Here is a 143,077-nt window from a genome sequence, read left to right as displayed (position 1 = left end):
TCAACATAACATTCTCTCCCACCTCTCAATCTCTTATCGGTCAACTGGATGTGCGTTAGAAGAGAGTTTCGATGGTTTTGTGGAAGAGGAGGAGGAGGAAGAGGAAGTCGAAGAAGAGAAGGAGGTGAGGAAGGTTATTGGATCAAAAGCGGGAAAGAGTAATTTAGGAAATGGGGCTAAAACATCACGAAAGAGGAAAAGGGTTTTGTATGGAGATGAAGAAGATGAGGATTATGAAGGAGAGGAGGAGGAAGAGGAGGATGAGGAGTTTACCCTTGATGAAGATGATTGTTTGGATGATGAAGAGGAATTGGTGGTCACGAATAAGAAAAACAACAGTAGGAAGAATAAGAAGTTGGGTAGAAAAGTCTAAGAAAAAAGGGTTATGTATTAGGAAATTAATTTTCTAAAGATGGGTACAAGTCAACACATGGGTTTAAGTTTCAATGTGTTAATTATGTTCAGTCACATAGTACAACTCCATCACTGCCTGTAGATGCAATTCTTCCATTATTCTAAATTGATTTTCAGGCTGTCACTGTAAATGGCAATTAAGTTGGCTTCTGTTAGAGGTCGAAAAAAGAGAAAACGTACAGACTCAGCAAAGCCTTTAGGAAAGAAAGGAAAAAGAACTCGTGTGTTGAGGAGGAAAGAAATATGTGATGATGATGAAGATGAAGATTGTGATTTTCTTGATGATACTCTAGTTGTGAGAGAAAAGAGCAAGACAAAATCAAGTCGGCAAAGCAAAAGTATGTTGTACCTTCAGATTCAGATTTTGTGTCTTCTGGGTCATCTAATTTTGATTATACAATCTCAGAGGACGAGAGAGAATAAGTGAGATAAGCCAATGAATTGTGTGGGTATCTGAAAACTAGTTCAAGGAGTTCAGTTTCCTCAAAAAGGTGAAATTGCAGAAACTAAACCTGGAGAGAGGAAAAACGGGTCCACCCGCTGGTCCACCCGTACCCTTATAGGGTAGGGTACGGGTCTAATATTTTAGACCCATTTATTTCGACTCGTATTAGACTCGTACCTGTTTGACTCGTACCCGTACCTGTTTGCTATTTGGTATCCGTTTTAGCATAATATTCCATTTACGTTTGTTGTTTTATATTGTATGGGTCAAAATGAAATGGTTATAACCGTTTTTGTTTATGCAAGTTTTAATTTATAAAACTTAAGCATTAGCTTTTTAGAAATGGTTAGGCTATGTGTACAGTATATCCACTACCAAATAACTAATGATTTTAATAACTATTGGTTAATTGCATAATTTGCATTTGAAGTGTTATCTTGATTTTAATAAGGTGGTCCATAAAAAATGCTAAAATTAGGATTGATATTGACGTATTTTTCAAAACGTATTATCAACAATATATCGTATTAAACCTGTATATACCCGTACCATATTTTTCCTATATCCGACTTTTATGGCCAAATTTTTATAAACGTATTTTTACCATTTGTCGTATCATATCTATAAAATTCTCATACCCGTATTTACAAACTAGGTATACATTTAGATAAGAGTCTTGCTATGGTAAGATATATTCTATCCCCTTTCATGAAAACTCATTAAATTATTCTCCCAAAACACTTAATCTTAAATATGTACATGTATTTCTTATTTAACTACAAGGAAGTGACACTACAACACCGACACATATTTATATTATAATAAGTTGTGATTTTATGTCCACCAATTTTCCTGAGCATTACAAGCGAGGTTTGTCCATTGGTTGCGGTTTGCGACAATAATTTTTTATATTTTAGTATATGAGTTGCACAAGGATTACTAGACCTTAGAGATGCTGTCAGAAAATCATGGAGTTTATGCATGTCGGAAACTATGATAGCCGACCTAAGCGGAACCAATCAACACAACGATCGGTCTAAAAATGGTCAAGGCCCTCCTTTTATCCCACACACACGTACACCCATGCAGCTTCTAACATCATCTAAAAGGGCTAGTAAAAATTAAACAACAACATAAATGGAGAGCATAAATATAAATGAAGAACATGTACAAAAATGAAGAACAAGAACATAAAGGAAAACATAAATATTAAACATGTTAAAGAACATAAATTAAAACATATATGGGATCTTTTGCTAGCTATAACATTTTCAGAGTATTACATCACCCTTGAGGTTGAAGAAAACTTAGAAATATGAAAGAAACATGGAAGAAGTATAGTAAAGATGTGTAGAGAAAGTATGGAAGTGTAGAGAAAATATGGAAATGAAGATGGAGAGAAAAAGTGTTTTCAAAGTTTACAACCAAGTTCCTCCTCCTCCCGAGAAGGGAAAAGCCTTTATTTATAGATACAAGGGAGACAAGCACTCATAAATGAGGCATTAATTCCAAGGCTAACTTTTTTTTTTTTAATTAATTAAGTAGCCTACAATTGTTGACAAAACAAAAGCTTACAATACTTGACTTTTTTACAATGGCTACGGGAGATATTACAATGAAAAGGCAAATTGCCATTTAGTCCATTCCTATTTTACATAAAGGACACCACCATTTATTTTAAGACACGCAGATCTTTAATCGTCTGACAAGTTGGTAACGTGCCACGATTCTTCATCCTGAAAGTCGAGACAACCCATTGATTGAATCCAGTCAGCAGGGATTTGTCTGGGAGATGTATCTGGATAAGTATCCGAAGAAATGTCTGGAATCTGAGATGTTGGCGTGGCAGATGTACTTGGTGCATGCACGTATTGTTGTCGCCTGGATTTATGGAGATAGTAATCACGAGACTGCTGAAGCTCTTCTTCCTGCACAGTATCTAGCTGTGAGTCCGGGTACCACCATTCTGGATAAGATGAATTGTCATCGGATTGATCATTGATGGAACGTATGCATGTTTGTTTGGCGTGGAGCAATTTCTCAGTGTAGTCTGGAGGAAAGAGTTCCCACGGAGCATTATCGTGAAAAGATGGCCATATGGCATCTAGAATGATCTGATTTTTTTCAAAAAGGATTTTTTGAATTGATCTAGTCTCAACAGGATGATCAAACATATTATGGACAAGATCATATGGATAAGACCGATGAAAGGTGACTTGATGGTGAGAAAAATATAGGCCATCAGATCGGATAGAGTGATGTTTGTGAAAAAACATTATAGACCATGCCATTTTGGTAGACATAGGACCTTTGTATCGGGCAAGTTGGTGAGCAAAAAAAACAGGCTTCCATTTGTCGAGGGTTTTGAACCAATCGGAAAAAAAGTCATCAAAGAGCGTAATTCAGGGGTTGAGGTTGACTAGTATTGGGAAATTATTTTCAACATATGATAGATCAGGAATTGAATAGCAATGTGGTATGATGTAACATATACCAAAAGAACCATAATATTCTTCTGGAAATATGATATCAAGATTGGAGGTAAACAAAAGATTTTTAAAAAAGGGTAATCTAGATGGAACCTAACATATCATACATGGATTGACACATTTTCAATGCATTGAAGTTGGTAAGAAAATATGAGGGTGGTAGCTTTCATCAATGGTACGTGTTTGAACAAGGTTATCGAATTCAGGAGGTAATCTGGAATATGGTTGGTGAAGAGGATGATGAAAAGGAACTAGACTGGGTTAATGGTTGGAACATAAAACATAGAAGAGGTTTAGATCTAGGGTTCATGAAACCAACTTGTTAGTTTAGGTCTGGATAAATAATCTGCAATGGTGGGTGGACCTTTGATTGCTGGACGGTGAAGGAAATTTACTAACCATTCGGCCTAATGAGTAACTGATGAGTAGAACCTTTTCTTATGGAAACGAAACATTTGACAAAAGACTTCATATCAGTTTCAACAAAGAAATGATGTCCAACAAGGTGGAATTCAAACCTTTCAATGGCATTTTTGACTACTAATACTTCCTTGAAAGTAGGAATGATAATGTTGCTGGTGTGGTTTGAATTGTCCACTCTGGTATCCGCACAGATGTTGTACCTTGTGTCATCTTGTTCCAAAAGTACTACACCCAATGAGTGTCACTAGCATTCATCTGAAGAATACGTTTCCGAAGAAGGAATCTTCAATGGCTGTGTATGGAAGGATGAGTGCTTGAGACTCTTGACTGCATTTGTTGCTTTTCAGACCATTCTGGAGGATTCTTTTAAGCATCGGGAAAGTGGAGTAGTGAAACGAGAAATGTGGGGAGAAACAGCGCATGTAATTGGCAATTCCCAAGAATTGTTGTATTTCTTTCTTGGTTGTGAGAACATCTGGGAATTTTTGCAATTCATTACAATATGAGGCTGAAGATTATACTTGCCATCAGCAATCACCATACCGAGAAAATCAATCTTTGTTTGCCCCAATTGCATTTCTTCTCAGAAGCATGATACCATAAGTATGGACGATATCAACAAAGTCATGAAGAAGACCTATATGAGATTCCTGTTTTTGAAAAGAGAAGGATATCATCGATATAAATGAGACATGTATGCAGAAGGGGAGCAAAAATCTTCGTCATGGCTTTCTGAAACAAGGAAGGAGGGACTTTAGTCCAAAAGGATGACTGTCCACTGGTAGTGTGATTGGGAATACAGAAAGCAGTCTTATGACGATCATCAGGATGAATTCCAAGTTGCCAAAGCCAGCTTTGAGGTAAAATTTTGGAAAACATCTTTGCATTATGGAGATTTGCAAAAAGAACTTGTCTGGAAGGCAGAGGAAATTTATCATCACGGGAGAAAGAAATTCAAGGGCTGATAATTGATCACAAGTCTGAGTTTTCCTCTGGTGTTTGCCGTTTATTGACATAAAAAGCTTCACATGCCCATTGAGAGTCTGTGGGTTCAATCAACTTTGAGATAAAAGCTGAGTACATTTGTTGGGTGAGACTGAGATGTTCCGTGACATGCCGGAATGACTAGCTTTAGGGGGATTGATATCTTCGCTCTTGATGAATGGAAGACGGATAAAGAATTCTGAATTCTTCCATAATGGATGAGCAATTTAGTGAGAAAATCAGCATGAGAATCTGCGCAAGAAGAGAAATAAGTTGGGTCTTGATCGCTCAATAGGATTGCCTTCAATCTGGAATAAATTAGGCTGTGTGGTCCAAATTGGAAAAAAATCTTGTAACGAACCACATCAGGGAGGATTATAAGTTTACTGAGTTTAGAATAAACATCAAAAAACTAGAACCAGTCTTTGCCAGGTAGATCGGAACCAAGAACTTTATGAAAAGTGAAACAGCCTGGGAAAATTGGATTTTAATGGGTTTGCTGATCAGATGAGTAGTGAAAGTTTCACTATTAGTAGTGTAGAATATTTCCTGATAAGGTTTCCACTGAGAGGCTAGAAGGATTTAGGGTGTGTAAATAGTACGAGTAGCACCAGTATCAAAGAATGCAATGACTGAAACAGGATTTGAGTATTTAGTAGGGAAGATCTGAACTTTGTTGTAGGTATGTGACATGAGAAGGCTAATGATGGAAGGGATTGGTGCTTGTTGATATGGTAGAAATAGTGACAATCATCTGAATCAGAGTACTTAGTATCAGTGGCTGCAAACTGGAAAATGGTGTCTGAAGTGGGTTCGTCATCCATTGAAAAACAACTTTCAACATCATCATCAGAAAAATCGATATCGTGAGCTGAGAAAGTTGTTGTCATTTTGACTGATGTTAGCGTGTTTGGACAATTTTTGGCAAAATGACCCGGGCGGTTGCCAAATAACAACGATTAGACTGTTTGCCTTTGCGTTTCCTTTTGCGAAGAAACTTGCAGTTCTTGAAACCGTCGAAATTTGGTCGAGCCGGAGCATTAGGTGGAGAAAACTTGATGCGTCGAATGAAACTCTTCTTGGTAGGACAGAACATGAGCGATCTGATTTGCACTTGATCTGCAAGTTGGGCGTTGAAAAACCTTTGCAGGTTTAGAACGCTTCATATAATCATCAAAAAATTGTTTTGAGACAGAGCTTTTCCAGAGCAAGAATAACAAACTGGTAAATTTCACCAAGAGAAGTGGAGCCAAGTTGTTTGTTCTGGGACTGCATAAGCTTGGTTGCTTCATGACTTAGGGATTCAGGAATTGATGCCAAAAAGGCTTACTTCATATTAGGATCTCCATACCCTACAGTATATGATCCTTTAACCATCTTTTTATAATGCTGTCAAGATCTTTCCTTTTAGAGAACAGCATCGCATCTTAAAATATCTTCTCTGACTTGGTTCTCATAAAGATGAGGTAATCACAGAATTCATCATACAGGAGATACAGGGCTTGGTTTATACTGGCATTTGGATGAATAAATTTTGTTATACTCTGAAGACTTATCCAACAATCACGGAGAATGCCTCCAAATCTAGCTGTAAACTGGTAAGTATAGTAGGACTTGGGCATTAGGTTTCAGCATCTTAGCTTGTAACCAGGCCTGAAACATACATTCGAGTTCTCATTTGTATGGACGAAGATCATCGACGGTAAAAGTGTGGAGCTTTGCTGAAGCTGTATAGAGTCAGTTCAGCCGGAGTATGAGGAGTTGTCGATACATAGGCGGAGAGTCTAGAATGGAACATCACCTTCAGGCATTCATCATCGACTCAGAAACAACAGGTGGTCTGGACGATTCAGGTTGATGGGTCATCATTGGGGATAAACATGAGGATTGTGATCAGAAGTATCACTGTCAGAGTCAAAGTCACTTTCAAATGATTCATCAGGGAAGGTATAGCGGCTTCTGATTCTGTTTGTAAGGTTGAAGAGAATCCTGAGAAAGACCCAAAGCGAACAAGACGTTGCCTTTCTGCCATGTCTCGCAAAAAAGAGCTCATAAAATTGGAGGAGACGGGATTTTCGGAAGAGTCAGGATTAGCAGAAGGTTGGCGGTCTTCCATCATCATTATGTGCATTGGAGCCTTATCCTTAGATAAAGGACGATGAGGCTTAGGAGATGGAGGATCTGAGTGACTAGAAGAGAAAGAGTCAGGAATATCAGCGGATGAGGTCCGCGGTTTAGCATAATACTTTTCTCTCTTCTTTTGTTCTCATTCCAGCTTGATCTTTTCATCACATTCTTTATGGAGCTTGGCATATAATTGTTCAGTGCTGCCAAAAGCTTGAACAGCACCAGAAGGTATATGAGGTGAGACCAATGTTTGGCTAATTTTTGGAAAAGGGGAAAAAGAGGGTTGTGGCCATGCTGTTGTAGAATCAAAAGGGTTTGGTACTAATGACATTTCAGGGAAAGTCTGTGGTTGTCTGAGTTTTTGCTTAAGATATTCCTGCTGAAGCGATGCCATTTGGGTTTTTAGTGACTTTATTTCTGCTTCCTTCTGGAGAAACTGAGCTGAATAGCCATGAGAGCTGCTAACAATGTGCATTAATTCCTGATGGAGCTGATCAATCCGATTTTGGAGATGATCAATTTGTTTTTGTAGCCGAGAAATCAGCATAGTTTGGTTCTGAGACTGAGAGTCCACCTGATGAGCTACTAAATCCAGTTTTTGTTAAAGTCAGGTCATGGTTTTGTTTTGGGCTAAAGCATTTTCAGTTTGCCAATTGAGAACGGCTTCAGCTTGGGATAGTTTAGGTGTGGATCCATCAAGCTGTATAGCTTTGGAAGGAACAACTCTTAGTTGTTGAGTGGCAGTTTCCTAAAGAGAAGGAAAATATGTATCATAATTGAAATGTTGTCCTGTCTTTGAGAGCTCAGGGGATTGTATCATCATAACGGACTGAACAGGGGGAGTACGAGCAAGGGGTGAATGGGTTAGTTTATGTTCTTTTGCAATCCACCGCAGAGACTATTGATAACATGGTAAAGGCTGTCTGAAGTAAGGTGATTTTGTAGGTTTGGATAGTTTTAAAGGTGATTTAGGTTGAGGTTTCGGAGGGATGTCCCATGAAGGATTACTGGATGGTAAATCTTTTCTGGCTGGTGGAGAATATTTGACATAATAGTCAAATTTACCAGAAGGTTGACCAAGAAGACCAACTTCAGGATCATGTTCTTCAAAGCGGGAATGAAGATCTGTCTGACTACATCGAGCTTTCTTATTTTTCTGGTTGAAATAGTTTCGTCTTGGAAGATAATGCTCATCGATTTCCCAAATAGGATCATCACGGCATTCCGAGCATTGGCAGTCAAGATCAAATGGAGTGTGACCAGTGACTGGATCATATTGATGGTAGACAGGAGCACCAGATTGTTGAAAAGAATGAATGGAAAGTCCAGGTTCCCGTACTGTGGTAGTGGGTATGACCGGAGTAATCATGAATTGAGTTTGTCGAAAACTCAAAGGTGGAGCACTGGGAGTTGCTGGAGACTTAAATCTGATAGTTGTTGTTCCGTCACTGTTATCATGCATGGTAGATTCTGTAGAAACCACCGGAGTTTCTTTTTTGTTAAGAGACTCGTAACTCGTCACCCAAGAGTCGGGTAACAATTTAATCAAATCATCTCTAGAAATTTGCCTGGGAATATTGATGCAATGAGGAGTATTCTGAGAGTCAACAGTGAGAAGCAGTGCATCAGTAGTCGTAGGGATAGCGAGATCAAGAGCATGGTCTTGGATTCGCCAAACCATTTGATAATGCAAAGTAGCTGCAATACTTCCTGGATTTAAATCTGCACCAACGATCTGTAATTGAACTTTAAGAGCCTTAGAGCAATGAACATCAGAGAGAGACATGTTGAAATTAGGAAACAGCGTCATGATGACTGTCCCAGCATTCAAAGTCGTCTGTGCTGTCCCGATACAAGCATGTTGATATTGGACAAATCTGGTGTCCAATAAAGCAATTCGAACAGAGACCGGAAGTCCTTTTCTGCCATGATAAGAGAGAGCGAGCCGGATAGCGCCAAAGTGCACATGAGAGTATCCTTCACGGATCCATTGAGTAATGGATTCTTGAGGGATTTCTAAAGTAACATATTGTTCTTGGGATGTGGCTGGAATTTGACACTTGTCAAATGTACTAGTCTGGACATACTCTTTGACTGGCTTTCTGGAAGGACGGACAAGAGTTTTAAAGGTTTTAGACAAAGAAGACGTAGACTTGGAAAAGGCTGTGTAAGGATTTACAATGGGAGGGATAGTGTCTTGGATTTTTTGATTTTCTGGGATATAAGATATTTCATACAAACTGTCTATTTTAGAATAAGATCTAGATAAGCTAGTATTTACGGGAGCAGTAAACGTAGATAAAGCTGAAGAGGATTCCATGTGCGTAAGTTCAACCTCTTGGATGTGTAATATCACCTCAAATGGTAAAGATAGCGCAAAACCCAAATATTAAACAAAACATAACATATGAAATAGAGAAAGAAAACATAACCAAAACTTAAAGGAGCCAATATCCGAGGGGAGGTAATCCTCCGCACACGCAGAAATTGGAACCAATAAGTAACCAATAAGTTACTTAAAGAAGCCAATATCCGAGGGGAGGTAATCCTCCGCACACGCAGAAATTGGAATCGAGAAGTGGTTTGGCTCTGATACCACAAGGATTACTAGACCTTAGAGATGTTGTCAAAAAAATCATGGAGTTTATACATGTGGGAAACTATGATAGCCGACCTAAGCGGAATCAATCAACACTAATATACTTTTTTCAAAGTGTAATTATTATGTCGTCCTTAAAATGTTAATTAATTCGATTGACCTTGACTTTGCCACTCCCTTTTGTCTGTTGTCTTACCGTCTTACAGATCAGACGGTCTTATGTGGATTCAATTAATCTTCCCCACTCTTCAGGGAGCAGTCTACATGGTATTGTGTTTCCAAGATGGAGGCTGCTTTGGAAGCGAGAGATACAAAAACCTTGTATGAACTAATTCAAAGAGATCCATCTATTTTGCAGAGGATTGATGAGATACCTTTTGTTACTACGCCTTTACATGTTGCTGCATCTAACGGGGATATTGAATTTGCCATTGAGGTCATGATGTTAAAGCCATCATTTGGTAGAAAGCTAAACCAAGAAGGGTTCAGCCCCTTGCACTTTGCTTTACAAAATGGGCAAACCGAAACAGTTTTTCACCTACTTGCTGTTGATGCTGATCTTGTTCGTGTTAAAGGAAGAGAAGGTTTAACACCTCTGCATTTTGCAGCCGAGAAAGGAGACGTTCATCTCTTGGCCGGTGTCTTATCAGTTTGCCCAAAATCTTTCGAAGACGTGACTGTAAGAAGTGAGACTGCTCTGCATATAGCGTTGAAAAACAATGAGTTTGAAGCTTTTGAAGTTCAGGTCAAATCGCTTGAGGGGATTAAACATGAAGATAATCGTTTCTGGAATAAAAGAATCCTAAATTGGAAGGAGAAGTATGGAAACACTGTATTACATCTAGCAATATACCAAAATCAACCTCAGGTAAGCTAGCGCATAAATATGCTTTAAAAAATTTCTATAAATGATTATTTTGACATTAATCAAAATAAAAAAATTCATAGTGGATGGATCAATTATTCGTTTATCCATTAAGCAGGCTGTACGGTGTTTATTAAAGGGCGAAGTAGATGTTAATGCCAAAAATTCGGATGGCTTAACAGCTTTAGATATCTTCCTTGCTCAAACTCCTCCAGGAAACGCTGAGTTGGAGGAAATGCTACGCAGTGCTGGAGCATCCGAAGCTTATTTTCTTCCTAGTATTGATCCCTTTGCACGTACCGCAAGGTAAAACGTTTCATTTTATGCATTTTCTGTTGTTGTTTGGAGTGCTTCGACATCTTATCTCCGAAATGATTTGATTTAGCTACTTAATAATTATTCCTCAGTAAGGATCAGAGGTTGAAGAAGGCTACTGAACAGGGAGATTTGGATGCCCTATATGCATTAATATCGGAGGATGTATATCTTCTGGAGCATATAGATGAGGTACCATTTGTTGATACTCCTCTGCACATGGCAGCATCTGCAGGTCATATTCAGTTTGCCTTAGAGATTATGAGGTTAAAGCCATCATTCGCTAGAAAGCTAAACAAACATGGATTTACCCCTATGCATCTTGCTTTGCAATATGAACAAACCCAGATGGTGCTTCGACTACTAGATGTTGATAGAAATTTGCTCGTGTCCAAGGAAGGGAAGGTAAAACCCCTTTGCATTATGTGGCTGAGAAAGGAATGGTGGAAATTCTGTTTGAATTTCTTGCAGATTGCCCCGAGTCTATTCGAGATGTGACAATTCGAAGAGAAAATGCTCTGCATCTTGCTGTAAAAAAATGACAAACTGGAAGCCCCTGAAATCCTGCTAGGATGGCTTCGCTGCATGGGCAGTGACGAAATACTGGAATGGACCAACGACGAAGGCGACAATTTATTACATATTGCATTTTCTAGAGGTCATCTCCAGGCAAGTTTCTGATCTCTTTGGTTCTAATTTGTAAATTTAATTGAATCTCATATATATATAATGATTTGGCTTACAAGTTAATAACCACAAGATAGTTTTAAGCCATTACGAATGTCTATTGGGTATATCTAGTGTTAAAGGCTTAGAGTTTTACACCTAAATGGCTAACACATTAGGTGGAGAGACTCCTCTTATAAGCCCAAGACCTCCCCAATGCTCTTCCGATGTGATATGGGATCCGCGACATTCTCTTTTTAAACCTAAGACCTCCTCAATGCGCTTTTGATGTGATGAATAATCCGTGACGTTCTCCCACAACCAATCTTGTTACGCCCACCAAAAGACGGATCGGGTTTACTCTGATACCACCATCACGAGCTGGGAATTTCACACCCAAAAGACTAACTCATTAGGTGGAAGGAGCCCTCTCTCTCACTCACTCTCTCTCTCTCTCTCAGCCCAAAACCTCTTTAATACGTTTCCGATGTAAGATCCGTGACATTAGGCAAACCTCGTGGGATTGACACCCACTTGGGATGGCCTTGGTCGTGGATGAGATGACCCATAAAATCTTGCCAACTTGGTATATCAAGCTGACAAGGATGTCTATTAGGCATATCTAGACAAATCTCGTGGGATTAACACCCGCTTAGGACAGTCCTCGTTGTAAATGGGGCCAGGGGCAGGTCAAGCCCCTTTGAGGCTCGGCCTACCCTTGTGTTGTAAATGAATACTAATTCCTCAACCTGCAAGATTAACCTCAGATCATAACAAAAAACGCAAGAACAAAGAAAATCAACACAAGATCTATCGTGATTCGCTTGTTCAATATAGAACAAGTTACATCCACATTGAACTCCAGAATATGGAGCTCACTGCACTAGGATTAATCACTCCAAAGATTACAGATTACAGACCAATCTCCTTCACTATCAACCAAACATTCACACACTCATTCACTTCTCTTTATCCCGTAAATCTTAACACTAGAGTACTCTATACCCTTTAAGGAACACCCCGCCCTAAAAAATAAGACTCTAGAACGATTTACACAGAGAAGAACCAGAATGAATCACAAACCCTAACCAAGTTACAAAACGTATTTACAGAGAAAAAGAGAAAACCCTAATACACGAACAGTTGCCAAAATGCGTGAAAAGGTTCCCCTTTTATACTGTTGACTTGTGATTGAATTGGAGCCGTCAGATTCTCTTTAACTTTGATGGCTGTGATTGATTTGGACTAATAGGCAGAACGACAACGTTTTTTTCCTGGCCTAAACGACATGCAGGCTTCACTTATTTAACAATCTCCACCTTGAAGTCTGTCGCAGTCGTTCCAGCAATTCAGATCAATTGTGTAGCAAGCATTTCCATATTCCTTCTTAGTTCTGATTTGGTTATCCCACATGCAATAAGTTCAAGTAGTGCTTGAACTTTGCAAGTGTTATAACCTTGGTTCCCATGTCTGCCGGGTTGTTTTCAGTTGAGACTTTCATTAGTTTCACCTCTCCTTTTGAGATCAGAACCCTCACAAAATGGTACCGTACATCTACGTGTTTAGTCCTCTCATGGTACACGGGATTCTTCCCCAAATGAATAGCACTCTGACTATCTGAATAGACAGTCACAGTTCCATCCAGCAGCTTGGCTTCTTTCAAGAACCCTTGAAGCCATATAGCTTCTTTGAATGCGTCAGTTACAACCACATATTCTGCTTCAGTTGTGGACAGAGCTACCAGTGGCTGTAATTGGGACTTCCAACTGATACAGTTACCTCCCAAAGTAAAATGGTATGCTGTTGTAGACTTCCGGGAGTCTCTATCACCTACAAAATCCGAGTCTACATACCCAACCAGATCAAGTAAGGAGTTTCTTTTATAGAAATTTAAACCTACATGCACAATGTTCTTAATGTATCTAAGGAGTCATTTCAGAGCATTCCAATGTTCCCATCCAGGATTAGACATATACCTACTTAACAGTGATATAGAGTATGACAAGTCAGGTCTTGTACTGATCATGGAATACATGACAGAGCCAATAACATTTGCATAAGGTATGGATTCCATTTTTAATCTTTCAGATTCTGTTTGTGGACTTTGGGCTTTACTAAGGATGAAATGGCTAGCTAAGGGCATTGAGGCATATTTAGAGTCATTCATTCCAAATCTAACTATCAGTTTCTGTAGATAAGACATCTGATAGAGTTTTAAACTGCAAGTTTTTCTGTTTCTTTCTATTAGCATGCCTAATATTTTCTTTGCATAGCCTAAATCCTTCATTTCAAATTCAGCATGTAATTTTCCCTTCAACACATCAATCTGAGCTTTAGACTTACTGATTAAAAGCATGTCATCAACATACAGTAAAAGATATACTGGATTTGTATCCACATGTGCAAAATAAAAATAGTTATCATGATCACTTCTAGTGAAGCATATCCCTACTATGAATGAGTCAAACCTCTTGTACCACTGCGTAGGTGATTGTTTGAGTCCAATCAATGATTTATTCAGTAAGCATACATGATTAGGAAACTGTTTATCCTTAAATCCCATGGACTGACTCATATATATTTGTTCTTCTAATTCCCCATGCAAAAATGCAGTTTTTACATCTAACTGCTCTAACTCTAAATCATGATGTGCTACTAAGGATAACATCACTCTAATAGTTTTAAATTTAACAACAGGGGAAAAAATCTCAGTGAAGTCTATACCTGTCCTTTGGGTGTAGCCTTTGGCCACTAATCTAGCCTTATACCTGGGTGGATCAGTATTGTGTATGCCCTCCTTCAGCTTGTATAACCACTTGCATTCAACAGAGTCCAAGTCTTGTTCTTCCTTAAGGAGTCCATTTCCTCATTCGTGGCAATAAGCCATTTCTTACTATCCTTTGATTTTATGGCTTCTTCATAGGACTCAGGCTCTGTCCTTTGTATCTCTACACCAGCAAGTAGTGTTATGTAGATAAGTTCAGCATAGCTGAACCTTGGAGGTGCTCTTATTTCCCTCCTAGTTCTGTCTCTAGTAAGTTGATAATGAGCCAGGTCCTCTTGTTGGGCATTATCATTGTTTTCTTCATCCTCATTTTCACCATCAAGATCAGTATCATTGGTATTTTGTACAGGTTCAGCTTCTGGTCCATCAATGTTGATTTTAGGTTCTTGTTGGTTGGTTAACTCCACCTCAACCTGAGTACTTTGAGCTTGCTGTGGATTCTCCACTTGATGGCTTAAGGTACCTGCATTAGTGTTGGTAACCTTGCAAGGAAACACACATTCATTAAATATCACATCTCTACTGATAATGACCTTAATTCCTATAGCCTCTCTCTCCCACAACCTATATCCCTTTGTCCCTTCTTGATATCCTAAGAACACACATCTTAGGGACCTTGGTTCTAATTTCCCATCTTTGGTATGTGCATAGGCTGCACATCCGAAAACTCTTAAATGGTTTATGGAAGGTTTTCTACCTGACCATCTTTCTTCAGGACAAATGTAACCAGTTGCACTAGATGGAGTCCTATTAACTAAATAGGTAGCAGTGGTTAAAGCCTCCCCCCAAAAAGACTTAGGTAGCCCAGCTGTGAAAAGGAGGCACCTCTCTTTCTCTAAAAGTGTCCTATTCATCCTCTCAGCAACTCCATTTTGCTGAGGGGTTCCCCTCACTGTCCTATGTCTCTCAATTCCCTGGTCTCTACAGTAAGTGTCAAACTTAGTGTTACAGAACTCCAATCCATTGTCAGTTTTGAGTGTTTTCACTTTTTTCCCCAGTTGGTTTTCTACTAAAGACTTCCAACCTTTAAACTTAATTAGAGCCTCATCCTTGGATCTAAGTAGGTAAACCCACACCTTCCTACTGAAGTCATCCACTATAGCTAGAAAATAACTATTTCCCCCATGTGTTTTGACTCTTTCTGGACCCCAAATATCAGCATGAAGGTAATCCAAACATCCCACAGATAGGTGAGTTCCTTTTGGGAAGCTCAGCCTGTGTTGTTTGCCCATGACACAAATCTCACAAAAATCTAAGTCTGACACATTGTTATTACCAAAGTACCCCTATTGTTTGAGATTGCTCATACCAGTTTGGCCTATATGGCCCATCCTCAGGTGCCATTTTTCTACAGTCGAAATGTTAGTAGATATAAAAGCAAAGTTAACATTCATTTGATGATATTGCCCACATAATATGTACAACCCATTCCTTTTAACACCTTCAAACAGCATTTGATCATTTTTGTATACAGTGATGCATCCATTTTTAGCCCTGTAGCTACAGCCAGCTTCATCCAATGTGCCTAAAGAGATCAGGTTATGTTTAAGCTCTGGTATGTACCTTAATCTTGTTAACATTATGAGTTTGCCACCTTTAAGTCTAATGGTGATATTGCCCACACCTTGGACCCTACATGAGTGATTATTGCCCATAAACACTATTTCAGGTTCACCATTTGTTAGATTCTGGAACCAGGTTTTATTGGGACTCATATGGAAAGAACACCCTGAGTCTAGTACCCATTCATTGGCCATTTCAGAACTAGAGACAGTAAGGGCTTCTATAACTTCAATGCTATTACTAGAGGATGCTAAGTTGCTTTCAGTATTGTTTTGTTTTTGCTTCCTAATTCAATCATAACAGTTCTTTTTGAGGTGACCAGGTTTGTTACAATGGAAGCACTTCCTAGTCTTTGATTTAGCGTTATTATTATTATAAACTTTCCCTTTCTTCTTATTCTTTGGCCTTATGTTTTGTTGAACCCCCTCTCCAGTATCTTTACTAAAGTGACCAGATTCTTGTTTTCCTTTTACAAAAAGATTACTACCATTTCTTTTTTGTATCTTTAACTCAAGTTCTCTGGATTTTACACCAGCTATTATAAGATCAACACTAGGGACTGTTCCAGTATACTGAGACAGGCTATTCGCAAGTGTACGAAATCGCGCAAGTAGTAAAACTCGAGTAAACGAGTGTCGAATCCCAAGGGAACTACCTACCAAGTACCAAACTATTATATTCTATTACTATTTGATTAAACTGAAGTTTAAGAATGATTTTAATGAAAAAGTAAATAAACTAACAACTAAAAATTAAGTATTGAATAAAAGTAGAACTTGTAAACACTTTGAAGTAAAAATCAATATGACTAAACCTAGGGCATAGATTTCGCACCAATTTAATCCTAAGCTGGGCACTGTGAGGAATATTTACAAGTCTTCGTTCTGGTTTTCAGCATTCTTTGTTTAGGCATTAATTATATATCACCTTTATTTGCATGACATTATACTATAGATGTTAATAGCCAGAAAAGTATCTCTCTCCAAAACAGTATAATCTGTATAGCATTTTGGTGTATGGCTGGCTATAATATGTAGCGATAGAGTAAACCAATTTCCAAAATGGAACAGCCCACGGTTTTGACAATTTGAAGGGTTTTGTTTTTTTGTTCTTTTGCGGTTGGATATTCTATCATCCCTTGTCTTATATATATGTATACATTATAACGCATGCATCTAAAAGAATTTGCAGTTAGATATTCTATCATCCCTTGTCTTATATATATGTATACATTATAATGCATGCATCTAAAAGAATTTGCAGTTAGATATTCTATCATCCCTTGTCTTATATATATGAATACATTATAACGCATGCATCTAAAACAATAAAGAGGTTTACATTTATGTCAATGGCATGAAAGATACAGTTAATAAAGAAGAACATGAAGACAGATGAGTTGAAAAAGAGAGGAGGTGTCTTGATACGTCGGATAAGTAGCGATTTATATATATAGTGACTACTAAATCCATAAAATGCATGGAATTTGCTAGTTGCTCTCAACTCTCAACGTAGATGTTGGACCAAACCTATTGTCCCAATTTAGCATTTTAATTATGTCATTGCTCATAACATTACAAAAAAAAAAAAAAAAAAAAATCCACAAAATGCATCGAATCAGTATGTAATCTTTTGTATCGATGACTATATATATATATAACTTTTTTTCAACCCAAATAATGGTTTAAATGATACTTTTCTATTCACAGACTTTTAAAATACTATTTTACTACCTAAATTTATATTTAGGTAACGAAAAGAGAGTAAACTCGATCCAGACTGTTAGGGTTTTTGAAGAGAGAAGGGCGATGAGTCTTTTAGTGGTGAAAGATTAGATTTTGGTGGTTAGGATTAATCAAAATTTCAATTGGGAGAAGCGGCTGCACAAACTCTAATTACTTAATTGTTAGTGATTGGTGGGATCAATAGAAGTAGGGTTTAAGAGGTTTTAATGAGTGATGATCGAAAAAGAGAATGGTGGTGGTAGGAGGTTTCAACGATGTCAAAATCAGAAATAGAATATAAATTTGGATAATAAAATTGTGTTTGAGACATATCACATATAATATCTGGGGACTTGGGATAGGACCTAAGCAATTAATTTGACATTATATAAATAGTTGCGCATAGGGTCAAAGCAAAATCTCTAGTTCACGCCTTAGATTCGATCTGTTGTTGTTTCTAAGCCACCATTGGACCTAGACCCTCAAATTAATCAACGTTACATAGATGATGGGATAGGATTCTTTTCTTTTACAAACATTATCCTGAATGGATTTCTCTTTGAAGTTGACATGTTTTACTCCTATTGCCATGTTTTGCTTGTTTTGCTCTCACTTTTGATGGCAGACCCTCTTAACTCTATCCACACAATAGCAATTGGATTGGACCAATCAGAGGGACACTTCACGACAGTTGTTTTTTGTATTAATAATTTGAAAAACTTTTTAATTTTCTTTAAATAGAAGTCCCATTGCCAAATTTAATTATATAATGATAATAATCCAAGCTCAGGTATTTTTTTTAAGGTATCGAGACTCACATTGGAGACTTTCTAATCCTCAGGGTAATGAAATACCGTATAAGATCATACTTGTTTTTTGACATCCTCTGTGGATCATAATATAATTTGCATACTCTTAATTTTAACGGTAAAAGACCACAAATATCGGTGATTGATTCCTTCTCCAATCATGAGTTTGGACAAAGTTTATCTCTTTATCTTGTTGGTGTCTATATCAATCTCTTGATTAGCCAAACCATATTTAAAAACTGAAATCTAAAACAGAAATATCCCATTATAATTGTGTGCAATCCACACAAAACTCTTTATTTTATTAAATAGATGTTTAATTAATAACCCATACAAATTTTCTGAATAATTATTTTATAATTGTACCTAACTTAACGCTTTAAGGATCGTAAATTGGTAATGAGTGTAGTAGTCCAACACATGAGAAGTTATGTAATCTTAGAATTAATCCTCTGTCATATACATTGACCTTAACATTTTTAACTAACTTTGAAAGGACACTTGGCGGTACCAACTACTTCTGGGTAGCCGAGTGATTCAATAGGGACTCTTGGGTGTATTATTCAAGAGAGTTCTTCTCTGACTGATACTTTCAGGGTTTTAGGAGATTAGTTGAGGTGCGCGTAAGTTGACCTGAACACTCCTGATCATGCTACCCCTGATCATTAAAAAAAAAAAAAAAAAAAAAAAAAAATTAGCCATCCCCTACCGGATAAAAGGAGGACCGTTTTGAATTTTTTGAATTGTTAAGATATACTTTACGCAAGTGTAAATACTCATCATTAGAACTACAAGATATATAATTACAATATATATCACCAATAATGGTAAGAATATAACATATTGATTCATTATTGGAGGTAAGATTAGCAAACATTATATATAAAGTGTTAAAGACATATCATATATAATACCGGGGGACTTGGGATAAGGACCTGTTGTAAACTAAGCCTAATTTCTCAAACCTAAACACTAACTACTCAAACACAAACCAACAGTAAAGAATCAAGAATCAACACCACAATATACCATGGTCCACTTGTTCAATATCAAACAAGTTACGTCCACAGTGAGCTCCAGAATATGGAGACTCGCTGCACTATGATTAAAGCCTCAATGTTACAGATTACAATCAAACCACACTCACTGCAATCAACACAATCATTCACTCACCTTTCCCTTTTTTCACCGCAAACCTGAACAATCACTAGAGAACTCACTACCCTTGAAGGAACTCATAACCCTCAACAAGACTCTAGGTAGATTCACACAAGAAGAACAATTGAGTGACAAACCCTAACAACTAGGTTACAATCGCGTTCTACAGAGAGAAGAAAAATTGAGACTGTTGCTTAAAATGACAAATAAGAGGTTCTTTTATACCTTTGATTGCTGAGTGAATTGGAGCCGTCAGATCTTGCATTCATCGAAGGGCTGAGATTAATTTGAGTTTACTGAACAAAACGGCAACGTTTTACTTGGCTATAAACGGTGTTGTAGACTTCACCATTTAACAATCTCCACCTTGAAGTCTGTGGCTATTTCTCTAGCAGAATCTTCTTCAGTGCAGCAAGTGTTTTCCATATTCCTTCTTACCTCTAATTGGTTATACCACATGCAATAAGTTCAAGCAATGCTTGAACTTTGTAAGTGTTACAACCTTTGTTCCCATGTCTGCAGGGTTATTTTCAGTGGGGATCTTCATAAGGTTCACCTCTCTTTTTGAGATCATATCCCTTACAAAATGGTATCTTACATCTACGTGTTTATCTTTTCATGGTATACGATATTCTTTCCCAAGTAAATGGCACTCTGACTGTCTGAATAGATAGTCACTATTCCATTCAGTAGCTTGGCCTCTCTTAAGAATCCTTGAAGCCATATGGCTTCTTTGAATGTATCGGTTACAACCACATATTCTGCTTCAATTGTGGACAGTGCTACCAGTGGCTATAATTGAGACTTCCAGCTGATACAGTTTCCTCCCAAGGTAAAATGGTAGGCTGTTTTGGACTTCCTTGAATCCCTATCACCTGCAAAATCAGAGTCTACATACCCAACCAGATCAAGTAGGAGTTTCTTTTATAGAAACTCAAACCAACATGCACAGTGCTTCTAATGTATCTGAGTAGCCATTTTAAAGCACTTCAGTGTTCACATCGAGGGTTTGACATGAACCTACTTAACAGGGATATTGAATAGGATAAGTTAGGTCTTGTACTAATCATAGCATACATGATAGAGTCTATTGCATTTGCATACAGTATAGATTCCATCTTTAACATTTCAGCTTCAGTTTTTGGGCTTTGAGCCTTACTAAGGATGAAATGGCTAGCTAGGGGCATGGTTGCACATTTAGAGTCATTCATTCCAAACTTTAGCACTAGTTTTTTTAGGTAAGGCAATTGATGGAGTTTTAAGCTATAATTTTTCTTGTTTCTTTCTATTAGCATTCCTAATATCTTCTTTGCACAGCATGTCAAATTCAGCATTCGATTTTCCCTTCAATTCATCAATATGGGCCTTGGATTTACTAATTAATAGCCTGTCATCAACATACAAGAGCAAATATATAGGATTGTTATCAAAATAGAAACATTTATCATAATCACTCATAGTGAAATCTATACCCACTATGAAAGAGTCAAATCTCTTGTACCACTGCCTAGGTGATTGTTTCAGTCCATACAAAGATTTATGCAACAAACATACATGGTTAGGAAGGTATTTATCCCTAAACCCCATAGGTTGACTCATATAAATCTACTCTTCTAATTCCCCATGCAAAAATGTAGTTTTTACATCTAACTGCTCTAACTCTAGATTGTAATGTGCTACTATAGATAACATCAGCCTTATAGTTTTAAATTTAACAACAGGTGAGAAATTTTCAATAAAGTCGATATCTGCCCTTTGTGTGTAGCCTTTGACCGCCAACCTGGCCTTATATCTTGGTGGGTCAGTCTTGTTGATGCCCTCCTTTAGCTTATACAGCCATTTGCATTCCACTAGCTTTTTGTCTTTGGGTGTTGGAACCAAAGTCCAGGTCTTGTTCTGCCTAAGGGAATCCATCTCCTCATTTATGGCAGTGAGCCATTTCTTGCTATCCTTTGAGTTTATGGCATCCTTATAAGAATCAGGTTCTATCCTCTGAATCTCTACACCAGCAAGCAATGATGTGTAGATGAGATTAGCATAGCTGAACCTTGCAAAGGGTCTTATTTCCCTCCTTGCTCTGTCTTTAACTAGTTGGTATTAAGCCAAGTCCTCGTGTTGGGCATCCTCAATGTTATCCTCATTCTCACCTTCACCATTATGGTCAATGTCAATAGGTGGGTGCTCAGGTTCTGGTTCTGGTCCATCAGTAGTGGTTTCAGGTTCCTGTTGGTTGGTTGACTCCACCTTAAACTGAGTGCTCTCGGTTTGATGTGAGTTTTGGTGGCTTAAGGTACCTGTATTAGTGTTAGTAACCCTGCAAGGAAACATACACTTGTTAAAGACCACATCCCTACTGATGATGACCTTGATCCCTTGAGCATCTCTCCCCCACAACCTATATCCCTTGGTCCCATCTTGATACCCTAAAAATACATCTAAGGGACCTTGGTTCCAATTTCCCATCTATGGTGTGTGCATAAGCTGCACATCTGAAAACTTTTAGGTGGTTAAGGGATGGTTTTCTTCCTGACCATCTTTCTTCAAGGCATTTAAAACCTGTTGCACTAGAGGGTGACCTATTCACTAAATAGGTAGCAGTGGTTAAAGCCTCCCCCCCAAAATGACTTAGGCAAACCAGCTGTGAATAAAAGACACCTGACCTTCTCTAACAGGGTCCTATTCATCCTCTCAACAACTCCATTTTGCTGGGGAGTTCTTCTAACTGTCCTATGTCTTAAAATTCCCTAGTCTCTATAGTATGTATCAAACTCAGTGTTACAAAACACCAAGCCATTATCTGTTCTAAGGGCTTTTACTTTTTTCTCCACTTGGTTTTCTACCAAAGTTTTCCAGCCCTTGAACTTACATAGAGCCTCATCCTTGGATCCAAGAAGGTATACTCACACATTTCTACTGTAATCATCCACTATTGCTAGGAAGTAACTATTGCCCCATGTGATTTGACTCTCTCTAGACCCCATAGATCAGCATGTAAATATTCTAGACAGTTTACAGCCAGGTGAGTTCTTTTTGGGAAACTCATCCTGTGTTGTTTACCTACGATACATGTTTCACAGAAACTAAGATCTGACACATTATTATTTCTGAAATACCCTTGCTGTTTAAGGGAATTCATACATGTTTGGCCTATATGGCCCATCCTTAGGTGCCATTTTTCTACAATAGAGACATTAGTAGATATAAAAGTAGAATTAATAGCCATTTGATAATACTGACCACACAAAATATACAAGCCATGCCTTTTAACTCCTTCAAGCAAAATTTGATCATTCTTGTAAACAGAAATGCAACCATTTTTAGCCCTATAGCTATAGCCAGCTTCATCTAGTGTGCCCAATGAAATCAGGTTACGCTTAAGCTCAAGTCTATATCTTACTCTTATTAACATTATGAGTTTACCACTACTGAGTCTAATGGTGATATTTCCTACACCTTGGACACTACAGGAGTGGTTATTACCCATAAAAATAGTTTTAGGTTCACCATTTATCAAATTTCGAAACCAGCTTTTATTATTACTCATATGGAATGAACACCCTAAGTGTAACACCTATTCATTTGCAATTTCAGAACTAGATACAGTGAGTGCTTTAGTAATCTCAATGCTATCACTAGAGGATACTATGTTACTCTCAGTACTAGACTGTTTTTGCTTCTTAATCCAATCATAACAGTTCTTTTTAATGTGTCCAGGCTCATTACAACAAAAAAATTTTCTTGTCTCTGCTTTAGGTTTATTGTTATAGGCTTTCCTTTTCTTCTTATTCCTTAAACCTACATTTTGTTGGATATTTTTCCACTCTCTTTTCCTAAAAGTCCAGTACCTGGTTTGCCCTTCACAAAGAGATTATTCCCATTTCTTTTTAGAATTTTCAACTCAAGTTCTCTAGATTTCAATCCATCTATTATCAAATCAACACTGGGAATAGTTCTAGTGTATTGCAATGCATTCTTTACCACTAAGTATTCATCAGATAACGAATTTAATAAAATCATTGCAAGACTCGAATCCCCTAATTCTTGATCAGTTCCTTTTAGTACTAATGTCATTTTTAGGAATTCATCTAGGTTTTCTTCTAATGAATTAGAAACATCCATTTTGTAAGAAAACAGGGCACATTTCAAAAAAGCTAAATTAGGAGCAGACCGTAATGCATATAAAGTTTCGAGTTTACTCCAAAGTTCGATCGGTGTGTCCAAACTATCCACTTTTCGTAGAACGCTATTAGATAAGTTCATGATGATCAGGTTGTATGCTTCTTCGTCTATCTCTGCCTTTTTTTTCACCTTTTCTTCGGACCACTTGATTGCATCCTTCTCCAGTGTTATTCCCACCTTATTGTGAGATAGAAGAGCCTTCATCTTCTTCTTCCAAGTATTGAAATCCATCTTCCCATCGTACTAGGATATCTCTACACGTGTTGTAGTGCTCATCATTTTGTTCAGCAACAAACCCAAAAGATTCACTACCTTGATCTTCACTGACTTTCTTTGATTTGACCCTTTGAGACCAAAATTGACCTCTGGTGTTCAAGATTCAGGACCCTAGAGGTCAAGGACTTCCCTAAATTGAAAACCCCCAAATATGACAAAAACCCTAATTCGTGACTCTGCCAATTTTGGATCGATTTCAAGAATATCTAAACCCTAGAGTACTGGCTCTGATACCACTGTTGTAAACTAAGCCTAATTGTTCAAACCTAAACACCAATTACTCAAATACAAACCAATAGTAAAGAATCAAGAATCAACACCACAATATACCGTGGTCCACTTATTTAATATCGAACAAGCTACGCCCATGTTGGGCTCCAGAATATGGAGACTCGCTGCACTATAAAGCCTCAATGTTACAGATTACAATCAAACCACACTCATTGCAATCAACACAATCATTAACTCACCTTTCCCCTTTTTCACTGCAAACCTGAACAATCACTAGAGAACTCACTACCCTTGAAGGAACTCACAACCCTTAACAAGACTCTAGGAAAATTCACACAAGAAGAACAATCGAGTGACAAACCCTAACAACCAGGTTACAATCGCGTTCTATAGAGAGAAGAAAAATTGAGACTGTTGCATAAAATGACAAATCAAAGGTTCCTTTATACCGTTGATTGCTAAGTGAACTGGAGCTGTTGGATCTTGCATTCATCAAAGGGCTGAGATTAATTTGAGTTTACTGAACAAAACGGCAACGTTTCACTTGGCTTTAAATGGTGTCGCAGACTTCACCATTTAACAGGACCTAAGCAATTAATTTGACATTATATTAACAATTGCGTAGAAGGGTCAAAGCAAAATCTCTAGTTCACGCCTTAGATTTGATCTGTTGTCGTTTCTCAGCCACCATTGGACATAGACCCTCAAATTAACAACTTCAGTCCACCATCTTCCACCCAAAACCTCAAGCTTTGGAAGTTATATAAAAGTGCTTCCAAATAACTACTTTGACCCTGTGCTGTAGTTAAAATTCAATGTTACATAGATGTTGGGATAGGATTCTTTCTTTTACAAACATTATCTTGAATTGATTTTTCTTTAAAGTTGACATGTTTTGCTTGTTTTACTCTCACTTTTGATGGTAGACCCCTTTAACTCTATCCACACAATAGCAATTGGATTGGACCAATCATAGGGACACTTCACGATAGTTTTTTTTTTTTTATTAATAATTTGAAAAACTTCTTAGTTTTCTTTAAATAGAAGTCTCGTTGCCAAACTTAATTATATAATGATGATAATTATTTTATAATTGTACCTAACTTAACACTTTAAGGATGGTAAATTGGTAATGAGTGTAGTAGTCCAACACAGGAGAAGTTATGTAATCTTAGAAAACTAACTTTGAAAGGACACTTGGCGGTACCAACTATTTCTGGGTGACCGAGTGATTCGATAGAGACTCTTAGGTATATTACTTAAGAGAGCTCTTATCCGGCCGATTATTCCAGGGTCTCGGGAGATGAGTTGAGGTATGCGTAAGTTAACCTGAACACCCCCGGTCATGCTAACCCTGGTCATGGGAAAAAAAAAATTAGCCACACGCTACTTGATAAAAGGGGAACCTTTTTGAATTGTTAAGATATACTTTACGCAAGTATAAATACTCATCATCTGAACTACAAGATATATAATTACCAACCATGAACAATATCAATATCTTTCTATTCGTTCTTTTTCTTCTTCCTCTATTAGCCTCTTGTGAAGAAAAAAACGTAAGTATTTTGCAGTCTCTCTTTTTTTTTTTTTTTTTTTGTTGTTTTTAGCCACAGAAGTTTTTGATGAATGTTTATATGAGTATATATTTAATATGGTTCATTTGAATGATGACAGGTCTACATAGTTCAGTTTCGTGGACACAATGGAGAAAAAACATTGCATGAGATAGAAGACACCCACCATTCATATTTGCTCTCTGTGAAAAACAATGAGGAAGAAGCTAAGGCTTCTCGCCTTTACAGTTACCAATACAGCATCAATGGCTTCGCCGCAGTGCTCACTCCTGATGAAGCCTCCAAACTTTCAGGTAAGTTGGAATCAAATTAATCTCTTAATTTGTTTTACTTTCTCTTTGTTGTGACACTCACAGCAAACAATTGATATGTATGTGATTATTTGACAGAATTGGAAGAAGTTGTATCAGTGTATAAAAGCGAACCAGGATTGTACACATTACAGACAACAAGATCATGGGAATTTGTAGGCTTAAACGAGGGTGGAGAAGGATTAAAAGAGGGAGAAGAAGGAGGAAGAGGAAGACATAACTACAAGATGGGAGAAGGCTTCTTATCAAAAGCCAAATACGGACAAGAAGTAATAGTTGGCGTCTTGGATAGTGGTAAAAACTATAAACTAAGTTGAATTTGTTTGCATATGTTCTGTTTTACATGTGACTTTCTCTTCTCTTCTTTGCAATTTTCTAGAAAAAACTTGCTTCGATTTCTGTATTTTATGATGTTTTTTTAAGAAATATGATTACAAGTGAAAGTGAGTTTGGTTATTATTATTATAATTAGGTATATGGCCAGAATCAGAGAGCTTTAATGACGAAGGAATGGGACCTGTTCCAAAATCATGGAAGGGAATCTGCCAAACTGGGGTTGCTTTTGACTCTTCTCACTGCAACGGGTGAGTGTTTCAATTTCTTTCTCATTTGTCTTCTTTTATTTTATTTACTTTACTGCAATAAATAAAAGATCTGCATGTGAATATGTGAGGGGATCAAACCTATTATTTCAGAAGGATCTTCGGATTAAAGAAATCAATGGAACAAGAAACAAGTTATTTTATGTCTTTATTTATCGTCATTTTTTATTTAAAATGTGCTGACAAAGGAAGTGCCATTGATAGAATAAAGAAAGTGCTATCTCCCTTGCTTTTGAAGGGACCATTACTGGGACCAAATCATCCATGGAATCAAATATATTCTCATTTCATTGATAAACGTGTTTGATTTTCAAGGAATAGGGATGATAATTGACCGTAAATCCGAAAAGACTAGTATCTAATTGGAAAGTTTGGTAATGGTTTGAAATTAATGAGTGGGAGATGAGTTTGATAATCCTACGAGGTTGGCATGAGGGTAAAAAAGGTTTGTTTCTTTTATTGATTTTTTTTGTTCGAATCTTAGGATTATCTATCACATTTGTAGTTATTTTGGAACATTAAACTAAGGTGTTTAATAGTCTTCAGATATTAGTCGAGGTACACACAAGTTGGCACAAACGCCTCGACCATTAAAAAAAAAAAAAAATACTTACCCCAAAAACAAGAGATGAATTTGGTACAAACCCATAATACCCATAATAATGGGTTTAGAGTTTAGATAATAATTAGGTAAAAGTATGACATTTTTGGGTCTACATATAAAGCAAACCTTATTCATTGTCATCCCTGGACCCTAGTGCAATTAACAACTTTTTGACTAAATTCCTTTCATTAAGTTTGGGAATCTTTACTTCTCAACCAAGAAAAAGAAATTGAAATATCTACTGAATTTACATGTGATGGGATTAATTGAGCCATAAACTTTTAGATTGTTGATCTTCTTTTTGTTGGCCATTTGCCCATTTCCAAGGCGCCAAAGTGGGTATTTTCAATGACAGAATGGATCCTTTTGGATTCTAATACAAATTTTGTATAATAAAAAAGATGACTTTATCAGTATTATACGAAATATCTGACCTTCCATTATTATTCTTGGCTTCTTTTTCACCTATTGAAATTGTCTATTATTTGGATGGCCCCATCCCCATGCATTTGGAGTGTTAAATCACTCTGTCCATGTCTGTCTCCTTCCTTTTTCAATTATTGCTGCAATTTGCAATAAAAAGGGAAAATGGGGAAATTAAAATTAAGATCATTTCACATTACTCTTTATTGTAATTTCACATTACTCTTTATTTTTACGTTTTTATAGCAAGATCATTGGAGCTAGGTACTACTTGAAAGGTTATGAGCATGCATTGGGGGGGCGCCTTAATGACACATTGGACTACCGTTCGCCACGTGACATGGACGGCCATGGCACCCACACGGCATCAACGGTGGCTGGCCGTCGTGTCGCTAACGTTTCTGTTTTCGGGCTTGCACGTGGCACTGCCTCCGGGGGCGCCCCGTTGGCCCGCCTAGCCATATACAAAGCCTGTTGGGCTATCCCTCAGGAAGAGAAGGTGGTTGGCAACACATGTCTTACAGAAGATATGTTGGCGGGCATAGACGATGCCATTAGAGATGGAGTTGATGTGATGAGTATCTCAATTGTGTCCTCAAGACCTCTCTCTTTTGCTGAAGATGCTATAGCTAATGGTGCATTACATGCGGCCAAAAAGAACATTGTGGTCGCTTGTGCAGCTGGAAATTCAGGTCCTGCCCCGGCTACATTGTCCAACTATTATCCGTGGATTATCACAGTTGGTGCTAGCTCCTTGGACCGTGATATCTTGGGGCCTCTCGTGTTAGGAAATGGCTTGAAAATCATGGTGATTAGCCAATGTTTTCTAATGACTTAGTTTGATTCTCATGCTTTCATATATGCCTTTCTTAACTTGAATATATGTCATTTAATTTTAGGGAGCAACAACTCCTTACGGGCTCGAGAAGAAACATCCATTAGTATATGCACCAGATGTGGTTGTTCCTGGAGTTGCCAAGAATGAATCAGCGTAATCTTTCCTTTCCTAAAATTGTTTTGTATGATGCTTTAATCAATACACATTGATTCTGATAAAAATATGATTGATTGTGGTTCCAGGCAATGCCTCCCGGGTTCTCTTGATCCTAAAAAGGTAAAAGGAAAAGTGGTTTTGTGCATGAGAGGGCTTGGAATGAGAGTTGGAAAGGGGAGAGAAGTGAAGAGGGCTGGAGGTGCAGGTTATATATTAGGAAACACTGCAGCTTCTGGAGATGAACTGCCCTTTGATTTTCATGTCCTTCCAGGAACTGCAGTGTCCTCCAATGATGCCAATAAAATTATTCAATACATCAAAGCTACCAAGAATCCAACAGCGATTATCAATCGTGGAAAAACAGTGTTCAACTCTCAGCCTGCCCCATCCATGGCTTCTTTCACTAGTAGGGGTCCTAATCCAATTGATCCAAATCTTCTCAAGGTAACAAAAGTTGGAACATTGAATTTGTTTAAGTAGATGCATCTCTTTACTCTGTTGATTTTCAGTTTCTCTTTCCAGCCTGACATCACGGCTCCGGGATTGAATATATTGGCAGCATGGAGCGAGGGAGATTCAGTTACGAAATTATCTTTCGATAAGCGATTTGTTAAGTATAATTTTGATTCAGGAACTTCTATGGCTACCCCTCATGTGGCTGCTGTTGCTGCACTTCTCAAAGCTATGCATCCTAAATGGAGCAGTGCCGCAATAAGATCTGCCATCATGACCACTGGTAAATTCACACATTTTATCACATTAATAGATTTTCTCATGTGCACCAAACTATGTTTAACTCTAAAATGGCCAATTAATGTTGCAGCCGGATTGAGGAACAACAAGGGCAAGCTAATAACAGATCAACTGGGCAAAATCGCAACTCCTTTTATGTTCGGATCAGGCCATTTTCGTCCTACAAAAGCAGTAGACCCTGGCCTTGTATACGATGCTTCACACGAAGACTACCTTCTTTACCTTTGCAGCATCGGAACAGATAAACCAGAACCAAAATTCAAGTGTCCAGAAAATCCACCCTCACCAGTCAACCTCAATTATCCATCACTTGCTATTCCTAAACTCAATGGCACTGTGATTGTAAAAAGGACAGTCACTAATGTTGATGGTAATGGCAAAAGTGTCTACTTCTTTAGATCAAAACCACCGATGGGAATCTCTGTTAAGGCCACTCCGAGTGTGCTGTTCTTCAACCATGTCGGCCAGAAAAAGAGCTTTACTATTAAAGTGAAAGCAAGAGGTGGAATGGCGAGAAAGTATCTCAAAAATGAGTATGGCTTTGGGTGGTACTCCTGGAATGATGGACTCCACAATGTTAGAAGTCCCATGGCTATAGCTTTAGCATAAAGTAGCTTTTTATTTTTTTTAAAAAAATTGTTTACCATAATAGAAACAGAGGAGATATGGAGCCCTTGCAAAGGAAAACAGCGTCTTCCGACATCTTTATGTAATTTTTGGGGCTTCCATAATAAAATGGACTTAATTATCTTTTTTTTTTTTATAAGGTAAGAATTAAACATATGAAACAAAATCAATATACAAAGATACAAAAAGCATAGCCCAAGCAAAGACCAAAAGTCTCAAGCAAACATGAAAAAATCCACAAAAGCCACAAACGGCACAAAAGAGCACGTAGACTCCTTACAACAAAAAAAAAGTAGTCAACCAAGTGCCATCACACAGTAGCGGATCCAAGAATTTCTTTTAGGGTGGGCCAAAATAAAAATTTATTATACATTACTATTTTTGTCCATTAATATTTTTGTTAGGGTGGGCCAAAATATATAAATTATACATATTAATATTAAAAAAAAAATTTGAGGGCCCATCCAAAAAGTGACTGGATCCGCCACTGCCATCACATATAACCAATCCAATATCTCTGCGAGAGCTGCAATGTTGATAGAAAACACAACCCCTAAAATACATTCTCGAGATATAAAGAACGATCCTAGGATACACTAGTAATTGGTATAAGCCATATCTTAAATATAACTTTATTTTGTTGTGATTACATTAGTCCTCAGAAATTTCTTTACATATTCCCTTTACTAGGGAAGAAAAAGTTGAAACTTCTTGTGAAAGAGGCTGCTACTCTTTAGGTTTACAGACAAGGAATCTCCTGAGACCAGATAATATTTCTTACAGAAAAAGTCATGGGTATTAAAGAGATTTCAAGTTAAATTTCAAACAGTAGCAAGTTAGCAACAGCCAGGTTTCCAAAATTTTCCCTGTCAAATCCGAAGAAAAGATGGTAGGAAATAGAAAGCCCCTAGTGCTTCAGTTTGTCGAATCATTATAATCCCATACATCTCTTCTCACTTTCACTCTTTCCCCTTTAAAGTGTATGTACTTCCATCTACACTGGTATTTTTCAAGAACCAACTTCCGTTTCTCTTCTTCACCTAGTTTTTGAAAGGCAAGAGCAACCCTCTGGACAGTATCTTCATCTGGTTTTACACCCAGCTCCTCCATGTCTGCAAATACCTACATGAACCAAGAAAATATACTTCATACCATAGATGTGATTTCTTGTGTACCAAAGCAAAAGCCCAAAAAGTTGTAATGAGAACTTAGGAACAGGAGAATTAATTTCATTTAAAGAAGTGCGGGATGCAATTGCACCCATTTTAATTACATCTATAATCTTATCTTGCATGTCATGATGATCATATAAAGAGATCATCCTTGAAAACAACTGCTTTGAAATAGATAGGGAGTGCGTATGCAAAATCAAGTTCCATAATGATTCAGCCTCATCTGCCCTCTGATCCTTGTCAAATGCTAGTAAGAGTGTGTCATAAGTACCTATTGTAGCTTGTTGTAAATCAATACTAATTCCTCAACCTGCAAGATTAGTCACAGAACAAAAACAGAAAAACGCAAGAACAAAGAAAATCACAAAACACAAGATCTTCCATGGTTCGCTTGTTCAATATAGAACACGTTACATCCACGTTGAACTCCAGAATATGGAGCTCGCTGCACTAGGATTAATCACTCCAAAGATTACAAATTACATATCAATCTCCTTCACTGTCAACCAAACGTTCACACGCTCATTCACTTCTCTTTTATCTCGCAAATCCTAACACTAGAGTACTCTATACCCTTTAAGGAACACCTCGCCCTCAAAAATAAGACTCTAGAATGATTTACACAGAGAAGAACCATAATGAAAGCACAAACCCTAACCAAGATACAAAACATATTTACAGAGAAAAAAGAGAAAACCCTAATACAGGAACAGTTGCCAAAATGCGTGAAAAAGTTCCCCTTTTATACTATTGACTTGTGATTGAATTGGAGCCGTCAGATTCTCTTTAACTTTGATGGCTGTGATTGATTTGGACTAATAGGCAAAACGACAGCGTTTTGTTCCCTGGCCTAAATGACGTCGCAGGCTTCACTTATTTAATAATCTCCACCTTGAAGTCTGTGGCGGTCGTTCCAGCAATGTCAGATCAGTTGTGCAGCATGCATTTCCATATTCCTTCTTAGTTCTAATTTGGTTATCCCACATGCAATAAGTTCAAGCAGTGCTTGAACTTTGCAAGTGTTACAACCTTGGTTCCCATGTCTGTCGGGTTGTTTTCAGTTAGGACTTTCATCAGTTTCACCTCTCCTTTTGAGATCAAGTCCCTCACAAAATGGTACCATACATCTACGTGTTTGGTCCTCTCATGGTACACGGGATTCTTCCCCAAATGAATAGCACTCTGACTGTTTGAATAGACAGTCACAGTTCCATCCAGCAGCTTGGCTTCTTTCAAGAACCCTTAAAGCCATATAGCTTCTTTGAATGCGTCGATTACAACCACATATTCTGCTTCAATTGTGGACAGAGCTACCAGTGGCTGTAATTGGGACTTCCAACTGATACAGTTTCCTCCCAAAGTAAAATGGTATGTTGTTGTAGACTTCCGAGAGTCTCTATCACCTGCAAAATCCGAGTCTACATACCTAACCAGATCAAGTGAGGAGTTTCTTTTACAGAAATTTAACCCTACATGCACAGTGTTCTTAATGTATCTAAGAAGCCATTTAAGAGCATTCCAATGTTCCCATCTAGGATTAGACATATACCTACTTAACAGTGATATAGAGTATGACAAGTCAGGTCTTGTACTGATCATGGAATACATGACAGAGCCAATAGCATTTGCATAAGGTATGAATTCCATTTTTAATCTTTCAGATTCTGTTTGTGGACTTTGGGCTTTACTAAGGATGAAATGGCTAGCTAGGGGCATTGAGGCATATTTAGAGTCATTCATTCCAAATCTAACTATCAGTTTCTGTAGATAGGACATCTGATGGAGTTTTAAACTGTAAGTTTTTCTGTTTCTTTCTATTAGCATGCCTAATATTTTCTTTGCACAGCATAAATCCTTCATTTCAAATTCAGCATGTAATTTTCCCTTCAACACATCAATCTAAGCTTTAGACTTACTGATTAAAAGCATGTCATCAATATACAGTAACAAATATACTGGATTTATATCCATATGTGCAAAATAAAAACAGGTATCATGATCACTTCTAGTGAAGCCTATCCCTACTATGAACGAGTCAAACCTCTTGTACCACTGCCTAGGTGATTGTTTGAGTCCATACAATGATTTATGCAGCAAGCATACATGATTAGAAAACTGTTTATCCTTAAATCCCATGGGCTGACTCATATATATCTGTTCTTCTACTTCCCCATGCAAAAATGCAGTTTTTACATCTAACTGCTCTAACTCTAAATCATGATGTGCTACTAAGGATAACATCACTCTAATAGTTTTAAATTTAACAACAGGGGAAAAATTCTCAGTGAAGTCTATACCTGTCCTTTGGGTGTAGCCTTTGGCCACTAGTCTGGCCTTATACCTTGGTGGATCAGTATTGTTTATGCCCTCCTTCAGCTTGTATAACCACTTGCATTCAACTGGTTTTGAGTCTTTGGGTTTTGGAACCAGAGTCCGAGTCTTGTTCTGCCTTAGGGAGTCCATTTCCTCATTCATGGCAGTGAGCCATTTCTTACTATCCTTTGATTTTATGGCTTCTTCATAAGACTCAGGCTTTGTCCTTTGTATCTCTACACCAGCAAGTAGTGTTGTGTAGATAAGTTTAGCATAGCTGAACCTTGGAGGTGCTCTTATTTCCCTTCTAGTTCTGTCTCTAGCAAGTTGGTAATGAGCCAAGTCCTTTTGTTGGGCATCATCATTGTTTTCTTCATCCTCATTTTCACCATCAGGATCAATATCATTGGTATTTTGTACAGGTTCAGCTTCTGGTCCATCAGTGTTGATTTCAGGTTCTTGTTTGTTGGTTAACTCCACCTCTAACTGAGTACTTTCAGCTTGCTATGGATTCTCCACTTGATGGCTTGAGGTACCTACATTAGTGTTGGTAACCTTGCAAGGAAACACACATTCATTAAATACCACATCTCTACTGATAATGACCTTAATTCCTGGAGCCCCTCTCTCCCACAACCTATATCCCTTTGTCCCTTCTTGATATCCTAAGAACACACATCTTAGGGATCTCGGTTCTAATTTCCCATCTTTGGTATGTGCATAGGCTGCACATCCAAAAACTCTTAAATGGTTTATGGAAGGTTTTCTACCTGACCATCTTTCTTCAGGACAGATGTAACCAGTTGCACTAGATGGAGTCTAATTAACTAAATAGGCAACAGTGGTTAAAGCCTCCCCCTAAAAAGACTTAGGTAGCCCAGCTGTGAAAAAGAGGCACCTCACTTTCTCTAAAAGTGTCATATTCATCCTCTCAGCAACTCCATTTTGCTTAAGGGTTCCCTTCACTGTCCTATGTCTCTCAATTCCCTGGTCTCTATAGTAAGTGTCAAGCTCGGTGTTACAGAACTCCAATCCATTGTCAGTTCTAAGTGTTTTCACTTTTTTCTCCAGTTGGTTTTCTACTAAAGACTTCCAACCTTTAAACTTAATTAGAGCCTCATCCTTGGATCTAAGTAGGTAAACCCACACCTTCCTACTAAAGTCATCCACTATAGCTAGAAAATAACTACTACCCCCATGTGTTTTGACTCTTTCTGGACCCCAAAGATCAGCATGAAGATAATCCAAATATCCCACAGACAGGTGAGTTCCTTTTGGGAAGCTCAGCCTGTGCTGTTTGCCCATGACACAAATCTCACAAAAATCTAAGTCTGATACATTGTCATTACCAAAGTACCCCTGCTGTTTGAGATTGCTCATACCAGTTTGGCTTATATGGCCCATCCTCAGGTGCCATTTTTCTGCAGTTGAAATGTTAGTAGATATAAAAGCAAAGTTAACATCATTTGATGATATTGCCCACATAATATGTACAACCCATTCCTTTTAACACCTTCAAACAACATTTGATCATTTTTGTATACAGTGATGCATCCATTTTTAGCCTTGTAGCTACAGCCAGCTTCATCCCATGTGCCAAAAGAGATCAGGTTGCGTTTAAGCTCTGATATGTACCTTACTCTTATTAACATTATGAGTTTGCCACCTTTAAGTCTAATGGTGATATTGCCCATACCTTGGACCCTACATGAGTGATTATTGCCCATAAACACTATTTCAGGTTCACCATTTGTTAGATTCTGGAACCAGGTTTTATTGGGACTCATATGGAAAGAACACTCTAAGTCTAGTACCTATTCATTGGCCATTTCAAAACTAGAGACAGTAAGGGCTTCTATAACTTCAATGTTATTACTAGAGGATGCTAAGTTGCTTTCAGTACTGTTTTGTTTTTGTTTCCTAATACAATCATAACAGTTTTTTTTTTTTTTTGAGGTGACCAGGTTTATTACAATGGAAGCACTTCTTGGTCTCTGACTTAGCTTTATTATTATTGTAGACTTTCCCTTTCTTCTTATTCTTTGGCCCGATGTTTTGTTGAACCCCCTTTCCAGTATCTTTACTAAAGTGACCAGATTCTTGTTTTCCTTTTACAAAGAGTTACTACCATTTCTTTTCTGTATCTTTAACTCAAGTTCTCTGGATTTTATACCAGCTATTATAAGATCAACACTAGGGACTGTTCCAGTATACTACAATGCATTTTTCATTACTAAGTATTCATCTGGTAACAAATTTAATAAAATCATTACAAGACTCGAATCCCCTAATTCCTGATCAGTTCCTTTTAGCACTAGTGTCATTTTAAGAAATTCATCTAGGTTTTCTTCTAATGACTTAGAGACATCCATTCTATAAGAAAACAGAGCACCTTTCAAGAATGCTAAATTAGGAGCAGACTTTAATGCATACAAAGTTTCGAGTTTACCCCAGAGTTCAAGCGGTGTGTCCAGGCCATCCACCTTTCGTAGTACATTATCTGATAAATTTATGATTATCAGATTGTATGCTTCTTCGTCTATCTCTGCTTTCTTTTTCACCTTTTCCTCAGACCATTTGGTTTCATCCTTTTCCAGTGCAATTCCCACCTTATTGTGGGATAACAATGCTTTCATTTTCTTTTTCCACGTATTAAAATCGATCTTCCCATCGTATTGGGAGATCTCCATATGAGTAGTGCTCATTTTACTGTAATGATAGGGCAATCCAGTCTAAGGAGTACGTGGCGTTGTTATACCAGAGGTTGCCAAGTATTGCTAGGCAGTTTTTAAGGTGGTTACTGGTGTTCCAGCCTAAATACCCTTAAACAGATTTAGAACTATTCGAAACCCTAATTCGAAAAGAAAACCCCTAAATTTTAACAAAACCCTAATTTTGATTTTGTCCTATTTTTGTCGATCCCTTGTGTTTGTGACCTAATCTCATTAATTAATCCCAAGACTCAGCAAGATTTGATAGCCTAATGATCTAGGGACCTTTAAATTGAAAAACCCCCAAAATCTGACAAACCCTAATTTTTGAATTCGTCAAGAATTGAATGATTTCTAACCCTAGATACGCCTTAGGACCTAGTGCTCTGATACCACTGTTGTAAATCAATACTAATTCCTCAACCTGCAAGATTAGTCACAGAACAAAAACAGAAAAATGCAAGAACAAAGAAAATCATACAACACAAGATCTTCCGTAGTTCGCTTGTTCAATATAGAACAAGTTACATCCACGTTGAACTCTAGAATATGGAGCTCGCTGCACTAGGATTAATCACTCCAAAGATTACATATTACAGATCAATCTTCTTCACTGTCAACCAAACGTTCACACACTCATTCACTTCTCTTTTATCCCACAAATCCTAACACTAGAGTACTCTATACCCTTTAAGGAACACCCCACCCTCAAAAATAAGACTCTAGAATGATTTACACAAAGAAGAACCATATGAAAGCACAAACCCTAACCAGGATACAAAACGTATTTACAGAGAAAAAAGAGAAAACCCTAATACAGGAACAGTTGCCAAAACGCATGAAAAAGTTCCCCTTTTATACTGTTGACTTGTGATTGAATTGGAGCCGTCGGATTCTCTTTAACTTTGATGGCTGTGATTGATTTGGACTAATAGGCAAAACGACAGCATTTTGTTCCCTGGCCAAAACGACGTTGCAGGCTTCACTTATTTAATATAGCTCCTTGACCTTTGCTCAACATCCATTTTGCTACTTGAGAATTAGCAATAAGTAAACTTATATGACATCCAGCCCAGCTACACCAATATTTATACATGTGTGAGATAGAAATCAGCAACCAAATGGTCTGGAATATATTGTCATCATATATTGCTAAAAATATATAATTATGAAAAGCTAACTACATAACACAAATCATACATAATTTTTGCAATTCAGCAAGTTGGCCAGAGTTTAAGCTTCACCCTTACAACAAGAGCGGTAGTTGGAAGCGAATATCTGAAATCTAACTATGGCTTTGGCTCGTACTCTTGGACTAGTGGTAATCTAAGTGTTGTAAGTCCCATGGCAATAGCTTTAACATAATTTTTCTTACAGAAGCAAAGAGACGTATAAAACCTTTTAAGGTTGGAATAATTTTAAGTTGAGGTATGGGTAAATGTATTCTTCTTTTGTATATTTGAAAAATGAATAATAGTATAATACTATGGGGCCATTTAGATCGAGTTAATATTAGACAACTAGGGTAATATTTTTTAAATTGTGCAAATGATGATGTTTGGTTGGTTTGTAAAAAATTATTTCCGAAATATTTTATGACAAACAGTAGCATTTGGAGGGTAAATTTCGAGTTATTAAGACTTACCGTGGTATTACAATTTTTTTCCCATATTGCCCCTAAATAGTTGAGCCCAAATTAACCTTATATTTATTAATATTTACAAAACACCTAATCACTCATGCTGACACTTTTGTCCTCGCTTTTTAAATTTTTCGGACGACATTGCCCTTGTTATTATCATTATTTACAGAAATGCCTTTATACCCTTAACTAGCCACCACCACTAGCCACCGTCGATCGCCACCGAAGGTTGCCAAAAGTTGTCATAATGGCATACGACCGGCCGTATATGACCGCTCGGGCGTCGGTGAGGCTTTTTCCGACCATGGATTACAGATCTATGGTTGGAAAAAGCCAGATCTATGGCCGTTTCATGGCCAAGCATGTGGCCAAGGTTCAAATTGCCAAGGTTCACAAATTTTTTTGCCTATCAAACTGCCAAGGTTCACAATTTTTTTTGTTAACTGGGGAAAATTATGCCATAGTTCTAGGTAAATCATGGGTTGAGGCTATAGACAATCCTCGTCCTTATCATTGGACTGCCCATTAAACAACTTCTTGCCGAAAAGTTTCAGTCAAGAGTTCTTTTTCCTTGAAATGGTGTATGGTGATAACAATAAGCAAATATGTTGATCAGAATATACATGGACCTCAGAGAGAGGCTATTGGTTTGGTCTTACCAGCCTGGTAATGTAAACCCAATTTCGCCCTTCATCTTTTGTGTGGACTTCTTTTTGGGTTGGGGACTATAAGATTGTAATGGATTCATTAGCTGTAAGCTGTTCACAGCAATTTGGCGTTTGGAATATATAATGCATAGTGACACTATAATAAATTTTCCCAAAACGGATATTTTTCTTGCTGAGTAAAGGTTATTTTCAAGAGCTGGGCACTATGAGGAATATTTACAAGTCTTCGTTCTGGTTTTCAGCATTCTTTGTTTAGGCATTAATTATATATCACCTTTATTTGTATNTATCTGAAATCTAACTATGGCTTTGGCTCGTACTCTTGGACTAGTGGTAATCTAAGTGTTGTAAGTCCCATGGCAATAGCTTTAACATAATTTTTCTTACAGAAGCATAGAGACGTATAAAACCTTTTAAGGTTGGAATAATTTTAAGTAGAGGTATAGGTAAATGTATTCTTCTTTTGTATATTTGAAAAATGAATAATAGTATAATACTATCGGACCATTTAGATCGAGTTAATATTAGATAACTAGGGTAATATTTTTCAAATTGTGCAGATGACGATGTTTGGTTACTTTGTAAAAAAATATTTCTGAAATATTTTATGACAAACAGCAGCGGCGCGCGCTTGTTATTAAGACTTACCCTAGTATTACAATTTTTTTCCCATATTGCCCCTAAATAGTTGAGCCCAAATTAACCTTATATTTATTAATATTTACAAAACACCTAATCACTCATGTTGACACTTTTGTCCTCGCTTTTTAAATTTTTCGGACGACATTGCCCTTGTTATTATCATTATTTACAGAAATACCTTTATACCCTGAACTAGCCACCACCACTAGCCACCGTCGACCGCCACCGAAGGTTGCCAAAAGTCGCCATAATGGCGTACGATCAGCTTGTTATTACGACTTACCTTGGTATTACAATTTTTTTCCCATATTGCCCCTAAATAGTTGAGCCCAAATTAACCTTATATTTATTAATATTTACAAAACACCTAATCACTCATGATGACACTTTTGTCCTCGCTTTTTAAATTTTTCGGATGACATTGCCCTTGTTATTATTATTATTTACAGAAATGCATTTATACCCTGAACTAGCCACCAACACTAGCCACCGTCGACCGCCGCCGAAGGTTGCCAAAAGTTGCCATAATGGCGTACAACCGGTCGTGCACCAGTGAGGCTTTTTCCGACCATGGATTACAGATCCATGGTTGGAAAAAGCCATATCTATGGCCGTTTCACTGCCAAGCATGTGGCCAAGGTTCAAATTGCCAAGGTTCACAATTTTTTTTGCCTATCAAACTGCCAAGGTTCACAATTTTTTTTGTTAACTAGGGAAAATTATGCCATAGTTCTAGGTAAATCATGGGTTAAGGCTATAGACAATCCTCGTCCTTATCATTGGACTGCCCATTAAACAACTTCTTGGCGACAAGTTTCAGTCAAGAGTTCTTTTTCCTTGAAATGGTGTATGGTGATAACAATAAGCAAATATGTTGATCAGAATATACATGGACCTCAGAGAGAGGCTATTGGTTTGGTCTTACCAGCCTCGTAAATTAAACCCAATTTCACCCTTCATCTTTTGTGTGGACTTCTTTTTGGGTTGGGGACTATAAGATTGTAATGGATTCATTAGCTGTAAGCTGTTCACAACAATTTGGCGTTTGGAATATATAAGGCATAGTGACACTATAATAAATTTTCCCAAAACGGATATTTTTCTTGCTGAGTAATGGTTATTTTCAACAGCTGGGCACTATGAGGAATATTTACAAGTCTTCCTTCTGGTTTTCAGCATTCTTTGTTTAGGCATTAATTATATATCACCTTTATTTGCATGACATTATACTATAGATGTTAATAGCCAGAAAAGTATCTCTCTCCAAAACAGTAGAATCTGTATAGCATTTTGGTGTATGGCTGGCTATAATATGTAGCGATAGAGTAAACCAATTTCCAAAATGGAACAGCCCACGGTTTTGACAATTTGAAGGGGTTTGTGTTTGTTGTTCTTTTGCAGTTGGATATTCTATCATCCCTTGTCTTATATATATGTATACATTATAACGTATTCATCTAAAAGAATAAAGAGGTTTACATTTATGTCAATTGCATGAAAGATACAGTTAGTAAAGAAGAACATGAAGACAGATGAGTTGAAAAAGAGAGGAGGTGCCTTGATACGTCGGATAAGTAGCGATTTATATATATAGTGACTACATAATCCATATAATGCATGGAATTTGCTAGTTGCTCGCAACACTCGACGTAGATGTTGGACCAAACCTATTATCTCAATTTAGCATTTTAATTATTATGTCATTGCTCATAATATTAAAAAAAAAAAAAAAAAATCCACAAAATGCATCCAGTAGTATGTAATCTTTTGCATCGAGGACTATATAATAATGGCTTAAATAACACTTTTCTATCCACAGACTTTTAAAATACTATTTTATTATCTAAATTTATATTCAGGCGACAAAAAGTGAGTAAACTCAGTCCAGACTGTTGTGGTTTTTGAAAAGAGGAGGGCGACAAGTCTTTTAGTGGTAGAATGTTAGATTTTGGTAGTTAGGATTAATCGGAATTTGAATTGGAAGAGATAGCTGGACAAACCCTAATCACTTAATTACTAGTGATTGAGGGGATCAATGGGAGTAAGGTGTGAGAGGTTTTAGTGAGTGATAATTGGGAAAGAGAATGCTAGTGGTGAGAGGTCGCAACGATATCGAAATCAGAAACAAAATATAAATTTGGATAATAAAATGATATTTTAAAAGTCTGTAGGTGGAAAAGTATCATTAAGTCATTGTTTGGGTGGAAAAAAGTCGTTTACTATATATATATATATATATATATATATATAATGGAAAGAATATAACATAGTGGTCTATTGTTGGGGGTGAGATTAGCTAATATTATATGTAAAGTGTTAGAGACATATCATATATAATATCTGGGGACTTGGGATAAGGACCTAAGCAATTAATTTGACATTATATAAACAATTGCACATAGGGTCAAAGCAAAATCTCTAGTTCACGCCTTGGATTCGAGCTGTTGTCGTTTCTATTCCATCATCTTCCACCCAAAAGCTCAAGCTTTAGAAGTTATATAAAAGTGCTTCCAAATAGCTACTTTGACCTTGTACTGTAGTTAAAATTCAACGTTACATGGATGATGGGATAGGATTTTTTTTCTTTTACAAACATTATCCTGAATTGATTTCTCTTTAAAGTTGACATGTTTTACTCCTATTGCCATGTTTTGCTCTCACTTTTGATGGTAGACCCTCTTAACTCTATCGACACAATAGCAATTGGATTGGACCAATCAGAGTCACACTTCACGACAGTTGTTTTTTTATTAATAATTTGAAAAACTTTTTAATTTGTTTTTTTATTAATAATTTGAAAAACTTTTTAATTTTCTTTAAATAGAAGTCCCATTGCCAAATGTAATTATATAATGATAATAATCCAAGCTCAGGCTTTTTTTTTTTTTTTTAAGGTATCGAGACCCATGTTAAAGACTGTCTAATCCCCAGGGTAACGGAATACCCTACAAGATCATACTTGTTTTTTGACATCCTCTACAACAGGATCATAATATAATTTACATACACTTAATTTTAAAGGTAAAAGACCACAAATATCGGTGATTGATTCCTTCTCCAATCATGAGTTTGGACCAAGTTATCTCTTTATCCTCTTGGTGTTTGTATCAATCTCTTGATTATTCAAACCATATTTAAAAATTGAAATCTAAAACAGTAATATCCCATTATAATTGTGTGCAATCCACACAAAACTCTTTATTTTATTAAATAGATGTTTAATCAATAACCCATACATATTTTCTGAATAATTATTTTATAACTGTACCTAACTTAACGCTTTAAGGATGGTAAATTGGTAATGAGTGTAGTAGTCCAACACATGAGAAGTTATGTAATCTTAGAATTAATACTATGTAATATACATTGACCTTCACATTTTTAACTAACTTTGAAAAGACACTTGGCGGTACCAACTACTTCTGGGTGACTGAATGATTCGATAGTGACTCTTGGGTATATTACTCAAGAGAGCTCTTATCCAACCGATAGTTTCAAAGTTTCGAAAGATTAGTTAAGGTGCACATAAGTTGTCCTGAACTCCTCGGTCATACTACCCCTGGTCAAAAAAAAAAAAAAAATTAGCCATACCCTACTTGATAAAAGGGGGACCGTTTTGAATTTTTTGAATTGTCAAGATATACTTTACGCAAGTATAAATACTCATCATCAGAACTACAAGATATATAATTACCAACCATGAACAATATCAATATCTTTCTATTCGGTCTTTTTCTTCTTCCTCTATTAGCCTCTTGTGAAGAAAAAAACGTAAGTCTTTTGCAGTCTCGTTTTTTTTTTTTTGGGTTGCTTTTAGTCAAAGAAGTTTTTGATGAATGTGTATATGAATATATACTTAATATGGTTAATTTGAATGATGACAGGTCTACATAGTTCAGTTTCGTGGACAAAATGGAAAAAAAGCATTGCATGAGATAGAAGACACCCACCATTCATATTTGCTCTCTGTGAAAAACAATGAGGAAGAAGCTAAGGCTTCTCGTCTTTACAGTTACCAATACAGCATCAATGGCTTCGCCGCAGTGCTCACTCCTGATGAAGCCTCCAAACTTTCAGGTAAGTTGGAATCAAATTAATCTCTTAATTTGTTTTACTTTCTCTTTGTTGTGACACTCACAGCAAACAATTGATATGTATATGATTATTTGACAGAATTGGAAGAAGTTGTATCAGTGTATAAAAGCGAACCAGGATTGTACACATTACAGACAACAAGATCATGGGAATTTGTAGGCTTAAACGAGGGGGGAGAAGGATTAAAAGAGGGAGAAGAAGGAGGAAGAGGAAGACATAACTACAAGATGGGAGAAGGCCTCTTATCAAAAGCCAAATACGGACAAGAAGTAATAGTTGGCGTCTTGGATAGTGGTAAAAACTATAAACTAAGTTGAATTTGTTTGCATATGTTCTGTTTTACATGTGACTTTCTCTTATCTTCTTTGCAATTTTCTAGAAAAAACTTGCTCCGATTTCTGTATTTGATGATGTTTTTTTAAGAAATATGATTACACGTGAAAGTGAGTTTGGTTATTATTATTATAATTAGGTATATGGCCAGAATCAGAGAGCTTTAATGACGAAGGAATGGGACCTGTTCCAAAATCATGGAAGGGAATCTGCCAAACTGGGGTTGCTTTTGACTCTTCTCACTGCAACGGGTGAGTGTTTCAATTTCTTTCTCCTTTGTCTTCTTTTATTTTATTTACTTTACTGCAATAAATAAAAGATCTGCATGTGAATATGTGAGGGGATCAAACCTATTATTTCAGAAGGATCTTCGGATTAAAGAAATCAATGGAACAAGAAACAAGTTATTTTATGTCTTTATTTATCGTCAGTCTTTGATTTAAAATGTGCTGACAGAGGAAGTGCCATTGATAGAATAAAGAAAGTGATATCTCCCTTGCTTTTGAAGGGACCATTACTTATGGAATCAAATATGTTCTCATTTCATTGGTAAACGTGTTAAGCATATAGTCTAAAAGTGAATAGGGAAGATAATTTGACCCGTAAATCCAAGAATACTAGTATCTAATTGGAAGGTTTGGTAATGGTTGGAGATGAGTTTGGTATAACCCAAAGGGTTGGTCTAGTGGTCAAAAAAGTTTATTTATTTAATTGATTTTCTGGATTTGAATCTTACAGTCACCTACCACATTTGTAGCTTTCCTTGGAATACTAGACTTGTAAGGTATTTAATTATCTATGGGGATTAGTAGAGGTACGTGCAAATTAGTTCGAACACCGTAATCATATATTAAAAAAAAAAAAAGGACAAACTTATCCAAAAAAAAAAAAAAAAGTAGATGAGTTTGTTACAAACCCATAGAGTTTGGTACAAACCCATAATAATGTGTTTAGAGTTTAGATAATAATTAGGAAAAAGTATGATATTTTTGGGTCTACATGTACACTAAACCTTAATCATTGTCATCCCTTTTTGACTAAATTCCTTTGCTAAAGTTTGGGAATCTTTACCTCTCAACCAAGAAAAAGAAATTGTAATATCTACTGAATTTATTAAACTTTTAGATTGTGGACTTGACCATCAGGTCCTTTTTGTTGGCCATTTCCAAAGCGGCCATTTCCAAAGCGCCAAAGTGGGTATTTTCAGTGACAGCATGGATCCTTTTGGATTCTTATAATAATTTTGTATAATAAAAAAGACGACTTTATCAGTATTATACAAAGTATCTGACCTTCCATTATTATTCTTGGCTTCTTTTTCACCTATTGTAATTGTCTATTACTTGGATGCCCCCATCCCCGTGCATTTGCTGTGTTAAATCACTGTGTCCCTGTCTGTCTCCTTCCTTTTTCAATTATTGCTGCAATTTGCAATAAACAGGGAAAATGCTGNTTGCTGCTTTGCTGCCATGTTTGTTGCTGTTTTCCTGCTGTTTTGCTGCTGGATTTTCTGTTGTTTTGCTGTTAATTTGTAATAAGTTTTCAACATGCATCGTGTCGAGGCATACCTGTCAATGTGGGCAAGAACTTGGGAGACAATCCCAACTTACTCTACTCAGAAAAAGGTAACAGGTTTACTACATTGGGTTTGTAGCGTCCAGGCCACAATCAGTGAAAATTAATGATGAAATCATTGAAGGTTGCATGTCTATTTGCAACGACGAGAGTCGTGTTACATCCAATAGATTTTCTGGTGCTGATGGTTATGGAATCACCTGTTGCCAGGCTGTAATTCCTTATGGACTAAAGAACTTCACATTGAGTGTCAGTGGGACAAAGAAAGGTGTTTGTGAAACGTGCAAGTATGCCTTCCTGGTAGACAAAGATTGGTTTCTCTTAACACATCATTTTCATACCCTTTTTATTCTATGCCTTAGGACCTCGTTCCTGTGGTGCTTGATTGGAAGTTTTCATCAAATGAGACGTGCAAAATTTGTGGCCCAAATGCCATTTGTTCAACGAATCAAAGCTTTATTTCCTGCTCTTGTGCCAAAGGCTTTGAGGGGAAACCGTATCTTCGTCAAAGATGCACAGGTAAATTAAAATTTGTAACACCTAGTGTAGACCGTTTTAGATTAACCCAATTACTTTGAAATTGTTTAACTTGTCATTGTTTTATAAATGTTGATCAATGTGCAGAACTAGGCCTGAATGATTGTGTCAAAAACTGCATCAACACAGAAGTAAACAACATGTGTTCTTGCCCTTCAGGATTAAACATTCTTGAAGGTTCTTCGGCGGATTTGAAAGAAGAATAAAATTGAAGAGGAAAATAAGAGAGAGAGAAATTAGTTAAGCTGGAAAGAATGAGACTTTTGTCTTATTCATTAGTCTTTTCCCTTGAACGTTTACATTACACGGGAATGTTTATATAAGCAATAGTTTATATAGAAACGCACTGTATTGGNTTTAATTTTGATTGTAAGTCTGCTGCAGAGTAGGTGTAACTGCAGTGCAAACCATGTTTTATATTCAGTTTTTTGTTCAATGAAAGATAATTCCCGTTTGTAACTTTTTTTCAGTGTGTGTGCCATCATAACAGCAGTTTTTCCTTAGAATTCTCCAGCTCCAAAACCTTCATTAGTTGGCCGGTGGTATTTGGCGGCCTACCAAGCATGATAGAATGACAGTGAATGAAGGTTCTTCGGTACTTGACCTCAAGGGTGACAATTACTTCTCTTGTGCTGTTTCAAGAAAGCGATCGCATGCAAGATATTTGCTTGGATCGTCTAATGACGTCGTCTTACTTTTAAAGGAGCTGGCAGAGTGTTTACTAACCAGGTGAATGCAGAAGATTTGAGCACCGTAGTGATTGTGTAGCAGTTGCAAGATTGTTCGCAAACAACATACAAAATTTTTGTTCCCAGTCCACTATTTTACACACACCAATCTGTTCTCCAAAATAAGCTGTGAGCCTCTCTTTTTGGATGTGTTTAAAGCATTGGCATCAATTGTAAGTATTGCATATTACATTCATATTTGGAGGGGAAAAGAAAATAAGAAAAAGACTATTTCATTTTACTAACTGTTGCAAATTGGTGTTTTCTCTTCCTTGTTGCCAAATTGGGTTTCAAGCTAGGTCTATGTATACAAAATATGTAGTTGTCCTATAATTGACATATTATTCATGTTCATTTAACTACGTTGACCCTGTACTGTAGGTAAAATTCAACGTTGCATAGATGATGGGATAGGATTCTTTTCTTTTACAAACATTATCCTGAAATGATTTCTCTTTAAAGTTGACATGTTTTACTCCTATTGCCATGTTTTGCTCTCACTTTTGATGGTAGACTCTCTTAACTCTATCCACACAATAGCAACTGGATTAGACCAATCAGAGGGGCACTTCACGACAATTGTTTTTTTTACTAATAATTTGAAAAACTTTTTTAATTTTCTTTAAATAGAAATCCCATTGCCAAATTTAATTTTATAATGATAATAATCCAAGCTCAAACATTTTTTTTTTTTTTATGGTATCGAGACTCACCTTGGAGACTGTCTAATCCTTAGGGCTAGATCTGTGGCACTACCAACATCATGACCAGATTTGTGGCACTGCCAGTGGCCACCAGCAATAGTGGCTGGCTGCCGGCAATGGCTTGGGGTGAGTAGGGGTGTTTTTGTTAAGTTTAAAACATTTTTGGTTGCTAGGGTGTTTTTGCTAATCTAAAAAGTTGGGGGTTAAAAAAATTATAATAAAAATACTGTTATATTAATATTTAAAAAGAAGGGAAATTTAGTAATATATATAACATGTCCACCCATTTATCCTTCCAACCAAACATATTATTTACCAATATATTCGAACCAACCAAACACATTTTCTAAACATTCTCAGTAATCTTCAAGGTGATCTTTTATTCTGTTAATATAATATCCCCATATAATAAAATATTATATGATCCAAACATCCCTTATATGTATAAATTTTTATACAAACTAATATATTATAGTATTTAGTAGATTATTTAAAACTAGAAATATATAAAATATAATGTGACAATCATACACAATGAATTATATCATGAGTTTATATACGTAACAATATTCTTACAAAAATCTATTCAATCTTTTGTTGGTTTTTAAAGAACTTGAAGGTTCTTTAGCGGATTTGAAAGCCGTATAAACTTGAATGAAGAAAAGTAAGAGAGAAAGAGAAAAGTAGTTAGGCTGGAAAGAATGAGACTTTTGTCTTATTCATTAATCTTTTTTTTTTTTTTTTTTTTTTTTTTTTTTTTGAACTTTACAACATTAGACGGTAATGTTTATATAAGCCACAATACATACAGAAACGCACCATATTTGGTCAAGTTTCTGTTTCTTACATTTTAGTCCCTTTGCCTAATATTTCCCCTTAAACAAAGCATATTTGCTTTTAGTCTTTGCCTAATATTCCCCCTTAAACAAAACATATTTGCTTTCAGTCTTTGCCTAATATTTCCCCTTAAACAAAGCTTCATATATGTATATCTCAACTGAATGTTCATTGACATATCTGCAAACTTCAACTATCTATACCATTGCCATAGCTAAGGAGCTCTGCTTCACAATTAGGATTAGTACTTCATACTGCTTTATATATAGCACCTATACACACTTTCAAAGCTGCAAACTTCACCTAATCAATCACTACTCAACAGGTCAATCTACCAGACATAGCTCAAATCAGTATAAACTTCCAAAACTGCAAACTTCACATGATCAATTAATACTCAACAGGTCAATATCAGTACACACTTCCAAAGATCAGAAAAAAATCAATACTCAGCAGGTCAATCTTCCAGGCATAGCTATCATCAATACAAAATCTAAATTCTACTCAGCAGGTCAATCTTCCAGGCATAGCTATCATCAATACAAAATCAAAATCAAAATTCAGCAGGTCAACTTTTTAGACATAGCTCACATCAGTACACACTTCCAAAGATCAGAACAAAATCAATACTCAGCAGGTCAATCTTCCAGGCACAGCAATCATCAATACAAAACCAACACTCAGTACACACTTCCAGAGTTCAAAATTCAGAATTCATAATTGAAGTTCCTCTCTGCACAGTTTACTCAAACATAGTCCAAAGAAATCAGTACTCAATACACACTCCCAAAGTTCAAAATTCAGACTCAGATAAAAAGGATGTAACAGTTAGCTTGTCCTTCAAATAACTGAACTGATTTGCCGACAGAGCTTTGGTTAGAATGTCTGCCACTTGATACTTAGAGGCTACATACTGAACACTTAAATTCTTCTTTGCTAACAGATCCCTCACATAGTGCACATCAATTTCAATGTGTTTAGTCCTAGCATGAAGCACAAGGTTTGAGGACAGTGCTCCAACACTCATGTTATCACACCAGATGACAGGGCAACCATTCAAAATAATACCAATTTCTTCAAACAAACTCCTAATCCATACAAGTCCAATAGATGCCTAACTCAAGGACCGATATTCTGCTTCTATAGAGGATAAAGAAACTACCTTCTGTTTCTTTGAACTCCACTGAACTAGGTTTCCTCCAGCAAATACAGCATATCCACTTGTGGACCTCCTGTCATCTACATCACTCGCCCAATCTGCATCAACGTAAGCTTCCAGCATAAAATGCTCCTTTTTAGTAGATAAAAGACCATGATTTAGAGTGCCCTTTACATATCTAAGAACTCTCTTACATGTGGTTGAATGATTGACAGTAGGCTGCTGAAGAAACTGGCTAACCTTGTTCACAGCAAAAGCAAGGTCTGGTCTGGACAGCGTAAGGTACTGCAGTCCTCCAATGATACTCCGATATAACGATGCTTGATCAAATTGAATGTTGTCTTCTTTACTCAGTTTAGTTCCAGTGGCTATAGGAGTCATACATGGCTTGGAGTCATGCATACCAGCTTTTACTAAGAGGTCTTGAGCATACTTGCTTTGTGTTAAGAGTAATTCCTTGTCATTTCTCTTAACCTCAAATCCAAGGAAGTATTTGACCGGACCAAGAATTTTTAAAGCAAACTGTGTATTCAAATCTATCGTAACTTGATCAACTAAGGAGGAATTGTTGCCTGTAACTAAGATATCATCTACACCAGTAGATATACTACATAGGATTCCTTTTTGTAAAAGAACAAACTCACATCAGAAATTGAATTCTGAAAACCCCAGCTTAATAAGGCATTTTTCAGTTTCCCAAACCAAGCTCTTGGAGCTTGTTTAAGCCCATACAAAGCCTTATGTAGCTGACATACCTGCTTAGTTTGAGAGAAATTAGAAAATCCTTTGGGTGGCATCATATAAACTTTTTTTGTCAGCTCCCTATTAAGGGACACATTGTTTACATCTAGCTCTAATGGTTGCTGCCTTGACTACTGGTGAAAAAGTTTCAAAGTAGTCAAGGCCAGGGGTTTGTTGAAACCCCTTGGCTACAAGCCGAGCTTTGTACTTAGAAAGGAAACCATCTGAATTCAACTTAGTCTTAAAAACCCACTTGTTACCAACTACATTCATCCCATCAACATAAGGAACTAAATCCCAAGTTTGGTTCTTTAAAAGAGCTTGATATTCAGCATCCATGGCTACTTTCCATTCTGGAATTTTCAAAGCTTCAGCAACAGATGGTGGTTCAGTTTGAATAACTTGGGTGGAAAGAAGGGCTTGAGGTACCAGCTCTGGATCCCTTGGACCTGGTGATCTTGGGATGAGCATTGACAGTTTTGCTTCCGTCAATATACTTAGGAGCAGTTAAGGGAAGAACCACATCAAGTTGAATTCCAAGGTTTGATTGTGTTGGAGTAGGCACAGCAGAATCATCTGCAAAAGGAGATATCTCAGGTTGAATTTCAGGACTGACATTAGGAGGTTCTGCTTGTATAGCAGACTCTGTTGGAAGAGAAGGTAAAGAGCAGTTCTTTATAGGACCTACAGTGGAATTTCCTAAACTAATGACTTCATTTGTGAATTGTTTAGATGGTAAAACTGAAGACTTGAATTGTGGCAATGTCCAGGCCTCTGTATACTCATACACATCAGGTGAAGTGGTAGATAAAGATGCATTTTGAAAATCAGACTTGAAAGGAAAGTCTTCCTCATTAAATCATACTTGTTTAACAATATACACCCAACCTGAAGAGTTCATGCATTGATAGCCTTTATGAGCAAGGTTGTACCCCAAGAAAACACATTTTTGGGTATGGAAAGACACCTTATGTCTTTGGTAAGGCCTGAGATTTGGATAACATCCACAACCGAATACTTTAAGATCAGTATAACCTGGTTTTTGTTTAAAAAGAGTTTCAAATGGAGATACAAACTCAATAGCAGCCGAAAGAAGCCTATTTAATAAGTACACACCAGTGCTAAAGGCTGACCACCAGAATTTCAGAGGCATAGCCGCATGAGCCAAAAGGGATAGACCAAATTCAGTAATGGCTCTATGTTTTCTCTCTACTCTACCATTTTGCTAGTGAAGGTATGGACAAGGATGCCTAAACATAACTCCATGTTTCTCCAAATAACTAGACAAAGGTCTAAACTCCCCTTCCCAATCTGTTTGTAAACATTTCAGTTTTGCATCCAACTGATTTTCAACAAAGCAATGGAACTGAGGGAATACACCAAGAACCTCAGATTTAAGCTTTAAGGGATAGATCCAGGTATACCTACTAAAATCATCCATAAAGATCACATAATACCGATATCCTTCAATAGACATAATAGGTGCAGGACCCCATAGATCTGAGTAGACTAACTCTAAAGGTTTTTGAGCTCTTGAAGTGGAAACAGGAAACTTACACTGCTATAGTTTACCAAATTGACATGCTTCACAAAAAAACTTTTATTTCCAACAATAGTATTTTTTACATGCAACTTTTCAAGTACATTATTCAAGACTTTAGTATTAGGGTGACCTAATCTAGCATGCCATAGAGCAATATTACTATATGGCTCAGCAAACAGAAACCTATATGTAGAAGTACATTCAAGAGTAGACTCTAAACCATTATCTGAAGAGTCTCCTTTATTAGCTGTAGATGAATTAACTGCATGAATTTTAGGAGCTAAAATGAAGCTTGAAGCATGAAAACTGACTTTATTTGAGAATCAGCAGAACATAAATCAGTTGTTCGCAAGGTAAGCTGATAGAGACCATCCTTTACTGTTCCTTGAAGAAGTGTAGCCTTGCTATATTTATCCTTTATTAAGCAACAATCGGCATGAAACTCAACTATCAAATGGTTATCCTTAGTGATTTGAGATACGCTTAACAAATTTTTTGCAATCTTTAGAACACAGAGAATATTCTGAAGTTTTAAAATTCTATTAGAATCAGTGGAAGGTAACAGTAACATACCTATATGGGTGATAGGGATGGACTGATCATTGCCAACTTGCACCTGAGATGTTCCTTGATAATTGGACTTCATAACCATGTTGGTAGGATCTACAATCATATGATTAGATGCACCAAAGTCCATATACCAGGGCTGGTCTATAATAGTTTGTGGTGTAGCAACATTCTGTGAAATAACAGTTGATGATATAGGCACAGAGTTGACAGGTGGCAAGGCTAAGTTATTAGTGGAGGTTATACTAGTATTGTTTGCTGGTAAGTAATGTTCAGGTAGGTGTGATGGAGGGTTTGGATTAATGTAGTTTGGTGAGGAGTTGTTGAACAGACCAGTACCTGAGGAATCATGAAACCCTGCATAAGATTGAGAATGGTGCTTCGTTGGTAGATAGTTTGCTACAAAGAGAGCCTGAACTTGAGCAGCAGGTTCATGTGAAACTCCTGAGTAAGTTTGTCCATTATTCACTGGAGATGGAAGGGATGTTGATTGAACTTGAGAAGGATTAAAATGGTTGAATTTGAGTTTTGAAAACCTTGATAATGATGGTTAAAGTGATGATAACATTGAAAGGCTAAGTGACCAGTTTTGCCACATACTTGACAGATTAATCTAGGCCTGAAATGCCCTCTGCCTTGACCTCTGCCTCTCAGTCCATTATTATTGTTAAACTAAAATCCACTAGGAACTGAGTATTGAGAAATGGCAGTGTGAGGAAATGTAGTGGTATACATGTCTACACTAGAGGTTTGCTGAGGATATATTTCATGATGTTGATAACTCATCATGCCTGGCTGAACCACTGGTGAGGAACTGGTGTTCTAAATTCCAATTGGTTGAATCATAGATGCAAGGCTAGGATTTTGAAATGGTATCCCTCTAGAGCTAGTATTCTGGAATGATGATACCACGGGGCTTTGAAATTTTGGCACACTAGTAATGTCAGTTGAAACTTGCTATTTTGCGGCTAATAATGCAAAAGTCATTTCATGAAAATTCGACAGTGTATTGTTTTGTCTCTCAATTCGCATCTCATGTTTATGAAGAAGCAACTAAGCTTCTTGAAGAGTGGCAATACTACTATTGGCCACCATAGCATCAAATTCTGGTCCTAACCCATCCAAGATATATAAGAGCAGTTCTTTATCTCCTATTTGAACTCCACTAGCTACTAATTCATCCCATATCTCTTTCATCCTCAGAATATATTCATTAACACTCATAGAATCTTTCTTAGTATTTTGCAACAAATTCCGCAAATGTAATGTTCTAGCCTTACAAAAAGATTGAAAATACAACTCCAAAGTGTTCCAAATTTCATATGCACTTGTGCATTTGGCAACATGCCTAAACATAGGTTCAGAGATAGACGAAATTAACCAGCTCACAGAAATTGATCAGTCTTTTTCCAATCAAAATACTTAGGGTTAGGTTTCTTGATTATTCGTTCAGAGTCTAACATTTGTTCTTTTAAAAACATGGAAGGGCAAGGATTCACACCTGTGACAAAGCCATCAAGCTCGTATGAAGTCAACGCAGGTAGAACTTGAGATCTCCAGTAGTTGTAGTTCCTCTCGCTTAGCTTGACTGACAAAGTTGGAAGAGAAGAATGGGCAACTGAACTCATGGTGCTTGCATTATCAGCTTGCTCATTAACTATCTTTGAACTAGAATTTAAAGATCCAGAACTCAGATTAGCCATAGACGTTTGTCAATAGGCTCTGATACCATAAAGATCTTGAAGGTTCTTTAGCTGATTTGAAAGACGGATAAACTTGAATGAAGAAAAGGAAGAGAGAAAGAGAAAAGTAGTTAGGCTGGAAAGAATGAGACTTTTGTCTTATTCATTAATCTTTTTCTTTTTTTTTTAACTTTACAACATTACACGGGAATGTTTATATAACAACTGTACATACAGAAACGCACCGTATTGGGTTAAGTTTCTGTTTCTTACATTTTAGTCCATTTGCCTAATATTTCCCCTTAAACAAAGCATATTTGCTTTCAGTCTTTGCCTAATATTTTAAACTGATAACAAAATTATCTTTAACGGTCACAATAGCAAAAAAAAAAAAAAAAAAAAAACAATGGTATTTATTTTCAATAAAACAATATATATATATAATGAGTAATGACATTTATGATTAAATTATAAGTATACAACACACAAATCAAACATCAAAACTAGTCGAAATAGTTCTAAAAGTTCTAAACATAATAATTTAATCCATTCATAATTAATATTTGTAAAGATATTTTCACATTATTATTATTATTATATTTTGCCTATCAAACTGCCAAGGTTCACAATTTTTTTTGTTAACTGGGGAAAATTATGCTATAGCAACCTACCATCCTGACCTTCTAGGTAAATAATGGGTTGAAGCTATACACAATCCTCTTGATTCGTTCTTATCATTGGACTCCCCATTAACAAACTTCTTGGCGAAAAGTTTCAGTTAAGAGTTCTTTTTCCTTGAAATGGTGTATGGTGATAACAATAAGCAAATATGTTGATCAGTATATACATGGACCTTAGAGAGAGGCTATTGGTTTGGTCTTATAAGCCTCGTAATGTAAACACAATTTCACCCTTCATCTTTTCTGTGGACTTCTTTTTGGGTTGGGGGCTATAAGATTGTACTGGATTCATTAGCTGTAAGCTGTTCACAACAATTTGGCGTTTGGAATATATAATGCATAGTGACACCCAAAACGGATATTTTTCTTGCTGAGTAATGGTTATTTTCAGGAGCTGGGCACTATGAGGAATATTTACAAGTCTTCGTTCTGGTTTTCAGCATTCTTTGTTTAGGCATTAATTATATATCACCTTTATTTGCATGACATTATACTATAGATGTTAATAGCCAGAAAAGTATCTCTCTCCAAAACAGTAAAATCTGTATAGCATTTTGGTGTATGGCTGGCTATAATATGTAGCGATAGAGTAAACCAATTTCCAAAATGGAACAGCCCACGGTTTTGACAATTTGAAGGGTTTTGTTTTTTTGTTCTTTTGCGGTTGGATATTCTATCATCCCTTGTCTTATATATATGTATACATTATAACGCATGCATCTAAAAGAATTTGCAGTTAGATATTCTATCATCCCTTGTCTTATATATATGTATACATTATAATGCATGCATCTAAAAGAATTTGCAGTTAGATATTCTATCATCCCTTGTCTTATATATATGAATACATTATAACGCATGCATCTAAAAGAATAAAGAGGTTTACATTTATGTCAATGGCATGAAAGATACAGTTAATAAAGAAGAACATGAAGACAGATGAGTTGAAAAAGAGAGGAGGTGTCTTGATACGTCGGATAAGTAGCGATTTATATATATAGTGACTACTAAATCCATAAAATGCATGGAATTTGCTAGCTGCTCTCAACTCTCAACGTAGATGTTGGAGCAAACCTATTATCCCAATTTAGCATTTTAATTATGTCATTGCTCATAATATTAAAAAAAATAAAAAAAAAATCCACAAAATGCATCGAATCAGTATGTAATCTTTTGTATCGATAACTATATATATATATATAACTTTTTTTCAACCCAAATAATGGCTTAAATAATACTTTTCTACCCACAGACTTTTAAAATACTATTTTACTACCTAAATTTATATTTAGATAACGAAAAGAGAGTAAACTCGATCCAGACTATTAGGGCTTTTGAAGAGAGAAGGGCGATGAGTCTTTTAGTGGTAAAAGATTAGATTTTGGTGGTTAAGATTAATCCAAATTTGAATTGGGAGAAGCGGCTACACAAACTCTAATTACTTAATTGTCAGCGATTGGCGGGATCAATAGAAGTAGGGTTTAAGAGGTTTTAATGAGTGATGATCAGAGAAAAAAATGGTGGTGGTGGGAGGTCTCAACGATGCCAAAATCAGAAATAGAATATAAATTTGGATAATAAAATAGTATTTAAAAGTCTGTAGATGGGAAAATGTAATTAAGTCATTGTTTGGGTAGGAAAAAGTTGTTTACTATATATATATATATATATAATGGAAAGAATATAACATAGTGATTCATTATTGGAGGTGAGATTAGCTAATATTATATGTAAAGTGTTTGAGACATACCATATATAGTATCTGGGGACTTGGGATAAGGACCTAAGCAATTAATTTGACATTATATAAATAGTTGCGCATAGGGTCAAAGCAAAATCTCTAGTTCACGCCTTAGATTCGATCTGTTGTCGTTTCTAAGCCACCATTGGACCCTCAAATTAATCAACTTCATTCCATCATCTTCCACCCAAAACCTCAAGCTTTGGAAGTTATATAAAATTCAACGTTACATGGATGATGGGATAGGATTCTTTTCTTTTACAAACATTATCCTAAATCGATTTCTCTTTAAAGTTGACATGTTTTACTCCTATTGCCTTGTTTTGCTCTCACTTTTGATGGTAGACCCTCTTAGCTCTATCCACATAATAGCAACTTGATTAGACCAATCAGAGGGGCACTTCACGACAATTGTTTTTTTAACTAATAATTTGAAAAACTTTTTAATTTTCTTTAAATAGCAATCCCATTTCCAAATTTAATTATATAATGATAATAATCCAAGCTCAGGCATTTTTTTTTAAGATATTGAGACTCACGTTGGAGACTGTCTAATCTTAGGGTAACGGAATACCCTATAAGATCATACTTGTTTTTTGACATCCTCTACAACAGGATCATAATATAATTTGCATACACTTAATTTTAAAGGTAAAAGACCACAAATATCGGTGATTGATTCCTTCTCCAATCGTGAGTTTGGACCAAGTTTATCTCTTTATCTTGTTGGTGTTTATATCAATCTCTTGATTATCCAAACCATATTTAAAAATTGAAATCTAAAACAGAAATATCCCATTATAATTGTGTGCAATCCACACAAAACTCTTTATTTTATTAAATAGATGTTTAATTAATAACCCATACATATTTTTTGAATAATTATTTTATAATTGTACCTAACCTAACGCTTTAAGGATGGTAAATTGGTAATGAGTGTAGTAGTCCAACACATGAGAAGTTAAGTAATCTTAGAATTAATCCTTTGTCATATACATTGACCTTAACATTTTTAACTAACTTTGAAAGGACACTTGGCGGTACCAACTACCTCTGGGTGGCTGAGTGATTCGATAAGGACTCTTAGGTGTATTATTTAAGAGAACTCTTATCTAGTCAATACTTCCAAAGTTTCAGGAGATTAGTTAAGGTGTCCGTAAGTTGACCTAAACACCCATGATCATGCTACCCTTGGTCATCAGAAAACAAAAAAATTAGCCATACCCTACCGGATAAAAGGGGGACCGTTTTGAATTTTTTGAATTGTTAAGATATACTTTATGCAAGTATAAATACTCATCATTAGAACTACAAGATATATAATTACAATAATATCACCAAACCAATAATGGTAAGAATATAACATATTGATTCATTATTAGAGGTAAGATTAGCAAATATTATATATAAAGTGTTAAAGACATATCATATATAATACCTGGGGACTTGGGATAAGGAGTTGTTGTAAACTAAGCCTAATTGCTCAAACCAAAACACCAATTACTCAAACACAAACCAATAGTAAAGAATCAACACCACAATATACCGTGGTCCACTTGTTTTATATCGAATAAGCTACGTCCATGTTGAGCTCCAGAATATGGAGACTCGCTGCATTATGATTAAAGTCTCAATGTTACAGATTACAATCAAACCACACTCACTGCAGTCAACACAATCATTCACTCACCTTTCCCCTTTTTCACCGCAAACTTGAACAATCACTAGAGAACTCACTACCCTTGAAGGAACTCACAACCCTCAACAAGACTCTAGGTAGATTCACACAAGAAGAATAATCGAGTATACAGAGAGAAGAAAAATTGAGACTGTTGCATAAAATGACAAATCAGAGGTTTTTTTATACCTTTGACTGCTGAGTGAACTGGAGCCATCAGATCTTGCATTCATCAAAGGGCTAAGATTAATTTGAGTTTACTAAAGAAAATGGCAGTGTTTCATTGGGCTATAAATGGTGTCACAGACTTCACCATTTAACAATCACCACCTTAAAGTTTGTGGCTATTTCTCTAGCAGAATCTTCTTTAGTGCAGCAAGTATTATGCATATTCCTTCTTAGCTCTAATTGGTTATTCCACATGCAATAAGTTCAAGCAATGCTTGAACTTTGGAAGTGTTACAACCTTGGTTCCCATGTCTACAGGGTTATTTTCAGTAGGGATCTTCATAAGGTTCACCTCTCTTTTTGAGATCATATCCCTTAAAAAATGGTGTCTTACATCTACATGTTTATCCTCTCATGGTATACAGGATTCTTTCCTAAGTGAATGGCACTCTGACTGTCTAAATAGACAGTCACTATTCTATTCAGCAGCTTGGCCTCTCTCAAGAATCCTTGAAGCCATATGGCTTCTTTGAATGCATCGGTTACAACCACATATTCTGCTTCAGTTGTGGACAGTGCTACCAATGGTTGTAACTGAGACTTCTAGCTGATACAGTTTCCTCCCAAGGTAAAATGGTAGGCTATTGTGGACTTCCTTGAATCCTTATCACCTGCAAAATCAGAGTCTACATACCCAACCAAATCAAGTGACGAGTTTCTTTTACAGAAATTCAAACCAACATGCACAGTGCTTCTAATGTATCTAAGTAGCCATTTTAAAGCACTGTCTAGGTGATTTTTTTAGTCCATACAAAGATTTATACAACAAACATACATGGTTAGGAAGGTATTTATCCCTAAACCCCATAGGTTGACTCATATAAATCTGCTCTTCTAATTCCTCATGCAAAAATGCAGTTTTTACATCTAACTCTAGATCGTAATGTGCTACTATAGATAACATCAGCCTTATAATTTTAAATTTAACAACAGGTGAGAAAATTCTGGTAAAGTCGATACCTGCCCTTTGTGTGTAGCCTTTGGCCACCAACCTGGCCTTATATCTTGGTGGGTCAATCTTGTTGATGCCCTCCTTTAGCTTCTACAGCCATTTGCATTCCACTAGCTTTTTGTCTTTTGGTTATGGAACAAAAGTCCAGGTTTTGTTCTGCCTTAGGGAATCCATATCCTCATTCATGGCAATGAGTCATTTCTTGTTGTCCTTTGAGTTTATGGCATCCTCATAAGAATCAGGTTCTGTCCTCTGAATCTTTACACCAGCAAGCAGTGTTGTGTAGATGAGATCAACATAGCTGAACCTTGCAAGGGGTCTTATTTCCCTCCTTGCTCTGTCTCTAGCTAGTTGGTATTGAGCCAAGTCCTCTTGTTGGGCATCCTAAATGTTATCCTCATTCTCACCTTCACCATCATGGTCAATGTCAATAGATGGGTGCTTAGGTTCTAGTTCTGGTCCATCAGTAGTGGTTTCAGTTTCTTGTTGGTTGGTTGACTCCACCTCAAACTAAGTGCTCTCGGTTTGATGTGAGTTTTCCACTTGGTGGCTTGAGGTACCTGCATTAGTGTTAGTAACCCTACAAGGAAACACACACTCGTTAAAGACCACATCCCTACTGATGATGACCTTGATCCCTAGAGCATCTCTCTCCCACAACCTATATCCCTTGGTCCCATCTTGATACCCTAAAAACACATCTGAGGGACCTTGGTTCCAATTTCCCATTTATGGTGTGTGCATAAGCTGCACATCCGAAAACTTTTAGGTGGTTAAGGGATGGTTTTCTTCCTGACCATCTTTCTTCAGGGCATTTAAAACCTATTGCACTAGAGGGTGACCTATTCACTAAATAGGCAACAGTGGTTAAAGCCTCTCCCCAAAATGACTTAGGCAAACCAATTGTGAATAAAAGACACCTGACCTTCTCTAACAAGGTCTTATTCATCCTCTCAGCAACTCCATTTTGTTGGGGAGTTCTTCTAACTGTCTTATGTCGTAAATTCCCTAGTCTCTACAGTATGTATCAAACTCAATATTACAAAACTCTGAGCCATTATCTATTCTAAGGGCTTTTACTTTTTTCTCCACTTGGTTTTCTACCAAAGTTTTCCAGCCCTTGAACTTACTTAGAGCCTCATCCTTAGATCTAAGAAGGTATACTCACACCTTTCTACTGTAACCATCCACTATTGCTAGGAAGTAACTATTGCCCCCATGTGATTTGACTCTCTCTGGACCCCATAGATCAGCAAGTAAATATTCTAGACAGTTTACAGCCAGGTGAGTTCCTTTTGGGAAACTCAACCTATATTGTTTACCCATGACACATATTTCACAGAAACTAAGGTCTGACACATTATCATTTCCGAAATACCCCTGTTGTTTAAGGGAATTCATACCTGTTTGGCCTATATGGCCCATCCTTAGGTGCCATTTTTCTGCAGTAGAGATGTTAGTACTTAGTAGATATAAAAGCAAAATTAACAGCCATTTGATAATACTAACCACACAGAATATACAAGCCATGCCTCTTAACTCCTCTAAGCAAAATTTAATCATTCTTGTAAACAGAAATGCAACCATTTTTAGCCATATAGCTACAGCGAAATTCATCTAGTGTGCCTAATGAAATCAGGTTACGCTTAAACTCAATTATATATCTTTCTCTTGTTAACATTATGAGTTTACCACTACTAAGTCTAATGGTGATATTTCCTACACCTTGGACACTACAGGAGTGGTTATTACCCATAAAAACAGTTTCAGGTTCACCATTTATCAAATTTTGAAACCAGCTTTTATTAGGACTCATATGGAATGAACACCCTGAGTCTAACACCCATTCATTTGCAATTTCAGAACTAGATACAGTGAGTGCTTCAGTAATCTCAATGCTATTACTAGAGGATGCTATGTTACTCTCAGTACTAGACTATTTTTGCTTCTTAACCCAATCATAACAGTTCTTTTTAATGTGTCCAAGCTTATTACAGTAAAAACATTTTCTTGTCTCTGATTTGGATTTATTGTTATAGGCTTTCCCTTTCTTCTTATTCCTTAAACCTACATTTTGTTGGATATTTTTTCCATTCTCTTTTCCTAAGTGTCCAGCATCTGGTCTGCCCTCCACAAAGAGATTATTCCCATTTCTTTTTAGAATTTCAACTCAAGTTCTCTAGATTTCAACCCAGCTATTATCAAATCAACGCTGGGAATAGCTCCAGTGTACTACTGGTAGCGTGCCGAATGCACCAAATTAATTAACCTTACTGACCGAACTAATGAATTGTATAAAGGGCAAGCAAGGGTCGATCCCACAGGGAATGACTCGATTAATTTCTATATTCTAAAACACTAAAAACAACAGAAACGCAAATTAAACTCTAAACAGTAAACTTGACAACAGTAATGAAGGGGGATTTGTAATCAAAGCAAACTAAAGTAGAACAGAGAAATAAAATATCAGGTTAAACAATCAGCTCTCGGTCAAGATCCACCTAAACATGCATTGGACATAAAGTAACCGTAACACTATCTATCTCATCACTATGAAACTACTGACCCTAGGAAACAACAAGCTCTGTTACCCGAATTCTCCCTTAGTTTGTCACTACCGAAACAAGCTCTTCGAGTAGATACTAACCCTTGAACAACCAGAACAAGCTCTCTAAATTTAATTCAATGGCAGCATAAGAATTAGGAGAATAGATCAATCTAAGCAACAATACGCAAGCTCGGATTATTAACTTAGGTTATGTTATTCAAGACAATAGACCGAAAACTTGTCCATAATGCTATCATCATGTGTCACTCGTTGAATAGAAAAAAGGACAATTACGGATCACATCCTAATTCTAACAGGTAAATTGATTAACAATTTAGCAGGCCAAAACTAAATCACTCAAACAAGAATCACAAACAATTAAAATAGAATAACATAAACAATCCAATAAAAATGAGATTAAGAACAATGTTCTAGGTCAGGTTACACCAATGACATGAAATTAGGCTTCAAAATCCCCTTGAACTGAAGAAGGAAATTAGCCGCACATCTTGATCAGAACGCAAAAACTCTACATAATTCACACTCTACTGTCCTCTCCCGTTTAACCTAAAAAATTAATTAAATAACATGTGTTTTCCTAATTTCCCAAGAATCACGGAATTTCTTTCCTGGACGTTTCCTAGAAGATAGACTTCAGAGTTGATAAAATCTGATCAGATATGGATTCCAGAATTCGTCTCCAATCTGCACCAGGATTCTCGCCATGTAAAAGATCTTTTCTGGGCTCCATCACTTCATAAAAATTGTATTTAGGATGTGTAGATGAATCTGGGCTTTTGAATCACCCTTTCGATATCTGATGCTCAGTTAGGCCCGTTCGAAGATTCATGCTCAGCTAAGGAATCCTTCTGCGACTAGGATTCCAGGTCCGGTTTTGCAACAACTACTGAGAACCCAAACGAACTCGGATTCTTGCCCATAATACCTCCTGAAAAGCTTGATTCGTCTACTTTAATGTTCTCTGAAAACCACTTTTGCAATTGAGGAATCTAGCTCCCTGAAAAACCTGAAAAACGTAGCACTGGTCAGAATAACGAAAAATCTGGAAAATCTGGAATTTCCTAGTCTTTTCTCAATTATTTCCTAAAGTCTATCCAAATATGCCAAACTTAAAAAATAAACTCTAATCAACTCAATTAGGCATAAAACATAACAAAAACATAATATGATAGGAATAAAAAATATGTAAATTACACTCTTATCAACTACAATGCATTCTTTACCACTAAGTGTTCATCAGGTAACGAATTTAATAAAATCACTACAAGACTCGAATCCCCTAATTCATGATCAGTTCCTTTTAGTACTAATGTCATTTTTAGGAATTCATCTAGGTTTTCTTCTAATGACTTAGAAACATCCATTTTGTAAGAAAACAGGGCACCTTTCAAAAAAGCTAAATTAGGAGTAGACCGTAATGCATATAAAGTTTTGTGTTTACCCCAAAGTTCGATCGGTGTGTCCAGACCATCCATTTTTCATAGAACGCTATTAGATAAGTTCATAATGATCAGGTTGTATGCTTCTTCGTCTATCTCTGCCTTCTTTTTCACCTTTTCTTCGAACCACTTGGTTGCTTCCTTCTCCAGTGCTATTCCCACCTTATTGTGAGATAGAAGAGCCTTCATCTTCTTCTTCTTCCAAGTATTGAAATCCATCTTCCCATTGTACTAGGATATCTCTACATGTGTTGTAGTGCTCATCATTTTGTTCAACAACAAACCCTAAAGATTCACTACCTTGATCATGACTGACTTTCTTTGATTTGACCCTTTGAGACCAAAATCGACCTCTAGTGTTCAAGAATTGAACCGAAGACTCAAGATTCAAGACCCTAGAGGTTAAGAACTTCCCTAAATTGAAAATCCCCAAATTTGAAAAAAAACCCTAATTCGTGACTCTGCCAATTTTGGATCGATTTCAAGAATATCTAAACCCTAGAGTACTAGCTCTGATACCACTATTGTAAACTAAGCCTAATTTCTCAAACCTAAACACCAACTACTCAAACACAAACCAATAGTAAAGAATCAAGAATCAACACCACAATATATCGTCGTCCACTTGTTCAATATCGAACAAGCTACGTCCACGTTGAGCTCCAGAATATGGAGACTCGTTGCACTATGATTAAAGCCTCAATGTTACATATTACAATCAAACCACACTCACTGCAATCAACACAATCATTCACTCACCTTTCCCCTTTTTCACCGCAAACTTGAACAATCACTAGAGAACTCACTACCCTTGAAGGAACTCACAAGCCTCAACAAGACTCTAGGCAAATTCACACAAGAAGAACAATCGAGTGACAAACCTTAACAACCAGGTTACAATTGCGTTCTACAGAGAGAAGAAAAATTGAGACTATTGCATAAAATGACAAATCAAAGGTTCTTTTATATCATTGACTGTTGAGCGAACTGGAGCCGTCAGATCTTGCATTCATCGAAGGGCTGAGATTAATTTGAGTTTACTGAACAAAATGGCAGCGTTTCACTTGGCTTTAAACGGTGTTGTAGACTTCACCATTTAACAGGACCTAAGCAATTAATTTGACATTACATAAACAATTGCGTAGAAGGGTAAAAGCAAAATCTCTAGTTCACACCTTGGATTCGATCTGTCGTTTCTAAGCCACCATTGGACTACCCTCAAATTAATCAACTTTAGTCCACCATCTTCCACCCAAACCTCAAGCTTGGAAGTTATATAAAAGTGCTTCCAAATAACTACCTTGACCCTGTGCTGTAGTTAAAATTCAACGTTACATAGATGTTGGGATAGGATTCTTTCTTTTACAAGCATTATCCTGAATTGATTTCTCTTTAAAGTTGACATGTTTTGCTTGTTTTACTCCTATAGTATTGCCATGTTTTGCTTGTTTTGCTCTCACTTTTGATGGTAGACCCCCTTAACTCTATCCACACAATAGCAATTGGATTGGACCAATCATAGGGACACTTCACGACAGTTTTTTTTTTTTATTAATAATTTGAAAAACTTCTTAGTTTTCTTTAAATAGAAGTCTCGTTGCCAAACTTAATTATATAATGATGATAATTATTTTATAATTGTACCTAACTTAACGCTTTAAGGATGGTAAATTGGTAATGAGTGTAGTAGTCCAACACACGAGAAGTTATGTAATCTTAGAATTAATCCTATGTCATATACATTGACCTTAACATTTTTAACTAACTTTGAAAGGACACTTGGCGGTACCAACTACTTTTGGGTGGCCGAGTGATTCGATAGAGACTCTTAGGTATATTACTTAAGAGAGCTCTTATCCAGCCGATAGTTCAAGGATCTCAAGAGATTAGTTGAGGTACACGTAAGTTGACCTGAACACCCCCAGTCATGCTACCCCTGGTCATTAGAGAAAAAAAAAAAAAAAAATTAACCATACTCTACTCGCTCTTTTTTCTACTTCCTCTATTAGCCTCTTGTGAAGAAAAAAACGTAAGTCTTTTGCAGTCTCTTTTTTTTTTTTTTTTTGTTGTTGTTTTTAGCCACAGAAGTTTTTGATGAATGTTTATACGAGTATATACTTAATATGGTTAATTTGAATGATGACTGACGGGTCTACATAGTTCAGTTTCGAGGACACAATGGAGAAAAAGCATTGCATGAGATAGAAGACACCCACCATTCATATTTGCTCTCTGTGAAAAACAACGAGGAAGAAGCTAAGGCTTCTCGTCTTTACAGTTACCAATACAGCATCAATGGCTTCGCCGCAGTGCTCACTCCTGATGAAGCCTCCAAACTTTCAGGTAAGCTGGAATCAAATTAATCTCTTAATTTGTTTTACTTTCTCTTTGTTGTGACACTCACAGCAAACAATTGATATGTATATGATTATTTGACAGAATTGGAAGAAGTTGTATCAGTGTATAAAAGCGAACCAGGATTATACACATTACAGACAACAAGATCATGGGAATTTGTAGGCTTAAACGAGGGTGGAGAGGGATTAAAAGAGGGAGAAGAAGGAGGAAGAGGAAGACATAACTACAAGATGGGATAAGGCCTCTTATCAAAAGCCAAATACGGACAAGAAGTAATAGTTGGCGTCTTGGATGGTGGTAAAAAACTATAAACTAATTTGAAATCAAGCTGAATTTGTTTGCATATGTTCTGTTTTACATGTGACTTTCTCTTATCTTCTCTGCAATTTTCTAGGAAAAACTTGCTCCGATTTCTGTGTTTCATGTTTTTTTTTTAAGAAATATGATTACACGTGAAAGTGAGTTTGTTTATTATTATTACAATTAGGTATATGGCCTGAATCAGAGAGCTTTAATGACGAAGGAATGGGACCTGTTCCAGAATCATGGAAGAGAATCTGCCAAACTGGGGTTGCTTTTGACTCCTCACTGCAATGGGTGAGTGTTTCAATTTCTTTCTCCTTTGTCTTCTTTTATTTTATTTACTTTACTGCAATAAATAAAAGATCTGCATGTGAATATGTGAGGAGGGATCAAACCTATTATTTCAGAAGATCTTCGGATTAAAGAAATCAATGGAACAAGAAACAAGTTATTTTATGTCTTTATTTATCGTCAGTTTTTGATTTAAAATGAGCTGACAAAGGAAGTGCCATTGATAGAATAAAGAAAGTGATATCTCCTTTGCTTTTGAAGGGACCATTACTTATAGAATCAAATATATTCTCATTTCATTGGTAAACGTGCTAACCATATAGCCTAAAAGTGAATAGGGATGATAATTTGACCCGTAAATATGAGACTACTAGTATCTAATCAGAAGGTTTGGCAATGGTTTGAAATTACCAATTTAAGAGTTTGGTGTACTCCAAAGGATTGGTCTGATGGTTAAGAAAATTTATTTATTTAATTGACTTCCTAGATTTGAATTTTGCAGTCACCTACCACATTTATAACTTACCTTGAAACACCAGACTTATAATATATTTAATTGTCTATAGGGACTAGTAGAGGTACATACAAACTGGCTCGAAGACCCTGATCATATAAAAAAATAATAATAAAAAAATAAAAAACAAACAAACTTATCCAAAAAAAGGAGATGAGTTTGTTACAAACCCATAGAGTTTGGTACAAACCCATAATAATGGGTTTAGAGTTTAGATAATAATTAGGAAAAATATGATATTTTGGGGTCTACATATACACTAAACCTTAATCAAATTCATCCCTGAATCCTAGTGCAATTAACAACTTTTTGACTAAATTCCTTTGCTAAAGTTTGGGAATCTTTACCTCTCAACCGAGAAAAAGAAATTGTAATATCTACTGAATTTACATTACTCTTAATTTTTACGTTTTTACAGCAAGATCATTGGAGCTAGGTACTACTTGAAAGGTTATGAGCATGCATTGGAGGGGCGCCTTAATGACACATTGGACTACCGTTCGCCACGTGACATGAACGGCCATGGCACCCACACGGCGTCCACCGTGGCTGGCCTCCGTGTCGCTAACGTTTCTGTTTTTGGGCTTGCACGTGGCACTGCCACCGGGGGTGCCCCGTTGGCCCGCCTAGCCATATACAAAGCCTGTTGGGCTGTCCCTCAGGAAGGGAAGGTCGTTGGCAGCACATGTTTTACAGAAGATATGTTGGCGGGCATAGACGATGCCATTAGGGATGGAGTTGATGTGATGAGTATCTCAATTGGGTCCTCAAGACCTGACGCTTTTGCTCAAGATGCTATAGCTAATGGTGCATTACATGCGGCCAAAAAGAACATTGTGGTCGCTTGTGCAGCTGGAAATTCAGGTCCTACCCGGCTAAATTGTCCAACTTTTATCCGTGGATGATCACAGTTGGTGCTAGCTCCTTGGACCGTGATATCTTGGGGCCTCTCGTGTTAGGAAATGGCTTGAAAATCATGGTGATTAGCCAATGTTTTCTAATGACTTAGTTTGATTCTCATGCTTTCATATTTGCCTTTCTTAACTTGAATATATGTCATTTAATTTTAGGGAGCAACAACTCCTTACGGGCTCGAGAAGAAACATCCATTAGTATATGCACCAGATGTGGTTGTTCCTGGAGTTGCCAAGAATGAATCAGCGTAATCTTTCCTTTCCTTATATTGTTTTGTATGATGCTTTAATTAATAAAAATTGATTCTGATAAAAATATGATTGATTGTGGTTCCAGGCAATGCCTCCCGGGTTCTCTTGATCCTAAAAAGGTAAAAGGAAAAGTGGTTTTGTGCATGAGAGGGCTTGGAATGAGAGTTGGAAAGGGGAGAGAAGTGAAGAGGGCTGGAGGTGCAGGTTATATATTAGGAAACACTGCAGCTTCTGGAGATGAACTGCCCTTTGATCTTAATGTCCTTCCAGGAACTGGAGTGTCCTCCAATGATGCCAATAAAATTATTCAATACATCAAAGCTACCAAGAATCCAACAGCGATTATCAATCGTGGAAAAACAGTGTTCATCTCTAAGCCTGCCCCATCCATGGCTTCTTTCACTAGTAGGGGTCCTAATCCAATTGATCCTAATCTTCTCAAGGTAACAAAAGTTGGGACATTGAATTAGTTTAAGTTGATGTATCTCTTTAGTCTGTTAATTTTCAGTTTCTCTGTGCAGCCTGACATCACCGCTCCAGGATTGAATGTATTGGCAGCATGGAGCGAGGGAGAGTCAATTACAAAATTATCTAACGATAAGCGATTTGTTAAGTATAATTTTGATTCAGGAACTTCTATGGCTACCCCTCATGTGGCTGCTGTTGCTGCACTTCTCAAAGCTGTGCATCCTAAATGGAGCAGTGCTGCTATAAGATCTGCCATCATGACCACTGGTAAATTCACACATTTTATCACATTAATAGATTTTCTCATGTGCACCAAACTATGTTTAACTCTAAAATGGCCAATTAATGTTGCAGCCGGATTGAGGAACAACAAGGGCAAGCCAATAACAGATCAACTGGGCAAAATCGCAACTCCTTTTATGTTCGGATCAGGCCATTTTCGTCCTACAAAAGCAGTAGACCCTGGTCTTGTATACGATGCTTCACACGAAGACTACCTTCTTTACCTTTGCAGCATTGGAACAGATAAACCAGAACCAAAATTCAAGTGTCCAGAAAATCCACCCTCACCAGTCAACCTCAATTATCCATCACTTGCTATTCCTAAACTCAATGGCACTGTGATTGTTAAAAGGACGGTCACTAATGTTGGTGGTGATGGCAAGAGTGTCTACTTCTTTAGTTCAAAACCACCGATGGGAATCTCTGTTAAGGCCACTCCGAGTGTGCTGTTCTTCAACCATGTCGGCCAGAAAAAGAGCTTTACTATTAAAGTGAAAGCAAGAGGTGGAATGGCGAGAAAGTATCTCAAAAATGAGTATGGCTTTGGGTGGTACTCGTGGAATGATGGACTCCACAATGTTAGAAGTCTCATGGCTATAGCTTTAGCATAAAGTAGCTTTTTTTTTTTTTTTTTTTTTAAAAAAAAAAATTGTTTACCGTAATTGTCCAAATTAGAGAAACAGAGGAGATATGGAGCCCTTGCAAGGGAAAACAGGGTCTTCTGACATCTTTAAGTAATTTTTGGGGCTTCCACAATAAAATGGACTTAATATCTCTTTTTTTTTTTTTTTATAAGGTAAGAATTAAACATATGAAACAAAATCAATATACAAAGATACAAAAGACATAGCTCAAGCAAAGACCAAAAGTCTCAAGCAAACATGAAAACATCCACAAAAGCCACAAACGGCACAAAAGAGCACGCAGACTTCTTACAACAAAAAAAAAGTAGTCAACCAAGTGCCATCACATATAACCAATCCAATATCTCTGCGAGAGCTGCAATGTTGATCGAAAACACAACCCCTAAAATACATTCTCGAGATATAAAGAACCACCCTAGGATACACTAGTAATTGGTATAAGCCATATCTTAAATATAACTTTATTTTGTTGTGAACTTGTGATTACATTAGTCCTCAGAAATTTCTTTACATATTCCCTTTACTAGGGAAGAAAAATTTGAAACTTCTTGTGAAAGAGGCTGCTACTCTTCAGGTTTACAGACAAGGAATCTCCTGAGACCAGATAAAATTTCTTACAGAAAAAGTCATGGGTATTAAAGAGATTTCAAATTAAATTTCTAACAGTAGCAACAGCCAGGTTTCCAAAATTTGCCCTGTCAAATCCGAAGAAAAGATGGTAGGAAATAGAAAGCCCCTAGTGCTTCAGTTTGTCGAACCATCATAATCCCATAAATCTCTTCTCACTTTCACTCTTTCCCCTTTAAAGTGTATGTACTTCCATCTACACTGGTATTTTTCAAGAACCAACTTCCGTTTCTCTTCTTCACCTAGTTTTCGAAAGGCACGAGCAACCCTCTGGACAGTATCTTCATCTGGTTTTACACCCAGCTCCTCCATGTCTGCAAATACCTGCATGTACCAGGAAAATATACTTCATACCATAGATGTGATTTCTTGTGTACCAAAGCAAAAGCCCAAAAAGTTGTAATGAGAACTTAGGAACAGGAGAATTAATTTCATTTAAAGAAGGGTAGGATGCAATTGCACCCATGTTAATTACATCAATAATCTTATCTAGCATGTCATGATGATCATATAAAGAGATCATCCTTGAAAACAACCGCTTTGAAATAGATCGGGAGTGCGTATGCAAAATCATGTTCCATAATGATTCAGCCTCATCTGCCCTCTGATCCTTGTCAAATGCTAGTAAGAGTGTGTCATAAGTACCCATTGTAGCTCCTTGACCTTTGCTCAACATCCATTTTGCTACCTGAGAATTAGCAATAAGTAAACTTATATGACATCCAGCCCAGCTACACCAATATTTATACATGTGTGAGATAGAAATCAGCAACCAAATGGTCTGGAATATATTGTCATCATATATTGCTAAAAATATATAATTATTGTGAATTATTATGAAAAGCCAACTACATAACACAAATCATACATATAACCTTCAGAGGTACATTAATAATCAGCTTCTCGGCCAGCATAACACTAATGGGACGTTCCAGTATAGTGTACGGTCCTCAGTTAAAATTTTGAGCCTAAAACATGGCATTTTCAGCAAAAGATGAAAGTAACATCACATACTTGTCGCTTGTCCTAAAGACAATGACTCCCTTTTTGCTGTTTGCTTTTTTTTTTTTTTTTTTTTTTTTTTTAATTACTCTAACCATAGCAAATATATTCGTTTTAGTTCGCCATCAACCCAGAACCAAACTAACTTAAATGAATGCTATATTAGTTTCAGGTTACTTAAAGACATATGGATAAATCTAACTCTATCAAGTTCTTATTTGTTCAAAATTTATTCAGATTACTAAACATCATACATTTTACTCAAGTTTGAGAGTACAATACAAAAACCTTGAAAATAGGTACTGATTGACTAAAGTGGCAGCAAAACATAGCCTATGGGATGAGCTTGATATTACTTAGACTAACATAGAAGCTTGGAAGTCCCACCTCCCCTTCCAAGCATTTGTATCAGACAACATACCCAACTCCTTGCTCATCTCTACAAGAAGCATACAATACCAACTCTTTCTTGTGTTGCAAGGGTTTGCCTCACCCAAGGACAAAAAATAGAGATGACATAACATTGAACATTCTTGTCCTACAATATTAGACAGAATATCAAGCCAACTTAGAACTGCCCAGCACCATTGACCTATGAAGTTCTATAAGTTTATGCTTTTCCAAGAAAGAAAAAGAGAATAATTTTCCCATAACTTCTTTAACATATGCATCCATTTCACATTTGATATAGATTACTAACAACAAGATATATCTTCAGTCTATTAAAAATTAGGCTCAAAATTTTTCCTCAAACTGCCAAGAATTCAGTAAGATAGATTGTCTAAATTGTGCAAACAACGAAAATATACCACCACATAAGCAATACCATTTTGAGCAAGTGAAAGTGCATTACTTGAATTACGCGCCGCCATTGACCCCTCTGCCTGAGCATGTTCAAGGCCTTAGCAGTTGCAATTAAAGGAAACTCTGTCTCCCAAGCTGTCCATTTATCTAATGCTCCATATACAGCTTCTTTCTCATTGGGAAGCTCAGAAACCTAACATTTCAAGGTTTACAACCTAACATGAAAATGTGACCAGAAGAAACTACTACTCAGTTTTTGTCCAGCATTAACAACAAAACATGAAGAAATTATTACAGGCAGAACCAATTTCTTTTTTAACAAGCAGTTGATTATATCACTAAAAGAAAACATCATTGCTCAAAATTAGCAGTCTGCTGTCTGTTAGTTCATATAACGTAAAAAGCAGAAACCAAAATACATAATACAAGAACAAACAACAAAGAACTTACAATTCGAACAAGATTCAGGGCTTTTTTCCCAGATCCAGTTGACTCTCTTTTCTTCCACAGATGCTGCTCTTTCTTCCTCACCTTCTTTATTATTTTCCTGCTTTCAATGGTTAAAGGTTTCTAAGTAGTCCAAAACAACACTTATGGCAAATATTTACAAGAATACTATGGCTCGTATCCCACAGAGAATGCACAACAAACATCAAAACACAAAAATTAATGTAGAAGGTAGAAATATAGTAGATTAAATTGAACATCAAGAATAAGTCACAGCTTGTATATTGTGAAGCAAGAGAAATCACCTACTTATTAGATGCTTCAGAATTAGAGTTCAACTGTCCATTTTGATAGAGATGGCACTTCACAGAGGGGATGATTCTTACCTGCATTCAAAAATAAATAAGTAATCAACAGTACCCTACTTCAAAAAGAAAACAATGAAAGAGTAACCGAAAAAAAGTTTAAGTCTTGTTACTTGCCTTCATTGTGAAAACAGTAAATCCAGTTGTGCTCTGCAACAGAGAAGTTCTGCAATTTGAAAATCCAAACCCCATGAACGGAGCTACTTGCGTCGTCTTAATCTGAGTTCATTCGAGAGTCTCAGTTTAAATAATTTGTACAATAAGGTGCCATATCACGATAACATGAGGAACATACAAACAGAGACTAAAAAATAAACCTGATTATTTCCCCATGAGAGAAATGGACAGCAATTTGAATTTATGCCACAAAAAATTACCATCAACTTCTTTTCAAGTTGAAGGAACTTGAAACCAAGAGAAAGAATGCAACCAAAGAGAAATGAAACGCCGACTGTCTAAATATATGATTCTGGAAGTCCTTCCTTTTTGCTAGGGAAGTATGGGCAAACCAGAACACCAAACTGCAATAAATAAAATACAATAAGCATGCAAATCATGGCGAGAAGCAAAGCCAATAGCAATGAATGAGGGACACAAAAGTACATGGGTTCAACAAGCAGTGAACAGGATTCCATAGCGCATTTGAAAACTGGTCACGATATTTGAACTCATATTTCAAGTGAATGTGGACAGAGAAGAGGTGAAAACTAATATGAAAGCTAATTCTTGAGATAACAAAACTTGTCATTCATGGTAATGACGAGGAATCTCTAACCAGCCACATATAATTAAGATTTAAGATATGAGTTATTGAAGAAGGAATTAATTGATATAGAATAACGCTTAACTTACTAGAACTTCTACAGTAAACGTGCAAAACACCAGATATCAACATGCTACAGATAATACGAAAGGGGTTTAACAGTTAAGCTTAAAAGAACACAAAAATTCAAGCCAATTAACAGGGATGACTAACATGGGTAGCTATCAAAATTGTACCTCGTATAGGAAAGACCGCACTTCAACTTCTAGGGTTTTGCCCAAGTAAAACCCTGAAACTCAAGCTCAGAGAGAAACGGATATAGAAGAGAGTTGTTTTCTACTTTTCTTTTTAGTAATTTGAAAATTGACCGTTTTTAACTGCCCCTAAAATGATTTTGCCATTTTTAATCGAAGTTAACCCCATAATTTTAATATGAATATTGAATTCTAGAATTGGACGATAGTGGTCCCTTTAAGCAACTTCCTGTCAAGGATAGACGAAGGTAAGTTTTTATTCCAAGGCAAAATATCAATCAAACCAACCCATAACTTTCTTCAAACACCTTGCATGCATAACCCGATTCACCAAAAATCGAGTGCATACACATAACATTACTTGCAACAAGGTAACAAACACATCAAAACTCCATCCCAGTTTAGAAAATTCATTGATTTCAAATAAGCCTCATTAACATGGCTATTATTCTCTATAACAAGTTAATAATAACTTACAAGATTACCAATATACATCATTAACATTACCCAAGTAACCAAGAGAATAGATAGATAATTGTGCCTATATCCTGAACACACACATAGTTTTCTAATATCGTTCCATGTTTACCTTGTGAGAGTTACTTAATGGTGAATTGAATAGGTTTTATGTCTAAACCATCGATTTTGGGCTAGGCCATCCTGGCTCAGCCAATCAATATTGGCATGGACTCTATCTTGTGTTGCAGCCCATACTTACAACACCAATAATGAATAAATACGAATTTTTCAGACCAGGTAAGAGCTTCAGTGACTACTCATGTATAGTCGAGTGGTTTTATAGAAACTTTTGAGCCTATTATTCAAGAGATTTTGAATTCGAGTCCCTCCTTAGTTATTAATAGAGGTAACCACTGAAGCTCTTACTTGGTCGGTTGTTCTAGAGTCCCGAGAGTCTCGAGAGATTAATTGAGGTGTACGTAAACTAATCCGGACATCCCCGATCATCGAGACAAAAAAAAAAAAATTTGATAATTTCTTTTTGTGGGTACTTGATAAAACACTTAATATTGTTCCATTAAAATTTCTTATACTGTATTTGGAATTGAGTTAACTAATCCTATCCAGCTTTTGATATTCCAAAATTAATTAATCACATGGACTTTGTTCTGGTTATTAGATAACAATCATCTACAAGGAAACCATTTACCTTCCTTTCTACACCACCCCAAAAGTCTTTGTATGCTTCAAGGAAAGAATAACATTATCTCCGGGGAAGGTTTTCCCAATCCCCCACCCATTAAATTAATTCCTCCAAATTCAATAAACTAACTAATATTCTCACTCTTCAATCCATTACCATCTATATAGTTTGAAATTTTGATTGATTCAAATTAAGAATTCCAAAACCCAAATTTGACTAACACTAAATATGTGAAACCGGTAGCCGAACCCCATCAAGTGCCGTGACGTGATACAAATAATTACAAACCAAATTTTAACCAGAAAAAATGTAAACGAGATGAGATCGAAGTCTTTATCATTATCTCCTTTAAAAATTTAAAAAATATATATATTTAATTTGCATATGGAGAAAATTTGTGAAGGCTTAAAAAAAGTCCAGATATTTTTGAAAAATGCATGCCGTCACTTTCTTTAAAAAGAGAATATGTACGTTAAGTACCTCTTTCTAACTCTATATCCTTCTCACTTTTGGTTCTTTTCTATTGGACCACCTCCTTCCTTTTTCTTTTTTTCTTTTTTATGAAAACGACAACGTTTCAAGGAGAGTTTGGCAATGGGAGACTTGAGCAGCTTAAGTTCCCTTCACTAAATTAAATTAATTAATAATTAATTGAATAATTAAGGGGATGAAGCAACGTGGCTCAGAAGCAGAATAATTGAAGATTCTCTAATGATGTCAGCTACCAGGTGGCGGAAACTTAGTGGATTGTCGTATTCGAAATCATTCTCTAAAATGGGGCCCAGCAAAGCCAAGGTATATGGATAAATTAGGTGGACATGGCTGATTCGTCATCAAAGAAAAGTGGGGCCCCTATGTCTGACGCGGCGCATGAGCCGTTGGATGCGCTAAGCTTATGGATTTGTAGCTTTACACCTACGCTTTTCAACCAATCATTACCGAATATTACAGCTCTCATAATCCTATTGACTCTATAATTTCATTACTGCAAGCAACTCCACTCGGCTTCTCTTCTCATCTCGGCTTCTTTAATAATATTTTAAATATTAAAACAAATTATTATTGACTTAAAAATAAAATAAAAAATGGGACAGAAACTCGTTTCTGAGAATAATATTTGGTTAAAAAATAAATTATGTCATATGAAAAGTCTAATAATGTTTGTTGATGTATGTCAAATCTAGACACATGATAAATTGATTCCCAAAGGTGTTTTCCGCTTTGGGACTTAGGATCTGCACGATTTTGTTTGAAAAATGCACCTCTAGGTGTTGAGGGTGCCCTTGTGCTATATAAACGATCAAAACCTCGTCTCTTAACCGATGTAAGAATTTGGCACCAACAATGTTAAATAAAAAATTTCAACCAACCTTTGGATGACTAAGTGATTCGATAGAGACTCTTTGATGTATTATTCAGAGGTTTTAAATTCGATTCCCTCATCGATTATTAATAGGGGTGGCTACTAAAGCTCTTACTCTATCAATAGTTCTAGAGTTCCAGAGAATTAATTGAAGTGTGTGTAAACTGATACAGACACTGCGATTATAAAAAAAAATGTTAAACAAAAAACCGCCCACTTTAACTAATTAATTCAAGTAAAATGAGTATGCATAATAAGCATTAATATTATTTCATTATTAGCAGCTTTCTTTTTTTTTCTTTTTTTCTTTTTGTGTGTGTTATCTCGAAAATGATGCAAAACGAGAGGGAAAAAAATGGACAGTTGCATGGATGTATCCAAAGTTGCTATCAATTATTTTTACCAATTCAACTTAGCATTAAGTTGTATCAATAGGAGACAAATATTATATAATATAGTCAACACTTTAAGCTTATGATGACAACATTAAATTTTGTTAATTTGGTAAGCTATGAGGCCATTATTACAATATGTTCGTATTTAGTCAAAACCCAACTTGCCCATGCAAAAACAAGCGTTATCCATTAACGGATATTTATCATAATTAACCTCCTAATCACTTCCCCAATTAGCAAATTTTCAAAAGTCATGGACCACAAGAATATTATTAACTTCGTAATTTATTCCTTATATTATCATAATTAAGTGTTCTCCCTTACCCAATTACCAAATTTAATCTCCATTTACATTCCTATAAACAAAAAGATTAAATTGAAACCGCATCCTTTGGTCTCCAAGATTGAAATCTCACTTTTTGACCCCTCCAATTAAAGTCTTTGCATTATCCTCTAATAATTCAAAAAAAGAAAAAAAACTTTACACAGAATAACATTTTAACCCCCAATCTATCGTGAAATAACGATTACCCCTCTAAGTTTAGAAAACACCCAAAAGTACCCCTATTTTTTGTATCCAAGTTTTAAAATTTAATGATAAAAGAGAAATATTGTCAATTTTCATCTCAAATGTATAATATTACGGAGACAGAAAACCTAATCTAACATTATAAATTGACAATAATACATATACATGGTTAAGTTTTAAAACTTGAATTTGAAAACTGGGGGTAACATACCTCTCCCCTTACGGTCGAATGGTAAGCCCTTTAACCATTAGAGTTAACTATATCTAGGGGGCCTTATGTTCAAGTCGCAGGAGAAATTCCTACCACATTTGTGTAATTACCTTGGTTTATTGGGTTTGTAGGGTGTTCCGTGGCCCTAAGGATTAGGCAGATTCCCCTTGTGACCAGATAGCAAACCTTTTAACCATTGGGGTTAACTATACCCAAGGAGTCTTGTGTTTGAGTCGTAGCTTGCAGAAGAGATACTTATCACATTTATGTAATTACCTTGGTCTATTGGGGAGGGGGGACATTGAGTATTTTTGAAACTAATAGGAAAATACTGTTGTATTACAATAGATTGGGGTCACAATACATTGAGGCAAAAACTGAAAGAACAAGTAAAAGAAGCAAAGTCGAACTCACTCAGCTGAAGGCTGAGCCAAATAAGTCAAGTTAAAAAAAAAGGTTTTAATAAAAGAAGAAAGGCGTGAGCCAGAAGAAACGTAGCTACAGGCAGTGTGCTGTGTAAGAATATGCGGCCGGCTATCGTACACAACACAACATAAACATAAACTTACAAAAACCATACACACAAAATGAAACTTTCTCTCAACACAGATGCGGGGACCGCACTCAACGCCTTTTATGGTGACGCCATCTGACAACACTTAAACAATCAATCAATTTTACATTAAATAATATGCTTTTCTTTTATTTCAGATTCTCACCTATAAATCCCCACGCCCATTTCCATTCTCTTCTTCCACATCAGAACTCTGCAAATTTCTCATCATCATCATCGTCGTCTTTAATATGGCTGAAGAGTTTCAAGAATCAGATATCATCTTCTCCGATTACGATCGCCGTCACGAAGACAGAAACACCATCAACAACAGCAACAGCTACTTCACCGAGCAACACGGTGAAGGAGTGGTTCGGAACAAGAAGAAGAATAAGAAAGTAACGTCAAATTCGGTTCCGGTTAATATTAATATCCCGGATAACATTTACCACTTCGTGGATACGGATGAGTTTGAAGAAGAATATGAAGACGGAGAAATCACTCCGCCGCATGTAATCGTTGGGAGAAGGATTCCAGGGAAAATGGCGTTTTCTGTTTGTACAGGAAATGGGAGAACGTTAAAAGGGAGAGATTTAAGTCGAGTTCGGAATTCAATTTTAAGAATGACTGGTTTTTTGGAAGCATGACCTTTAATTAATTTGTTCATAACTATTATTTGTTTAGAGAAAATAAGAATTCCAAGTATCCTGTAATTCTTGTATTGTAAAACGAAAACAAAAAATTTATTCGGAAATTATTAGAAACAGAATTGTTCATGGCAGTCCTATGGGGTTTTGGTTTTCTTCTTCTTCTTCTTCTGGTTACTAATTATTTGTTTAGTTTAAATTGATGCTGCAGCTTACAGGTTGTTCATAATGTGATTGAAGATTCTATTGAATTTCAGAAAACAAAACAGCGGGTTGATCTTTGTCTTCATTTGGACATAGCTCAACCTCGACAGGTTGTTTTGCTGATGAAAGAGATAAACTTAAAGCATTCTAACTGGGTTCAATGTGAAAATGTTGTTTTCTGCTACTCCTCGTTGAATGGGGCAAAATTGTCTTTTTGATTTACAATTTTAATCGATGGTACAGTCACAGACATAATCAGATAAGAGGTATGATTTGGACATGTGCTTTTAAGGGGTTTAGCATAATACTAGAATAGTTTATTAATTATTTTAACCTTAAGTTTGAATTAATTATAAAGCAACACAACTTGGTTTGAGATCTCTTGGGTCTCTAACCGGAATTTCGGGATCAAATCCACTCGATTTACGGCCAACTACCCATTAAATTATTTCTTAGGTTTAAGTTGTCACAATTTAACTTTAATTTGGCCGTAAACATCAAATTAATTAATCAATATGGTCCATTTTGCATAATTTTAACAAGCAGCTAATGATATTTCATGTTAACCACCTCTAGCCCTAGGTGGCCTAGTGGGATGATAAAAATTCTTGGGGTATCAATGTTTTGAAAACTGAATCAGACCTTAACCCGATCAAGGGCTCGGTTCACAATTTAATAGGTCTAATCGGTTAAACCGGTGGTCTAAATAGTTTAAAATCTTGCAAAAACACCTTTAAAAAATATGTTTCAATCTCTGTAGGCTTGAAATATAGTAAATATACCTCTACAATCTATTTGGGTTTTGACTTTTCCAGACAAATTACGGCTGATTTTAGCGTCACAAATTCAATCAAACACCATCACCTGAACCACTGGCATTTACTCTACAAAATTCATCTAACTTCGGCACTTGGTAGCCCCCTGTTCACTAGGCGTGACTCGTATATTGGATTGATTTTTTCAGCCAAATTCCGACGTCTAAAATTCAATCCGACACCACCTCTTGAACCACCGACCTTCCCTCTACAAAAACCCTCTAATCTTAACACTTGGTAGCCTCTCGTTCGCTGACGTTAAGATTAGGGATTTGGGTGACAGTGAAATTGAAAATTCTAATTACAGAGGACACCGATCGACAATCAAACCAATCTGATTTTCAAAACATTGGGGTGTATTACTTAAAAGATCTTGAGTTTAATTCCTTTTAGTTGCTAATATGAATAACCATTAGAGAGTTATTCGGTTGTTAATTTTAGGATCCTAAAAAATTAGTTAAGATATGTGTAAACTAGTTCACCGACCAAAAAAAAAAAAAAAAACCGATATTTCATGTTATGTTACATATTATTATTAAGAATACGATCAAGTTAGAATTTGGACTCAGTGTCCCACTTGTCCCAAAATTTGTTATCATTAATTAAACTATAAGATAGAGATAGAAAACTAGGCATGATATTATTATAATTAACAATAATAAATTAATATTTAAAAAAAAAAAAAAAAGAACTTGTTACATGACAACGAGGCCACGTGAATGATGCAGAGACACGTGTCGAGTAATAATGAAGTTGTAGTGGAAAAGCCCAGACAATGTCAGCTCGTTTTAATTAATTACGTGGACCACTTCACAGCCAGAGATTCGTCTTTAACTCCTTAAAAAAATACAATTTAATTTAATTTAATTAAACAGGATACGATTGGGGTTCATTACAAAATCTTTTGAGTGTCGGTTCTGTCTTTGAAAACGGAGAAAATAAATATATAAAAATTTAAAAAATGGAGAAGAAATTTGAGAAAGGATTTGATGATTCAAATACAATCAAATCTAGCAATGGGGTGGTTGTTGGGATGCAACTGGATTTTGTAAGACTGTTATGTTATCTGCACAATTTTCAAATCTCATCTATTTAATCTATCGTGTTTCTTGTAACTTAATATATTTAGAAACGCGTGGTTAGATAAAAACTTTTGAGTATATTATTTAAGAGGTTTTGAGTTTGAGTCATTTCTCAATTGCTAATAGGGATAGTCATTAGAGCTTATACCCAGTCGATAGTTTCACGATCTTAAAAAATTAGTTGAAATATGCATAAACTGATCCGGACATCCATAATCATAAAAAAAAAAAAAATACATTTGGAAACATTACCATCTCTGGGTAATCGAATGGTTTTATAAGGACTCATAGATATATTATTTAAGAGGTTCTGAGTTTGAATTTCTTCTCGATTGATAATAGGGGTAACCTTTGGAGCTTTTACCCAACCAATAGTTTCAAGGTCTTGAAAAATTAGTTGAAGCGAACGTAAACTCTTAGTCATTAAAAAAAAAAAAAAAAATACATTTGGAGATATTTATTAACAATTTTTCAGTTTAATTTCAACCTTTCAGAAAAAGAAAAGTAATCGACATAAGTTAGGTTGATTTGCTTTAAAAGGATGATTGCAACTAATGCCATTGAAGGGGAAATGCCTAACCATTTATGGAGGAAGAAGGTGATGAAAAAAGGGACAAGTGTAACAATTTGATGCTTGCCCATTTGGTTGAAGAAGAAGAAGACGAGTAAAAATGTTTTTTTAATTTAGAAGAAGAAAGATGTGATATCAATCATCCAAAAGGAGAAAGAATGGATCAAAAATGGTCAACTACAGAAAGTGACAAAGCGAATAGAGGAAGAAGAAAGAGATACGTGCTGGTAAGAAATTGGGAGAGTTCCCCAGCCATTGCGCTATTGTTAAAGATTTTTGATTAAGACATTCTCAAATCTGTTGTCTAAATTACTATAATCAGCTCTAATATCATGTGCTTAACTCATTAATCATTAATAAACTAGTTTCATTACCCACCTTATCCTACACGCTTCATACACGTATGCTTCTTCGGAGACCAATCCAGTGGCCTAAACTTGGCAGCTCAGATGCTGTTTTCTAGTTTGTTAGTCAATTATTAGCTCAAATGGTTTCATGTTAGGTCATACTACAATATTTTAGGCGTTTTACCTGTTATATATTATTTGGTGGATTAGAGTTTTTAACGTGTGTTTCTCGTTCATTTGAAAAAATGATATCTATATTTAAGTCGACGAACGACGAACGTACTCTGAATCCCAATATTTGAGATGGGAGAGTGACAAATTTGAAACCCTCCCAATGAGGTAGATAAGACAATATGTGATAATTATAATTCTTTGAATCTCATTTGATGAGATAGATAATAGATGTCACAAATATACCCATCTAATTGCACTGCGTTTTAAAAATTATACATTATTTAGTAAAATAGAGTTTTTGACGTGTGTTTCTCCTTCATTTGAAAAGATGATATCTAAGTTTAAGTGACGGATGCATTCTAAATCTCAATATTTGAAGTGGGTAAGATACAATCCGAAACCCACCAAATGAGATAGATAGGACAATATGGGATAATCATAATTCTCTTAATCCCATTTGACAAGATAGATAGAAGATGGCACAAATGCACCCATCTAACTGCACCACGTTTTGACAGTTATATAGCCATTGCTTTTCGATTATAGGTATTTACAAGACCAAGACTTTCTTCACACAAGCAGATTGTTTCATTCATGACCAGAGAACAATAACAAGAACCAATATAAGACACAAATTAATCTTTCAATGTCAGTAGAGAATACACACGATGTGGCATTTACAAAAAATGGCTCTTTACCGATTCTGTGTTCAATTATGAGATACAAAATCCTTTACGCAGGAACAAAACAATGTGCCGGAATGGTGGGATAGAGCACATACAGGAGTTTATCATCACATTGACAATAACAATTACAGGAGTTTCATATAAATGAAAACACAAGACAATGTACTGATGACATCTCAATTTACAGAGATATGATTTGAAGTGTGAAAATCATCAATTGTGCTGGTGGCAACAGAACCAAAGGCCTCGATTAATCCATAATCAGCCTTTGAGTATAATCAGTCCTGAATAAAGCTAAAAGCAACTATTAGAACAAGCCAATATAGAACAAGAAAAGTATCGAATATTGCCACTCACAGTTCTAAAGGAAAACAGACTCGAAGCTCCCTCTGCAACAGCACAATGATGCCCAGGCAATAAAATTCTGCTTAAAGAGTATCCAAATTCAAAATCTCCGTGATGGTAAGGCAGACTTCTTCTGGCTATTAGGTACATAAGCAAACTGTCTCAAATCCAATGCAGTAGATGATCTTCAAGGGATCAAAACCAAGTGGTTAATAATGATGCCAGTAAACAATTTTAAAAAGCAGAGAGGAGCTTTAACATTGAATAAATAGACTACCGGTTGGTACAAGTATTCCGAACATCTTTGAGAGGAGCACGAAGACCACTAGCACGAGAACCAGACGAGGAGCATCTAAATGATGATACCACTGAAACAAAACTTTCCATTGATTTCTCTGCTATTTCGGAATAATGGCCTAAGTGCGAAATGTTGGAACCAAACTTTCCTTCATCAGTTCTTGTCTCCAGAAAACTTTTGTCCATGTTACGATCACAACAACCTGGAGGTTATAAAAGAAATCAAACCAGTAAACAAATAAAACTCTTCTGCATTAAATTTGGACAAAGATAAGCTAGTAAATACAGTTTAACTTGATTAAAAGAATACATATCAATTGATAAATATATATTACTTGCCAAGAGAGAGTAAACTATGAGTTATTGAAATGAATACGCACCAATGGTTGGAAGGGATGCACTGATACGCATGTGCTTTGCTCTCACATTTTCCTGGAGTTAGAAACAGTTAAAACACAAACATACTAGAAAATTCTTCCCCTCCTGAGAAAAAAATGGGAGACACATGATAGTTAAAGAACCTACTTTTTGCACACTGTCGTTTAACAAAGTCTTCCTTTTTACAGTTGTGCCCTGGGGACAGCTATTCTCAGAAGAAAACCCAAGATTGACATTGTCAGATATATCAATGGCACCATCAACCACAACTAGAAGCTTTTCTGATTTATTCTCCTGACCATTCTTGATCACTTGCTTTTGCTGAAAATATGAACTTCTTACGATGACCTTTCTGCTCTCTGTTCTTGTCTTTCCCTCGACTTCATCAGTAAAATTCTTACTTTTATGCACCTTTTGCAATTGTAGAGAAGGCTTATGTATTGAAATATCAGGTTGTGGAAGCAAAGTATGTTCTGGACTACTCCTCTCAACCACCATATCTTTCACAGTCATGAACAGAGAAAGGAGTCAGTACTTACTGACAAAGGAAGTTGTAAATCTATTTGAGAGGAAACAATATTATTACCAGGACTCAGAGATTCTGAACCAGGAACTTCAGATGTAAGACCCTTTTTGTCCTACAAAAAAGAAAGAAGACGAAAGAAGAGTTCAATTTAGTGATATTCAATTGAAATTTTTCATAAATCAAACTCGTATCATTGTGAGAATTTTTATCGAGAGGGACATTGCCCACATTTTCAGAGTTTACTGGGGATGGCAACGAGCAGTTTATTCCATAGGAACCCTCCTCTACATTAACTTGCTCCTCAGGGCTGACTGAAGTGGTATCCTCTGCATTTGGAACATTAGGTGACATCCGAGGGGCCCTGAAGTTTCTCTTTGCTTCAAGAGATGCAAAACCTTCGCATTTTAAGGAACAACTAATCACATAATTTGGACCCATGCACAATTAATAAGGCAGCACATAAATTTCTGGCTCAGTTATACCATAACCTTATGAAAATAATTTTCTAACATATCTGTCCTAAAACCATTTCTTTCCTTCAGTGTCATATTCTTACAGCCGTATCTGATGACTAAAAGCATGTTTCAGTAGAATCATCCCAAACAAAGATTTCCTTAAACATGAAAATAGGGCACATGATGACAGCATTTTGTCTCATTTGCTGGAAGAGAGAGAGTACTCCAGCATGGCAAAAGAGAATCACCTACATCTATTTCCTGGCATTCTGAAGAAATAAACACATACTCCTACATAAGAATAACAAACTTAAATTTCTAACCACAGATTTTGAAAAATGATATATCCAAAATCCTCAATAAGATAATAAAATCTGACAAATGGGCATCAAAGGATACAAAAATACTTGGTCAGGAGATTCTTCTGCACAGGCAAAACAAGCTTTTTCCTTTCACTTTCAGGCCTAAAATTTTTGGGGTGAGAATTTTTGTCAAGCACAAGCTGAGAACTATCACTGCCTCCCTGTTAGTTAAAAGAAGACAAAAGATTGAAGCACAAATAAAGAACAAATTCTACAATTTATCCCAAAAACGACTGGGGGGGTGTCAGAACAAAAGCAGAAAATTAGAGACTTTAAGCAAATGCAGACTTTCATTTTTGCTTTTTTGTTTTACTCGATACAAAACATGTCTAAGTGATAAAAACATGTCTAAGTGATAATAATAGGTGTTAAAGTATTGCTTATGCAAAATTTCCCTCTAAGTTTACTCCAATGCATGCTACAACTACGTAAATTTGTAGGATTAACAAGTAAGTTTCTTTAAGCATTCTCCTCATTCAACATATACCCTAATATCACCTGATAGCTGAACACACAATAGAAGAACAGAAGAATCTAAACTTCAACTAAACACTCGCACACAAAAGGAATATAATAAAATAAATATGCAAAGAGTATACCTGGAATGGCATTTGAGTAAAAGGGTCAAGATCACCTTGTGCTATACCTTTAGCTATAGGCTGTGGTATCAATGTATTTAAGGTTAAGGTATTTTCTGATGTATTTAATAAAAACGCTTTAAGATGAAGAGACAATATGACAAATAAGGTAAGTTGTAATTGAAGGATATGGGCCTAAAAAGTCCAAATCATCACCATTGCTGTTGGATATGTCAGACAAATGTACAATATCTTCAGTGATTGGATCATAAACCCGTTGATGCTGGAAAGTCAATAGTGCTTTCTTGAATGATTCTTCATATAAAGGAGGAACTGAAACTGTACTGTACTTCAAGTGCTTAATAACCTAAAGTGAATCAAACAACATTTGGTATTAAACAGAAATTCACCAGAACTTCCCCACAATACTTTAAGGATTTGAAAGTAAGAAAAATAGACAAAAAACTGAAGCTCTAGAAAAATATTGAAAGCCCTAATCGTTTGTTTGCTCAGGGTAACTGATTTTGTTGTTCTATCAATTGAAAGAGATCAAGCATTAAGTTCATTCACAATTAAACTCACCTTTTCATAACTTTTGAATTTACTAATAAGTGCGTGAGCCCTTTTTAGGCCCATTCCTGGCAGTGACTGCAAATAGTCACAACCACTCAAGATGCACATCTCAAGAACCATTTGCTTAGTGAATCCTGCAAAACTGAGGTCCTTATTTTTCTGCAGCATGGAATACTGAAACTGAACACCTTGCCCAAACTTGTCCATTTTAAAGATTATCTGGATCAGGAAGGATCATCACCCCAGGAAAATTATAAGTACTATAGAAAATGAAAGAAATAATTAAGACCTTAAAATTAATCAATTACTAGATTACTCACTCTAGGGCAGCCAAATGCTATAAGATCAGAGTCTTCAGTGATAATTGCATCAACCTGTCTGCTGATTGCCAAGAAGGTCATTTGGGCATCAGCCTCATAAGGAGCCACAACATAACATACATTCTCTTGCTTCAATACCTTCCACAAGTGACCATGTCAGTAGAGGAGCAAACATGTTCTAGAGTTAAGATTCAATGTTTGATTTGAAGACAGATCCTGTTCAGAATAAATCAAACAAATGCCTTTATAGACCCCCTTCCTTACCTGAATCAGATCATGTGCAATTGAAGGAGAAATATCAACAGCTTTTTGGTAGAAATCATAAGCAGCAGAAGTATTCCCATCTGATTCACGCTCAATGGCACGTGCAAGATTTTCCTTCCTTGCCCTACATTTTTTGGGCACACAACATTTCTTTCACTCCACAAAACTGATAGCTATGGCAAAAGAGGAGACACAAGTCTAGTGGATTAATCTATTCATTCCCGAAATGGGCATTTAAAATATGTTGAATAGTGAATAAGCTAAATTTTACTTTATAGCTGATGGGTAGCAGAATACATATTCAGTTAACCTAAGTTGTTTGGACTACAGCTTTTAAATTGTTTAGCACTTTTGGACAGCAAAATTAAAGCAAGACCAATTAAGTAATCAAAAACTTCAAGTGGCTTATAGAGCATACCTGGCACGCTTGTTCTCTTGTTCAATCTTCATCGGTAGAAGACCTCCATCGAAGACAAGAATAGGTTTAACACCATAATGCCGCAGCAAATTTACTCTATGCATGCAATATCCAATGTGCCTAAAATATCATAAAAGAACACGCCCATGTAAGACTACAACAAATACCCAGAATCACAGTAGTAATAGGTTTAACAAATGTTATTCTCTGTTCATCAATACACTCGTTAACCTCATTAGAACAATATACTTCTGATTAATGCCGGGAAAAAAAAAAAAAAAAATCTTTCTTATTAAAAAAGTTAGCATTTTCATTTGTAAGAACTACAGAATAGAAAACGTCAGATCATCAATACAAACTAACAAATGAAGCCCAATATTCAGTTTGATAAAATAGTGAAAATATTCAACTGCCTTATGCAACGGTACAACATAATCTGTTCATCAAATCATGAAGACAAGGCATACCCATTACCCCATTTCGATCAAATATTGAATCTAAAACTAAAACTAACAAAACACATAATATAAATTAGAATTCAGTAGAGAGAGAGAAACAGATAGACCTGGAGGTGGGTAAGCCCTTGCAGAGCTCCCTGCTACAAGAAAAAGCACCTTTGTGGAGCCAAGAATAGGTATCAACAGCCACAAAACAACCCTCAAGCTCTTTGATATGAATTGGTAACATTATCGATTTCAACAGAGGCAATAGCCCTTGTATTCCCATTTTTATTTATTTTTTTATTTTAGCTGAATTTGGTGAACGGTTATTCTCTGAACTGAAAATGTTTGGCTTCTTCGCTTCAACAACTAAAATCCAATCTTTAGCGAGAAACAACGAGTTTATAGAGAAATTGGAAGTGGGGTTATTGAGCAAATGAAAGAGGATTAGGTTACCAAATTAAATGGCGGGAAAGTTTCAATTTTGTCGATGGTGGTGGTGGTGGAAGGCCTTCTGATTGGGCTGACAGATTCGGGTTGATTTGAAAGGCCTGTAGATTCGGGTTTTTCAAGTATTTGGGCCGAGTCTCAATTGTAAAGCCCTAATCAAAACTTTTATGAAAGAAATATATTCATTCTCTATTTTATATTTTTGTTTTAATTTTTAATTCTTATATAAACCCTAAATCTAAATTTTCTAAATCATTAAAACATTTTTTTTTATTTCAAATAATTCATTGTTTATGAAAAAATATTATTAAAGCTATGGAGAAAATAAATCACACAATGGAATAAATATGAATTTGAAGAAGAAAAACAAAATTCAAATTTGAGATTGGGAAAAAAAGGGTACAAATAAAAAAAAAAAAAAACCTAATTAAGAAATTGAGAAAAAATGTGTAAACAAAAACCCTAATTAAGTTTGAAATTTGGGAAAATGCTATAATCAAAGACCCTAATTAAGTTTAAAATTGGGGGAAATGGTTGTAAATAAAAACACAAATCAAATCTAATTAAGCAGAGCTATTTTTGGTATTAAATAGGTTTTAATTTTTTTTTTAATATAATAAAAGTGTGTTTAACAATGAAGAGAGTGATTAATTTAATTCCTATAATTATTATAGACCTCGTGCCCCTATAAAAGATCCATTGACTCATAAGTTTTGCCCCCCTTTTTTTTTTTACTAGTTTATATCTTCAAGTTAATAAAAAAAAAAACCATTATGCTGATTTTGATTTTGATTTTTGATTATAAATATTTGCAAGAACGAATTTAGGGGTTAGTGTTTGTCGATTTGGGATATCTGATTTGAAGGTTTAATTTTGTGTTTTGGAACAAATTACATCGGGGCGTTAAATGTCGTTTTTACAAATTTTTAAAACTAAAGAATATGGATAACACTTTAGTCCTCACAGTTTATAAAATATAACAAATGAAACCCTACTTAGCCGAGCCACATCAGGCTCTCGAGCCTACGAGCCGAGCCTCCCCATGTTCGAACTCGGCTCGTTTTATGTAACCAGCTTGAGCCAAGTTGACTTGGCTAACCACGAGCTGAGTCATAAACGAGCTTTAGATAAGCCGAGCCAGCTCGTGAGCCGGCTTGTACTTCAATCAAATTACCTAAGACTAAATGCCAGTAGTTGTCGAAACGGTGCACGATTGGTCAGATTTGATCGTTTCATGGTCGATTACAACTAGATCCTCGTGGATTTGGCTGGAAAGAAACAGCTAGATCCATTATGGTCGTTTTTTACCAGATCCTCGTAAATCTAGTCGGTCATAAATGACTAGATCAACGCATAACCAACTAGATTAGACTAGAGATCAACAATGATGGCCAGATCTGATTGTGGTCTTGAGTAATTTTGTTAAATTACAATGGTCATAATGTCTTAAAAATTTTGTGTATAAGTATAAAATTGTCCATGAATTTCTAACTGTATTGACTTGTTTTTGATTGGTGCTTTCACCTTTATTTGCCCAAACAGAAAAAAGACGAAAAAAAAAAAAAAAAAACCACACACACACGCACGAAGATGGGCATGAAAAATGCTTCCATATATAACCATCTGGTCCCTGTCATCTGTCCCCATTAAATTTGTCTTTATTTGTTGTTGCTTTATCTGATAACATTATGAAGAGATGATTAATTAGCATAAACAAAAACTAATAACATCCAACCCAAAAAAAAAAAAAAAAAAAAATACTCAATCAATCACATTTTCCACATTTTTGGAAAATCCATTATAACAAAAATTCTGGATTATTTACTGGAAATATATGAAGTTATTTAACTCAGAGACAAAAATGTCCAGTTGGTCAAGATATTGATTGCCAACTTTAAGATTCTGTAGTTATCATAACATTAAAAACTACAAAACCAACATGTGATTTTATTATTTTTATTTTTCAAGATAACTATGAAATGGGGTCCTCCTTTTCCGTATATGAATTTTATTTTATTTAATAAGTCCTACTTAAAGTTTTCTTCTCCACGCAAATTGCAATGGTGCATGATTGGTTCATTTCCATCACATAATATTAAATAATATAAGTCAATTTTTATTAGGGCGAAGGCGAACGACCAGTTCCCACCCAAGGTTTGGCCTAGTGACAAGTTCCCACCCTAAAAGTTTCAAAATGATAGTTTCCCACCCATCCATTCAATTTTTCCGTTAATTTAAACTTCTGAAGGATAGAATGGTAAATTTAGTTTATTTTTATTTTTTATTTTCTTTTATAAAAATTTTGATAAACTGCTGCCGACCACTGCCCCCTCCTCTTCCATAACCTCCGTAATCACCACCTGCTGTCGGCCCGATGCGATTCTGACGCGTCTCTTTTTGGGTAAAAGTTAATTATTAAAATAATAAAGAATTACAGAAAAAGGGAGAGAACCTTAAGCACCAACATCCTTCTTGGACATGACCAAGGAACAAGCTACACACAAGGAACCTAGGGCAGGGCACCCAGCAAAAGACTACTTAAATCAGCAGACTACCTGGATTAGCAAAAACCACAAGACCTGTAAAATGCTAAGTATAATGTACGTCCAAACCAACAAGTCCATACAAACAGCAAAAAGGCCTTCAGAAACAATCTAAAAAAACCAGTTTCCAACGGCTGAATCAGCCTGTACATTCTTCAAACCAACAACACCACACTGTAGTCTGTACACTCTGCCAGGATGCAACAACCATGAAGCAAACCAGCTGCTGCCTTGGCTGGACAGAAACAACCATAACCCATCAAGAGGAGGCAAAGAACAGCCCAAAATAAAGTCAAGTATGATTCCAAAACTCGATTGCATCAACCGTAACAAACATGTGCTGGCTTTGTTGGAAAAAATAGCAGCTCAAAACCCGCAAGGCATAACACATGAAAAAAAATCAAAGGCCAGCCATAACCACGATTGAGAGAGGAAAGACAAGAAGAGAAGAAAAAGAGAGGGGAGAAGAAAGAAGGAAAGAGAAGGAGAAAAATTAGGAATTTTGTGTTTTTAAGTTTATATACAGGTCATAAAATGACATGATTATCCATTAATTTTTTTTCAAATTACTATTCTATCCTTCTGCAATTAAAAATAACCGAGAAGTTGGATGGATAGGTGGGATACTGTCATTCTGAAACTTTTCGGGTGGGAAACAGATAAGGCCAAACCTTGAGCGGGAAATTGTGACTCACCCTTTTCATTAATATAAAACAGATATAATGTATGCAAGGACAAAATCCAAACCATTAGATATGTGAAAGCTTTAACAGACGCAAAATAATGATAAGTGGTTTACATTTCTTGATTATTATTATTAGATAATAAGATTTTTAGAGAATATGCTATTTAAAGTTGGATTGTATATCAAGACTAGTGTATGTATATAAGTAAAGGTTCATTAAAGGAATTTATGTACGCAGGTACAAACAAGACATATAGAGAGAAGTTAGAGAGAGAATTGAAGAGATTGATAGATGTTTTCAACTGGGTTCACTGCTGTTTATTCAGTTTGCAGTGATGCAGCTGGGGTTGCCGGTAAACTTCCATTTAACCTTTTCAAAACCTCCACTGGATTAACTTCTTTTGATCAATTTGATGCTTTGTTTTTAAGTTCCGATTTTGTAGAATTTGTTTATTTTTCTTTCCTATATCAAGTTGCCCTATAGTATGCTTAAAGATCAGAGAGAAAGAAAATGGTGACAAATTTGATATTTTCTTTATTTTTCTGGGTTCTTTGGTCTGCAAAATGCCTGAATTGAAGAGGAATTTTTCAGTTTTTTGTTCTATTTAGTTGCCGAGAAAGTGCAGGAAAAGGGAGTTCAATATTTCTTGCTTTTTTTTTTTTTTTTTCCATTATTATTACTTTTGTTTTTAAGCTTGCTTGACATTAAGAAGAAAAATTTGTTTGTTGTCTCAGATGCACAAGCATTCTTACTTTTAGTTTGCTTGATATTTCATATTTTTATGTGACAAAGAACAGCAAAAATATAAACTTCAGAGGAATCCCTATTTGGTAAAGATGAAACTCTTCTGCACTGCAGTTTTTACTCGATGGTGATGCTGGTTTCTGCTGAAACCAATTGATGCTTAATGTCAGACAAAACAATAAGATTCAGTTTTATGGACAAGATAAAGCTGAAGTGAACGAATTCTGATACCAATTTGTTGATTGCAGGGAACCTTTTTGCTTTTGTCTTGTTTGTGTCACCCATGTAAGTAGTTTAATGATCTTTCCATCTAAAGATTGAGAAATGAATGAAAATTGAAACTCGTATGTTTGTTTGATCAGACCTACATTCAGGAGAATTTTAAGAAACCAATCAACGGAACAATTCTCAGGATTGCCTTACATTTATGCTCTCTTGAACTGCTTGATCTGCCTCTGGTATGGCATGCCCCTTGTATCACCTGGTGTTATATTGGTTGCCACCGTGAATTCAATTGGAGCGGTTTTTCAGCTAGTTTATGTGAGCATCTTCATCGCATATGCTGAAAAAGCCAAAAAGGTATTATCCTTGCATTTGATTGGTCTTTTTAAGGTGATATTCAATTCTGCATTGCTTGATTCAACATGGGTTTTACGGTCTTTGGGTGTTGCTTGCAGCTGAAGATGTCTGGATTGTTAATAGCAGTTTTTGCACTATTCAGTATCATAGTCTTTGTGAGCATAAAACTTTTTGACTCTGATGACCGGCGGGCATTTGTTGGATACTTGAGTGTTGCTTCTCTGATTTCTATGTTTGCTTCGCCCCTATTTGTCATTGTAGGTCATCTGAAAATGTTAAAGCTTTTTTAATGTTGGATTGCACAATTCCTTTCCACTCATACGTTTTCATGTATACTTTATGCAGAAATTGGTCGTTAAATCGAGAAGTGTTGAATATATGCCATTCTATCTTTCTCTTTCAACCTTCTTGATGAGTCTATCATTCCTTGTGTATGGAATGTTCAAGGATGATCCTTTCATTTTTGTAAGTACTATGTTTATGATTATGGTGATTATATATTATATTTTTTATTATGATTACATCCTCATTTTATCAATTTGTTTTCCAATGCGTTGATGTCCAAATACTCCCAAGGTTCTGTCTCTACTAAACTGATTTTTTCTTTTCATTGATATTTTTGGATCCAGGTCCCGAATGGAATTGGAACACTATTGGGGATTGTTCAGTTAATGTTGTATGCCCATTATAGCTCCAAATCTGGTGAAAACTCAAGAGAGCCCTTGCTGGATTCATATGCATAAATGAATCTACTAAGCAACACAGAGCTTCTTGCATGGTAGTCAATCTATTTTGTGTGTAGCGGATAAGTGTGCCATCAAAATCTGCATAATGAATAAAGTAATAGGAATTCATGTCATCTGAATGACATGATTGGTCTCAAAGTCCATAGGTTTTCCGAATGATATGAACCACTAAGTGAAGTATCAGTACGAAGCATTTTTGGACTTACCCAAATCAGTCGTTTGAGTGACTGGTAATCTCTCTGTAGCTCATTGCCATACTGAAAACAGAGAAGTATAGAAGTAATGCTGGGATTGGTAGATGATAAAGGGGAAGTTCAGTGTATTTTGATTTGAGCTTGATCCATTGCATTGCTAGAGGCCTTTCTTATTCCATTCTTTGTGCAAATCACTGATTGGAGAAAAAAACATGAAATATCTATGTTCCAGTCAACATATCTGTGTTATCGTGCTCTCAAAGTTGTATTATTGAAGATGCATCTCAAGCAACTTCCAGGTTGGATTTAATGGTTTTAGTGATTTGGCCATCTGGGTTGGTTGTTTTGATAAGATATTTTAGGTTTGTTAATTATTAGTAATCCATGGATCCAGCCATTAGAGAAAAGCATGTGAAGCTATTGTTTGACTTTGAATCCTAACATTAATACCAAATTTCTTAATAAAGGTAACAAAAACTTGCACATAGAGCACAAGCTGCTGCAGAATTTCTGTCCATTTGAGGCAATCTGGATGCTAGGAACTGTCTAAGACCAATAGAAACTTTTAGAGCCACCAGCTTTTAATATGGCCAAACCACTGAAAAATCACCTTACGCTCAATAGTTTCAAAAAATTTGTGGGATTCAAGCAATAACCACCAATTAGAAGACTAGAAATTAAAAAAAAAAAAAAGGATAGTATAAGATCTATTTTGCGGTTGCGAAATTCAAAGCATTGGGTTGAACTGTATTTTTGAGACAAAAAATAAATAAATAAATAAAATTCAGTGTAACATACGAAGACATGCCTTTTTAATTTTCACTTCTTTGGAAATTACAATATCATAATAGAATTTCTACAAATTTACACGCAATAAATGCTAGAATTACCTAACTAAGAGCAATATGCAACTAATCTTAAAGATTACAATCCTACTGGCCTCCAGCAGATGATGAGAATGGGCTCAAGGTTTGAGCAAAAGCCTGGTACTTGCGGAGATCAGAATCACTCACACTCCTACGGGCATACTTCATAGACTCTTTGAAGTGCACAAGCTTAATTTCAGACACTTCCTCCAGGGGATATTCCTCTTTCATAGCTTCAGGATTCTTCCTTTTTTCCCTTTCAATATTCTTCTCAATCTCTTCTTTAATTGCATATTTACATGCTCTTTGGCAGATTTCTGTGATATCAGCACCACTAAAGCCTACAGTAAGCTTGGCAAGAGCTGCAAGGTCAACATCTTCTGAGACAGGAGACTTTCTTAGACATGCCTTGAAAATTTGTAGTCGGGAACTCTCATCTGGCAAAGGTATGTATATTAATTGATCTAGGCGACCCGGCCTTAGAAGTGCAGGATCAATAACGTCTGGCCTATTGGTAGCCCCAATCACAAAGATGGTTTTCTTTGCTGACAAGCCATCCATCTCAGTCAAAAGTTGATTCAAAATTCTGTCAGCGGCACCACCAGCATCACCTACACTGTTTCCTCTTTGAATGGCAATAGAGTCCAATTCATCAAAGAAGAGAACACAAGGAGCAGAGCGACGAGCCTTGTCAAAAACATCCCTGATGTTGGCTTCACTTTCTCCAAACCACATGGTGAGGAGCTCTGGACCCTTGATACTAATGAAATTTGCCTTACATTCATTTGCAATTGCCTTAGCCAGCAAGGTTTTCCCACAACCAGGAGGGCCATAAAGGAGAACTCCTCTTGAAGGTGACATGCCAAACTTCTCAAACATTTGAGGATGCTCCACTGGATATTGAACAGTCTCTTGAAGCTCCCTCTTAACTATATCAAGGCCACCAATGTCTTCCCAGCTGACTTTAGGCACTTCTACAACAGTTTCGCGAAAAGCAGAAGGGTTGCTGGTTCCAAGAGCAGTGTTAAAGTGCTGATCTGTGACATTCATGGAATTGAGTATCTGAACATCAATGGTCTCATCTTCTACATCAAATATATCCATCTTTTCTCTAATGCACTGAAGTGCAGCTTCAGTGCAGAGAGCTGCAAGATCTGCCCCAACAAATCCATGAGTTTCCCTGGCCACTTTTTCTAAATTTACATGTTCTGAAAGCTTCATGTTCTTTGTCTGAATTTGAAGAACCTCTAGGCGACCAACTTCATCCGGTGCATTGATATCTATTTCCTTATCAAATCTCCCAAACCTCCTCAATGCGGGCTCAATGCTCTTAGGCCTATTTGTAGCTCCAATAACCATGACATAAGCAGAAGATTTCATCCCATCCATGAGTGTCAGTAGCTGAGAAACAACCCTTCTCTCCACTTCACCTTCTGTCTTTTCACGCTTAGGAGCAATGGAGTCGATCTCATCAATAAATATGATTGAAGGAGCATGCTCTTCAGCTTCAGCAAATGCTTTCCTGAGATTACTCTCACTCTCACCAGCCCTACCAGACATAATCTCAGGTCCATTAATACACAAAAAGAAACATCCTGTTTCATTAGCAATAGCTTTTGCAAGCAATGTCTTTCCAGTGCCAGGAGGTCCATAAAGCAAAATCCCTTTAGGTGGCTTAACGCCAATAGCCTTAAAAAGCTGTGGATGTTTCAGCGGCAACTCCACCAACTCTCTAATCTTCCCCAACTGTTTCCTCACACCTCCAACATCTTCATAACCAACACCATTAAGCCTCTCCTCATCCTCTCTCTTCACTGGCTCCCCTTCGCAAAAAATCTCAGTCTCAGGGGTAACCACACAGCGCTCACCAGGGTCAGTTTCAACAACCTTAAAATCCACACTGCACATTCCTCCTTTTACAGGAAAAAGATCACCTTTTCGCACAAGACGATACGAGTCGGCAAAATAAGGCTCCAAATAAGCATTAAAAAAGTCCCCAGTAATGCCATCAACAGTGTCATCAAGAGGGAGAACATGAACTCTCTTTGCGTCCATTACATCGTCACAAACATGAACAGAAACCCTGTCACCAAGCCTCACCCTCAAGTTTGTTCTTGCAACCTTATTTAATCTTATTTTCGATTCATCACAAGTGTCATCAGCAACTGCGCAGCAAACAGTGTCCCTCTTTCTCTTGCCCTTGAGCAACACAGTGTCATAACTAAACACGTTAAGTTCCTCCATGGTATGTGGGTGCAATGCTATCACAGAGTTGTCATCTTCAATGGCGTCCTCCACAACAAGCCTATTGGCAACCTTCTGACGTTTAGACATAGTAAACAAACTTGAACAGCAAGTTGAATTGAATTGAAGAGAAGAGAAGTGTATTTTGATGTATTTATAATGTTCAACTCCTTGTCCCATTTCACGGAGGTGAAGGGAAAAAAATTTAATCCATGAACCAAAAAGTTTCTGTTTCTGTTTCCTAATTGTAGTTGAAATAATGAATTAAAGCATATGGGTTTATATTGGAAAATAAAATAAATAAGAGAGGTAAAACAGTCCTTTACAAATTCTAATTTAAATGGGTGTATTCAACATAATTAATGAAAATAAAACCTTGTACAATTAGGAAACAGAAACAGAAAACGAATTTCATAGAACTCAATTTATAAACCTATATTTATGTAAAATATTGTATAAGAAAATAAAATAAAAAGAATTTCATAGATTGTAATTGAATAATTAATTCATACATATAAAAAAATATAGCTATCATATTTACCAACAGCCTCTTATAAATTATTAAAATATAATTTAAGAAACAACAGCACCCCAATCCCATTGATCAAGGAAAAAGGAATCTCCATTAGATGCTTTGTAACTGAAGTCCACAAAAAGCAGAAATATCTCTCTCCCATGAAAGGCCCAAGAACGAGAATTAAACTAAACCTTGGTGATCTTGAAGGACCTTGTAGTTTAAATTAATCACGTACTCGTTCTTGGCATCAAAGTTGACTTTGTGCATGGGACCATCCCTGGATGAACCACATCCAACAGCTGGCAACGAACTGCACCGAAACCTGCCTGCAATTTCAATTCAAAGATCCAAACAAATTTTCTCAATAGCAGAAAACAATAGAAAAGAAATTCGGGTTATAAATTGAAGATAAAATGAAGAAGAAATATCTCTTCGACTTTGGAGAGTTGATCCAAGGGAGAAACTCCGATCTACCAACGAAGTAAGCTGCATCCATCATGCCGATATTAGTTGGCATGTCTGTATTTCTTTCATTCTAACGACTCTTTAGTTCTAGAAAGCGAGAGATAAGAGGATTTAAAATGAATGAAGAGCGAGACTTTTTCATCACTAATTCATATACTCTCTATTCATTTATAGACAAGCCCAAATTTAAAACGATCTAATATCTTATTTCTTCTTTTAATATGAGGTATTGGGTGTGGATCTTTCGTTCATATATGCTCTATTCAATTATAGAAAAACCCAAACTTATAACGGTTCAATATCTTGATTCTTTTTTTCTTATTGTTCTTTTTTTTTTTTATAGAATTACAATTTTATTGATCTATCCTAATTCTCATGGTTTCAAAAGAATATATATATTTTAATAATTTATAAGAGGTTGTTGGTAAATATGATAGTTCTATTTTTTTTATATGTATGAATTAATTATTCAATTACAATCTATGAAATTCTTTTTATTTTATTTTCTTATACAATATTTTACATAAATATGGGTTCATAAATTGAGTTTTATGAAATTATGTTTCTATTTCTGTTTCCTAGTTGTAGTTGAAAAAATAACTAAAGCATATGGGTTTGTATCGGAAAATAAAATAAATAAGAGGGGTAAAATAGTCCTTTAATATATTCTAATTTAAATGGGTGTAGACGTAATTAATGAAAATAAAACGGTGTAAAAAGTTACGCGTCAACGCGGCGTAAACTAAAAAACCAAAAGAAAAAACATAAAACAGAAATCAAAAACCCTAGAGGAGAGCTGCTCTCTCTTCACTCACTCTCTTTGCTTATCTTCTTCTCTCATTCGAAAACCCAAAGCCTCCTCTATTTTTCTCTTTCCCTTTAACTCTCGTATTCATTCAAGACGAGGGCTTCTCTGCTCTTAATCCGAGTATTCACCGATCGGATCGATCGATTTGTTGAAGATTTTCGCCGGCTTTGATTTGATTCGAGTAAGTTCTTCAAAACCCTAAACCCGGATTGTCTAGTTTTGTGTATTCATGCATATTTGTTACTTTTTTAACAACCCTTTTAATTTTTTTGGTTGTTGAGATTCGAATAGAAGAAATCGAAGTTTTGAGTTCTTGTTTTTTTTTTCTTTTCTTTTTTTTGAAGTTTATGTTTGTTAATTTCTGTATTTGTCATTTAATCACCTGGGTCAGTGACTCAGGTGTTAATTTTTGTTGGTACACGTGCTTGGATGTTGGTTTTGGAACCCTAAAACCCCAGTTTACTTTGCTAATTTTTTTTGATGTTTGGATTAATTTGTTCGCTATTGTTAAAATTGAGTTCTAAGTTTTGTAGTTCTTGGTAGCATGACTGGTGGATATGTTTTTTTCTTTCTTTTTTGGGCTTTGAAGTTTGATCTGTTCTAAGTAATGAATTTGGGAGTGTTAACTGACTGCCGTAATTGTTATTAAGAGAACTCATGTTACCTTTGTTCTGGTTTACCGGTTTTTTCTGTCTGATTATATAGAATTCAACTTCTGGGTTTTTTTTATTTATTTTTTATTTTTTTTTACTTTATATCGGTTTAGTCTTTTTAAGATGGCAATTTATTTGGGTCAAGGTTAATTTTTGAGAATGTGGTTGATTTTAGTTTTGGAACCCTAAAACCCTAATTTTCTCCTCTTTTTGATGCTTGGATTGATATGTGTGCGATTGGTGAAATTCAGGTCTAAGATTTGTTGTTCTTGGTAAATAAATTATGGTTATGGGCTATTTTCCTTAATTTTTTTTTTTTTTGGGGGGGGGCGCGGGGCTGTGGTTATTGCCTTTGTCCTGATTTACCTGTTTCAATGTCTGGTTTTGTTTGGTTTGATGTTTCCTGTTCATTTGATATGTGATGCTTGGATTGTTGGGAGTTCTTTCTTGGAATAGGATATGAGTTGAGTTCTTTGGGACTAGCATGCTTAATCATGTTCTCTGATGTTCTTTGTGATTTTAAGTTCATACTTTTTTATTGATTATGATGGTGTGTACTTTTGTTAATGGGGCTGGCATTTGTCTTAGAATTATAGTTTTCCTTTCCGTTGCTTCGAGGTTGGATTTAGTAAATCTAATTTGTTCCATTTTTTATTTTATCATATACTGAACTTTTGATATCTACTGTACTTAGGTACTGCGTTAATGAATTTTGTGGTGCTTATCTACTGCAATAATTTGTGACAGGATTCTTTGTTGAGCAATTCATGCATGTTGTTTTTCTTTTGGGAGGACACTGCTTTACCCAGTGTCGCTTGAGGAAATTGGTTGTTTTACTGTTTGAAAATCAGCAAATATAAAAGCTTCTTCTTCTAGTTTTTGCAGTTTCAACCATGATTGCTGCTGAAGCTGTAATAACTAAGAAGAAGTTGAAAATTAAGTTTGGAACCCAGAGAATTGAAGTTGTTGCTGCAGCACGATCATGTGAATATGGGCAGCAGGTAACAGTTGTTGAAAATTGGCATCACAAAACCTCTGGGAATGAAAGTAAGCAATTGGAGATGAGTAAATCACATCCTTCATCTGATTCAAAAAGGATGTTTGCATCTGCATCTTCAAAGGAGAGACCTCTCATGCTAGCTGGTAACAAGCGTGAAGCCCAGGATGTGATAGAGGGTCCAAAGGATAAAAGGCGAAAGATGGACCGTGGTTTAACTCACCAGTGTTCTATCCTTTTGAAATCACTGATGGCCCATCCAGCTGGCTGGGTTTTCAATCAACCAGTGGATCCAGTGAAATTGAATATACCTGATTACTTCTCAATTATATCAAAGCCCATGGATTTGGGAACAATAAAAACAAAGCTGAATAAAAATATGTACTATGGAACTGAAGAGTTTGTGGCTGATGTCAGACTGACTTTTTCTAATGCCATGCTCTATAATCCTCCAGAGAATAACGTTCATAAAATGGCAGAGGAATTGAATGATCTCTTTCTTATGAAATGGAAATCCTTGGAGGATAAATGGACCCATGAAAGACCAAAAGCTGGAATGGGGAAAGTGGTAAGTGGAAAAATGATGGAAGTCAATGATACAGTACATAATAGTCCCAAAACACCTCCCTTGCATAATTCTTTGTCATCAAAGAAGTCAAAGACAGGTGAAGAAAGGGCTGTAAGGAATCCCTCTTATACAAGAGATACAGAGGTAAGTAATTTACACTGTTAACATTGGACTTCTACAATTGCCAAATAAAAATAATGCTCAGGCACATCTGTGATAATTGCTTTTAGACTAGGTAACCTTTTAGTTATTTTATTTCAATAGAAGTATGCCATGCATCTGCACTGCCTGAGTTTGATATGTTTTGTTCTTAGGTAGAGCGTCCCAGACCATTACAGAGCTGCTCTAACAGGACAGCAGGGAAACATTTACAAAAAGGTATGGAATGGCAGAGTAAAGTTTCTGCTTTATGGCTCTTTACAGGAGCTAATTTGGAATGTGTCTTATAGGCACTGATGGTGGTGGTAGACGTGCTTGTGGCATTGCTAACAAGCCACCATTGAGCCCAGTTGCATGCAAAAAGTGTGGCAAATGTGATAGCACTACTTGTCGATGCAACCTTCCTAGTGATTCAACTCATGCGTCCTCAAGTGGTTAGTTGAACTTTTCATTTGCTTCTTTGTTTTAGGATATACTGCAATAATTAGTTGACAGAAACTTATTTCTGCTGCATAGATATCACTTCAGAAAGATCATTGGGTGGAGATCATCGTGCTTGTAGTGCTGATGCTTCTAAACTGGTATGTATGATATTTCTGTTTAATGTAATGAATTGAGTCAAGTGTTAACATAAAAAGATATTTATTGTGTTTAATGTGCAATCAAAACATTGGATTTAAATTTAGGATTGTCAAGCAAAAAGCACGTCAACATCACAGACAAGCAAGTCAGATCCAGATCCAGATTCTGATGGTGAGGATCTATTATTATTTCAACTGCGTGATATTCTTGTGCTTATTACTTGTTCTGAGCATTGTTGTGCCGTTGGAAATTATGTGAAGGGGCTGTAAGTGCATTGGATGATGGGAATTTATGTCCTAGTTCTCAGCTTACACCTCCTGCAACAGATTCTGCATCTGCAGAAGGTCAGTATATACCACTTAGTTTCTGTGATGCCTAGATTAGGTATTAATTTCTCCCTGTTAAACTTTTGGTCAGTGAGCAAAACTAGAGAAGGGGGAAATAAGCAATCATTTATACTTAATTTTTGTGTTTTGCTTATCTGATGTAGATTGGACAGCATCATTCCTAGGTGCACAAATGTCACCAAAGAAGGCTCTCCGTGCTGCTATGCTGAAGAGTCGTTTTGCGGACACAATTTTGAAAGCGCAGCAGAGGACACTCCTTGATCATGTAAGACAAATTTTATTATTCCGTTTTCTTTTTTAAGAAAAAAATGGAGGCTAAGTTGGATGTAATTTTGGGTAATTTCCTATGTGCAAGTTTCAAGTCTTTGTGGTTCACTGGTGACCATCATCTCTAATACATGCTCTTGTCTTGTTGTAAAGGGTGACAAAGCTGACCCTGTGAAGTTGCAGCTGGAGAAAGAAAGATTAGAAAGGAGGCAGCGGGAAGGTGATTTAAGCAAACTTTGTACTTGTTTATGTGCAGTAAATTTTTATGCAGTTTAGTAGTTTTTGAATGGGTGAAAAGCATTTTTCCAAAAAAAAAAAAAATTGATTTTTTTTTTTTTTACGGCTTTGGTCAAATTTAAGTTTTCGAGAGTGTAAAAATAAATTCTGTTTTTTGGATTGGTGAATTTTTTCTTTTTTTCTTTTTTGGAAATTTAGTTGTTTTATTCACTGAACCAAATAAACCCAAATTTCTTGCCCCTTTTTATTTGAGACTATTACATGGATAAACAAGGTCAGTTATGGATTTCTGTTGAGGTTTTGTGCTTAAACAGAAAAAGATGGTAGAATTTGTAGTGGTCATTAGATGGTCATATTTACAAGTGTCTTTGAATTCATATTGAAATTGGAAAGCAACAGATGTATTAAAAAAGTACAGTAGTGAAAGTGGTCCTTGATGCTAGAAATTGTTGCAAATACAAACATGTGAACGATTCCGGAATCATTTTCTTTTTGTGGAAATAACTGAAAGAGTAATGTGCTTAAAAAATGATAATTTAATTTCTTCTTGGAGTGTAGGGTGTTGAATTGCTTGACGCGGAGGGAAATACTCCACTTAGTTCTTGAGTGCTTGATTTTAATGTCTAATGCTAATTTGAGAACTATGGGCTTGAAGTGATATCCTGTGTTTAAGGCTTTGTAGCTGTGTAAATCTAGTGCAAATTTTGATGTCATGTCCTATGGGCTTGATACTTTTCTCCTTTTAGCTGTCATTCTTATGGTTATGGCAAGCTATATTTCTCTACCGTTCGTTAACAATCTGGTTTTCACATTTTACAGAGAAGGCTAGGATTGAAGCCCAAATTCAGGCTGCTGAAGCTGCCTCACGAATGAAGGCAGAAATTGAGTTGAAAAGGCAACGAGAGAAAGAAAGAGAAGCTGCTCGAATTGCCTTGCAAAAGGTAAACCTTTTATTATAATGTTTTTGTTTCGTCATTTTGTTTAACCTCTAAACTTATTAATAGCTCATTTATAGAGGTTATTTATCATTGATATGCAGATGGAAAGAACTGTTGAGATAGAACACAACCTGGAGATTCTGAAGGAACTTGAAATGCTAACTGGGTTTTGCTTATCCCCTCACCTCCTGGAGGGTGATAAAGGGTCAGCAATGTCAAAGAGAGCATTTAAGGGACCAAATTATGAGAATCCATTGGAGCGCATTGGTTTGTTTATGAAAAACGATTATTTGGGGGATGACGATGAGGAGATATTGAATCTCAATGGGGATGGGGAGGAAGGAGAGATTTTTTGATGAAATTAAATTTTGCCTCAATCTACTACTTTCTTTCCAATTTTCCAACTCTCTTGTTAATACGTTGGGTAGTGAGAGGGAAAAGGGGACATGAGATTGTAAATGAATACACTTGGTTTTTTATAGGGAAAGGGAAGGGAATGGTTGGCAGCTTTTGTAATTAGATACACGTTATTATTATACAAGATTAAATATAGTATAGGTTATTGAGCCCCTGGCTAAGCCATCACAAATGAATACTCTCTTGTAATTGTGCATTAATTCTCTGTTGAAAACCAAACTATAGTTTTTGATGGGTGATGGGCTTAGTTAATCAGATTTTAACTCACTCTTACAGGTTAATGGATGCATCCCATCAGCACCTACCAAAAGAGTTGAAACAACTTTAATAATTTAGTTTTACCAATGTGGACCTTACCCTTAAACAACATTCTATAATGGTAAATACTTCTCTCATCAGATCCTTGTAATAATTATAGCTCCAGAGTGAGTATTGTATTGTATTGCATTTGCATAAGAATACATCTTTTCGGAGAATTCTTGATACTTTTGCAAAGGGCAAGATGGTTGCTCTTCTTTATTTTTTGTTGTTTCGACGACCTCTATTGGATCCCTTGTGTAAAAGAAAAATGATTTGAATTTAATCATGCATGAAGGAGCCCAACAATTGGCCACCGATTTACTTTGTTGGCCAGATTGAATTTTTCGAGAATTTGTATGAAGACGAAGCCTATCCTGAGTCACATGTATAAATAACTCGTTCAGCTTCATCATCATAAGCTGGGAGCAGGAATCATATTCCACAATTTGAATTCTCCTTATACAACTCTTTCAAGTAAACAAGGGAATGGGAATTCTCATTCTCTTGTCTAATCCACAAAGTAAACATGTCCTAAAGGTTAATAAAAAATAAACACCGGGAGATATAAGAAATATACTAGTGCATTGCCAAACTAAAATCTGCAGTTAAAAAGAGTATCACACTGCTAGTGTTAGTGTATGTAACTACTAATATCATAATAGCAAAAACAGCATAAAGAAACAAAACAAGAAGTATCCGCCCCAATGTTGATCCAGATTCCTAAAATGAAAACAAGCCCCACTACTACTGTGTCAAGAAACTGGATCATTCCTGGAGTATTACTTGTAATCCCTGTACAGCTCATATCGTATACCGATTCTTTGCATACCTGTCATGCTTTGCATCCTCCTGATAAACCAAACAAACACCATTAGTAGCTAGTTATTGTTTCATGAACTAGGCTGAACAGTTTAGGGGAACTAAAATCAAATAATAAATCCTTACATGAAAAATGAACCCTATGGTGTCATTATAATCAAGTAACTCCTTCCATTGTTTCCCAATGCTTATCTGAGACATAAAGATTTTAAGTCAAAAAAGTGTGCAACTGGAGCTATCAACATCATAAGAAGCTATAAAACTAACAATTGTAGAGGGACGGCAATATGAAGATTATCATCACATATGGCATACAGATGAATATTCGGTAAATTTAGTCATTCAGTTAGAAAGTCACCTGGGCTGTTTCATTTGCTGCATTCTTGGTCCACAGAGAAATTTTGTCCTGCTTAGATCTGACATTAACAACTACTCCACAAATTTCATCACCATGATCAAACTGTTCACCAATCAATGCCAACAGCTAGAACCAGTACATGCAGAAAATTTGAGGCCACATTTAGTATTTGTATTACACAAAGCTGTACATATATAGGAACTGATACACAGAGTACACAGCATACCGTATACAGCCAACATTGATCAGATTTCCCTCTAGGAAAAATTAAAGTCCACTTCCCACCGTTAGCACAAACTGGGTCCTCCCATTTTGGTTCAATATTATTTTTGAAACAATAAAAGTCTCCTCCCACAGCCAACTTGCTTGGATGATGTATATTATTATAGAGGCTGAATGCAGAATAAAATTTAAAGGAAAAATGTTAAGAAACAATTCCAGGAGAAAAAAACGTAGAAAGACAATTAATGTTATGCATACACTGTAACAGATATGATGAAAAATGTGAAGTTTCATGACAAGCAACAACGACAACACAAAGTGTGAGAACATATAAATTGAAATTACGCTGACCAAATTTTCTTATTAACATTCGTTGTAAGCAATTAAGGATGCAGCTCATAGGCTATAAACCTCTATAGAGTGACATCTTAGACAAGCGCAGCCAATGTTTTGGCTTCCATGTACAAAATGTGCTCCCTTCCGCTATCTCAAGCAATAAAGACCAGCCTAACGTTCGCATTTTATTTGTTTACAGACAGCAACAGTAATATGACAAATTGTTCATTAAAGAATCAGCACTAAGCTATGTTTCACTCAAATCACTTAAATATCGCACAAAACAACCTTTGAGGCCTCTCTATTCTTATTACATTGTATCCTCATTTCATTTCAGGAAGTCCAAAACTTTTACCCAAAAAATAATCACAGATTTTATAGTCCAACGCATACCACTGAAATCCAAATGGAGAAAAAATTTTGGACTTTCAATTCATGATGTTATGATTAATCAAGAAGTTCAACTGGTCCAACAGCCCTTAGATTCTATAAATAAAAAGGTGACATAAAAAATCTTAAATATGCAAGTGAACTTCTATAGATTCTGTCAATCTCTTCTAGGTAGCTCCAATCTCATTGTGTAAGTTAACTGGTCCGCGACAAAGACAGACACCATGAATTCGCAGGTAATTTAATCATTAACAACCAAGGAGTCTCCTATGATAAATTTTGCATGGATCAGGACAAATCAAACAGCCACATTACACAAAATTCGAACTAAAATTTCAGCTTTACCAGAAAACAATCAGGCCACAAAACAAGAATACAAAAACAGCTTAAATCCACAACCCTTACTACAATTTCCTTTCCCTTTCTTCCCCTAAACCAGATACAATTCCCTATCATCCAAACCAAACAAAAAAGAAACAAAATCACAAAGAAAGAACAAGAAATTGAAACAAAATCACAAAGAAAGAACAAGAAATTCCAACCTCAATTTTCTCATCAACCAAACAAATCCTACATCCTACTTCTTGTTCCAAATAAATCCACAAAAAATAAAATAAAAGAAAAGAAAAGAAAGATTAATTGTTAACCTCCAGAACTGTTCAACGGTGGAGAAAGTATAGATCGAGCGCATGGAGCTACCCCACGTGGCTTGCTTTGATTTGGCGGAGGGATTATCGAACCAAAAGGTCCAAGAATGTTCGAGCGGGTGCGGTTGATGAATCACATCCGTTGATTTCTTCGACGGCTCATTGTCGCCGACGATCTCCCCTTCCTCCAACTCCTCGTCATCCTTAGGGTTAGGGCTAGGGTTTTTAGTAGCGGTGCTGGATAGTTCTTCTGGGTTTGTTGAAGTTTTTGAGTTCTCGCTTTCTACCACCATCTTTTCTCGGCGTTTCTCGGTTTCTGCTGCTGGTGTTTTCGGCTTCTGCCTTTTAAAGGGAAGAAATATGTGTGCTTTTAGATTATGGGCCGCCCGGTTCGGTTCAGGGCTTCGGGCCTTTGTAATTTGTAAACTACTATTTGCTTTTCTTAGTCGGCTTACAGACGCTTTGTCGTATTTCTCTTATACAAGGGACGACGTGTCATTGGATTATGAAATTGAGTAATCGACGAATCTGGTCTTTTTCTTAGGTTAGGTCGGTATGTCGGTGTGTGATTGAGTTTAAAGACCACCGACTACAATTGTCGTTTTTTTAAAAGACAATGGATGACATGTCGTCTAATGGAAAGACTCATGTACAACATGTCATCAATACGGAGGTTTTTACATGGACACCCCTGAGGTTTAGTAAGTCACAAGAAGATCCCTAGGTTTCAGAATGAAACATTTACACTCTTATAGTTTCAGAATGAAACACTTAACACTCTTACATTTGTGAAAAGAAGATTTAAGACACAAAATCTTTTCTCCTACTAAAAAAAAGAAGAAGCTAATAATTGACATTTGTCATATTATATAATTATAAAATATATTAAATTATTTAAAAACATTAAACTTTGATAATTCGATACGACATTTGGGAAAAAAAATGTTTTTTATTGTGTCATATATTTTACTCTTATGATAATTACTTTTTACAAAAATAATCAATTATAAAGGAATAAGCGTTATAATTTAAAACTTATAGATCTCCTTTTCTCTCGCTAAACATTGGGGGCATCCATTGAAAACCTCCATCTTGCATTGGTTACCTTTTTTCTTGTGATCGGATGACAAACCTTTTAACCATTGGGGTTAGCTATACCTAGGGGGTTGATCGAGGATGAAGGAAACTTAACGGTCGTCGGAATCCGGGAAGGTCTTGGGTGATGGTGGCTGACTGTTGGATAAGCAAAATGGTCGTCGAAGGTGGAAGCTGGACAGTCATCGGAAAATGGATGAAGATGGGTGGACGTTTTAGGCTTTGCATAACCTTCCATCTTCCTTTTATACTATTTGTAAAAAAATTGTTTGGTCCCTACATGAATGAAAAGTGACAAAGTAAACCCCAAATAACATGATAATTTGATTCCTAAACAATAAAAACAAGACAAAATCAACCTCATTTTATGTTGACAGAAATAATATGTTCTTTCCCGGTAAATATTTGAGTTTATGGTAACACTTTTTAAATGTTATTGTATTTTGATTTGTATATAAAAACATTATAAAAATGTTACTATATTATTAAGGTCTATTGTAATACATTAAAAATGTTATCGTAGAGATATATATTAATAACATTTTCAGAGAAAGAGTTACCATTGATATAAAATGTGTTATAAAAAGTTAAAGTGTTACGTATAAAAATTGTTATCATAACATTTTAACATCAAGTGTTACCATAAATAGTCTATAGTAACATTTTAAGAAAAAATACTACTATTTAGTGTTACCGTATACTATTTTTGTTGTAGTGTTGAGTTGTAGGAAGGTATTTACTACATTTGTACAATTATCTTGATCTATTGGACTTGTAAGGTATTTCGTAGTTTTNTCTCATAATTTAAACATATCCAATAACCATAAATAAGTACACATCTCATTTCAATTTCTTAACAAGCATAAGATATACATACCTAAAGAACTCAAGTGATTTCTTAAACCTTAACTTGAATTGGATTTACTTACCTTGTGATTGAGTGCCTCCACTAGCATCTCTTTTCCCTTGGTAGATAGTCTTTTCTCTAAAACCTTAGGATGCTTTGGCTTAACTCTTTACCAAAAACCACTCAAAAGCCCTCTAAAAGTCCTCAGCTAACTGAGTGGGAGGTTGAGAGAAAATGAAGAATGGGAATGGCGGTGGAAGTAGAGAATTGAGGGGTTGTTCTAAGACTAAATCCTTAATATCTCATTTTACAAACATTCTTTCCCATTTTGCCCTTACACTTTCTTAGAAATTCCATCTTTGTCCTTTACTTCATCGCAATCACACCCCCAACTCTAATACATTGTCCATGAAATTTCCTTATATTTCATTCCCCATTTTAGCTGCTAATTAGGGGTAGAATGGTCACTTTGCCCTTAAGGAAAATTCTCTAAAAACTTCACCAAACATTTTAGCCAGCTCTTCGCCGCGGCGAAAAATTACAGAATCTACGTAATTACAGAACCTATGTCGCCGCGGCAAAGATTATTCTTCGCCCCGGTGAAGTCTGGAACACCAAGATTTCGCCAAGTCTTTACAATTTTCAGGGCAACCACTCAACCAAACCCAAAACACTCATTCAATTGAGGGTCAAACAAACAATATTAACAACATGTAACTCAATTAAGGGCAACTCAATGAACATTTAGGCAATACTATATACTTTAACTACGTACCTCAAGTGGGCGTTACAATGGTGTTGTATATATATTTGATGACCAGGGGTGTCCATACTAGTTTAAGTGCACCCCAACTAATCCTTCAGGACCTTGAAACTACCAGCTGGGTAAGAGCTCCAATGACCATCCCTATTAACAGTCGTGGGGACTCGAACTCGGGAGACCATGGACCATGTTAAATCCTCATCTTGCTTTTTTACCATCAAGGGGACTCGTACTTGGGAGACCATGTTAGATCATTCTTTGCTCTTTAACAATTAGGTCACCCAGTGTGGTTTAAACTCAATATTTTCTATTGCAAGATCTATCTCCTGACATCTTGAATATCAATATTGGCCTTTAAAATTTAGATTATATCTTATTTCCCATACTAATAAATTACGTTAAAAGAGTAAAGTTTTAAAATTTTTAATAAAAAAGATCTTGATTGAATTTTTTTATTTAATATTTACTGGCACTGATAATAAGATAAGTGGTAGCAATAAATTTGATCCAAAGATGAATGAAAGATGTTAATTAACTTAGGCATTAGAGAGGCTTTATCACACTCTTCTTTCATTTTATAGTAGCATTGATTTGAGTTTAATTATTGCCATTGTCTATTATTTGCTGCTGCCCAGCCTTCTCTATCGCTACTCCGCATTGCAGCTCCACATCAACCGTTACCGCCTCCAGAACACAATTGCCTCCCTCTTGCTCATCTCTCCTCCCAAGAATTATGACAAGAACTCCAATATAATCAGTAATTCAAATGAACCAAGCACTCACAATCAAGCAAAAACAGCAATTGGGAAATGATAAGTAGTATAATGAGATGTATTATACTGATAAAAGAGTAACAANACTAACCTGAAAGATACCCCATTCTTTGCACGTTGCTTCCAACTTCTCTAGTTCAAACTCTGAGCGTTCCTCGGAAACTAAACGTTCCAAGTCAATAGTGGGGATTGCAGGGAAGTGATCGTTCCCGTTTAAGAGTTTTGGAGGCTCTTGATTGGGATGAAAGTAGTCGTTTGGCACAGTGATATTGGGATCTTTGATGAGTTCCTGAACGCTGAGTAAGGAGAATTCAGAGTTCTCAAGGGGTGTTTGAGCTGATGCCATATTGATCAATATCCCTTCAAGTACAAACTATGGTACGTACCTTGATATGGCATTAGGGGTATTTATATACACAGAAAAGAAGGAAATTAATTATAATTTTCGTAATTTCATGAATGTGATTAATTAAAAAACTCGTTAACTACTAGAAGCTACCAGACAGGTCATTCACCGTTTGTAAACAGTAACAACTAAATAATCAGATCATAACCCTCAACTTTTCTGCAGAAGCTGAAGATATAATATTCTATTACCTCTTATGCAAAACATTAAGTAAAACTAACTCTTGGGTGACCAAATGGTTCGATAAAGACTTTTGGGTATATTACTCAAGAGGTCATAAATTCGAGTCCCTCCTCGATTGCTAATAAGGGTGGTCATTGGAACTCTTACTTAACCGGTAATTCCAGGATCTCGAAGGATTAGTTGAGGTGCGTATAAATTGGCTTAATTTATAATTAGTTAAACACTGGTTAGCTATTAGAAGCTTTGAGACATTGACGGTCATTCACCATTTGTAAACAGTAACAACTAAATAATCAGATTCATAACCCTCAGCTTTTCTGCAGAAGATGAAGATATAATATTCTATTACCTCCCTCAGCTTTTCTGCAGAAGATGAAGATATAATATTCTATTACCTCCCTCAGCTTTTCTGCAGAAGATGAAGATATAATATTCTATTACCTCTTATGCAAAACATTAAGTAATTTATTGTTTTTAACAAAATTTCAAGGGTTGCTTAATTAATTCCATATTATAAGATAATCTTCAAGTTCTAGAAGATAACTCTTGTTTTTACTTGATATATGAAGTTTATTATAAGTGATTAAATTAATGAATAACTCTTTGACGAGAAGTAACATCACTGAGAAAAATAAGTTCATAATTTTAATGTCTAGTAATAAGGAAGATGCATGCAGTAAACCAAACTGGAATATGGAATAATATAAACGTGAAACTAACATTTATGTTAATTAACATGCAANGGCCAGGGATCCATACCCTTCAAAGTCATCAGGCTTTATTTTGTATTTCATTTTCTCTTCTACAGGAAGCTTATAAAATTCTTGGATCTCAAATTTCAGCTTCTCCAGCAGTGAAGAGCTAACTCCATGGTTCACCAACTACATCATAATAACACAAAGTCACAACAGTCAGGCTGTTTTATATTCATATTTTTTTAAACTTCTTTTATTTGACATCTTTTGCGTATAACATTCAAACTGTATTATTGGTAGCACTATTGCATATTTAATTAACAGATATAAACACGAAACTTCTTAACATATCCGAGAACGAAACAAATTAATCATCTATATATATTTGTCTTCATGAAATTAATTTAAGTTATTTCATACACGTCCAAAAAATAATAACTAGATGAACCTTTATCGTTCCATTAACGTTTACTAACCTGAAAGATACCCCATTCTTTGCACGTTGCTTCCAACTTCTCTAGTTCAAACTCTGAGCGTTCCTCGGAAACTAAACGTTCCAAGTCAATAGTGGGGATTGCAGGGAAGTGATCGTTCCTGTTCAAGAGTTTTGGAGGCTCTTGATTGGGACGAAAGTAGTCGTTTGGCACAGTGATATTGGGATCTTTGATGAGTTCCTGAACGCTGAGTAAGGAGAATTCAGAGTTCTCAAGGGCTGTTTGAGCTGATGCCATATTGATCAATATCGCTTCAAGTACAAACTATGGTACGTACCTTGATATGGCATTAAGGGTATTTATATACACAGAAAAGAAGGAAATTAATTATAATTTTCGTAATTTCATGAATTTGATTAATTAAAAAACTCGTTAACTACTAGAAGCTACCAGACATTGACGGTCATTCACCGTTTGGAAACAGTAACAACTAAATAATCAGATTCATAGCCCTCAACTTTTCTGCAGAAGATGAAGATATAATATTCTATTACCTCTTATGCAAAACATTAAGTAAAACCAACTTTTGGGTGACCAAATGATTCGATAAAGATTCTTGGATGTATTACTTAAGAGGTCATAAATTCGAGTTCCTCGGTTGGTAATAGAGATGATCACTGGAGCTTTTATCTAACCGATAGTTCTAGGGTCTCGGAGGATTAGTTAAGGTGCATATAAACTAGCCTAATTTATAATTAATTAAACACTGGTTAACTATTAGAAGCTATGAGACATTGGCGGTCATTCACCATTTGTAAACAGTAACAACTAAATAATCAGATTCAAAACCCTTAACTTTCTGCAGAAGATGAAGATATAATATTCTATTACCTCTTATGCAAAACATTAAGTAATTTATTGTTTTTAACAAAATTTCAAAGGTTGCTTAATTAATTCCATATTATAAGATAATCTTCAAGTTCTAGGAGACAACTCTTATTTTTACTTGATATATGAAGTTTATTATAAGTGAATAAATTAATGAATAACTCTTTGATGAGAAGTAACATTACTGAGAAAAATAAGTTCCTAATTTTAATGTCTAATAATAAGGAAGATGCATGCAATAAACGAAACTGGAATATAGAATAGTATAAACGTGAAACTAACATTTATGTTAATTAACATGTAAAAACATTAACACATGGTGCATGTGTTTTATCACCATATAAACTTAACTATTAACAGGGTGCATGTGGATACATTAACTTCTAATTGGATCTTAATTTATTTAAGTTTAGCACAAGAGATCAAATCATGCTTACATGGGATTTCAGAGGGTTTTGCCTAGTACAGGAAAAAACCCTTAGGATACGATCAAAAACAAAAGTCTAACATATAGGTCTTTGTAGATCAGTATTGATAAAACTATCTTTGTAAATCAGTTTCAGTAATGTTATCTTTGTTCGTGCGTAAATCTTGAAATTTTTAACATGTGGATCAAAAGTCATACTATACATTGAATCATTATTTTTTGAATGAATTATTGAAATTGACCGACACTTTTGAATTATTAATTTTCTAATCTCATACAAATTCTTCGGTATATGTAAGTCCACCAATTGTTTACTAGATATGAACTCCAATGATTTTACTCCTCACCAATCAAATCATAATAAAATAAACACAACACATCAACCACCGCAAACTTTGTTCCTTGTTGGTTTTTCTGCTTAAAAAAAGATTCACCTTGGCATCTATTTCATCACTGTTGACAATCGTTGTTCAAATTATCAAAGATTCCAATTCCATGATGTTTATGTGGTTTCCATCTTCGTGCATGTTTTGTCACGCTCTGTTATGAATTTGTTGGCTTGTGGAAATAGATGCCAGTGCAAGAGAAAGATAGATATGCTTCTCATTGTGTTTTCGTCTTTCTTCTATCTTACGATAGTGGAGGCTGATATGTGTTCAACAAAGCAAGGGATAAATACAATGTCTAGTTGAAAAATTCCAAAAACGTGCTCTTAATATAGTAGAAATTTGGAATTTCTCCTCAATTAAATTCCTGATATAAGTGATTCATACTTTTTTTTTTCCTGAAATATATGCCTTAATATTTCGAAGAGGAAAGGGTTGATATATATGAATTCTTTTAGATTCTTTAATAAATCGATTATTGGAAGGAGAAAGAGTTGATATATATGAAAGGTCGATTTGTTTTTATATTATTTTTCTTAAAAGAAGAGTGACCAAAGCCAGTGAATTTGAATTAATGCAATTGTTCTTATCAATTACCAAAAAGCGAAAAGAATAAAAAAATCCAAAATATTTCCGATGTAATCTCTTGAACAGGTCGAAGTTCCGTGAGGGATCTGGCCATCTAAAGCTAAAAAATGTGTTAAATGAGGCATATTTTAATGAAGTTGTTACATGTGGTTTGACAAATTTCAGTGGTGACAAACCGTATTATTAATATACAGCCTAAAAACCCACGTTTCTGATTATGATATCTCAAGACTAAGTCCAAATTAATTAATTCATATCATGAAGTCGTTGAGTTAATTATATAAAAGGATAATGGAGTTAATGCGTGTGCTTCTTCTTAACACGTATATAGTAAAAGTATAAATCAAATACTTAGATTATACATCAGGCATAGCACAAAAATTGATAATATATTATGTCAGTTCATATTATATAATTTCACAAATATTTATAAATAAACAAAAAGACTGAGAAATCAAGATGCCTTCAAAGATTGAAGAGTTATTTTTAAACATTTACAGTTATCTTTTCATCTCTATATCTTATAAAAGTACTCTCTGTGTCTTGTTAACTTATTTAAAAAAAAAAAAAAAAAAAAAAAATCCCATTTATAGAACTTTCAAATATCATTTGCTTCTTTCACAAGAAAAATAATCCATCATTTTCAAATAAACACCAAATAAATAATTGTTATCTAAAAACTTAATCTACTAAGTAATACCAAACATACTAGGAATTTGAAATAGAGTCCTATAACGTGCAATAACGTCCAAAGATTTTTTTTTTTTATTAATAACTGGGGGTGTTCAGGTTATTTTACGCACATCTTAACTAATCCTTCGCAATCTTGGAACTATCGATCAGGTAAGAACTCCAGTAGCTATCTTTATTAACAATCGAAGAGAGACTCAAACTCAAGACCTCTTGAGTAATACACTTAAGAGTCTATATTGAACCAATCGGTCATTCAGAGGTAGTTAAAAGGTTGAGATGCACCATGTGCTAATATCTACTTTTGAGCATAATATTAAGTTTAATATACAGAACTAGAAGAGCAACATTTAATTAGCTCTTGATAAACGTGGGTCTACTAGTTATGAAAAACTATTGTCATTATATTTCTCATTTGATAATCTACTAAATTAACAAATTGTTGATCAACCTAACGACAACATATTTGAGCATTTTCTTCCATTGATTGTCACTTACTGCTTAATAAATTTCATTGACACTTAAATATGAAATATGGATAGATTTTGCTGGATTATGGTGGCACAAAGTCGGGGTACAATCGATGTGTCCATTTCTTATATTATGGTCCCCGTGTAAATAAAAGATATGATTCTCAATCTTTCTATTTTCTTACCGAATTCTTATTATTATATTAAAGTTGACCGTAACATTTAATATATAACTTAATTAAGGAAACCCTATCCTTGAGGAGAAAGACAATTAATTTTGCAGTGATATTCTATGGGCGCCCCTGCATATTATTGCAGCTGTTGCCAAGTTTTATAACACTAAATTTATCCTGAAAGTATACAGATCACCTTTACTCGGTCAAGTAACAACGAACAACGAAATAAAGAGCATATCTTGCCTTAATTTACGCTACATTTCTATATATGCTTTATTATTCCACCACTTTCTTCTGCACTAAATTTCTACATTTAAAGATATGTTTACATCTAGATGTTCAAAACATGCATTAGAATTTTATGACATTTTGTAAAGCCAAGTGTAAGGTCAGCCATGTGTTATTATAAATACAAGAGTTTGTTGACAAGTAAATTAATTATATTATAAAGCTAATTATCGGTCGCATTTTTTTTTTTTTTTTATGATCGGGGTGTTCGGTTCAGCTTATGTGCACCTCAACTAATCCATTGAAACCTTGAAACTATCGGATGAGTAAGAGCTCTAATAACTACCTATATTAGTAACCGAGGAGAGACTCGAACTCAGAACCTTTTGAGTAATATACCAAAGAGTCCATATCAAACCACTTGACCGCCTAGAGGTAGTTTCCTGTGGCAATTCCATTTGTTATTGTTTTAATTTCTCTAATGCTACTCAGACAGGCTGGTATTGGTATTGTTATTGTTAGTTTTATCATATGATTAAAGTAGTATTATGATGTTCAAACAAGGTAGCTCTTACTTATATGAAATGATATTATTGTTAGTTGGTTAATATGATCATATAATCAATAATCCACAATCTTCAGCAAACTTACATCGATCTCTCCAAAGAAAGCGTGCAGTATTTCTTAAACCATTCGTGCTTGTTGATGAGAAACACAGGCTTTAATTTATCATAAATATATCTTGTATATATGTTGGGTCAACAAGAGTGACATATACACGTTTAGTTATATCATCTAATATATTGTTTCCTTAACATTTAGCATGGCTCTGCTGTGCCTGCTAGTCAAGTCTTGAGCCAGTAATCAATATTATCTCTCGATGAGCTGCAGTTAGGGTTTATATATCAATATCATTTTCAAATACAGCGTGTTTCCAAAGGCATGTATTTTATAATACTGTATATATAATTCTAATTTCCAATGCAAAACGTGCGTAATTTAGGTTTTTTTTTTTTTATTATTTCTTTATTAAGTAAGTTGATAGATCATCAGTCTTTGACCTCAGGGCATAATTTAATAAAGATTTATGAATATTATTTTTAAGAGGGAATTAAACCACGTTTCGAATTAAGATTTAAGTAATGTTGAGTGACACATTCAGTCACTTGGAATTGTTCAAAAATCGATTATTGTGTATTGAAATCGTCATCACTGATGAAAGTTAAATTAATGCTCAAACAATCAAAGTATTACAAATGGATGGTTTAGGATTTTCCAATCTATACGATAATCCACCTGCCATCAAGATCTATCATAGAAAAGTCTATAAGACTAATTTGCAATGATTAAAAAAGGGTTGCTTATTGAAGAAACATATATTAAGGTTAAGGCCAAATTAATCATATGCATATACTAAATCAGATAAGATAACATAAAATGTGTAGGGTTCTTCTCTTGGGATATCATTGGTGTTATGCCTGAAATGCCTGAAAAATATAGGGCTGACGCCCAATCAGCGTGCAAAAGTCAGAACATGGGTACACCCACAGCCTGCCATTGTCAGAATAGTGGGTGTGTGCCAGACCAAGCCAGAAGCTGTGGTGATCCCACGTGTCCAATCCCTGCACCAAATCGCGTAAATCACTCTGGAAGGTGAGCAATGTTACATAAAGAAGGATTTGCACGGATAATCCCACCAACTCACAGATTCAATAATCATAATCTCAATGCATCCCATAATAAATTGGGAGCTCATCTGTCATTCAGGGGATTCGCTCATTTTTTACTCTTGATTAGTCTCTCTCTCTCTCTCTCTCTCTCTCTCTCTATAATATAGCATTCACTCGCTTGTACTATTATTTGTAAGTCAGTCAGCTACTGCGACCTGACCCCAATCATTAATAAGACATCAGTGGACGTAGGATTTGCTACCTTAGCCTTCGAACCACTTTAAAAGCTGTCTCCATATCATTTACTCCCATTTTCCTTTATATTCACGTGTGTCTTCTGGGCCAGCTCAACATTTCACACGTCCGTTTAGTTGGTATAAAAATCACGCATCAACAGTTTGATGCTAGAAGGAGGGCCTGATTTAGTGTTCATCCTTCATCAGGAAAATCTCTAACTTATCGGTCCTATAATAGCAAATGGCCCACCAACCTGAACCTGAGCAAACCAACCAGGGTGCTGAGGGGATCCCCCAAGTCTAGGGGGACACCTCTTCCAAAATACCTTCTGTCCCGCAAAATGCTGGAGGGGATATCCCTTCAAGTTCACAACTGGGCCCTATCATTAGAAGCTACCTGGAAAGGTTTGACAATACTCTCCATCAACTGAAGGTTAGACCGTTTGGATCAAGGCGTGCCATCCAGATCAGCTGGGGTGGTGCAACCGCCAAAAACCCCTGTAGGTTGTGCGAAAGTACGGCAACGGGAAATAGCCCATGCTGCGAGAACTGCAGCGCATCGATGAAAGGGGAAGCAAGTGGCAAAAAACGGGCCTACAGGCTCCAAAGGGCCAGCAAACACCGACCACGTCCCAAGCAGAATACCGGTCTCATTAAGACTCGGTGAAAGGACGCAGCCCGAGCTATCCCATGCCACGTCACAAGTACACCCCCATAAAAGTGCTGGGAGGGGCAATTCTTATCACCGTTAGCAAAACGATCCAGATCGTGATCGTGCGAGAGGTTCCCACACTTCGCGAGGCAGTTCTTACACCGCGAAGGTTGTGAAAATACCCCGCACCGTTCATCGCCATCACACGCCTCCAGCCAGCGTGTGTCAAGAGTGGCCAGAACAGTAAGCCGAGGCGAAGAGGAACCCGACCTTCAGACTTTCCTTAACCGTAATCGCGAGGTTCGAACTTGCATGGGTGAAAGTAATCCCCAAGTGGCTCCATTGCCACAAATTGAGGAGCTGCAGCGAGCTCTAGACCGACTGAGAGCTTAGAAACTGAGCAAGGGCAGGTCGCGTCTGCGTCCCCCTTCTCTCCCGAAGTGCTAGCCGCTCCATTCCCACCAGGATTTAGGATGCCTGACATGCGGGTGTTCGATGAAAATTCTGATCCGCAGGATCATTTATATGAATTTAACGACCTGATGGAGCTTCACTAAGTCTCAGATCTAGCAAAATGCCATTGTTTGGCAGTGATTTTAACCTCCCATGCGAAACGGTGGTTCAGGTCACTCCTAGCGGGATCAATCAGTTCGTGGCCCCAGATGAGCGGGACGTTCCTAAGGCATTTTCAAGCGAACCGAAAGTTCTCGATGCCTTTGAGTTACCTCAGCAATATAAGGCAAGAAAGGGATGAATCCCTCCAGTCCTACATCGACCGTTTCCACAAAGAACTCAACAAGGTGGCTCATACTCCCGAAGAGTCTGTTTGGACTCTCATCATAGCAGAAGTTCATCCACAAACCAACCTGTGGAAAGAATTGCAGGCTGAGGACGATGTTTCCCTCACCCAATTCTATAACCTTGCGGAGAAGTACCTCCGAATAGAAAATTCATTGGCAGCGCTTCGCCGTCGTGACTCCAACGCTTTAGGCAGTATGCCTGGTCAGGGGAAAAATAGAAGAGCTGATTGCGGAAGGGCTGTTGACGATCAGCGAAAAGGAAAGAAACCTTGCTATGAGCCCAAAAAGTCTTATGCTCCTGTCCCTCGTCGCGATCGCGACAGAGACCAATGTACGCCTTTGAATGCATCTGTATCGGCTATTCTCGATAAATCTGAAGAAGCTAGCCTACTCGGAGAGCCTGAGCCCATGAAAACTCCCGCGACAGCTAGAAATAATAAAAAGTACTGTCGCTTCCATCGGGACAATGGGCATCACACCGATGAGTGTCGAGCTCTCAAACAGGCAATTGAAGAGCTCATTAAGAAGGGGCATTTCAAGGAGTATATTGACGACTCCGCTCCCGCGCTAGAGAAAAGTCAAGGGGAGCAAGGAAAGAAGCGTCGTGATCGCACAGGATACTGCATCGTCAACATGATCTTTGGGGGGCCACACCTCGAGTGGAACACGCGAGGTGCCCAGGAAAGGTATGCTTGCGCGGCTCATCACCACTCAATTAGTGTGATGAGCACGTCGTAGCGACCACAAAAGGTTCGCAAGGAGGAGCCAATCACCTTCTCCGAAAAAGATGCAGCCCATCTGAATCATCCCCACGACGACGCACTTGTGATCACGCCCCTCATAGGGCACCATAACGTTTACAGGATGCTAGTGAACAATGGAAGTGCTGTGAACATCCTGTTCCAGAGTGCTTTCGAAAGAATGAACTTGGACGAGGCCGACCTGAAGCCCACCTCGATCCTTTTATATGGTTTTACAGGGGACCACCTGATCCCCAAAGGAACGATCCAACTTCCAGTCACGCTGGGTGACTATGACGAAGTGACTAAGGTTACTGAATTCTTGGTCGTGGATTGCCCATCTGCCTTCAATGGAATCCTAGGGCGACCTCTACTAAGAAACTTCAAGGCAGTCACTTCGGTATACCATCTCAAGATGAAGTTCCCCATCTTGACGGGGATAGGAGAAGTTAGTGGATCTCAAAGTGCATCTCGCGACTATTACATAAAAGCAGTGCAGATGACGTGTAAAGGGAAGGGAATCTCACGTGGCATTCCCCGACAGACTATGGTGATCAGCCGGATCGAGCCCCGACCAGGTCCAGCCGAGGATAACATGGATCCTCGAATTCAGGAAAGCTCTTCCAGTGGGCCAGTTGAGGATTTATCCGAGGTATCGGTCGACCAGAAGGAGCCGAGCCGAGTCTTAAGGATTAGGAGCAATCTCAACCCCCAGCTCACCTCCGAGCTGATCAGCTTCCTAAAAGAAAATATCAATGTGTTCGCTTGGTCGCATGCAGATATAGTCGGGATCAGCTCGGATATCATCTGCCATGCCTTGAACATCGACAACAAAGCTAAGCTAGTTCGCTAGAAAAGAAGAGCGATGGATCCGGAGCGGTATGCCGCCTTAAAGCTAGAGGTGGATAACCTTCACCGAAACGGATCTATCCGAGGAGCACTCTATCCGACCTGGGTTGCCAACCCAGTTCTGGTAAAGAAGCCTAATGGGAAGTGGCGACCCTGTGTCGACTTCAGCGACCTCAACAAAGCATGCCCAAAAGATAGCTTCCCCCTACCCAGAATAGACCAGCTCGTAAATGCCACCTCGGGGCACGAGTTGCTAAGTTTTATGGACGCATACTCAGGATATAATCAAATTCTAATGTACGCACCGGACAAAGAGCATACATCTTTTATTACAGATAGGGGACTGTACTGCTACAAAGTTATGCCCTTCGGCCTCAAGAACGCTGGCACGACTTACCAGTGATTGGTTAACCGGATGTTCTCCGATCAGATTGATAAGTCAATGGAGGTCTAAGTAGATGACATGCTGGTCAAATCCCATGTCGCTTCAGATCACATAGCGCATCTCGGTGAGATGTTTGATATCCTCCGATTATACAGAATGAAGCTGAATCCTCTCAAGTGTTCGTTTAGAGTATCCTTAGGCAAATTCCTAGGATACATGGTTAACTAGCGGGGGATAGAAATCAACCCCGAGAAAATTCAAGCTCTCCTCGATATGGAAAGCCTGACCAGCAAAAAATAGGTCATGAGCCTTAATAGGCGAATATCAGCGCTGAGTCGCTTCATATTGCGGCTAACAAATCGCTATTTGCCGTTCTTCAATGTTCTAAAGGCCAATAAGAAGTTCGAGTGGACTCCCGAGTGTGAACAGGCGTTCCAAAGGATAAAAGGACACCTCGGGGAGCCACCTTTCTTGTCCAAGCCTCTTCCACAAGAGATCTTGCTCTTGTACCTGTCTTTCTCTTAGTTTGCGGTAAGTGCAGCCTTAGTTCGGGAAGAGGAAAAGGTCTAATGGCCAGTATACTACACGAGCAAGCATCTATTGGATGCCGAGATGCACTATCTGAAAATAGAACGATTAGCCTATGCCCTACTGATCACTTCTCGAAAGCTGTGACTTTACTTCCACACCCATACGATCCATGTAATGACCAATTACCCGCTCAGGCAGGTCCTCTAGAAGCCAGAGGCATCGGGTAAATTGTTTAAATGAGCCATGAAGTTGAGCCAGTTCGATCTGAAGTACAAGCCCAGATCAGCTATCAAAGGGCAGGTTGTTGTTGACTTCATCTCAGAATTCTCCTATCTTCCAAGTGAGTTGGAGCAACAGCTCAGCGAAGCCATCCAGGAAAATGCTCAGAATCTATCGACCTGGAGCTTCTACGTCGATGGATCATCGAATAGAAAGAGGGCCAGTGTAGGTCTTCTCCTTTTGAGTCCCGAAGGGGCTCGCATTCACGCCATCCTCCAGTTCGAATTCAAGGCAACCAACAATAAGGCTGAGTATGAAGCTCTGCTCGCTGGGTTGCGGTTGGCCAAGGAAATGGGTGTAATCGCGATCAGTATCCACAGCGACTCTATGCTGGTCGTTAGCCAGATCTTAGGGGAATACCAAGCCAAGGAATAAAATATGATCCGCTATCTGAGGGAAGCTAAGGCCGTACTCGAGCCGTTCAAGCACTTCGCGATCACCCAGATTCCCAGAGATAGCAACTCTGTGGCAGACGCCTTGGCAAAGATCGCCTCATCGTTGAACTTAGAAGCACCGGATAGCATTCCTGTTCGATTCATTGAGACCCCCAGTGTTAGCCCGATCGAACAGGCTGTGAATGTAACAGAGTCTGATTCTTGGATGATCTCCATTATTCAGTACCTCAAGGATGGGACCTTGCCTGACGACAAGGTCGAGGCAAAGGTTCTGTGAGCAAGATCTGCTCGTTTCACCCTTATCGGGGACTAGCTATACAGGCGAGGGTTTAGCACCCTTCTCCTCCGATGTGTAACCAGCGATGAAGTGGATTACATCATGAGGGAAATACATGAAGGGATCCACGGTAATCACACCGTCGCACGGTCTCTTGCGAACAAGGTTGTTCATCAAGGGTACTACTGGCCTCGAATCCAAGAAGACACCTACAACTTTGTCAAGAGGTGTGACAAGTGCCAACGGTTCGTAAACATACTGCGAGCTCCTTCTCATGAGCTGATAACAATGACCAGCCCCTGGCTATTTTTCAGATGGGGAATCGATCTCATCAGTCCCATGCCAGTTGGTAAAGGGGGAGTCAAATATGCCGTGGTCGCAGTAGATTACTTCACCAAATGGGTAGAAGCCGAGCCGCTAGCCGCAATCATGACCAGAAAGCTCAAAGACTTAGTTTTCAAGAATATTGTGTGCCACTACGGAATTCCTCATACCCTCATCTCGGATAATGGAAAACAGTTCAACAACGAGAAGTTCAAGCAGTTTTGCGACGAGTTGGACATCCATAAAAAATTCACCTCAGTCGCAAGACCGCAAGCAAATGGTCAAGTTGAAGCTGTCAACAAAACCATCAAGCACATTCTGAAGGCCAAACTTGGCGCGGCTAAGGGGAATTGGGCCGATGACCTCCTCGAAGTTTTATGGGCGTACAGGACAACTCCGAGAATCTCTACCTCAGAAACTCCTTTTTCGCTAACATACGGATGCGAAGCGATGATCCCTGTAGAGGTAGGGACTGGTTCACTTCGGAGGGACTTGTACAATGAGGCCGACAATGAAGTGCTTATGAGAGCAAGTCTGGACCTTGTTGAAGAACATCGCAACAAGGCATTGCTAAGAATAGCAGCCTACCAGCAATGCACGAAGAGGTTCTTTGATTCGAAGGTCAGATGAAGAGACTTCCAGGTCGACGACCTTGTATTAAAGGAAGTTCTTCTCGGTACTAGGGAACCAAGTGCGGGAGTGTTAGGACCAAACTGGGAAGGTCCATACCGCATCGACAAAGTGATAAGACCAGGGACTTATCATCTCAAAAGGTTGAATGGTTCCAAAGTACCCCGAGCTTGGAATGTTGAGCATTTTTGACCTTACTATCAGTAATTCTGAACTTGGTTTTCCTTGTAAAGATTATTTTTTGATCTTTGTAAATGATTTCCTTGTAAAGTATTATTCTGTTTGCTTGTAACAGTCTTCACATGTAACCTTGTTCATATAAATGTGTTATCATGTTCACATAGGCTTGTTGCAATATTGTAGACAATGTAAACTCATGTATAATAAAGTGAGCAGAAATTGTAACAGCAAAATGTATTTCATTAATGCAAAGAGTACAGTAGGCAAAATTGTACAACTGTTAGTCTTGATCTAACTTCTAGAGGAACGACCTCATCATCCTAAGGCTGGTCGGCTGGGGATCTTCGGGCGGCCACCGCTTCATCATCCTCCTGTGCCATGGACCTAAGAGTTTCCTGCCAATCCTCTGGGAGGTCGGACATATCAATATGCGGGTTCTTCAGCCGCAAGGCATAGATAGACTCGATCGCCCATTCGACAGCCTTCTCCTCGACCTCCGCTGCCTGATTCTGCATCTCTTCGGTTAGGGAAGCAGCTTTCCCTGACTTGCCTGAAGTTCAGCCTCGAGAGCTTGCCTTTGCTTCTCGAAGGCATCCCTCTCTTGTTCTGCTCGTAGGGCCTGCAGAGAGGTCGCTTTGAGTTCTTGGCCCTTCTCTCCGACCTCCTTGGAGAGTTTGGCTATGGTCCTTTGAAGCTCCTTTATTTCCTCCCCATGCTTCTCAAGCTCCATTTTTTGGAAGTCCACTGTGCGAAGAGTCGCAACCCTTTCGCTCAAGTACCGGTTCGCCGATTCAGAGGAAAGGTTTCTTTCAGTTTCGACTGCTTCCAGGCTTCGCTTGAGCTTTCGTTCTCTTCCTTTAATGCGACCTCTCCCTTTACAGCTCCCAGTTGAACATTCTCTAGGGACATTCGCATGGAAAGCAGGGTCTGCGAACAAGGAAAGATAAAGTTAGGTAATCAAAAGGAGCTAAGGGAAGTCCTCGCCTAGGACAGTTCGTTCACCTTGCTTAAGTGTTAGACCGATGTGGATATCAGGTCCACGTCGCTGGAACCTGCGAACTGCTCATATGATTCCAAGAGCCCGCACTCTAGCAAAGTGTAGACTATCGACTGCAGGTACTCCGGCAGGTTCCCCAGTGAGTCTAGCACTGGGGTTTGCTTCTTTGCGCTTTCCGTAGGGGTCGTGTCGCCAGTCGGTTCCTTACTCGACCTCCTCTCGACGTCTGGCTGTGACCTCTCAGGTTGATCACCCTCAGATTCGGTCTCTGACTCTTCTACTTGAATCTGCCTTCTCTTCTTTGCTCGCTGAGCCGTTGTCTTTAGCCTCGAGCAAACAGCCGGTGGCTGGGAAGCCTTCGTGGTTCGGATTGCTGCGTCCTCTGAAGGTTGGGGCTGAGAAGTTCCAGTAGGTCACACCGAGGGGCCCGATATTGCACCTTTAGCCGGGGGAACGATAGGAGCAGCATCGGTAGCCTTGGCTTTCCTTGACCGAGGAAAATTGATTTACCTTTGTCGTGGCCGCTGTGACTCCTTCGGAGGCATGGTCGCTGCATACAAGCATCATTAGCAAAAGCATTTCATTTCGCGACCAGAAAAGAACCAGTTAGCAAGACTTACTCAATGGGGGCTCTAAAGACGCGTTTGCGTTGAAGAAACTGTATTTCCGCAGATTCGTGGTCCTCATGAGCTTCTTCGCGTCACGACTGTCCTCGGGCAGGAAGCCAAAATTCACGATTCTATTCGGATCGAAGAGCAGCCTTAAGTCGGTCGTCTTGTTAACTGCCAGAAAAGAAAAAGGTCGTTAGAAAGAAAATGCATTCCGAATTTAATGAATTCGTCAAAGGAAAAAAGCCTACTCGGGTCCTGAAAGCGGCAATGGCCGTCGTAGCAAAAGAACAAAAACTTTGTTTCATAGGCCCCCACGTTGCTAGGGTAACTGTGTATCCCCTCAGCGATAGTAGGTCACCTGGATAAGTAATAAGAATCCTTGTCCTTGCTCTTTTTCAAGAAATACGAGCAGTCGAGCTCCGTCACGGTTAACTCGCCTAGCCCGTTCTCACGACACACGATGTACATGGCAACAACAATGACGTACGCATTCGAAGTGAGTTGTATCAGCGCTATCCTGAAGTGATCCAAGACCGACCGGACAAAAAGATAGAAAAGAATCAACCCCCCACCCTTGATGATCTCCTCGGAGATCGCGGCCATTCCGCTTGATGGGTATCGCGATGAGTGGGCCACGTCGCGGAAAACTACCATGCCGATACCGTACTGCTTTATCAACCTCTCGAGCTCTTCCCCGGTAAGTACCGAGTAAACCTCAGGAGTGATACTCGAAGCACCCTATGGGGACGAACTGGTTTCTTCCTCGGATCTGTTCGTTGAGGGGTCCATTCTACTGGTCTGCAAAAGCGACAAGCAGGGGGGCGGTCATTTAGCCATCGTACGCTACTCCATACGATGACGTGGAAGGAAAAACTCCCTAAAACCTAGAGAAAACCCTAACTACATGATTCAAGCCGTCATTCATGGCTCGAACTAGGCATGAGCGTCTCGTTTTCGATGTGTCACAAGAAGACTAACGCCATTTACCAACCACGGGAATAAGAAAATAAAAGCAGAAAAAGATTCTTACCTCTCGGAGTACAAAAATGGCTTCTGCTTCGAATATCGAAAAAACACTGGTTTGGAAGGCAAAGACTCCAAGCTTGCGAGAATCTCTCGCTCTCTGTGAAAAAGACGAGTGTGGTGACATTGCCTGAGAAAGATCTGAGTTTTTATAGCGCATGAAACGACGCCTGTTTTCCTCGGAATCAAAACGACATTTGAGTGGCAAAATTTCTCACCGTTGATCACGACCACGTGTTACAGATCAGTGGGGGAGAGTGAGCGTCATGATTGAAGAAAATCAAATCTTCATCTTTTCCGTTGAAAAACTCAAGCGACGGCACTCTCTCTCTCTCTCAGCATTAATTGTGCCCCAATCTGCATTTAATGCTCTGGTAAGGGTTGTCGTTTCAGCATGTCACACATTTAATGTTCTGATAAAGTGGTACCGTGTCAGCATGCAACACATTTAATGCACCTGGCTGGCACTTATCACGCACAGGACGCGTCTATCAGCACAGAGACTGCTTTATTAAATGCATCCATACCTAAAGTACAATAGGCAACGCCTGACGAAGTCAGGTCGCCCGCCCGCCTTTAATAAGCAACGACCATGCGAGGTCGTGTTCGTAAAAAGTGCTACCCCAACCTATCTTCAATCAGGTCGGAATCACCAGAATTTCCAGAAACCATCAATCGCGGCATGACTTATAGTTTCCAAGGTTCGATCCTCAAACCTTAAAAACTAGGGGACTTCTGTTATGCCTGAAAAATATAGGGCTGACGTAGGGCCCAGTCAGCATGCAAAAGTCAGAACATGGGTACACCCGCAGCCTGCCACTATCAGAATAGTGGGTGTGTGCCAAACCAAGCCAGAAGCTGTGGTGATCCCACGTGTCCAATCCCTGTATCACATCGCGTAAATCACTCTGGAAGGTGGGCAATGTGACATAAAGAAGGATTTGCACGGATAATCCCACCAACTCACAGATTCAGTAATCATAATCTCAATGCATCCCACTATAAATTGGGAGCTCATCTCTCATTCAGGGGATTCGCTCATTTTTTACTCTTGATTAGTCCATCTCTCTCTATAATATAACATTCAATCACTTGTACTATTATTTGTAAGTCAGTCAGCTAATGCGACCTGACACCAATCATTAATAAGACATCAGTGGACGTAGGATTTGCTACCTTAGCATCCGAACCACTTTAAAAGCTGTCTCCATCGCATTTACTCCCATTTTCCTTTATATTCACGTGTCTTTTGGGCCAGCTCAGCATTTCACACGTGCGTTTAGTTGGTGTAAAAATCACGCATCAACAATTGGCTTGTTTTCTTAATTGTTTCCTTGTGGAATTGTATCTTTCTAAGAAAATTAATTTAAAGAAGAATATAACCATTTTAAGGAATGTGAATTCTAATAATAATAATAATAAAAGAGAAAAACGTGTTACACAAAATATGTAATGTAAAAAGTCGTTTGTTAAAAACTATGGGTTGAGTGTAGAAACTTTAGATTGTTTTCACTTTATTAGTTAAGAGCTAGTTTATGGTGTTGTATATGCGTTAACGTTATTAGAGTGGAATATTTTCTCTCTCATATGTGGATGTAGATAAGTTATACCGAACTCGAGAGACCATGTTAGATAATCATCTTGCTTTTTTATAATCAAGGGGACTTGTATTTGAGAGACCATGTTAGATCCTCATTTGCTCATTTACAATTAGGTCACCCAATGGTGGTTTAAACTCAATATTTTCTGTTGCAAGATCTACCTCCTGACATCTTGAACAATAGTATTGTCTTTTAAAATTTAGATTATATCTCATTTCCCGTACTGATAAATTACGTTGACAGAGTAAAGTTTTAATAAAAAAGATCTTGATTGAATTTTTTATTTAATATTCACTAGCACTGATAATATGATAATTGATAGCAATAAATGTGATCCAAAGATGAAAGAAAGATGTTAATTAACGTAGGTGTTAGAGAGGCTTTATCATACTCTTCTTTCATTTTATAGTAGCTTTGATCTGAGTTTAATTATTGCCCTTGTCTATTATCTGCTGCTGCCTAGCTAGCCTTCTTTATTGCTACTCCACATTGCAGCTCCATATCGATTGTTACTGCCTCCAGAACACAGCTGCCTCCCTCCTGCTTATCTCTCCTCCCAAGAATTACGATATGAACTCCAATATAATCAGTAATTCAAATGAACCAAACACTCACAATCAAGCAAAAACAACAACTGGGAAATGATAAATAGTATAATGAGACGTATTATATTGATAAAAGAGTAACAACTGCATACTTTCAAAGGAAATAGTAATAAGCAGGAAAAGAAAATATAGTTACTAGCATTTCGAGGAGCTAATGGCCTCCCAACAATATTCCCTTCAGAAAACAACTTAACCCCTTTCTCAATATTGGTTCCCTTTTTTTGCACACTTGATTCCCCACTAATTAATATTCTCTAATTCCAGGACACGTGGATTTTCCTCTAACTAATTCTCACTGCCGTTCTTCCCACTAATGCCCTTTCTCATACTCTTTAGATACATCTTAGTAATGGGGGGTCTATCAATACCACCACACCCACCCCACCACCACCACCAAAGTTCCACCTTGTCCTGAAGTGAAAATGAGGAAATTGGATGTTGATCACTTCATATGATTCCCATGTTGCTTCAAAAAGAGGAAGATCCTTCCATTGAATGAGGACTTCCTTAGAGCCATCAAAAAGTGTGTGAACTGAAAGGATAACCTCTAGTTGGATTAGGAGTTCCAAGTCCTCGGTGAGAAATAGAGGTAAAGGTTGGATGGGAATTGAACTATGTAAGCTTCGCTTGAGTTGGGAGACGTGGAAAATTGGATGAATGCGGACTGTAAGGGGAATATCCAGTTTGTATGTGACTTGGCCAATTTGTTCCACAATAGCAAAGGGTCCGTAAAACTGGGGGTTTAACTTCTCATTCAATTTCTTGGCTAAGGACTTGAACTTGTACGGCTGAAGCCTCAAATACACAAAGTCTCTTGGCTGGAAACTAATGTCTCTCTTGTGCAAATCTACATTTTCTTTCATATGACCTTAAGCTACCACAAGATTTTCTTTGAGCTCATTCAAAATTGCATTTCTCTCTAACATTTGCCTATTAGCATCCTCCACTAAAGACGGACAATCAGTAAACTTAAGTGGTCTCTCCTATACAAAGCCTTGAAGGGATTTATTTTAGTTGAGCTATGGTATGTATTATTGTACCAAAATTCAGCCCAAGGAAGCCATTTAAGCCACTGTTGAGGTTCTGAGCTACAAAAACACCTCAAATAAGCCTCCATCTATCTATTAACTACTTCGGTTTGGCCATTGATTTGAGAATGGTAGACTGAATTGAATTTCAGAGTTTCTGCCAAAATTGACTCATAAAAGCATTGTCTTGATCAGACACAATCTTGATTAGACACAATCAATTGTGGAAGCCCATGTAGCTCAACAATCTCATTCATGAACTACACCCAATTCCTTAGCATTATATGGGTGAGACAAAGGGATAAAGTGGCTGTACTTGGTAAGCCTATCTACTACTACGAAGATGGTATCATAACCCTTAGCTCTCAGTAAACCTCCAATAAAATCTATGGTGAGGTCTTCAAAAACTTGGTTAGGAATGGGTAAGGGCTATAGTAGGCTAGTAGGTTTTAGGGTAGAATGTTTATTGAGTTGACATGTGGTACATGCCTTAACAAACTCTTGAACATCTTTTTTTATTCCCTCCCAAAAAACCACTCCGGCCACTTTTTTGTAAGTCCTTAAAAACCTTGAATGACCACCCCCCCTCCCCCTTGGGGTGTAATGGAATTCTTCAAGCACTTTAGTGATGAACCTTGATGTCTTAGGGAGTACTAACCTGTTTTTATACAGCAAGAATCCATTGCGGAGTCTATAATGTAGTCTGCTACTGGGATCAAATAACAAATCTTAAATGATGACTTGTGGCTTAGGATCTTGTTGGACTTTTGCTGCCAAGTCTTCATAATCTGTAAATTGCACCGCTGTGATGGCCTTAAAATCCAATCCTTCCTCTATTCTAGATAAGGCATCAGCCATTTGATTAGTGTTGGCAAGGTAGTATTGGGTTTCAAATGTGAACCTTATGAGCTTTGAAATCCATTTTTGTTGTTCTAGAGTTTTCATCCTCTGGTCAAGTAAGAATTGGAGGCTTCTTTGGTTCGTTTTGATTATAAATTTGCTACCCAAGAGATAATGGCTCCACTTGTGGACTGCGAAGACTATGGTCATGAATTCTCTCTCGTATACAGACTTCTGCTTGGATTGGAGCGAAAAAACCTTACTCAAGAAGGCAATTGGTCAAGAATGCTGAACCAATACAACTCCTATACCTTGCCCTGATGCACCTATTTGTATCTTGAAGGGAATGTCAAAATTTGGGGCTGCCAACACTGGGACAATGGTCATGGATGTTTTAAGCTTATCGAAGGCCTGCTATGCCTCCTCATTCCAATTGAAGGAGTTCTTTTTCAGCAGCTGGGTTAATGGTTGGGCAATGGCTTCATATTTCTTGAAAAATCTTCTATAATACCCTGTGAGCCCTAAAAATCCTCTCAGACTTTCATACTACTCGGAATAGACCAAGAAACCATTGATTCAATCTTCTGTAGGTCAGCCTCCACACCCTTGGCGGAAACCAGATTCCTAAATACTCTAGCTTCTCTTGGCCAAAAAAGACCTTTTTTTTTTATTTACCACCAAATCATTTTCCTGTAAAATTCAAAGGTTTGTGTAAGGTGTAGCAAATAGGTGTCCAAGTCAAGGCTATAGATGAGGATGCCGTCAACGAATACTAACACAAACATTCTGAGAACAGGTTTGAAAATGGTGTTCATAACAGATTGGAATGGAGGGTGCATTTGTTAAGCCAAATGACATAACTAAGAACTCATGACCCTCTTGAGTTCTGAAGGCTATTTTTGGGTGGAAAGGTGGCTGGATGGTGATTGGGTGATGGTCATTTTGGTTGTTGGTTACAGGATGGTGTGACTGGTAATACAATTTTTTGCTCCCTTTTGCTGCAATTGTTTTGTTACCAAGGAAGTGATATAGCTTGGTTGAAAATGCAGTAGAGTTTGACAATTTTTGTTTGCTGGCAACAGGACTTGGTGATGGAGATGCTCATGCAAGTTGTCTTTGATGACAATTTTTATTTTGGCAATTTTTATTTTTAATGGGACAGTTGTAATTTATTACAATGCTATAATCAGAAGCATCCATCAATTCTTGTTGAATATAAATTTGCATATTATGAGGTTGATTTCATTGAATATAAATTTGCATATTGGCTGGATTTGGTGAAAATGCAGAATTTTTTGGTGCAACTGAATTGTGATGCTGACTGTTTGGTGCTGCAGTCGCATTGTTGCCTTGTAGGCAGATTCCAAGAGTGTTTTCGGTGTAGTGTTTGTGTGCTGGAAGTGAAGGTTATACCTATTTTTGTGGTTTTGTTATTATTTTATGCAGTATTGAGAAATTGCAGATTTTTGGAGTTGTAGCTTTTATGGTTTGTTTTGATGTTTCTTTTTTGTATCTTTTTGTGAAGTGAAGGTGTAATACTCCGTATTTTCTTTGTGGATTTTATTTAATTTTATTTATGTGAATCTAGGGGGTAATATGTAAGAATTGAAACTTTCTAAAGACATTTTAGTAAGAAATAAGGCCTGGTGGGTCTATTAAATTGTTTTGCAGGAGCACTTATGTGAAATTGGAAGTGTGAAAATCTTTCAACGACATTATGAAATTGATTAATTTTCTAGGGGTGAGATTGTGATAAAACAAAACTTTAATTAAAGGATTTTGGGGTGCAAGATGTAAGAATCAGAGACTAAGGGATGCATGCATAATTGGCCATTGCAAGATGGATTAAAGGTAGTTTTTTCTGGAGAATTAGCCCCCGGTTTTGGCACCTTGTTTTGCCAATGTTAGTTGTAGATTTATTAAATTGAATGAGGAGAAGAAGAATGGGGGAGTGGAGAAAGAGAGAGCCAAGAGAGTGAAAGGAAAAAGGGTGAGAGAGGGAGAAGTTTGTTTTTTTCTCATTTTGCCTTAATTCTCCTGTATAAATTGAAAGAGAGAAAAACAATTTTGAGTTGAAGTAGAAGAGGGCCGAGAGGTGATTTGTAGGGGAAGAATTTTCAGAGAAAAAAAAAAAAATATTTGGGTAAAGTATTAAGTGTTAGGCATGCATTTTCAATCCTTCATCGTATTTATTCAATATTTCATTCCCTCATTGTTTAGATCCCAATTCTTATTTCAATTTTGAATCAAATAGGTGAAGAAGATAGGAGGACCGAGCACTTGAGTTGAAAGCAAAGGAGAAAGTGGTGAGTGGAATAGTATTGCATGAAACTACATGTTTTCAAATTCATGTGTGGTTGTGGACAATTTGGGTGTTATGTCGTTCTTTAATATTTTGTTGTGCTTGTTTATGGGAATGCTAAACAGTGAATTGTGATGAGGAGAAGACATGAAATTGATAATTGATTGGTTAAGTTGGTTGGGCATAATGAAATTTAAGAATAGGCAACATATGAGTTTTGGTACTTCGTAATGATGATTTATGGTTATGGGTTCAGTTTATGAATTTTGCAAATTAGAGTTGCTGGAAGTTACCTTGAGTGTTCATATATTTACTATTTCAATGTTGTAATGTTGGTTGGGATTGTTTCTTAAAAAGAAATATTAGTATGAAAACGTGAACCGAACTTCGTATGTATAGAATTGCTAAATTATTTTTCATTTTGTTGGCTGGAAGTTCATTTCACTTTGTGCTCAATGTCATTTGGAAGAAACATTTTTGTTTAGCTGCTGGGAAATTTTGGGGAAAAGATAATTGTTTCAGTTATTAAGTTTGATTATAATAGTGGCAGGCTTAATATAATAAGGCCCAGATTTTGTTGGTTGGGTTTTAATTCCATAAATGAATGAATGGACATGAGCTTTTGAAGCCTTATTGGCTTGTAAAATGAAAATGACGCCCAATTATTGTTTGGGGTTTTAGATGAATTTGTTTGGATTGGTGGGCTGACTTATTGTTAATGTTAAGGCCCAATATAGTAAGTTGTTGGGTATTGAATTTGTTTATATTAGTGAGATGACTTATTATTAATGATGAGGCCCGATTTTTATTATTTTGTTGGGTTTAGGTTTTGATGATAATTGGTGGGGAGGATAATGAGAGAAAAGAAAATTTTGTGAGACAGTGTGTTCTCGGTAATGGGCGTATAACTGTCAGGGTCGAAAGTTAGTTTGGGGTTTGACTACAAAGATTAAAAGTTTTGGGATTTTAATGAAATTGATGATAAATATAGGGTGTAAATAAATTTTTACACACTTTTGTACTTTTAACGTGGTGAGCGTTGCATTCATGATTACATGCCTTTTTATTGAAATTTTATATCATATTATACTTTATATATGCACAAGGCATGCATGATGCATATTTGGAATGAAATTGTGGATGTATGATTATTAATATGTTTGACTCCTGAATTGGAAACCACCTTTGTTTAATACGCATCCCCCTCCAGACATCGGCTAGTATTTGATGTTTATCCTCATGTGCGCATTGAGATGGTCCGTCCTACCGAACGATTGGGATATCCTACTAGGACAAGATGGACGCCTGACGAGCTCCAGGTGGGATTATACCAGGCGGGTATTGGCCAGTGCGGGATTTTGGACGCTCCGAGGGTAGACCGTGGGCGAGATTATATTTGATACCATATCATGATGTCCCGAGGGTAGACTGTGGGTCAAGCATTGTTATCTAGTGATGTTCGTAACATCCCAAGGGTAGACTGCGGATGGTGCCACCTCGGGGGTAGATTGCGGGTGGTGTAGCTTCATGTTTGAGTTAGGGACTGATATGGAGAGTTATGATCTAGGTCCCTAAGTGCTAGTAGGGTGGTTGTTGTTGATTTTCGCAAGTGTACGAAATCGTGCAAGTAATAAAGTGTAAGAATACGGATATCTAACCCAAGGGAATTACTAATACCAAGTACCACACTAACCTATCTTATTGCTATTTGATTAATTAGATTTTCAGAATGATTCAATGAAAAATAAAACAACTTAGAAACAAAATAAAAACAGACTTTTATTAACACTTTAGTAGGAAATCAATATGACTAAACCTAGGGCATAGATTTCACACCAATTTAATCCTATGCATTGACAATTATCGTTAACCCAATTAAGTTTATTCTAAAGACCAAACTCCCTAATATTTCGCTAACTTTCTCTCAAACAATTAACAAATTAACTCCTAATTACTAACCCGAATTATCTCTAATCAAATTTAAGCAATTGGAGATCATTAAGTTCTATGAAATTTACCAAAGCCTCACAGATCGCGGTAACCTATCTCTAGCGTTCGCTCAATCTATGGTTTTATTACCTTAGACTAATTAGGTTTCATCTCTCGATCTCAACCTAACCCATGAAATCATTCAACTCTAGGGCCCTTAAGAATTGAAAGCTTTAAGCGCAATAATAAAACTTAAAACAAAACTTAATAAAAATTAGCAACAAATAATTCAATGCATATTCATAAAATTGGGCTACATCTTAGCCCTAGAAAATAAAATTAGTTCATACTTTCAGTAATAAAAGTCATTATATTCATAAACATGAGTATAAGAAAGAGTAGTAAAACTTCTCTAATTGATGACTCAAAATTGCAGGAATTTCCAATCTCCAAAGAGCCGCTGAACTTCTCTCCTTTTCTCCTCCCTTAAAAATCAGCTAAAGACATCTATTTATACTCCTAGGGTTTTAGGGTTATGATTCCTACTATTCTAATCACTTTAGAACTCTTAAAACAGGAAATACACGTCATAAATTTAATGTAAAAAAGTCCAGAATCGCAGTTGTGTTGCGGCACTATGCTAGGCATAGTTGATTCTGCCCCAAAACTCAAAATCTTGAAAAGATGGTGGTTTTTGAGTATGATAACTTTCGAATCTTGCCAAGTGGTAAACATATGAAATGTAGCCCTTTGAATCAGCTTTCCAACGGTTCAAGAATAATCTCAATCCAAAATCTGCAGCTCAAGTTATTGTCAAATTACTGTCACATGTTCAAAACTGGAGCGTTTTCCAGGATTTTCACTTTAACTTCAAATCGCCCTAACTTCTTTGTTTCAGCTCCGAATCACGAACCATTTGATTCTTTTCATCCTAAATTCCATCGTCGATATAACCTTCATCTGAATATCATCTTTAAGAACTTGAAAACACTCGAAACATACCCGTGATCCCATAAAAGACATTTATGAAATAATTAAGTTACATTTCACAAATTAAACACATTTTTCCACAAATAATCCAATTGAATCACTAACAAAATATGTATTTTCAAGCTTTTATCAATGGTGATACTTGATTTATTTTATATGATAGTGGTGTGTGATTTCATGGCATCCGAGAATAATATACGATGATTGTTGCCTTATCATGTAAGTGCATTAGTGTTGTGTGGCATGCAATTGGATTATTCATGCATGTTTTCAAAGTTAAAGTTATTTTTGTATAAAATATATTATCCGCTCACTGGGCTTCCTAGCTCACTATTTTATGTTTCCTCCTCCAGGATTGTAGATCGGGTTCGTGTAGAGTATACTCTATGCTCTAGGTTGGCATTGATCTGCATGTTTTACAAAATTTAGTGGACTCTGATACTACGTTTTTTCTTTTTTTTGTAACCAGATTTTCAATTCTTGCTTTTAGAATATTTATTTTGTGTATTTCCGCTTTCTAAACCTTAAATATGCAAATGCACTATTTTTCACTTTCGTCTATAAAAAGAATTGTTTTTATGAATGTTTTTCGAATATTCACCTTCCTTTTGAGATCCTGAGTCTCTTGGAGTGCCCAGATCTGGTGGGATAGGGATACTCGGGAAAAAGGTGTGACAAAAGGTGTAGGTGGTGGTCGTGCTCCGGATATTATCAAAGTTTGTGATGAGAAAAATGTCCTGCCTTCATCAACAAACCCAACATGGCCTTAACCAGGACACAAACACTGGTCTGTGTTTCCAGGAGCTGCTGCAGCAGATTTGTGGTTCATTCAGAATTCCTCAGTAGAATTCAGAACTCTTTTTGGAGCTGCAGATTTGTGGTTCATTCAGATTTGTACAATAGAATTCTGCAGATTTGTGGTTCATTCAGTGCATTCTTTGGAGCTGTTGTAGCAAAATTCTTCAGTAGCCTGGAGCTGCAACAACAGATTTTTGAATTTCATAGATGGTTGTGTAGAGATGTTGTAAGCAAAATGGGATAGGATTTTGTTGAGACGTTTGAAGTTAAGTTTTCTTTTTATTTTGACTTTTGTAATCCCGTATTGTGAGATGGTTTGTGCATTTTGTATTTGTAACTTTGAAAATCTGGTTAATAAAGTATTGTTTATGTTTGGTATCCAATAGATTATTAGAAGTTAGCATTGATTTAACATAATAGTGCAACATGTGTTTTTTTTTAAATGTTATCTTAAAGAAGCAATAAGGTTTTAAAACCCGGATCGATCGATTCAATCGGGAACCGGCAGTCAAGCCGGGTAAGTTAGAATAAAAAACCAGAAATGTTAATTAATCCAGTTTGAACTGCAATTGGACCAAATTTTTTGTGATGGGCCGCCAATCCAACCGGTCTAAACCGGGTTTGCTTAAGTTGACTTAGTTAGACAAAAATTAAAACCCTTTTCCCTTTTCCCTTTTCCCCTTTCCAATTTCATTCAACAAAACCAAAGTTACCAAAAAGTAACACCACCATAAAACTTCGGCTTCTTCGATCTTTAAAGTTCAATCTTCTTCAATCTCTGGGTTCTTTGATTTCGATCTTCAATCATCAAAATCTTTGGCTTCTTCTTCATTAATCTTCAATCTTCGGGCCTTGGATGACTTGTGAGTTGCAATCTTCAAAGTTCAAAGTTTAATCTTCTTCAATCTTTGGCTTTTTCAGACTTCGATATTAAATCTTCGGCCGCTTCTTCTTCAATCTCCATTCTTCAGGCCTTCGACATCTTCTGATCTTTCATCTTTTCTTCTTCTTCGATCTTCGACAGCTCCCATAAGATTTGAAATAATCGACGATGATGATACCTCCCTGCTTGAAATCGAATCTGTTAATTGAATTGAAGGTATTTCTTCCTAGTTCCTTCCTTTTTTAGATGTTGCAGTTCAATCAAATCACTTAATCAAATCTTTTTTTTTGTTTTTTCCAAGCTTATGTGAAATTGAGTCATTGTTTGTTGTCCATGTGCTTTGGTTGTGTGTCTGTGGTTTTTTTTTTCTCTTGGGGGGCCTAGGGTTGGTCGTTGGATTGGGGTGGGTGAAGTGTGGTGTTGGGTTGGCTGTTGGTAGTGTTATGTATTTGTTCTCTTGGGGGGTTGGTGCTGCTAATGGTCGTTCGACATCATTTTTTTTTTGCTGTTGGGTTTTTTTTGGTGGCTGGTGGTGTTGGGTTTTTTTTGTTGGTTGGGGGCTGAGTTTTTTTCGGTGGCTCGTGTTGTTGGGTTTTTTTACTGGTTGGGGGCTGGGTTTTTTCTGGTGGCTGGTGGGGCTGGGTTTTTTTGCTAGTTGTGGGGCTAGTGCTGTTAGGTTTTTACTACAATTGTTTGGAATAAAAAAGAACATGTTATGCATTTTTAGAGGTAAACTGAATAGTAAATACCATTTATGTTGCCATGAGGAACATAAATTATATAGTCTTGTTGATCATTTTGGTTAATTTTGAGGAGCCAGAACAATATAATGGGAATCAAGGAACTTTCTTTGTTTGACTGCCTTTAATAAGATTTTATAGAATGTGCAATGCAACATGAAAATTTAAATGTTGCTTGAAATATAACGGACTTCTGTGTGTAGGAATTGACATGTTATTATCTATTATACATTTCTTTTTTCTTGATAAGAAACTGAGAGAAAGCTTATGTTGATTGAAAAAGGATTTTCAAAGTAAAGAACAAGCTATCCACAACATATCTTTACATGTAGGATTTTGAAAAAATTCAAAATCTAAGGGAGCGATTCTGGTTAGGATTTGTCTTGTTTGGGATTTTTGTGGATGTTCCTGCTGTGTGTGGGGCTAGTTAGTTCTTGTTTGGAGTTGGCTGATGTGCGACTGGTGCTTGGATTGGCAACAAGTTGGGGGATGGTGCGTGGTTGGTGTTAGTTTTGTCTTTTGCTGGGCTTTTGTTAGGTGTAGGGCTTGGCAACAACCAAGTCTCATGGATCAATATCCTACTAGAAAAGAAATTCCTAATTTAACAAGGGTAAAAGGGGTATCATTGATAATTTCAAAGTCTAAGAGCCCATGTGATAAAATTTTCTTTTTGTCAATTTGTAATGGTTGTTTAATTTCCAGACTTGGGATTTTTCTCTTTCAATGTAAGTTTAATGGTGGTTACTTCCATTTGAAGTTCAAGAAATTTTTTGTAATGGTTGCTTTTTTTACTGGTGTGTTTTTGGGGTGCTGTTGTGGCACAACTGCTCGGTTGGTTTCTATAGCTACTGAGGTGCTTCATTTTGTTGTGGCGTATGCTTGCTGTTGTTGCGTGTCTTTGAGGCTTGCTATGGTTGTTGTGTCTCTTAGTGGGGGCTTGATTCCTTGCTCCCCTTGGTTTCTTGTAATGCTGGGTTATTCTTTATTCTTTTATGAGCAGCTCTTGCAATGTTTTCTATCCCTCAACTCGTATCATCACCAAAGATTATACAGAGATTTGGGAAGTTTTGTTCTCTCTCTAACTTTTCTTGAAGAAAACTCTACTTGTTTTCTTCTAGTTTGTGTTTAATTAATGAAATATTGTAGCTTGGACTTTAGAGTGTTTCTAACTTAAACTTAAGAAATTGTTATTGACCAACTAGTTGTGGGTGGAAAAATGGTTAAGATGTGTTGGGTTTCTGTTATTAAATTATTGCTGATTAAGTTCAATTGTGCTATAGAGCTATTTGGGGTGTTTTTTGTGGTATATTTTATTGCTGGTGCAACATTATGTTTTCTTTGCTGTTGTCCAGTGTTTTTGCTTGTTAGGCAAGATACATAAGCCTATTTTTTGTTTTTTTAATGAAATCTATTAATCCTTATTCTTTCTTGACTTTTGTTTCAGGAACAATGACATTCTAAGTATGTGAGCATGCATATAACTTTCACGATTTTGAGGTTGAAAGTGCGGTGAAACAAGAGCTTGAAAAGGAGGGATTGGATAACTTGGTAAAATTACAACATATTCCAAAGCATTATGCACCAGTAATCGAGGCCCTGGATACCTCTTATGAGATAGAGACGTCTTGTTTTGGGCTAAATGATAATGTTTTCCTTCACTTAGGTTTAGAAGATGTCATTTACATCATAGGGTTGCCTATAAAGGGCAAGCCTATTTTAGGTTTGAAAAGTGATGGTGAAACATTTGTAAATAAATATTTTCTAGGAGTTCTTGATAATTTTTTCGTTAAGGGCAGGGGAATCCAGTTGAAAATTTTAAGAGATATGGCAACAAGAAGGGATGGTGGTTTGGTTGATAGGGTTAAAGTAGTAGTTTTGTATATTCTAGGCAAATTATAGCCGCCGATAGCTCTAGTTGTTATGTCAACCCTTGCTACACATCTTTGTTCGATGATATTCACAGTTTGGGTGAATACTCACAGGGTGAGATGCTCTTGGTTATTCTTCACAAGAGTTTAGCTAGATATGTGAGCTAAGGGGGAGCCAAATACTGCTTAGGTTGTTCATATGCTTTGATGGTAAGAAATTTTGTTTTTCTATTAACAATATTATAGGAATAAATGCCACAACATGTTTCAAATTTAACCACATCCTTTTTCTTCTTTTTTGTTTTTTTGTTTTTTTTTTTAGATTTGGGCACTAGAGCGCATTAATGTCTTGCGTAGGGAAATTTTTGGGAGTGACAAAATAGACATACCGATGGAGTTCCCCTTATCGGTGCGGTGGTCCTTCCATTTGGAAAAGCCAATGAAGAGCATGTATTTGTCTGTAAAGACAAAGGATGATGTTTTAAATTTGTTTCGACGAGTAATTGTACAAGTCAAGGTTTTAAAACCCGACCTGGGGGTGACCTGTTTAGGCCACCGGGTTAACTGGTTTAACCAATGGTTTGACAAGTTTAAAATTTAGCAAACACACCCTTAATAAATACCATCAAACCTTATAGGTTTGAAATCTAGCAAACACAATCTCTGGCCAAATCAAATCGACGATCGACTAAGAGAGTGGTAGCGACACACTAGAGAGGGTAGATCAGGTGATGGGGAGGATGAATCAATAGCTGGCAAGTTGAGGCATCATCGGATAGTGGCAGATCGATGGTGGAAATCAAACGGTCGCGGTGACTTTTTTTGGCGAGATGACTATGGATCTTCGTGAACAAAGGCAAGGGAGCTTGGGATAAGGTAGATTGGTGGCTGATGAGGCTTATCGATGTCGGAGAAGGCGCGAACGATGCTGGGAAATGGAAGAAAAATTGTTGGACGATGAAACATTGCACGGTGGCGGGAGATGAAGGGTTAGGGCCCTGGAGAAAGTCAGAAGGTGGTTTTCGATAGCAAGGGAAGGTGGAAGGTCATCAGAAAAAGGGAGGCGATCACCGATTTGCATTTGGCTAGAGGGTCTGTTTGTTGGATTTCAAACCTTTAGGGACTGATGCGTATTAATCAAGTATGTGTTTGATAGATTTTAAACTTGAAACAGTTGAAAAGGTAACCTGACCCAGAGAAGGCCCTAGGTCCCGGTCCAACCGGTTCAACCGGCCGGGCCAATTTGGGTTTTAAAACCATGGTACAAGTAATACCCATTTTTTCAGATATATATCATCCATGATATTCTACATACGTGGGGTCTAAAGCAATATTTAAAGATTGTGGACTCTCTTGTGCTTTTTCTTTCAGGTATCTCCCTTATTAGATAAGAACACGATTATATCTTGATATGGTAGGAGAGTGGGAGATAAAAGGGAAGGCTCTCTTCATTTTCTGTTTATAGAAACTCGAGGTATGTCATCTTTAATTCTTTGATATAAATATTTTTTTTAAAGGACAATTATCCCTCACCTCTCTTGAGGTTTTAGTTCAAGTAACTCACACCCCCAAAAGTATGAAAAATTACCTTAAGCTCGCCTCACATTTGAACAATTATCCGATACCTCCCCCTTTAGCTGTTAGTTTAGGGATTTATGTTAATTGGTGTATTTTTTACCCCGTTACGAGAATGATTAATATCCAAAGTGAGAGGAGCTCAAGGCTAATTTTTCATACATTGGGGATGTGACTGATTAACACTAAAACCTTAGGAGGGGTGTCCAATAATAATCCTTTTATAAATGATGATCCAATTCCACTCACACTCTTGTTTATAAAGAAAAGATTGTTAAAGGAAGTATGGAATCCAAGGATCGACATGGGCTACAAATATTATCATTTTAAATGGGCTGGGCTAAAGAAAGCAAAAGCCCAAATAGAAGATTATCAAGAACGACCGGAACCGAAACCATGAGATCGCATTATTTTTACATAGATTAAATCTTCTACTGCACGTAGTAGCATGTCAGTGAGATAATACTACAAAGCTTCCAAACAGTAATATTAAGACCATTTATTCAAATATTGTGGTGCATGCCTTCACCATTTTCAATCTTCATGTACTCCAAGTTTGTCTTTCCTTTGAGCTTACGGGAGAAGAAGCTTTTAAAGTACTCTTCCGTCCCTATTCTTTTAAATAATGGTGGGTTTTCAGGAATTATCAGGCTTCTTGCAGCTCCAATCTCTGCATCAAACTTGGGGCAGACAAAAAAAGCAATTGACATCCTCTCTTTCGCCGAGTTTATTGATGCTCTGTGCTCGACGCTCTGATAAAGTCCGTTGCTCATTATCTGTGTAGATTTATTCACCACTTTAATAAAATTAAAATGTACAAGTTATTTACTACAACATAAACATATTAGTTTACACAAATGTAAACCCAGAAACTCTCAATTCTTTTTCTTTTTCTTTTTAGGTATTTGAGGTATTTAAACTTACATTGAAGTTTGTTTAATTCTTAGGATTATAAAATATCTTACAAATCTAAAAGACTAAGACAATTACACAAATATGGTAAATATCTCTCGCACAATTCTGTTGCTTTTTATTAACTTGAAATTAGATTCTTGAGACTATGCAAGTAAAAATTAAGTAGAGAAAAAATCCTGATCTTAAAACTATTATTTATATGTCAGTATCATTTATACTGAAGAGAATACTATATGATATATATTTAATTATTAGTTTTCTATTCTTCCTTTTCTATTTCTTTAATTTTTACTTTAAGAGAAACGAGAAAGAAGGTTTGACAAACCTCTAGAATATCTCCCAAGTTTATCGCAAGAGCTTCAGGAAGGATGCTGACGGGAATCCAAACGCTATCCTTTTTAATGTGAAGACCATCAACTCCATTAAGTTGATTCAAAATAGTGATAACAGTAGCATCAGAGTGAGGTGCAAGACCCATAACCAGCTCTGGTTTTGAACATGGAGGATAATAATTAAACCGCACTGATTGCATCCCATCTTCAAACAATTCTTCCATTTCTTTAATCTCCGTGTTCAGAGTCTTTCCTATCATTCCAAGAAGTTTTCTGGAAAGATTTTGCATTTCCTGGAAGTAATACTCTAAAGTATTCCTGCATGTGCATGCACTATTAAATAAATAATAAATGCCAGATAATAAAACCATTAAAATTTTACCAAAAAGAAATTAAAGATGTTATTTCTCTGAGATCCAAGAGAAGGATGGATGACCTTAAGGATGAAGGGAGCTCTGGGAAAAGGTGCGATTCTCTCATGTGAATAGGGTTAGTTGTCATGTACAACTTATCCCCCCAATCAAGTTTTCCATCGGATCGGACGACGCTTCCATAACCTTCAAAGTCGTCAGGCTTTATTTTGTATTTCATTTTCTCTTCTAGAGGAAGATTAAAAAATTCTTGGATCTCAAATTTCAGCTTCTCCAGCAGTGAAGAGCTAACTCCATGGTTCACCAACTACATCATAGTAGCACAAAACTTGGGTTCATGAAATTAAAATTAATCAACTAGACGAACCTTCATAGTTCCACTAACGATTACTAACCTGAAAGATACCCCATTCTTTGCACGTCGATTCCAACTTCGCTAGTTCAAACTCCGCCTGTTCCTCGGAAACCAAACGTTCCAAGTCAATAGTGGGGATTGCAGGGAAATAATGGTTTCCGTTTAAGGGTTTTGGAGGCTCTTGATCTGGACGAAAGTAGCTATTTGGCACAGTGATATTAGGGTCTTTGATGAGTTCCTGCACACTAACTATGGAGAATTCAGAGTTCTCAAGTGGTGGTTGAGATGATGCCATATTGATCATCGCTTCAAGTAAAAACAATAGTACATACCAACCTCGAAATGGCATTAAGGGTATTTATATACACAGAAAAGAAGG

General features: G+C 36.8%; 13 protein-coding genes and 2 pseudogenes across 19 annotated transcripts in view; 8 read left to right on the top strand and 7 right to left on the bottom strand.

The window, feature by feature from the left end:
- The window catches only part of LOC116114816 (nucleophosmin-like), a 488-nt gene extending 115 nt beyond the window's left edge, over window positions 1-373 (top strand). Inside the window, exon 2 of the mRNA XM_031400963.1 lies at window positions 1-373. This exon is cut by the window's left edge and continues 3 nt beyond it. Within this exon, the coding sequence (XP_031256823.1) occupies window positions 1-373 (373 nt within the window).
- A 9,391-nt stretch (window positions 374-9,764) lies between these two features.
- Window positions 9,765-10,358, top strand: LOC116114815 (ankyrin repeat-containing protein BDA1-like). The gene has a single exon (XM_031400962.1). It carries the CDS (start codon window positions 9,765-9,767, stop codon window positions 10,356-10,358), a length of 594 nt encoding a protein of 197 aa, XP_031256822.1.
- Window positions 10,359-10,472: 114 nt separating this feature from the next.
- On the top strand, window positions 10,473-11,342 carry LOC116114813 (annotated as a pseudogene).
- A 14,187-nt stretch (window positions 11,343-25,529) lies between these two features.
- LOC116114837 (subtilisin-like protease SBT5.6) lies at window positions 25,530-29,931 on the top strand. Its single transcript, XM_031400980.1, has 9 exons — window positions 25,530-25,608; window positions 25,727-25,919; window positions 26,016-26,231; window positions 26,410-26,521; window positions 27,813-28,374; window positions 28,466-28,557; window positions 28,647-29,004; window positions 29,083-29,296; window positions 29,384-29,931. The coding sequence occupies exons 1-9, from the start codon at window positions 25,537-25,539 to the stop codon at window positions 29,920-29,922; spliced, it is 2,358 nt and encodes a 785-aa protein (XP_031256840.1). The 5' UTR covers window positions 25,530-25,536; the 3' UTR covers window positions 29,923-29,931.
- A 12,805-nt stretch (window positions 29,932-42,736) lies between these two features.
- LOC116114786 (subtilisin-like protease SBT5.6) lies at window positions 42,737-68,891 on the top strand. Its single transcript, XM_031400927.1, is given in 10 exon segments — window positions 42,737-42,859; window positions 42,973-43,165; window positions 43,262-43,477; window positions 43,656-43,767; window positions 66,761-67,209; window positions 67,212-67,321; window positions 67,413-67,504; window positions 67,594-67,951; window positions 68,030-68,243; window positions 68,331-68,891. Coding segments are annotated over 10 exon segments (2,355 nt in total). The 5' UTR covers window positions 42,737-42,787; the 3' UTR covers window positions 68,870-68,891.
- A 495-nt stretch (window positions 68,892-69,386) lies between these two features.
- Window positions 69,387-73,730, bottom strand: LOC116114785 (pentatricopeptide repeat-containing protein At4g18975, chloroplastic). 4 transcript variants are annotated; one of them, XM_031400922.1, is made up of 8 exons: window positions 73,672-73,693; window positions 72,465-72,668; window positions 72,265-72,366; window positions 72,092-72,168; window positions 71,786-71,882; window positions 71,385-71,528; window positions 70,005-70,217; window positions 69,387-69,853 (listed from the first exon to the last, which is right to left on the bottom strand). In XM_031400922.1, the coding sequence occupies exons 2-8, from the start codon at window positions 72,525-72,527 to the stop codon at window positions 69,647-69,649; spliced, it is 903 nt and encodes a 300-aa protein (XP_031256782.1). In that variant the 5' UTR covers window positions 72,528-72,668; window positions 73,672-73,693; the 3' UTR covers window positions 69,387-69,646. The 4 variants fall into 4 exon arrangements, with proteins under 4 accessions (XP_031256782.1, XP_031256784.1, XP_031256785.1 ...); XM_031400924.1 differs by having other exon boundaries at window positions 72,525-72,668; XM_031400926.1 differs by having other exon boundaries at window positions 69,667-69,853; window positions 70,175-70,217; window positions 73,672-73,730.
- A 3,795-nt stretch (window positions 73,731-77,525) lies between these two features.
- LOC116114835 lies at window positions 77,526-78,153 on the top strand. Its single transcript, XM_031400978.1, has one exon. It carries the CDS (start codon window positions 77,629-77,631, stop codon window positions 78,022-78,024), a length of 396 nt encoding a protein of 131 aa, XP_031256838.1. The 5' UTR covers window positions 77,526-77,628; the 3' UTR covers window positions 78,025-78,153.
- Window positions 78,154-81,893: 3,740 nt separating this feature from the next.
- LOC116114800 (exonuclease 1-like) lies at window positions 81,894-82,823 on the bottom strand. Its single transcript, XM_031400948.1, has 2 exons — window positions 82,526-82,823; window positions 81,894-82,433 (listed from the first exon to the last, which is right to left on the bottom strand). Exons 1-2 carry the CDS (start codon window positions 82,729-82,731, stop codon window positions 82,349-82,351), a joined length of 291 nt encoding a protein of 96 aa, XP_031256808.1. The 5' UTR covers window positions 82,732-82,823; the 3' UTR covers window positions 81,894-82,348.
- Window positions 82,824-82,905: 82 nt separating this feature from the next.
- Window positions 82,906-87,145, bottom strand: LOC116114812 (exonuclease 1-like). Its single transcript, XM_031400961.1, has 12 exons — window positions 86,985-87,145; window positions 86,420-86,539; window positions 86,002-86,125; window positions 85,738-85,875; window positions 85,427-85,636; window positions 85,036-85,211; window positions 84,866-84,938; window positions 84,304-84,427; window positions 83,678-83,844; window positions 83,510-83,561; window positions 83,071-83,423; window positions 82,906-82,977 (listed from the first exon to the last, which is right to left on the bottom strand). Exons 1-12 carry the CDS (start codon window positions 87,143-87,145, stop codon window positions 82,906-82,908), a joined length of 1,770 nt encoding a protein of 589 aa, XP_031256821.1.
- A 3,431-nt stretch (window positions 87,146-90,576) lies between these two features.
- On the top strand, window positions 90,577-92,892 carry LOC116114796 (bidirectional sugar transporter SWEET2a-like). Its single transcript, XM_031400943.1, has 6 exons — window positions 90,577-90,890; window positions 91,531-91,567; window positions 91,645-91,861; window positions 91,960-92,118; window positions 92,207-92,326; window positions 92,491-92,892. The coding sequence occupies exons 1-6, from the start codon at window positions 90,830-90,832 to the stop codon at window positions 92,602-92,604; spliced, it is 708 nt and encodes a 235-aa protein (XP_031256803.1). The 5' UTR covers window positions 90,577-90,829; the 3' UTR covers window positions 92,605-92,892.
- Window positions 92,893-93,597: 705 nt separating this feature from the next.
- Window positions 93,598-96,371, bottom strand: LOC116114794 (annotated as a pseudogene).
- Window positions 96,372-97,630: 1,259 nt separating this feature from the next.
- Window positions 97,631-103,038, top strand: LOC116114795 (transcription factor GTE10). Of its 4 annotated transcripts, none has more exons than XM_031400942.1 (11): window positions 97,631-97,882; window positions 99,102-100,063; window positions 100,234-100,297; window positions 100,369-100,512; window positions 100,595-100,659; window positions 100,765-100,831; window positions 100,921-101,004; window positions 101,172-101,272; window positions 101,428-101,494; window positions 102,331-102,452; window positions 102,551-103,038. In XM_031400942.1, exons 2-11 carry the CDS (start codon window positions 99,248-99,250, stop codon window positions 102,803-102,805), a joined length of 1,785 nt encoding a protein of 594 aa, XP_031256802.1. In that variant the 5' UTR covers window positions 97,631-97,882; window positions 99,102-99,247; the 3' UTR covers window positions 102,806-103,038. The 4 variants fall into 4 exon arrangements, with proteins under 4 accessions (XP_031256802.1, XP_031256801.1, XP_031256799.1 ...); XM_031400941.1 differs by having other exon boundaries at window positions 97,632-97,882; window positions 99,231-100,063; window positions 101,151-101,272; XM_031400939.1 differs by having other exon boundaries at window positions 97,632-97,882; window positions 101,151-101,272.
- A 691-nt stretch (window positions 103,039-103,729) lies between these two features.
- Window positions 103,730-106,280, bottom strand: LOC116114788 (eukaryotic translation initiation factor 4E-1-like). The gene is made up of 5 exons (XM_031400929.1): window positions 105,939-106,280; window positions 104,570-104,735; window positions 104,344-104,469; window positions 104,112-104,177; window positions 103,730-104,015 (listed from the first exon to the last, which is right to left on the bottom strand). Exons 1-5 carry the CDS (start codon window positions 106,229-106,231, stop codon window positions 103,968-103,970), a joined length of 699 nt encoding a protein of 232 aa, XP_031256789.1. The 5' UTR covers window positions 106,232-106,280; the 3' UTR covers window positions 103,730-103,967.
- A 4,456-nt stretch (window positions 106,281-110,736) lies between these two features.
- Window positions 110,737-111,431, bottom strand: LOC116114811 (protein SRG1-like). The gene is made up of 2 exons (XM_031400960.1): window positions 111,177-111,431; window positions 110,737-110,886 (listed from the first exon to the last, which is right to left on the bottom strand). Exons 1-2 carry the CDS (start codon window positions 111,429-111,431, stop codon window positions 110,737-110,739), a joined length of 405 nt encoding a protein of 134 aa, XP_031256820.1.
- Window positions 111,432-141,174: 29,743 nt separating this feature from the next.
- LOC116114841 (protein SRG1-like) lies at window positions 141,175-143,005 on the bottom strand. Its single transcript, XM_031400983.1, has 4 exons — window positions 142,739-143,005; window positions 142,409-142,650; window positions 141,966-142,290; window positions 141,175-141,501 (listed from the first exon to the last, which is right to left on the bottom strand). The coding sequence occupies exons 1-4, from the start codon at window positions 143,000-143,002 to the stop codon at window positions 141,229-141,231; spliced, it is 1,104 nt and encodes a 367-aa protein (XP_031256843.1). The 5' UTR covers window positions 143,003-143,005; the 3' UTR covers window positions 141,175-141,228.
- Between the last annotated feature and the right edge of the window lie 72 nt (window positions 143,006-143,077).

The sequence above is a fragment of the Pistacia vera genome, unplaced genomic scaffold (genome assembly GCF_008641045.1).
Source record: "Pistacia vera cultivar Batoury unplaced genomic scaffold, PisVer_v2 Contig723, whole genome shotgun sequence".
Classification (NCBI taxonomy): Eukaryota; Viridiplantae; Streptophyta; class Magnoliopsida; order Sapindales; family Anacardiaceae; genus Pistacia; species Pistacia vera.
The sequence above is the reverse complement of the archived record's forward strand: the minus strand, read 5'-3'. Positions and strand labels throughout refer to the sequence as shown.

Coding starts and splice junctions, on each gene's coding strand:
- LOC116114795 (XM_031400941.1), top strand. CDS start 99,248: ATGATTGCTGCTGAAGCTGTAATAACTAAGAAGAAGTTGAAAATTAAG. Junction 100,064..100,233: donor CTTATACAAGAGATACAGAG/GTAAGTAATTTA, acceptor TTTTGTTCTTAG/GTAGAGCGTCCCAGACCATT. Junction 101,273..101,427: donor AGAGGACACTCCTTGATCAT/GTAAGACAAATT, acceptor CTTGTTGTAAAG/GGTGACAAAGCTGACCCTGT.
- LOC116114800 (XM_031400948.1), bottom strand. CDS start 82,731: ATGGACAAAAGTTTTCTGGAGACAAGAACTGATGAAGGAAAGTTTGGT. Junction 82,434..82,525: donor CGGAATACTTGTACCAACCG/GTAGTCTATTTA, acceptor GATCCCTTGAAG/ATCATCTACTGCATTGGATT.
- LOC116114841 (XM_031400983.1), bottom strand. CDS start 143,002: ATGATCAATATGGCATCATCTCAACCACCACTTGAGAACTCTGAATTC. Junction 142,291..142,408: donor GAGCTCCCTTCATCCTTAAG/GTCATCCATCCT, acceptor ATGCACATGCAG/GAATACTTTAGAGTATTACT. Junction 141,502..141,965: donor ACTTGGGAGATATTCTAGAG/GTTTGTCAAACC, acceptor AAATCTACACAG/ATAATGAGCAACGGACTTTA.
- LOC116114788 (XM_031400929.1), bottom strand. CDS start 106,231: ATGGTGGTAGAAAGCGAGAACTCAAAAACTTCAACAAACCCAGAAGAA. Junction 104,736..105,938: donor ACCGTTGAACAGTTCTGGAG/GTTAACAATTAA, acceptor TTCTGCATTCAG/CCTCTATAATAATATACATC. Junction 104,016..104,111: donor CCATAGGGTTCATTTTTCAT/GTAAGGATTTAT, acceptor TTGGTTTATCAG/GAGGATGCAAAGCATGACAG.
- LOC116114812 (XM_031400961.1), bottom strand. CDS start 87,145: ATGGGAATACAAGGGCTATTGCCTCTGTTGAAATCGATAATGTTACCA. Junction 86,126..86,419: donor CAAGAGAACAAGCGTGCCAG/GTATGCTCTATA, acceptor CAAAAAATGTAG/GGCAAGGAAGGAAAATCTTG. Junction 83,562..83,677: donor CCCCAGTAAACTCTGAAAAT/GTGGGCAATGTC, acceptor TCTTTTTTGTAG/GACAAAAAGGGTCTTACATC.
- LOC116114835 (XM_031400978.1), top strand. CDS start 77,629: ATGGCTGAAGAGTTTCAAGAATCAGATATCATCTTCTCCGATTACGAT.
- LOC116114837 (XM_031400980.1), top strand. CDS start 25,537: ATGAACAATATCAATATCTTTCTATTCGTTCTTTTTCTTCTTCCTCTA. Junction 25,920..26,015: donor TGAAGCCTCCAAACTTTCAG/GTAAGTTGGAAT, acceptor ATTATTTGACAG/AATTGGAAGAAGTTGTATCA. Junction 28,558..28,646: donor GTTGCCAAGAATGAATCAGC/GTAATCTTTCCT, acceptor TTGTGGTTCCAG/GCAATGCCTCCCGGGTTCTC.
- LOC116114785 (XM_031400922.1), bottom strand. CDS start 72,527: ATGGTAATTTTTTGTGGCATAAATTCAAATTGCTGTCCATTTCTCTCA. Junction 70,218..71,384: donor AATGGCGGCGCGTAATTCAA/GTAATGCACTTT, acceptor GCTAATTCTCAG/GTAGCAAAATGGATGTTGAG. Junction 69,854..70,004: donor TGCTAGATAAGATTATTGAT/GTAATTAACATG, acceptor TGGTACATGCAG/GTATTTGCAGACATGGAGGA.
- LOC116114815 (XM_031400962.1), top strand. CDS start 9,765: ATGGAGGCTGCTTTGGAAGCGAGAGATACAAAAACCTTGTATGAACTA.
- LOC116114796 (XM_031400943.1), top strand. CDS start 90,830: ATGTTTTCAACTGGGTTCACTGCTGTTTATTCAGTTTGCAGTGATGCA. Junction 91,568..91,644: donor GTCTTGTTTGTGTCACCCAT/GTAAGTAGTTTA, acceptor TTGTTTGATCAG/ACCTACATTCAGGAGAATTT. Junction 92,119..92,206: donor CTTCGCCCCTATTTGTCATT/GTAGGTCATCTG, acceptor TACTTTATGCAG/AAATTGGTCGTTAAATCGAG.